Source organism: Salmo salar, chromosome 27 (genome assembly GCF_965601325.2).
Source record: "Salmo salar chromosome 27, fSalSal1, whole genome shotgun sequence".
Classification (NCBI taxonomy): Eukaryota; Metazoa; Chordata; class Actinopteri; order Salmoniformes; family Salmonidae; genus Salmo; species Salmo salar.
In genome coordinates, this window is record NC_138317.1 from 1,768,077 (window position 1) to 1,912,255 (window position 144,179).

At 42.5% G+C, this 144,179-nt stretch overlaps 6 protein-coding genes across 12 annotated transcripts; 1 reads left to right on the forward strand and 5 right to left on the reverse strand.

Moving 5' to 3' along the window:
- Window positions 1-334: 334 nt before the first annotated feature.
- On the reverse strand, window positions 335-53,349 carry cgnb (cingulin b). Of its 2 annotated transcripts, XM_014176883.3 has the most exons (21): window positions 53,169-53,349; window positions 26,653-27,765; window positions 26,477-26,571; window positions 25,857-25,926; window positions 19,013-19,137; window positions 18,535-18,673; window positions 16,517-16,729; window positions 13,251-13,399; window positions 10,740-10,766; window positions 10,123-10,243; window positions 8,254-8,466; window positions 8,080-8,166; window positions 7,578-7,826; window positions 7,246-7,416; window positions 6,613-6,774; window positions 6,279-6,368; window positions 6,099-6,182; window positions 5,857-5,975; window positions 5,571-5,679; window positions 2,547-2,707; window positions 335-2,028 (listed from the first exon to the last, which is right to left on the reverse strand). In XM_014176883.3, exons 2-21 carry the CDS (start codon window positions 27,754-27,756, stop codon window positions 1,896-1,898), a joined length of 3,621 nt encoding a protein of 1,206 aa, XP_014032358.2. In that variant the 5' UTR covers window positions 27,757-27,765; window positions 53,169-53,349; the 3' UTR covers window positions 335-1,895. The 2 variants fall into 2 exon arrangements, with proteins under 2 accessions (XP_014032358.2, XP_014032359.2); XM_014176884.3 differs by lacking the exon at window positions 10,740-10,766.
- A 2,998-nt stretch (window positions 53,350-56,347) lies between these two features.
- pygo2 (pygopus homolog 2 (Drosophila)) lies at window positions 56,348-61,847 on the reverse strand. 2 transcript variants are annotated; one of them, XM_014176885.3, is made up of 4 exons: window positions 61,646-61,847; window positions 60,963-61,037; window positions 60,020-60,069; window positions 56,348-59,679 (listed from the first exon to the last, which is right to left on the reverse strand). In XM_014176885.3, exons 2-4 carry the CDS (start codon window positions 61,018-61,020, stop codon window positions 58,045-58,047), a joined length of 1,743 nt encoding a protein of 580 aa, XP_014032360.2. In that variant the 5' UTR covers window positions 61,021-61,037; window positions 61,646-61,847; the 3' UTR covers window positions 56,348-58,044. The 2 variants fall into 2 exon arrangements, with proteins under 2 accessions (XP_014032360.2, XP_014032361.2); XM_014176886.3 differs by lacking the exon at window positions 61,646-61,847 and having other exon boundaries at window positions 60,963-61,639.
- Window positions 61,848-63,937: 2,090 nt separating this feature from the next.
- LOC106588169 (SH2 domain-containing adapter protein E) lies at window positions 63,938-78,472 on the forward strand. Of its 2 annotated transcripts, XM_082970307.1 has the most exons (7): window positions 63,938-65,088; window positions 66,787-66,882; window positions 69,732-69,858; window positions 71,293-71,541; window positions 71,824-72,052; window positions 75,792-75,911; window positions 76,139-78,472. In XM_082970307.1, exons 1-7 carry the CDS (start codon window positions 64,597-64,599, stop codon window positions 76,320-76,322), a joined length of 1,497 nt encoding a protein of 498 aa, XP_082826433.1. In that variant the 5' UTR covers window positions 63,938-64,596; the 3' UTR covers window positions 76,323-78,472. The 2 variants fall into 2 exon arrangements, with proteins under 2 accessions (XP_082826433.1, XP_014032362.1); XM_014176887.3 differs by lacking the exon at window positions 66,787-66,882.
- A 13,308-nt stretch (window positions 78,473-91,780) lies between these two features.
- s100s (S100 calcium binding protein S) lies at window positions 91,781-94,043 on the reverse strand. The gene is made up of 2 exons (XM_082970285.1): window positions 93,139-94,043; window positions 91,781-93,047 (listed from the first exon to the last, which is right to left on the reverse strand). Exons 1-2 carry the CDS (start codon window positions 93,313-93,315, stop codon window positions 92,844-92,846), a joined length of 381 nt encoding a protein of 126 aa, XP_082826411.1. The 5' UTR covers window positions 93,316-94,043; the 3' UTR covers window positions 91,781-92,843.
- A 1,052-nt stretch (window positions 94,044-95,095) lies between these two features.
- Window positions 95,096-115,897, reverse strand: s100u (S100 calcium binding protein U). Its single transcript, XM_082970308.1, has 3 exons — window positions 115,708-115,897; window positions 105,445-105,575; window positions 95,096-103,321 (listed from the first exon to the last, which is right to left on the reverse strand). The coding sequence occupies exons 2-3, from the start codon at window positions 105,562-105,564 to the stop codon at window positions 102,953-102,955; spliced, it is 489 nt and encodes a 162-aa protein (XP_082826434.1). The 5' UTR covers window positions 105,565-105,575; window positions 115,708-115,897; the 3' UTR covers window positions 95,096-102,952.
- A 3,586-nt stretch (window positions 115,898-119,483) lies between these two features.
- pbxip1a (pre-B-cell leukemia homeobox interacting protein 1a) lies at window positions 119,484-136,391 on the reverse strand. 4 transcript variants are annotated; one of them, XM_045709427.2, is made up of 11 exons: window positions 136,104-136,391; window positions 135,036-135,151; window positions 134,791-134,852; window positions 134,543-134,624; window positions 134,279-134,352; window positions 133,519-134,107; window positions 132,032-132,262; window positions 130,284-130,321; window positions 126,607-126,699; window positions 125,686-125,866; window positions 119,484-122,323 (listed from the first exon to the last, which is right to left on the reverse strand). In XM_045709427.2, the coding sequence occupies exons 3-11, from the start codon at window positions 134,833-134,835 to the stop codon at window positions 121,269-121,271; spliced, it is 2,388 nt and encodes a 795-aa protein (XP_045565383.2). In that variant the 5' UTR covers window positions 134,836-134,852; window positions 135,036-135,151; window positions 136,104-136,391; the 3' UTR covers window positions 119,484-121,268. The 4 variants fall into 4 exon arrangements, with proteins under 4 accessions (XP_045565383.2, XP_045565384.2, XP_014032365.3 ...); XM_045709428.2 differs by having other exon boundaries at window positions 134,791-134,890; XM_014176890.3 differs by lacking the exon at window positions 134,791-134,852 and adding an exon at window positions 135,793-135,871.
- Between the last annotated feature and the right edge of the window lie 7,788 nt (window positions 136,392-144,179).

The window sequence follows — 144,179 nt, forward strand, 5'->3', positions numbered from 1 at the left end:
GCTGGGTAGTCGTTACTACCTAGTAAGCGGGAGACACGGCGTTTAAAGTTAGCAGGCCGGGGCTAGTAGAAGCGCCTGCTCCGATGTCCGGCAAAGGCCGGTTGGGGGCACAGCGGATAGAGTTACGTCTGCAGACCAGTTGTGGTGGAACGGCGGAGCTTCGTGTCGACAAAAAGGGTCCAGGCCAGTTGGCGAAAGAGGTATTGCGGTTGTAGTAATTTTGTTTACTAGCCGGGAGATGCGCCTGGCTCGCGGCTATCTTGGCGTAGCAGTGCAGCCATCTCTATTAAATTAGTTACACTTTATGGAAAAATAACATATGGTCACATCCACACAAGGTCCAACATTTATTTGAAATACCAAAGTGTCAAAATACTGGTAAAACTCAAGCAGATTTCTACCACATCAAATGTTACAATAAACAATAAAAACTTCATAACCTGGCCAAAGTTGCCCCAGAAAGTCATCTGAAAACTACCACATTCAAAGTAAAAATCTCAGCAAATGTACTTAAGGGAGAAAAGTTGATTGTACATTCACTAAAAAGGCAAACGTAATGAGAAGAAATGTACTATTGCACTTCCAATCATATGATTACTCTGTTGGTAGGAAAGCAGACTCAAGCACTGACAAGTTACTCTTGAAATAACTTGTAGCTGCATCTGTAGGGAACATACAAAACGGTACAAACGACAATAGTAGCAACTACAGCATCAGTATTAATAAATAACCACAACAATTAGGATAATAATTTTAAGGCATTCGAGTGAAAACATTCACACAGACCAGCAAGATAAATACTTAACACACAAAATAAGGAACAGGATAGAGAAAGGCTATTAAGAAGGGTGAGAGGTAATGGAAAGAAAAGAGATGGAGTGGGATTCACCCACGATTCAAACCATTGTGCATGTAGCAGATTGTCATAAATATCTGATGTACACAGCAGGAAGAGTAGGAAAGTGTAAGCCCCAGAAAAATATACAGCCCTCACAGTACAGTCAAAAGTAAAAATAACCACAAAGAATACCAAAACCAAAGGAAGGTGAATGTGAGCACCTGCATCGACCTCTTGAAGCCACTGTACAATAAAGTACAGCTTAACATGCCCATGTAAATACAACAACATTGTACCAATAATAACTCAACCGTCATAAGTGACCAATATGTTTGCCACCTTTTGGTTTGAGAGTAGCATGTATCTCTTTGGTCTCTCTATGCGTTGTCTGTCTATACATGTGTGTTTTGTCCTATATTTTTATTTTATTTTTAATCCCAGCCCCCGACCCCGCAGGAGGCCTTTTTGCCATTTGGTAGGCCGTCATTGTAAATAAGACTTTGTTCTTTACTGACTTTCCTAGTTAAATAAAATAAAAAGTATCAGAAGAGAGAGTGCGTGTGAACACGCATGTGCATGTGAAAAAGCTTGCCAAGAATTTAAACTATGTACTGCATTGAAACACTATTTCTGCTGTGTTAATATCCCACCATAAGTCATCAGTGTAAAAGTGCTATAAAACATCAAAGTCAAGTTGAGGCACAGCAAAACCCTGTGATTCCAAGTTCATGAGTGTCCCCCCAAATGGCACCCTTTTCCCTATACAGTGCACTACTTTTGACCAGAGTTCTTTGGGCCCTTGGCTTAGTCAATCTACAAAAGATCTCATATTTTAACTGACAAAAGAAAATAAGAAATTATGGTGCCAGGATGACAGTTGATTGTACTGGCAACCAACCTCTGACACAGAAATCTTGTTCTCATAAAACCAGAAAAATAACTAAAAGTCAATTTCGTAGTGCTTGGCATGTTAGCTACTTCATGTAGAGTCCTGAGTACCTCCCTCTAACCAGCTATATTTAAATCTATTAATTTACTATATGAAAAAAATCTCTCCCTAGCAGTTGGTGGTATGTAATTGTCCCTCAGTGAGGATGGAGGTGATGCTGTTGTCGTAAAAACCGTCCTCGTCCTCAGAACTGAGGTTGGAGGCTCCCAGGACAGGTCGACGCGTCTGATACACCTTCCGCCTGAGAGAGGAAACAAGACACGGTTGTCATCAGCTCATTGACTGTAGTTGTTACTAAAAAAAGGGACACAGTTCCTACTGAATGTACTGGAATGTGAGTGTTTTTTGTTGTTCCCTGAACCATTCCAATGTCTGCTAATGCATTTCAATAGAGGACTAAAACAAGAAACGGGTATTTCTAAATTTGAGCAGTGGGCTGAGTGACATTGAAGCACCACCCGCTGGCACCGAGGGGTTTGACAACACTGGTGAAGGTGTCTGTACAGGAGTGTGGATTATAGTACATAATCATATCTGGCATAATAACTGGTATGACAAGATGCAACGCTGTACAGAACAGCCATATAGAGGGTATGGGATACTAGAGATTACATTTGGTGTATACTGCTAGTATGTACTGTAGATAGATATCTGTCAGGGAGGGAACTCACTTTAGCTCACATTTTCCAGTGCTGTGACTTTAGCCTGCAGATACTAAGGAATTTGTTTGTGTGTATATATATTTATCAGGGAACTCACTTCTCAGATTCCAGTGCTGTGACTTTGGCCTGCAGTGCTTCCTGCAGCTCCTGCTGCTCCTCCAGGTCCCTAAGAGCCTTCCTGCGGACCCCCTCTAGTCGTTCCACCTCGCCTTCGCTCTCGTCCAGCTGACGCTTCAGGGCCTTCACACGCAGGGACAGCTGGGGACAGAGGTGGACAGGTGGTTAGGATACTGTAGCACCTAGAGGTTAGGATACTGTAGCACCTAGAGGTTAGGATACTGTCACACAGCACAAGGGACCAAGGAAAGGTAAAAAGGTCAGCAGGACACAGCAAGTCCGCTATTACATGCATAGAAAAGACAATGTCCTGAAGAAAATGTGCGCTTGCTTGACTTAAAGTATTTATGGTATGTAGTTGTAGAGTGAGGAAACAATAGGAATCTCCACCAAAAACCACCTAGTTCTGTCATTATTAATTTTATAGTAATACTGTATGTACATAGACATGAATGTACTAAGGGATAATCAACGAGGGGCAATGCGTTCCCTGGAAAATAATGAACACAGAAGGTGTGCTCCATGACGTGCGAGCTTTCAAAAGCAATTCAAACATACAGTAGAACATGAAAACTATAGCCATTGAATTCTACAGTGTGTTATAGGGAAATAATGCACGTTCAAGAATGCCCTTCAAGCCAAGCAAAAACTAGTATTCAACAATGCCATGGTATGAAAAAATAATAAAAATAAATGCCATTTAGCAGACACTTTTATCCAAAGCGACTTAGTCATGGGTGTATACATGTTACATAATGGTGGTCCTGGGAATCGAACCCACTATCCCGGCATTGCAACCGCCACACTCTACCAACTGAGCTACAGATGACCAACCGTATCCATTAACATGTACCTGCTCTAGTTGCTCAGCATGCTGGTTCCTCTCAAACCGTTGTGCATGAAGCGGATTGTCATAAATATCTGATGTATACAGCAGGAATAGTAGGAAAGTGTAAGCGCCAGAAAAGTATATAGCCCTTTGTCACAGTACAGTCAAAAGTAAAAATAACCACAAAGAATGCCAAAACCAAAGGAAGGGGAATGTGAGCACCTGCATCTACCACCTGAAGCCACTGTATGATAAAGTACAGCTTAACATGCCCAAGTAGATACAACAACATTGTACAGAAAATGACTGAACCGTTAAACATAAGTGACCAATACGTTTGTCACTTTTTGGTTTGAGAGTAGCATGTATCAGAAGGAAGAGTGCATGTGTGTGAACACATACAGTACCAGTCAAAAGTTGTGAATGTGTGTCCAGAGTTTCTTTATTTTTACTATTTTCTACATTGTAGAATAATAGTGAAGACATCAAAACTATGAAATAACACATATGGAATCACGTAGTGACCAAAAGAACTTATATCAAAATATATTTTATATTTGAGATTCTTCAAAGTAGCCACCCTTTGCCTTGATGACAGCTTTGCACATTCTTGGCACTGTCTCAACCAGCTTCATGAGGTAGTCTCCTGGAATGCATTTCAATTAACAGGTGTGCCTTGTTCATTTGTGGAATTTCTTTCCTTCTTAGTGTGTTTGAGCCAATCAGTTGTGTTGTGACAAGGTAGGGGTGGTATACAGAAGATAGCCCTATTTGATAAAATACCAAGAACAGCTCAAATAAGCAAAGAGAAACAACAGTCCATCATTACTTTAAGACATGAAGGTCAGTCAATACGGAACATTTCTAAAACTTTGAAAGTTTCTTCAAGTGCAGTTGCAAAAACCTTTCAAGCTCTATGATGAAACTGGCTCTCATGAGGACTGTCATGGTCAAATTGCTGCAAAGAAACTACTACTAAAGGACACCAATAACAAGACACTTGCGGTGGAAATCTGTCCTTTGGTCTGATGAGTCCAAATCTTTGATTTTTGGTTCTAACCGCTGTGTCTTTGTGAGACAAAGTAGGTGAACAGATTTTCTCCACATGTGTGGTTCCCACCATGAAGCATGGAGGAGGAGGTGTGATGGTTTAGAGATTCTTTGCTGGTGACAGTGATGGTTATTCATTTAGTATTCAAAGCACACTTAACCAGCATGGCTAACACAGCATTCTGCAGCGATACACCATCCCATCTGGTCTGTGCTTAGTGGGACTACATTTGTTTTTCAACAGGACAGGCTGTGTTGGGGCTATTTGACCAAGAAGGAGTGATGGAATGCAGTATCATTAGACCTAGCCTCCACAATCACCCGACTTCAACCCAATTAAGATGGTTTGGGATGAGTTGGACCGCAGAGTGAAGGAAAAGCAGCCAACAAGTGCTCAGCATATGTGGGAACTCCGTCAAGACTGTTGGAAAAGCATTCCAGGTGAAGCTGGTTGAGAGAATGCCAATAGTAAGCAAAGCTGTCATCAAGGCAAATGGTGGCTACTTTGAACAATATATTTTGATTTGTTTAACACTTTTTTGGTTACGACATGATTCCATATATGTTATTTCATAGTTGATGTCTTAACACTATTATTTTACAATGTAGAAAATAGTAAAAAATAAGAAACTCTTGAATGAGTAGGTGTCCAAACTTTTGAGTGATACTGTATGTGCATTTGAAGAAGCTTGCCAAGAATTCAAACTATGTACTGCATTGAAAACACTATTCCTGCTGTGTTAACATCCAACTGAAATTGTCAGTGTAAAAGGTGCTGAAAATCAAATTCAACAATGAGGTTTTCAGTTTGACTTTTGCTTTCAAAAGCTGCTCAAACACAGAACATGTAAAAACTATTGCCATTGAATTTTACCGTGCGTTATAGGGAAATAATGCACACTGGAATGCCCTTCAAGCCAATCAGAAACAAGTATTCAACAATGCCATGGTATAAAATAATATATGCCATTTATCAGACTATTTTCTCCAAAGCAACTTACAGTTATGCGTGTAAACATTTTACATATTGGTGGTCCCGGGAATCGAACCCACAATGCTGGCATTGCAAGTGCCATGCTCTACCAACTGAGCTACAGAGGACCACCAGTATCCATTAACATGTACCTGGTCTCGTTGCTCAGCGTGCTGGTTTCTCTCCTGGTCCAGAGTGACAATTATTTCCTTCAGCTTTCTCTCTACTCTCCTCTGGGAGGCCTGGATACTCAGCTTCTCTCTGAACACAGAGACATATCATTACACACAATATTCATACTACTCAGATCTATATAGTATCCACAAAGCCAGGACTACTGCTAGTCAATATTACGGCGCTTGGCATGTTAGTACTTTCATGTAGTGTCCATAGTACTTGAGCAGATACTCTACTTAGCCATCATGTGTATGTACACACCTCTCTTCACTGTGTAGCCTCTCCTCCAGCTCCTGCACTTTACCCTCTAACAAAGTGATCCCAGCGGAGGGACGGGACTGTGTCTCCATGTCTGCCACACGGGACCTCAACTCCTTCACCTGAGGAGAGAGCGTTGGCATATCAAGATGTGTTTGAGCAAAAATGTTTTTGAGGGTGATGACACTTAGAATTAGACATTTTCTCTTACATAAAATGTTGGATATGAAAAGTGTAATCTGTACTTGTCTCTCTAGGACACTCTTGTCCATCTCCAGGTCGTGTACGGTTGAGCGCTCCTTCATCAGGTCTCCACGCAGCTGGTCAATCTGAAAGAGAATAGAAGAAAGAGAATAAGCAAACATTCTGAGTGACTTAGTCTGTATGGAAATCAGTACCTGCTTGTGTGTATTGAAGTACAGTACCTGTTCTCGACTGCGTGCAACACGATCATTGAGAAGCTCCACGCTGCTCTTCTCCTCATCCAATTCAATTTCCATCGTCTTCACTTTGTCCTGACAGACATCCATCCAAGTTGTAAACAAATTAGTTTGACCATGTCTTTTCAAGCTCTCCTCCCCAACATCATATACTCCATGCTGATAGTCCCAGGCTAGAAGTCTTTCACATACAATTCCCAAAGCTCTCAGAAGAACCCTTGACCTCTAACCTCCATTTCTCAGACATACAGTATTTCCACAACTATAATTCACCCCCCAAATCTTTGACATTTAAAGGTAATGACCTTTGACCCCTCACCTCCAGGCCTCTGAGTTCCCTGTTGCGGTCCGTCTGAGAGCTCCTCTCAGAGTCCAGTTCGCTTTCCAGATGTTTGAGACGGCTGCTGAGCAGGTCTCTCTCCAGCTGGGCGCTGTCCCTCTCCTCCCCACACACCAGCAGCTCTTTCTTCAAACGAGAAACCTGGACCACGGAACAGGCGGATGGAGTCAGTGGTTCAACATTTGGAAAGGGGACATAATATTCCCAATATATTGATAAGCCACATAAGGATCACCTCAAGTTTGTCTCATCAACTGTAACTCACTTCATACCGTATCTTTTTATTTTCTTCCTTCTCTTCCCTCAATCCTTTTACTCTCCTTTCAATCTAAAATACACCTGCAAACTCTCTCTCTCCACTGTTCTCACTCCTCGCTCCTTTCTCTGTACCTGAACACCATCTTCCTGTCCTGTCCTTTCCTCTGCTCTCCCTCCCCTCATCCTGAAGTGTCTTTAGGTTGGCCTGGGGCCTCTGTAGCTCAGCCAGTCTGTCTTTGCCCTCCTCCCATTCACCTCCTATTGCAGTGTCTTCAGGTTGGCCTGGGCCCTCTGCAGTTCAGCCAGTCTGTCCTTGCCCTCTCCCTACTCTGTCTCCTCCTCGCCCTCTCTCACCTCTTCCTGCAGTGTCTTCAGGTTGGCCTGGGCCCTCTGCAGTTCAGCCAGTCGGTCTTTGCCCTGCCGCTGGGCATCCTGTAGGTCTCTCCTGGAGCGCTCCCTATATTCATCCATCTGGCTCTGCAGGGCCTGCACTGAGTGACGGGAGTCCCCCAGCATCACCTCCATCTGACGGGTAGAGAAAGGGTGGGTGGAAAGGGCATGGATGGGAAAGAAGGATAAGGTGATCTTTGTTAATTCAGTTTTAAAGCAATCCAAAATCTATACCAGGGCAATAGAAAATAAATACATAAAAAAGCAGATGCGCGCACACGCACGCGATGCCGCACCTCCTTGCTAATCTTCTCCAGGGCCCGGTCTAACAGTCTCTTCTGCTCCTCCAGGTCACTCTTGCCCTTGCGCAGCGCGTCTCTCTCCAGATCTTTCTCCTCCAGCCGTTGGCCCAGCTCATCCCTGTCCTTGCCCAGACGGGAGGCTCCTCGCCTGGCTTCCTCCAGTTGGGACCTCAGGGAGCGGTTCTCATCTTCCAGTGCCTGCTCAGCCTCCGAGCTCTGGGGCACGCTGGAGTGAAGCCTCGTCTGTGGAACAGAAAAATACCCATTTATTTTATTTAGGAGTAGGTGTATTTAGGTATACCTTAACGTAATAACAGATCAGAGAGTTTATGAATACATGCATTACTGTGTCGTAATTATGTGTCCTTTTCTAAGATGTAAAAGTCTCACACTTGCATTTGTGCCTAGAGGTGTAGCTTAAGTTTGCCGAGTGTTACTCCTGTGTGTTTTTCCATAGCTATACACGCATGCTGCGGTTTTGGTAAGTGTATTTTACCATGCGAGTCAGTCTTTCTCTCAGCCTTGTGTTGGCTTCCTGAAGCTCCAGACTCCCCTGATCCAATGGTGAGGACCCACCTGACGACTAGAGACCGCGAGAAAGAGGTAGAGTTCAACCTCACATCCATCCCACACTCAGTCAAAGTTTAGTTGTATCAAGTTGACACCTCACCTGCTTTGCCTTCGCAAGTGCCATCTCGAGCTCATCTTTCCCCTGTCGTAATTGGTCCTTCAGCCTGTCATTCTCTGACCTCAATTCAGACTCCCGTACTTGGCTAGCCCTCCTCAGGGCTTGAAGCTCCTCCTCCTTCTCATTTAGCTCAACCTTTTGTCTATCGACCTCCGTGCGAGCCTGCTTGATATCATCATTACAACGCTGAAGATCCTTGGAAAAAGCAAATCGTGACCAAGATGAATAAAGACGATGAGGAACAGAATGTGTGCAACTGCCTTTTGTGCGTGCGTGCGTGGGAGAGATCGAGTTAGAATGTGGGTGTATTTAATTGCGTACAGTGCCTTCAGAAAGTATTCATACACCTTCACTTAATCCACATTTTGTTGCGTTACAGCCTGAATTCAAAATGGATTAAATATATGTTTCTCACCCATCTCCACACAATACCACATAATGACAAAGTGAAAACATGTTAGACATTTCAGCAAATGTATGGAAAACGAAATAGAGAAATGTATTTTACATGTGTATTCACACCCCAGAGTAAATACTTTTTATTAGCACCTTTGGTAGCAATTTCTGGGTAAGTCTCGAAGAGCTTTACACACCTGGATTGTGCAACATTTGCCTATTATTCCTTTCAAAAAAGTCTTCAAGCTGTGTCAAATTTGATGTTGATCATTGCTAGACAACCATTCAGGTCTTGTAGATTTAAGTCAATATTAACTCGCCCACTCAGGAACATTCACTGGTATTCTTGGTAAGCAACTCCAGTGTAGATTTGTCCTTGTGTTTCAGGTTATTGTCCTGCTGAAAGGTGAATTAATCTCCCAATGTCTTATGGGAAGCAGACTGAACCAGGTTTTCCTCTAGGATTTTGCCTGTGCTTAGCTCCATTCAGTAAATGTTTTATCCTGAAACTCCAGTCCATAACGATTATAAGCATACCCATAACATAATGCAGCCACCACTATGCTTGAAAATATGGAGAGTGGTACTCAGTAATGTGTTGTATTTGCCCTAAACATAACACTTTGTATTTAGGACAAACATGTCATTGCTTTGCAACTGTAGTGCCTTGTTGCAAACAGGATGCATGTTTTGTAATATTTTTATTCTGTACAGTCTTCTTTTCACTCTGTCAATTAGGTTAGTATTGTGGAGTAACTACAACGTTCTTGGTCCATCCTCAGTTTTCTCCTATCACAGCCATTAAACTCAATAACTTTTTAAAAAGTCACCATTGGCCTCATGGTGAAATCCCTGAGTGGTTTCCTTCCTCTACGGCAACGGAGTTAGGAAGGACACCTGTAGCTTTGTAGTGACTGGGTGTATTACTACACCATTCAAAGTGTAATTAATAACTTAATCATGCGCAAAGTTGTATTCAATGTCTGCTGTTTTTAGTTTTACCCATCTACAAATAGGTGCCCTTCTTTGTGAGGCATTGGAAAACCTCCCGTCTTTGTGGTTGAATCTGTGTTTGAAATTCACTGCTCAACTGAGGGACCTTACAGATAAATTGCATGTGTTGGGTACAGAGATGAGGTAGTCATTCAAAAATCAGGTTAAATACTATTATTGCACACAGATTGCATGCAAGTCATTATGTGACTTAAGCTATTTTTTACTCCTGAAGTTATTTAGGCTTGCCATAAAAAAGCATTCTACTTTGACATTATGGGGTATGGTGTGTCGGCCAGTGACAAAAAAAAACAAAAAACCTCTATTTAATCAATTTTAAATTCCAGCGGCAGCACAACAAAATGTGGAAAAAGTAAAGCGGTGTGAATACTTTCGGAAGCCACTGTGTGTAAGAATGCGTGTATGCTTGATCTGTGACATTGTGACCATGGAGAAGCTTACCTCTGCATAAGAGTCTGCCTCGTCAAAGCCAGGCATCTGCTTCTTCATGGACATCAGTGAATCCTGAAGCTCTTTCAGCTCCCCCTCAAACTCTTCCTTCTCCAAACGTGCTCTCATGAGCCTACACAAACACAGCCAATAACTATTAAACACACAGCATGTACGATAATCATGTGAACACAACAGCTAATGCACAACAAACAACAAACACTTCTTGAATCTTCACACCGTCAGAAACCTGTTGCCATCTAGGAATCGCAATACATCGAAAATTGTATCATTGTTCATTTCAATAGTTTAGATCATATGTCTTGATTACTTAGATGAATAATTTGTCAAGATGGCTTGATTAATTAAAATAGCTTGAGATTAATTTGAGAAGTTATAGAAATTGGTAAATAAATCTTGATTGATCATTTGCTCAGTAGATTGTAGTTAGTATTTATTCTTCTAATGATGAGATCATTAGTCACATTGGGCTGCATCAAAACTTGAGATACGAGCATGTTATTTGAGTGACGTGTTATTTGAGGAACAGAACTCAAGTTAAAGATTTGGCCCCATGAGACTCAACTATTCTACTCAAACCAAACAGTCAGTTTGAATTTCTCGCTCACGTTGGTGTGTTGCTCTGCTCACCGTTCCTGCCCAGTAAAAAAAAGTCAGGGATAAAAAATAAAAAAAAAGGTACATGCATTAAAGGGAGGGAATAGAATAACATTTAACATTTCAGGTCAGAACCCAAGCCACTGGACACATTACAGTTAACAAAAAATGTAAGTATTCAAATGCAAACCAAAATAAATAAATAAAAAAGGTGTGATCATCGGCAAACATCTTAGGAAAGTGTGATAATGCAAACTCAGGTGTTCCGAAACTGAGACTCCTATTAAAATTAAAATACTCGGGAGTAAAACGGTCTCCTTTTAGTAGGGCTGGGAATTGCCAGGGACCATACGATATTATCACAATACTTAGGTGCCGATACGATATGTATTGAGATTCGCATGACTCATGATTCTATATGTACTGCAATTCGATACTACGATTTTGTTGCAATTTTATGTTACAAACATAGTGCTTATACTATGTCTGCTGCAGAGTGCTGAAAACATGTGGGCTCACTACTTAAAAGATAGAGAACAAGCTATTCGATGAAAATTACGGGTGTTTTGGAGGAGGTACAGCAGACTAGCGCTAGCTGAAAAGATACTTTCAAATCAAATCCAATTTTATTTCTCACATGCACCAAATACAATAGGTATTCACCTTACAGTGAAATGCATACTTACAAGGCCTTAACCAGCAATGCACTTGAGAAAAAAATAAAATATATATATATATATACACACACACACACACACATATACATATATACACACAAATAATTAAAGAGCAGCAGTAAAATAACAATAGCGAGGCTATATACAGGGGGTACTGGAACAGAGTCAATGTGCGGGGGCACCGGTTTGCCGAGGTAATATATACGTGGGTAGAGTTATGAAGGGCGCGGGGGGGGGGGGGGGGGGGGCAATATGCAAGTAGTCTGGGTAGAAGCTGTTTAGAAGCCTCTTGGACCTAGACTTGCCCTCTAGTACCACTTGCTGTGCGATAGCGGAGAGAAAAGTCTATGACTAGGGTGGCTGGAGTCTGACAATTTTTAGGGCCTTCCTCTGACACCGCCTGGTATAGAGGTCCTGGATGGCAGGAAGCTTGGCCCCAGTGATGTACTGGGCTGTACGCACTACCCTCTGTGGTGCCTTGCGGTCGGAGGCCGAGCAGTTGCCATACCAGGCAGTGATGCAACCAGTCAGGATGCTCTCGATGGTGCAGCTGTAGAACCTTTTGAGGATCTGAGGACCCATGCCAAATCTTTTTAGTCTCCTGAGGGGGAATAGGTTTTGTCTTGCCCTCTTCACGACTGCCTTGGTGTGCTCGGACCATGTTAGTTTGTTGGTGATGGACACCAAGGAACTTGAATCTCTCAACCTGCTCCACTACAGCCCTGTTGATGAGAATGGAGGTGTACTCGGTCCTCTTTTTCCTGTAGTCCACAATCATCTCCTTTGTATTGATCACGTTGAGGGAGAGGTTGTTGTCCTGGCACCACACGGCCAGGTCTCTGATGACCTCCTTATATGCCGTCTCATCGTTGTTGGTGAGCAAACCTACCACTGTTGTGTCATCGGCAAACTTAATGATGGTGTTGGAGTCGTGCCTGGCCGTGCAGTCATGAGTGAACAGGGAGTACAGGAGGGGACTGGGCACGCACCCGAGGAGCCCCTGTGATAAGGTTCTGCGTGGCGGATGTGTTGTTACCTACCCTTACCACCTGGGGGCGGCCTGTCAGGAAGTCCAGGATCCAGTTGCAGAGGGAGGCGTTTAGTCCCAGGGTCCATAGCTTAGTGATGAGCTTTGAGGGCACTCTGGTGTTGAACGCTTAGCTGTAGTCAATGAACAGCATTCTCACATAGGTGTTCCTTTTGTCCAGGTGTGAAAGTGCTGTGTGGAGTGCAATAGAGATGGCATCATCTGTGGATCTGTTGGGACGGTATGCAAATTGGAGTGGGTCTAGGGTTTCTGGGATAATGGTGTTGATGTGACCCATGGCCAGCCTTTCAAAGCACTTCATGGCTACAGACATGAGTGCTACGGGTCGGTAGTCATTTAGGGAGGGGAGGGGAGGGTAGGGCAGCCCCCCCCCCCCCAAAGAAAAATAGTACTCTTTGGCAATCATATGTGTAAATTTGCCTTAGAACAGTGTTTCCCAACCCTGGTCCTCAAGTACCCCCAACATTACACATTTGTATTGTAACTCTGGACAAGTACACGTGATTCAACTTCTCAACTAATCATGAAGTTCTCAATGAGGTGTGTTTGTCAAGGGCTACAACGAAACTGTGTAATGTTGGGGGTATTTGAGGACCAGGGTTGGGAAACTGCTATGAATACCAGGTAAGGGGCTGCCACTGATATTTTGGATCATTGGTCAAGACAATAGAAAACTGGCCGGACAAAGACTACTAGTTTAAAGATAATATGAAGACGACTTCACAGGTGTAGAGAAATGTGCATGACGCACCATTGATATACTACAGCCAATGAAATTACTATCTTGAGACACTCACTCCTGCTTGGTGGTGTGAAGCTCCTCTGTGGTGGTTTCCAGCTGCTTCCTCCACTCACCTCCCTGGTCCCTGCAGCTCTCTAGCTCCTCCTCCAGGCAGAGCATGGCATCATTCACCCTCTGCCTCTCCTCCTCAATCTGCTGCTGGGACTGACACATAGCAGGGAGAGATCAGACATATGGTACATACATGCAGCTGAAGTTGGAAGTTTACATACACCTCAGCCAAATACATTTAAACTTAGTTTCCCACAATTTCTGACATTTAATCCTAGTAAAAATTCCCCGTCTTTGGTCAGTTAGGATCACCACTATTTTAAGAATGTGAAATGTCAGAATAATAGTAGAGAGAATGATTTCAGCTTTTATTTCTTTCATCACATTCCCAGTGGGTCAGAATTTTACATACACTCAATTAGTATTTGGTAGCATTGCCTTTAACTTGGGTCAAATGTTTTGGGTAGCCTTCCACAAACTTCCCACAATAAGTTGGGTGAATTTTGGCCCATTCCTCCTGACAGAGCTGGTGTAACTGAGTCAGGTTTGAAGGCCTCCTTGCTCGCACACGCTTTTTCAGTTCTGCCCACATATTTTCTATTGGATTGAGGTCAGGGCTTTGTGATGGCCACTCCAATACCTTCACTTTGTTGTCCTTAAGCCTTTTTGCCACAACTTTGGAAGTATGCTTGGGGTCATTGTCCATTTGGAAGACCCATTTGCGACCAAGCTTTAACTTCCTGACTGATGTCTTGAGATGTTGCTTCAATATATCCACATAGTTTTCCTCCCTCATGATGCCATCTATTTTGTGAAGTGCACCAGTCTCTCCTGCAGCAAACCACCCCCACAACATGATGCTGCCACCCCTGTGCTTCCCGGTTGGGATGGTGTTCTTTGGCTTGCAAGCGTCCCCCTTTTTCCTCCAAACATAATGATGGCCATTATGGCCAAACAGTTCCATTTGTTTCATCAGACCAGAGGACATTTCTCCAAAAAGTATGATCTTTGTCCTCATGTGCAGTTGCAAACCGTAGTCTGGCTTTTTATTGGCGGTTTTGGAGCAGTGGCTTCTTCCTTGCTGAGCGGCCTTTCAGGTTATGTCGATATAGGACTCGTTTTACTGTGGATATAGATACTTTTGTACCTGTTGTTTCCTCTAGCATCTTCACAAGGTCCTTTGCTTTTGTTCTGGAATTGATTTTCACTTTTCGCACCAAAGTACATTAATCTCTAGGAGACAGAACGCGTCTCCTTCGTGAGCGGAATGACGGCTGTGTGGTCCCGTGGTGTTTATACTTCCATACTATTGTTTGTACAGATTAACGTGGTACCACCTTCAGGCGTTTGGAAATTGCTCCCAAGGATGAACCAGACTTGGAGGTCTACAATTTTTTTTCTGAAATCTTGGCTGATTTCTTTAGATTTTCCCATGATGTCAAGCAGAGAGGCACTGAGTTTGAAGGTAGGCCTTGAAATACATCCACAGGTACACCTCCAATTGACTCAAATGATGTCAATTAGCCTATCAGAAGCTTCTAAAGCCATGACATAATTTTCAGGAATTTTCCAAGCTGTTTAAAGGCACAGTCAACTTAGTGTATGTACATTTCTGACCCACTGGAATTGTGATGGAGTGAATTAGAAGTAAAATAATCTGTCTGTAAACAATTGTTGGAAAAATTACTTGTGTCATGCACAAAGTAGACGTCTTAAGCGACTTGCCAAAACCATAGCTTGTTAACAAGAAATGTGTGGAGTGGTTGAAAAACGAGTTTTAATGACTCCAACCTAAGTGTATGTAAACTTACGACTTCAACTGTACATACAGTGCATTCGGAAAGTATTCAGACCTTGACTTTTTCCACATTTTGTTACGTTACGGCCTTATTCGAAAATTGATTAAACTGTTTTAAATCATGTCTTGGAGCTCTACGAACAATTCCTTAGACCTCATGGCTTGGTTTTTGCTCTGACAGAGTCTCTTTCCAAATCATGTCCAAGCAATTGAATTAACCACAGGTGGACTCCGTTCAAGTTGTATAAACATTTCAAGGATAATCAATAGAAACAGGATGCACCTAAGCTCAATTTTCAAGTTTCATAGCAAAGGGTATGAATACTTATGTAAGTAAGGTATTTGTTTTTTATTTGTAATACATTTGCAAAATGTCATTGAGGCATTCTGTGTAGATTGATGAGGAAAAAAAATATTTATTCAGTTTTAGAATAAGGCTGTAACATAAAGTTGGGAGTCAAGGGGTCTGAATACTTTCCGAATGCACTGCACATACCACAGGAGGTTGGTGGCACCTTCATTGGGGAGGACGGGCTCGTGGTAATGGCTGGAGCAGTCAGTGGAATAGTATAAAATATGTCAAACGTGGTTTCATGTTTTTGATGCCGTTCCAGCAATTATTATGAGCCGTCCTGCCCTGATACATACAGACAGACATAAATAAACCGGTCCCTGTTTCTCAGGGACCTCCAACCAACGCATATACTGTGTTGTTCCATTTCAGCACTACCATACCGGATTTAACTAATGAAGGGGTAAATTGGATTGGATAGCGAAACACTGAACATTTCACATATGAAGAGTTTATTTCCAAAATGCTATATCCACCAATTTCTCACGTGTTTTTTCATCAGAAATGATTTCTTATGGGTACCTTCATGTGTGTGTAAAATATTACTGTTCAGTTTTTTTATCCATAGATTTTAGATCTGTATACATGATTTTTTTTTTTGCAAAACGTTATATATCTGTTGTTTAGCTGGAATGAAATGTTTGTATCCTGTATATTCACTGTGGTATGTGGTTGTCTCACCTAGCCATCTTAAGATGAATGCACTTTATGTAAATTGCTCTGGATAAGAGCATCTGCTAATGACTAACATTTCAAATGTAAATGTTTTACATAGAGATCACATATTACTGTATTGAATCATTTTTATAACATTTTTTAAATAGTGATATCACAAATGTATACTTTGTACATTTCATTAAAATGTTGTTATTTGCTATATTTGACCGTGTAAAACCTAGCATACAACTTATTTCTCTGAGAGTGAGGCGGATATGTCAAGTGATAGATTTGAAACAAATACATGCCTGTCATTGAACAACCCCATGCCATGCTTAGATCGTTTTTTCACTCACTAATCTCTCATAATTTCTTTAAACAATAAAAGCTAATTTACCAACATTTCTGAAAATGGATACATAGCATTTTGGAATGAAACTTCCACCCCCCCCAAAGTATCTACCTGTGACACCTGTTCCATGGTGCTCCTCAGGGTTTCCATGTCCTGGCTGTACTGCTCCCTGAGGGCCTCCATCTCCTGGTCGTGGCTCCCCACCTCTTCCTTCAGCGCCCCCTTCAGGGCAGTCAGCTCTCTCTCCCTCTGACGCAGCACTTCCTCCTGACGCTGGCGCAACATTGTCGCCTCCGCCAGGTCTGCCTGCAACGACATCACAACCTGCAAGGGAGAAAGAGAAGAAGGCTAGATAGAGTGTAAATAGCACTGAATGGCTGCCGTTCATCACCTGGGAGTTCATAAAATGCCCCCATACAACGTAAAGCACTTTGAAGAGTGCTACATAAATGCAAGACATCATCATCGGGGCAGCAGGTAGCCTAATGGTTAAAGTGTTGGGCCAGTAACCGAAAGGTTGCTAGATCGAATCCCCGAGCTGACAAGGTAAAAATCTGTCGTTCTGCCTCTGAACAAGGCAGTTAACCCACTGTTCCTAGGCCGTCATTGTAAATAAGATTTTTTTCTTAACCTGTTGGGGCTCGGGGGCAGTATTGAGACATTTTGAAAAAAATGTGCCCATTTTTAACTGCCTCCTACACCAACTCAGAAGCTAGGATATGCATATTATTAACACATTCGGATAGAAAACACTCTGAATTTTCTAAAACAGTTTGAATGGTGTCTGTAAGTATAACAAAACTCATATTGCAGGCAAAAACCTGTGAAAAATAGATCCAAAAAAATGTGAATTTTGTGACTGTACTATTTAGTGTCATTGTTTTATAGATACCATAGTGAGAAAGGATTCATTTCGCAACACCTACGGCTTCCACTAGATGTCAACGATCTTTATAAAGTTGTTTGAAGCGTCTATGATAAACAGAGAGCAAATTAGAATGCAAGGAAGTTGACATGTCATCACTTCATTTTTTTGCGCCTGCGCATAAATCTGAGAAGCGTGAGTTTGTCATCATTGTTTATCTAGACATAGGATAGGTTGTGTGAAAATATTACTGATGTTTAACGTTAAAAATGGACCAAAAGATTAATGCTAAACAACATTTGACAAGTTTGAACGAACGTAAATAGATTATTTACTAGTTTTTTTTAGCTTTTCGGCGTGATTTTACACCCCCCCCCCCACCACGTTTTGTGGGAGCATAATGAACGCTAAGTACTTGGTGTTATTTGGACATAAATTATGAACTTTGTCAAAAGAAACCACATTTGTTCCGGACCTGGGATGCCTTCCGGACCTGGGATGCCTGCCTTCTGATGGAGATAATCAAAGGTAAGGGGATATTTACAATGTTATTATCGATATTAGATGATGCTAACTGTATAGCATAGCTTATTGTTCTTAGCATAGCACCCCGTTTATTGCAAAATGTGATTTCCCAGTAAAGTTATTTTGAGATCTGGCCATTCGGTAGCAATTACGAGATGATAATATATTATTCTTTGAATGACAATATTATAATTTACCAATGTTTTCGAATAGTAATTTTGTTATGTTCACCGGAAGCATTTCAGATTAGAAAAAAATCTGAATTTCACGCTACTGTAAAATGCTGTTTTTGGATATAAATATGAACTTGATGGAACAAAAAATGCATGTATTGTATAACATAATGTCCTAGGAGTGTCATCTGATGGAGATTGACAAAGGTTAGTGCATAATTCTAGCTGGTTTCTACTTTTGGTGACGCCTGACCTTGAATTGAAAATGGATGTTTGTACTTTTGTGGCTATGTACTGTCCTAACATAATCTAACTTTATGCTTTTGCCGTAAAGCCTCTTTGAAAATCGAACAATGTGGTTAGATTAAGGAGATGTTTCTCTTTTAAATTGTGTAAAATAGTTGATTGTTTGAGAAATTGAAATTATTAGATTTTTGATGTTTTGAATTTCCAGCCTTGTTAGCAATCCCGACTCGGGGTTCATTGCTAACCTGTAGCCCCAACAGGTTTTAACTGACTAGTTAAATAAAGGGTAAATAAAAATGTTAAAATCATCCTTGTCGTACCGTCTGCAGTGACATGGAGTCTGTTTGTGGTGTGTTCTCTGGCATTCCCCTCAGCTCCTCCTGAAGCTCAGCCAGCTGGTCTTCCTGTTGACGCACCCGAGACTCTGCCCCCTCTCTGGCCATCCGCAGCTGGGTCAATCTGATAGGGAAGACACCAATCAATATACTCATTAACGTATCAGTCAATTAGACAATCAATCCATCAACCGAACAATTAAAGAAGCAGGAGATTAAGGACCCTTTAATGGGCTGCTTAAAGGTGCAATCCATAGGTTCTCTATATTCTGACAAAACGTACAATAAATACATGCGGCGACATCACTTTTGGGGGGGTCGTAACACACACACATACACTGCAAATGCACACAGATTCCAGACAGATTAAACCTAGTCTATTTAAAAAAGTGATTTTCAGTCCAGGGCTAGGCCTAATCTGTGACAAGCAAAACCGGCCCTAGGTGTGTGAAGCCTAGCTTACTCTTCTTGGGCCATCTGTAGTTCGGTTTTGTTGCGGTCCAGTTGTTCCTGAAGCTGGTGGTTCTCATTCAGACACTGCTCCAACTCCTCCTTCAGATTCCCATGAGACCCTTGTTTAGGAGGAACCTGACAGAGGAGACAAGTCAATATACATACATACATACAACTGTACCTACTATATATATTGTACAGCATTCAGCAGTGTACTCAGGTAGCCTAGTGGTTAGAGTATTAGGCCAGTAACCGAAAGGTTGCTGGATCGAATCCCCTGAGCTGACAAGGTAAAAATCTGTCGTTCTGCCTCCGAGCAAGGCAGTTAACCCACTGTTCCCCGGGCACCGAAGACTTGGATGTCGATTAGGGCAGCCCCCTGTACTGCTCTTGATTCAGAGGCTGACTAGGTATCCCCCTTTCAATCTACAATTCACTATCCCATCAGAAATGCCTAGAAACCTGCATTCAACACTACATTGTTGGCAACAAATAAATTGATACAGATCGGCATCAATGTTATCGCCAAAGCGCAGTATCTACAATATACACCATCAAATAGTGCTAGGGGGTGTCATTCACAGGAGGTTGGTGGCACCTTAATTGGGGAGCCTGTGCTTGTGGTAATGGCTGGAGAAGAATAAGTGGAATGGTATCAAACATGTTTTCTATACGTTTCATGCCAGTTCATTAGCGCCTTTCCAGACATTATTATGAGCCGTCCTCCCCTCAGCAGCCTCCACTGGTGTCAAATTATTTGAAGAAATTACAATATTTCTCACATTGCTCAGTGTAGTAAACATCTTTCTGCGTGTCCAACTATCTGAAAGGGCAAAAAGCACCAGTATGTCTTATCCAACACCCACACCAGCCCACTGTTTGTTTGTCAGGAGAGGTTTTTAAAACCTTGAATAAATTATCTGACTACAGTCACTATCTGTATAATGGCTCTGCATCCCAAATAGCACCCTATAAAGTGCACTAGTCTTGACCAGGGCCCAGAGTAGGGTACTATGTAGGGAATAGCATTTGGAACACAGCCTGGATGTAGCTCAGTGACAATACGGATGGAGGGTCAAGTTTTGCCCTTAAGAACTAACATTCCTCTGACAATTTCCTCACATATTATCAGTGATAGATTATGGTCTGTGCTGCAGAGATTCTGCTCTCCTCAAGGCAACTGGCAAATCACTTCATTTTGGTTTTATCTGTTTGTAAAGAGGGGTAATGTAATGTAGAGTTGAATTGACTATGAACTGGACAGTAGAAATAATATAATTTAGCCAATGGACAGGTCAGTTAGCTGCTAGCTATATCTGAATAACCATCTGTATAAATGAATAGTACATGCAATTCTGAATATCATACAAATTAGATAACAGGTGTTCCTTCTGGCTGTAGGAGGCAGGCAAGCACACACACACACACCACCTGCTTCAAGTAACCCAACACACCAGCTCGTGTTCGACCACACAGGCAGCAGAGCAGACATATAGAGTTTCTATTTCACACTGATACCAGTATACCATTTAACACTGCTCTAGAGCCAGTCAAAACAATCTACTGATGTTCAGAGAGCACTTAAACACGGAGTTGAACCAACAATCATATCTAGTAGAGTGAAGAGAACACGTTATACTACATTTGTACTAGGATTGTCACATCTCTGGCTGCTTATACTGTATGCTTAAGCATAATTAAACTATTACCAATGTTATCCAAGCTATTAAATAATGTTGATACACTACTTGATCAAAAGTATGTGGAGACCTGCTCCATCGATCATCTCATTCCAAAATCATGGGCATTACTATGGAGTTGGTCCCCCCTTTGCTGCTAGAAAAAGCCTCCACTCTTCTGGGAAGACTTCCACTAGTTGTTGGATCATTCCTGGGGGGGGGGGGGGGGGGGACTTGCTTCCATTCAGCCACAAGAGCATTAGTGAGGTTGTGCACCAATGTCGGGCAATCAGGCCTGGCTCGCAGTCGGAGTTCCAAATCATCCCAAAGGTGTTCAATGGGGTTGAGGTCAGGAATCTGTGCAGGCCAGTCAAGTTCTTCTACGCCGATCTCGACAAACCATTTTTGTATGGACCTTGCTTTGTGTACGGGGCATTGTCATGCTGAAACAGGAAAGGGCCTTCCACAAACTATTGCCAAAGTTGGAAGCACAGAATCATCTAGATTAGAATGTCATTGTATGCTGTAGGATTAAGATTTCCCCTCACTGGAATTTAGGGGCCTAGCCCAAACCATGAAGAAACAACCCCAAAACATTATTTCTCCTCCACCAAACTTCGCAGTTGACACTGTGCATTGGGGCAGGTAGCGTTCTCCGTTCATCCGTCAAACCCAGGTTAGTCCGTCGGACTGCCAGATGGTGAAACTTGATTCATCACTCCACAGAACGCGTTTCCACTGCTCCAGAGTCCAATGGCGGCAAGCTTTACACCACTCCAGCCGACACTTGGCATTCAGATGTTGATCTTAGGCTTGTGTGCGGCTGCTCGGCCATGGAAACCCATTTAATGAAGCTCCCGACGAACAGTTCTTGTGCTGACGTTGCTTCCGGAGGCAGTTTGGAACTCGGTAGTATGTGTTGCAACCGAGGACAGATGATTTTTTACAAGATTCAGCACTCTGCGGTCCCGTTCTGTGAGCTTGTGTGGCCTACCACTTAACGGCTGAGCCGCGAAGTGTTGCTCCTAGACATTTCCACATCACAATAACAGCACTTGCAGTTGACTGGGGAAGCTCCAACAGGGCAGAAATTTGACAAACTGACTTGTTGGAAAGGTGGCATCCTATGAAGGTACCACGTTGAAAGCCACTGAGCTCTTCAGTAAGGCCATTCTACTGACAATGTTTGTCAATGGAGATCGCATGGCGGTGTGCTCGATTTTATACACCCGTCAGCAAGGGGTACGGCTTAAATAGCAAAAATCACTAATTTGAAGTGGTGTCCATACACTTTTGTATATAAAGTGTATAGGTGTAGAGGTGTAGTATTTAGACCTAAACTGTGTTCGAATACTCATACTAACCGCATTATTTGTGACGTAAATTGAGTATGTAGTATGCTTATTGGTCATAGTATGGATATAAAAGGGGGATACCTAGTCAGTTGCACAACAATGCATTCAACTGAGTGTGTCTTCCGCATGTAACCCAACCCCTCTGAATCAGAGAGGTGCAGGAGGCTGCCTTAAATCGATATCCACATCGTCGGCATCTGGGTAACAGTGGGTTAACTGCCTTGCTCAGGGGCAGAACGACAGATTTTTACCCTGTCAGTCCGGGGATTCGATCCAGCAACCATTCGGCTACTGGCCCAACACTCCTACCCGCAAGGCTACCTGCCGCCCTAATATAGTTAGTATGCCAAAAGTTCACGGATGTCGTACTACATCCACCAAAATACAAAGTATACAAGCAGTAAACAGTATTTCCATGCTTTTAGAGCCCATAATGAAATTCTTCAGAAAATGGGCAGGCTTCATAAGATCTTCAGATTTGAAGAACATTTCGGAAAATATGCAGCCTACATCCGATAAGAGCGGCTACAAATTCTTGCTTTAACTAATTATGACAAATGTTAAGCAATGTAATAAAGTAATGAGTTTTCAATAAGTTGTTGGCTGACAATTTGTAGGCTAAGCTAGCCTTACGAACCGCATAGCATATCATTACAGCAGTTGCTTGTATGTACTGTTATGTTAGCTAGCTACCTTACGTTAGTTGGCTACTAAGACATGAAAATTGCCAGTATATGCTATCTAACAAACTACCAAACATTTATTAACTTCATTAATCATGTCATTCTTAGCTTAGCTAAGTGGTATAGTTGTGCTTTCTCAGTGGACATTGTTAATGAAGTCGTAAGATGGCTAGCTAGTATTTGTTATGGTAACAAGCTTGGAAGAAGTTGCATAGCAACAGCATCAACTTCCGGTAGACAGGCGAAGCGCTAGTACACTCAAGTGAAAAGATACCATTTGTTTACAGAATACTAAAATTAACTAATGGTATATATTAAGTGTTATACAGTATGTTAGTATGGGTATTCGAACAAAGTGCTAGTCTTGAACCAGAACATGAACTAGCCTTGGGGAACTGTTGTGATAGAAAATGGCATCTCATTATTAGAGCAGTCCTATAACGGTGCCAGTCCATTTACCACCCCCTCAGCCATCACAGGCCAAAATGTCTCAAGAGCCACCACTTGTGGTGATGAGTTAAGATGGCCACCCTTCACAGCATCACCACGGATACCACCGTAACACTGGCCCCCACACAATTATTAATAGATCCCAATGACTGAGCTCTTAAACACTGACTGGGCCCATCCTAATCAGCTTTTCTCTTCAGATGCTCTGTTGTCAAGATACCCCACAGATGATTTACATGGTTAGTAGCTACAATCACACTGAAGGTTACATAATGAGATAAATGACAGCTCATATACATACACAAGTGGTCATACCTGGAGGTTGCCATGTGCACACATAAAATGAATGTCTGCATAGAATTAATACTAGGCCAAGGCTGTGGATCTGTAGGCAACCGCCCTGTCCCGCCCGCCTGTATCCCTTTTCCCTACAGCTAAATTACGAATCAAGTTCTGTGCATGTGTTTCTTTACCTCTATTTTACACAAAACATTTGTCACCCTCCCTTCGCATTTCTCACTGTCAATCATGAAGGATAAGTTTTACAGGTGAAATATCCATGCAGCATCTGCATACCAACCACTAGATCTCAATCAGTTTCATGGGGATATGATTTTAGACCTTCTTGAGTCATACAGTGTTGTTTTAAAGTAGTGTTGTTTTGAATTATGTACAGTGTACAAAGTTTAGAGCAGATGGTGTTAGGCCCAGTGCAGTCAAAAGCGTGATTGGTCTGTGTTTTATATACATTTCCATCGTACGAGGTTGGAATAATACTATGAAATTGCGAAAAGTATGCTAATACTATTTTCGTACGAGAGCTGTTGGGGAAAAAACACCTGAAACTTCAGCCTGTGGGATGGAGTTTGGCCTGCCTGGTGACATCACCAGAAGGTAGATTTGTTAATAGACCAATAAGAGAGTTCCAAACCTCTGCCAATAACAGCTAGTTTTCAGTTTTCCCCTCCCCACTCAGACCACTCCAACAGTTCTAACTCTTCGCTAAGAAGCTATTTATTTAAAAAAATTGTTTTAATTGAAAACAGTCACAGTAAGCTACTTAATTGTTCCCCGAAAATTGATATTGAGATCAAAATGGCTGCATTGGACCTTAAACTGTTGAAATACCTGTGTTGAGCTTCAAATCAAAGAACAGACTGTACAAAACTATAAACGCAACATGTAAAGTCCCATGTTTCATGAGCTGAAATAAACGATCCCAGAAATGCTCCATATGCACAAAAAGCTTATTGCACACAAATTTGTTTACATCACTGTTAGTGAGCATTTCTTCTTTTCAGTTGTCACACAACACATTGCCACAGATCTCTCAAGTTGAGGGAGTGTGCAATTGGCATGCTGACTGCAGGAATGTGTCCATCAGAGATGTTACCAGATAATTGAACGTTCATTTCTCTACCATAAACTGCCTTAAATTTTGTTTTAGAGAATTTGGCAGTAAGTCCAACCGGCCTCACAACCACAGACCACGTGTATGGCGTTGTTTGGGCTAGTGTTTGCTGATAAAATCGTTGAAATTGTTGCATTTATATTTATTTTCAGTATATTTTTTCTAGTGGTGCGCGCTGTAGAGTTTTGGCAACATGTCAGAAATTTTACCATTTGCACAATCATCCTAAAATCTCATAAGAAATCAAGTGATGTTCTGTCTTACAGTAACATTATACTATTATATTCAGTTATGAAGAATACCATCTTTGTGATCTTGCAGACATTGATTCAGCTTTGATCAAACTTTATTAATACGAGCACCATTTGACAGTCTGCCAGTTCTCTACGAGTAGAACAGAAACTTGGATCCACAGCCACTCTGTAAAAAGCATATGCATAAAGAAAATAGGCCTATACAAAGACTGCTGTACACAAATATAGGCTACTGACCGCAGGAACAAACTGTACCGAGGAGAATACAATTTTGACAGTGCAAAAATGCTGACTGTATCAAAACTGACCGTATCATTTTAAATACCCTGCGAGCCGCTTGCTCCAATCTTCACATTTTTGGGGTGTCAAAACAGAGCTCTTGGGGAGACAGAATATTACTATAAAGGTTATACAAACTCCCTATTATATGTACAGAGAACACACACATCCTCAAGCTGTTACTCTTACATACAAAGCTCAAACACACACACACACACACATTTATAAACAAACACTTTTTCTTTGATATGAGCACACTAAAATGGGTCAATCTCGGCTGAATAAGCACACAGTAGTACAAACACTTTCACCCCTTTTTCGTGATTATCCAATTAGTAGGTAAAGTCCCATCGCTGCAACTCTTATGGACTCGGGAGGGGCGAAGGTCGAGAGCCAATGCGTCCTCCGAAACACGACCATGCCAAGCCGCACTGCTTTTTGACACACTGCTTGCTTAACCTGGAAGCCAGCTGTACCAATTTGTCGGTGTCAGCTTGCAGGTGCCCGGCACGCCACAAGGAGTCGCTAGAGCGTGATGGGACAAGGAAATCCCCAGCCAGTCAAACCCTCATGACGTTGGGCCAATTGTGCAGCACCTTATGCTCTCCCAGTCACAGCCAGCTGTGACACAGCCTGGGATCGAACCCTGGGCTGTAGTGACGCCTCAAGCACTGCAATGCAGTGCCTTAGACTGTTGCACAACTTGGGAGACCATAATTTCCTTATAAAACGTTCATTCTTACCTTAGCACCACTGGTCGTCTCATAGACAAGGTTGCCTTTACGTTTGATGGATACATCACTCTCACTGGTCCTAATGCAGAGGGCAGCAAATGAAGTTGTGCTTTAGTAAGATAAGGATACCTATGAATGTAAGTGGTCTCCAGTGGTAAACATTATAATTAAGCAATAAGGCCCGAGGTGGTATGGCCAACATACCACGGCTAAGGGCTGTTCTTAGGCACGACGCAAAGGTATGTTAGCCATATACCACAAACCCCAGAGGTGCCTTATTGCTATTATAAACTGGTTACCAACATAATTAGAGCAGGAAAAACAAAATGTTTTGTCATACCATGGTACACGGTCTGATATACCACGGCTGTCAGCCAATCAGCATTCAGGGTTCAAACTACCCAGTTTATAATTACTGATATAAGAGTGTAATCGTTTTCTTAGAGTACAGGACATTTTGGTACAGGAGTAACAAAATAAATAATTTACGGTGAAACATTGCCCAATTCAAGCTTGAGTGTAGGATTTCTCTTGGTTTTTACCACTACCACGATAACGTCTATGACAATGTAACAGCAGAGACTCGGAAGCAACAGCCTTCTAGGTCACATGTTCGTAACTTTCTTTACCCCTCTTTCAGGATGGTGTTGATAGCTTGTTTGGTTTGTGGTTCCTCTCCACTGATGACCTCTACACTCTGATCCCTCAGAGGGGCCGGCATCCCCTTCAATGGTAAAAGACATTGAGGGTCAGAACAGATACATTATACTGCTCACACACAAAAAAACTCAACTTTGTTACTTACTGTCTTCTTTGGTGGGATGGCAGGAGGGGTATCCTTGACAACTAACTTCCCAGGTGACTTTATGAAGTTCAGCTTGGGGCCAGGGAGGGCTGTCACCTTGGCAACTGAGGCAGGGCTCATTCCTAGGCTACTGTACGGAGGTGTGGATGAGGAGGTGGAGGAGAAGAGCAAGGAGGCAGTGTTGGGAGTTGGCGAAGGAGGTGAGACCTCAGGATGAACGTCTTTGCAAGCATCCAGACTTCTGGAGCGTCTGCGTTCGTCAAACTTGAGCCGCAGCCTTGTTCCGGAGCGCCCCCTAGTCTGTCCAGTAGGAGTGCCAATGTTGAACTTGCTGATCAGCTTGTTGATAGGCGCCAGGGAGGTCTTGTCGATGGCAGGAACAATCGCCTCATTGAACGACACTGGAGGGGGTTCTGGGATGGACGAATCAAGTCCATTTCTGCCCAGCAAACCACCGTGCCCCACCCCATTCTGCCTGGTCCCTCTGGGACTAACAGGTTTGAGCCCTGCCTCGTTAAATTCCTCCCCGTTGACCCAACCCCTCTCCTTCATATCCACTCTGTAGGGTTCTGTTGCTGTGGGACCGGGTTCTTCCTTGACCTTTACCTTCATCTGTCCTTCCCTCCGGGGCCCACCCTCACACTCTCTCTGGCTCCCAGCCTGGCCATCCCCAGGAGGTCTCTTGAAAGGACTCCCAAAGTCCTCCCTGCCCTCGCCCTCTGGTGTGGACTTCGGAGAGACTGGAAAGCTGAGTGTTTGTCTAGTAGGGGCGTAAGGGTTCTGGACGTCCCCCCCTTCCTTCCTCTGGGGCAGACTGTTGTAGGGCGAGGAGAGGCCCGAGTTGGGGTTCTGTGACTGGGCCTGCTGAGTCTTCAGCTGCACCCCATACGAGTCTCCCTTCTCCCCATCCTTCAGCACCACGTAGGGCTGGCCGGAGATGCCCTGTACCCGCACGGCCACCCCGTACTTGTTGGAGGGGGGCATGGCGCCGCTACCCCCTCTGGTCTTCTCGGGGTAGCCCCCGCCAGTGTCATGGAGGTCCTTGATGAAGCGGATCTGGACACCGTAGTCAAGCGGAGGCTTCCTGTCTGTGGAGAGGGCCATTTTGACTTCCTGGTTGGGCAGAGGGTGAAATTCTAATCAGTCCACACACACGTTGCAGTTGACAGACAGCTTCACAAGTAATTTTTTAAAGAACAGTTGTACAGAAGGCAAAATAATATTTGTTCTCTTTATCCTAACAAGTCTCTCCATTTCTATCAAAGCTATTGTGTTTCAGGTTCTACACCTGACAATGAGCAGGTTACTGGCACAATGCATTCACTGAAACTGACTCGCATCACACGGTTAATTATCCACTTTGTGAGAATGAAAGCTGTGCACTAAGACATACTGTACACATGAAATTCACATCTCAGTCTGGTGTCTCACTGTTTTTCTACTAGTCTAGAATTTGCCTGGGGCTGTTTAGTTTCCTCTTAGTCACTGCTGCCTGCCACCACAGGACGGCCATTGATGGGGTTTGCATATGACCTCCATTACATTACGGATTGACATCCGCTTGAATCTTTTTCATATTTGCAACTGGTATAGTATGAGATATGGCATATCTTCATGATACCCTATCGTATGCCCTATTCTGTACAATAGCTTTTCTCACAGGATGTAAAGTATTCCTTGGAGACAATTATGCCACTGGGCCACTGAACATTTCTTTGTGCTGGTGTAGTCCTTTCTGTGTGGGTGTAATGTGTGAGAGAGGAGGAGAAAGATAATGACTGAAGAGAGTGGGTTTAGAGGGCCTGCGGGTCCGACAGCGATCATTGTGACGTGGTCGGAATTTTTCATGCTGCCCGCTCATAAAAAGATAAGCTTTATCCTATATGCAAAACGTAGCTCAAGAGAAAGTGCAAGTGTCCATGCTCATCATTCTTGGTGCTTCAAGTTCAATAGCCATAGCCTACCTCTGCGTGCGAGATCAGGTATGCATGTAGTCTCAATGAAATAGTTATAATAGGCTATAGCCTATGCATTGGTGGAGAAGCACACAGTTATCTTTCTAAATAGGTTTACATTGCCTAGAAATAAATATTGATCACCCATATTTGTCTCCATCTGAAAATCATCCCGCTCCTAAAAAAGGTAGGCTATATGCAAAACGTAGCTCAAGAGAAAGTGTCCACTTTCTCTCCAACTTTGTTTTATGTCCACGACCCCATTTTGATATCTGAAATGTCCCAACATTGTGAAAAAAAACTACCTAATTTAACAGCCAATGTTAACTTTTTTTATTTGAGTCTATGGCAGTCACTGTTAGAATGTTTTTTTATTATTTCTGATTGTCTCCTCCACGCACCATCACATACTTTTAATGTGGGGCTATGACAGTCAATTGCAAATTAGTCTGACATAAGGTCTCATCTCACCACCACTAATGAGATGGGTCTGCTTGATGCATGTCGCTTGGGAGATTCTCAAAGTCAGGCGGCGTGGTCGACAATGAGAACACTGAATCCAGAAGGGTAGCCTACCATGTGTTATATGGTGCTTTGAAATCAACTGGGAAGTCGGGAAAAATACACATCAAATCATGAAGTCAGTGAACTTTTGGTCGGAAAGTCAGAGCTCTATATAGAAGCCAGAGTTCAGAGTTCCCAGTTGCATCACTTATGTCTAAAATAACATTGCAGGACTGGAGGTTGGTTTCGGGATCAGTTCTTGCATACAGAAAAATAAAGGCAGTCAGATCGTTATGAAAACCTGCGGGTGTGGGCGAGATGAAGAAATCAGTGCTGCGCAGACCTCTAAGTGGGTACTTGTTCGTGCGTAGCATAAATTACTAGCTAGATATACGACTTCAGGTGTGTTAATATACTGGCAAGTCCGATGCATTAGTAGCCAACTAACGTTACGTTAGGTAGCTAGCTAACATACCGGTACATAGTGCTGTAATGACATGATATGCAATGTATTTCGTAAGATAACTAACAAATTGTCAGCCAACATAACATGAAACGTAACCTATTTGAAAAGTCATTACATTGCTTTAATTATGACAAATGTTGAGCTATGAATTTGCATCCACGCTCATCGGACTTCAGCTGCATATTTTCCGCCATTTACTTAAAATCTGAAAACGTTGTGAAGCCATGCCCATTTTCTGAAGAATTGGCTTTAAAAGGCCTTAAAAGAACAGAAATAGTGTTCACTACTTGTATACTTCGTATTTTGGTGAATTTAGTACGACATCTGGGAACTTTTGGAATACTAACTATTAGAGGTCGACCGATAATGAATTTTCAACGGCGATACCGATTATTGGAGGGCCAATAAAGTCGATACCGATTAAATATATATATATATAATGACAATTACAACACTGAATGAACACTTATTTTAACTTAATATAATACATCAATAAAATCAATTTAGTCTCAAATAAATGAAACATGTTCAATTTGGTTTAAATAATGCAAAAACAATGTGTTGGAGAAGAAAGTAAAAGCGCAATATGTGTCATGTAAAAAAAGTTAACGTTTAAGTTCCTTGCTCAGAACATATGAAAGCTGGTGGTTCCTTTTAACATGAGTATTCAATATTCCCAGGTAAGAAGATTAAGGTTGTAGTTATTATAGGACTATTTCTCTCTACCATTTGTATTTCATATACCTTTGACTATTGGAAGTTCTAATAGGTACTTTAGTATTGCCAGCCAAATCTCAGGAGTTGATAGGCTTGAAGTCAAAAACAGCGCAATGCTTGAAGCACAGTGAAGAGCTGCTGGCAAATGCACAAAAGTGCTGTTTGAATGAATGCTTACAAGCCTGCTGCTGCCTACCACCGCTCAGTCAGACTGTTCTATCAAATCATAGACTTAATTGTAACATAATAACACAGAAATACGAAAACAAAACGTTTATTCTTACAGTGAAATACAGAACCGTTCCGTATTTTATCTAACTGGTGGCATCCATAAGTCTAAATATTGCTGTTACATTGCACAACCTTCAATGTTATGTTATAATTATGTAAAATTCTGGCAAATTAATAATGGTCTGTTAGGAAGAAATGGTCTTCACACAGCTCGCAACGAGCCAGGGGGCACAAACTGCTGCATATACCCTGACTCTGCTTACACAGAATACAAGAAAAGTGACAATTTCTCTACTTAAAAGAAATTCATGTTAGCCGGCAATATTAACTAAAAATATATACTTGTGTATTGATTTTAAGAAAGGCATTGATGTTTATGGTTAGGTACACATTGGTGCAAAGATAGTGCTTTTTTTTGCGAATGCGCTTGTTAAATCACCTGTTGTTTGGTGAAGTAGGCTGTGATTCAATGACAAATTAACAGGCACCGCATAGATTATATGCAACGCTGGACAAGCTAGATAAACTAGTAATATCATCAACCATGTGTAGTTAACTAGTGATTATGTAAAGATAGATTTGTTTTTTTTATACGATAAGTTTAATGCTAGCTAGCCCCTTACCTCGGCTCCTTGCTGCACTCGCATAACAGGTAGTCAGCCTGCCACGCAGTCTCCTCATGGAGTACAATGTAATCGGCCATAATCAGTGTCTAAAAATGCCGATTACCAACTTGAAGTCGGCCCTAATTAAAAATCGGCCATTCCGATTAAAATCGGTTGACCTCTACTAACTATAGCCATACTATGATCGATAAGCATACTACATACTCAATTTACATCACAAATAGTACGGTTAGTATGATTATTCGAACACAGATACATTGTTCCTTCTCAGTATCTATACACCATCTTGATATTATTGACCATAGACTGCTGCGCCACTCGGGAGGTTAAGGCACTGCATCTCAGTGCAAGAGGCGTCACTACACGCCCTGGTTCGATTCCAGGCTGTATCACAACTGGCCATGATTGGGAGTCCCATAGGGCAGCACACAATTGGTCCAGCATCACCTGGGTTAGGGTTTGTCTGGGTAAGGGTTTGACCGGGGTAGGCCGTCATTGTAAATAAGTATTTGTTCTTTACTGACTTGCCTAGTTAAATAAAAGCAAAAAAAAAAACTGTGGTTTAAAAAAAATATGTGTTATGGCTTTTCAACCTCGGCTCTGAATCCACGATACGGCAATCTATCCAATGGAAGCTTCTCTAATGTCAAACATGCAAAGTGTGGTGTACCGCAGGGCAGCTCTCTAGGTCTTTTCTATTTTTACCAATGAGCTGCCAGTGGCATTAAACAAAGCATGTGTGCCCATGTATGATGATGATGATGATGATGATGATTCAGCCACATACGCATCAGCAACCACAGCTAATGAAGTCACTGAAACCCTTAAAGAGTTGCAGTCTGTTTTGGAATGGGTGCCCTGTAATAAACTGGTCCTGAACATCTAAAACTAAGAGCATTGTATTTGCTACAAGTCATTCCCTAAGCTCTAGACCTCAGTTGAATCTGGTAATGAATGGTGTGGCTGTTGAACAAGTTGACGAGACTAAATTACTTTGCGTTCCTTTAGATTGTATACCATCATGGTCAAAACATGTAAATTCAATGGTTGTAAATATGGGGACAGGTCTGCTGGAATAAAGAGATGCTCTGCTTTTTTGACACCACACTCCAAAAAGCAAGTCTGGCAGGCTCTAGTTTTGTCTTATCTTGATTATTGTCCAGTTGTGTGGTCGAGTGCTGCAAGGAAATACCTAGTTAAGCTGTAGCTGGCCCAGAACAGAGTGGCACGTTTTGCTCTTCATTGTAAATCAGAGGGCTGATATAAATACTATGCGTGCCAGTCTCTCTTGGCTAAGAGTTGAGAAGTGACTGACTGCATCACTTCTTTTCATAAGAAACATTGTGTTGAAAATCCCAAATAGTTTGCATAGTCAATTTACACACAGCTTTGACACACACACACACACACACACACCACCACCAGGGGTCTTTTCACAGTGACCAAAATCCAGAACAAATACAAGAAAGCGTACAGTATTATATAGCGACATTATTGCATGGAACTCTGTTCCATCTCATACTGTTCAAATTAACAGTAAACCTGGTTTCAAAAAACAGATAAAGCAACACCTCACGGCACAACGCCTCTCCCCTATTTGATCTAGATAGTTTGTGTGTTTGTATTGGTATGTAGGCTACATGTGCCTTGAGCTGTTCTTGTCTATTAATGTTCTGTATTATGTAATGTTTCATGTTTTGTGTGGACCCCAGGAAGAGTAGCTGCTGCTTTTGCAACAGCTAATGGGGTGAGCCTAATAAAATACCAAATACACCCCCCCCCCCAAAAAAAGGGTAAACATACCATTGTTCCATCTCAACTGGAAAGTGCTTTGATTTTTAAATCAGTAGCACACAACATGAACAATATCTTATACTGAACAAAAATATAAAAACACAACATGTAGTGTTAGTCGCATGTTTTATGAGCTGAAATAAAAGATCACAGAAATGTTCCATATCCACAAAAAGCCAATCTCTCAAATATCCAGCAACTTCGCAAAGCCAATGAATAGGAGTGAGACATTCCACAGGCCACAATCAACAGCTTGATCAACTATGCGAAGGAGATGTGTCGCGTTGCATGAGGCAAATGGTGGTCACACCAGACACTGATTTTCTGATCCATGCCCCTATGACTGTATTCCCAGTCATTTGAAATCCATAGATTTGGGCCTAATGAATTTATGTAAATTGATTTCCTTATATAAACTAACTCAGTAAAAATCATAGAAATTGTTGCGTTTATATTTTTGTTCAGTGTATATAATACATACACAATGCACACTTACAATAACCCCTAATGACAATTAATTGATGTCAATGTATCAATCATGCAATGATTTGGATTAGTAGTAGATAGCACATTGGACTGGAGTATGCATTGGCTGTTATAAACTGTTGTGAATGCTTATTGCTTACGACAGGTATCATGCTATGGTTAAATTGCCGTTGTACAAGCTTTATGACACAGTTTCAGTTACATGTAGCCCATCAACCATGTAGCATTCAGTTCAGTTAACCTATCAATACAGGGGTTAAATTTCAACCTCTCCCCCAAAAACACTGGGAGCAGGGGGGGGGAAAGGTGGACAGGATACTCCTATTGTCCCAACTCCTTGGAGCGTGATCCACCAGTGGCTATGCTAGGAATGGGCCTTTCTCCTCTCATCTACCCCAGAGCCATCTCCCACAGACTTCATAGACCCACTCAGCCAGAGTGTGTTTACAATGGGCACACCTGCAGTGTGCACACCCCCCACCCATCTGTCTCAACACAGAAGCTGCCTCACTCCTCTTTCCTTAATTTTTCTTGCTAGTTTCGGGTTACAGATGCTGCTAAACTGCTCGAGTTTATCCCACAGCAGTTGAGTGAGGGCCGTTGTCTCGTTTTCTGATTAATTGGTAACCTGGGGGCAATGAATCAATAACCAGAGGTAATTAGCTATTGGTTTACACTGTAACAGCCCATCCCTTGACCATTAGGCGAGATTAACAAGTCAAAGTCAGCCTTTGTCTTCTAAAAAATTCTCAGGATTCCAGACATTCTCTCTATACTAAATGTTCTGCGTGAGTTTCCATTGGTTTAGGAAGCAGATTATGAGGAAGCTGTACAATTGGAGAATTGGGGCATCTAATGTATGAATAAGGGAGGTTTTAGTTTGAGGGTTTAAACAGTTGATCGGAAGGGGTTAGTAAGGCTAACTGCCATCTCATTCCAAAATCATGAGTATTAATATGGAGTTGGTCCCCTTTGCTTCTATAAACAGCCTCAGTAGTAAATGTTGCAAACGAGGACAGATTATTTTTTACACGCTACGCGCTTCAGCACTCCCATTCTGTGAGCTTGTGTGGCCTACCACTTTGCGGCTGAGCCGGTGTTGCTCCTAGACGTTTCCACTTAACAATAACAGTACTTACAGTTGACTGGGGCAGCTCTTACAGGGCAGAAATTTGACGAACTGACTTGTTGGAAAGGTGGCATCCTATGACAGTGCAATGTTGAAAGTTACTGATCTCTTCAGTAAGGCTATTTTACTGCAAATGTTCGTCTATGGAGATTGCATGGCTTTGTGCTCAATTTTATACACCTGTCAGCAACGGGTGTGGCTGAAATAGCCAAATTCACTAATTTGAAGGGGTGTCCACATACTTTGTACATATAGTGTACTATAGGACCTGGAAAGTAAACATATCTATGTTAAAGTTAACTGGCAAATGTCATTACAAGGGAAACTCCTTGTCAAAACATGGATGAATCAACTGCGTTGTGGTACTTTGCATTAGAGAAACGACAGGATTTTCAATGGGAGACATAAGCCCAGATGGCAATGTTTGGTGAACGTATTGGGAGGCTACGCTGTTACAACCCAGTAGCAGGACAGGGTTTTGCTCCATTGGTCTCACTCTATCCCACTCTCTCAGACAAGGCCACGTCACAATGCATTACTATGTCAACAGAGAGTGGAATGTAACCGAACAGGACTGTTTGCCAGCCAGCCATCGTCCTTCCCTCTCCCCACGCCCCTCCCACTCGCCCTCTCTGCCCCACTTTCTCACCCATGCCGTTTGCTCTATATGTGTGACATACAAGGGTGAAAAAGCACCACCACTGGAGTTAAAATATATATATTTTTTTATCCATCCATACTGTATGGGGGTTTGAATGACTAAATTACATATTTTTTATATCACAACTAAAGCCACCCTTGCAACACAAGGGAGTACTCTAAACTAATTCAAATCTACACAGGTGAGGAATAGATTTTTTATTCAAAGGACACCTGGATTGTACAATATTTGCACAAGCGCTCAAGTTGGTTGTTGATCATTACTAGACAGCTATTTTCAAGTCCTGACAGATTTTCAAGATGATTTAGGTCCAAACTGTAACTAGGCCACTCAGGAACATTCAATGTCATTTTGGTAAGCGACTCCAGAGTATATTTGGCCTTGTGTTTAAGGTCATCGTCCTGCTGAAAAGGTGAATGTGTTACCCAGTATCTATTGAAAAACAGAACCAGGCATTCCTTTAGGATTTTGCCTGTGTTTAGCTGTATTGTTTTTTTATCATAAAAAAAACAAAAAACTCCCGGAGTCCTTGCCGATGACAAGTATACCCATAACATGATGCAGTCACCACCATACTTGAAATTATGAAAGTGGTACTCAGTAATGTGTTGGATTTACCTCAAACATAACACTTTGTATTCAGAACATAAAGTTCATTTCTTTGCCACATTTTTTGCAGTTTTACTTTAGTGCAACAGGATGCATGTTTTGGAATAAAACATTCTGTAGAGGCTTTCTTATTTTCACTCTGTATTGTGAACTACAATGTTGATCCATCCTCTGTTTTCTCTTATCACAGCCATTAAACTAACTGTTTTAAAGTCAGTATTGGCCTCATGGTGAAATTCTTGAGCACTTTCTTTCCTCTCTGGCAACAGTTAGGAAGGATGCCTGTATATTTGTTGTGACATCTACCGATAGGGGCCCTTCTTTGCGAGGCATTGGAAAATCTCCCTGGTTTTGTGGTTGATTCTGTGTTAGTCGAACAGTGTATTTCAGAGGGACCTTGCAGCTTGATGTGCACCCACACTGCCCGTTCATCATGTCACAATGAATAAGAAATTATGGCATAGCACTGGGAGTCATTACTTGAATATGTCACCCCTGTATGGGATTGTCGTCCGTTTCTACCTAAGTGGAAAGCCTGAGTCTCATTGCTCAACTTGTACACATAATTATCTGAGAAGTTAAATGTAGAGGACCATCTAATTGTGCTTAATATTCTCTTTGATGTATTAGAACTGACCTGGTGAATCCAGTTGTAGTGTTGACTGCCATTCTCCTCCAGCTCTGTTGAACTCTTTAAATCAACTCCCCTATGATTCCTATTTTGGTTCTCATCACCAACTGCGACATTCTCTCTCTGCCAGTGCTCCCATGTGGCCTTTTCATTAGGGTTGTGATCAGAAAACTGGATTTCATCGAAGCAACATTCAGTGTGCATTCACGGTGCATGTATCTTTTATCCTCTTTATTACATGTTACACTTGACAGGAGTGGGGACAGACTTTTAGTAGGAACCATGTCTGCGTTTGCCAAACTGTCAATGAGAAGATTCAGGTACTTATGTGGATGGCATGCACATGTATTGCGGTCACTAGGCTTAGTCTCGAACATAGAATGGCCTGTATCTTCTAAACTGTCTGTAGGACAAGAGGTGTTGCCTCTTACACTTTTGACTGTAGTCCTTGTGCAGTATTATCCTATCTTTTTTCTTTCCTTCCAACAGTGTCTCTTCCCTGGGAGCAGAATTAATGTTTTTTTGCTTTTCATTGGTAGATTTATTTTTCTGTTGCATGATGGGCAATGGTATTTCTCACTGACCGTTGACGTTAGTTCTCTAGTCCTTTTTTCTGTACCTCAGCCTTATCTCTCATCTTTAATTCATCTCATCAGCATCTTATTTTTTGCTCTAAGGTTTTTCCATCTCCCTTTTGAGTTTCACTTGCTCTGCCAGGGCCTAGTGTTGATCTTTGTCTGTTCCTTGTTAGGATAGGTGAATGCTCTGGTGTGCTGCATTGTACAAGGGCTGGGTCTCCCTGGATTTCCTGCTCTTAGATTAATTAGTTCATGAAGGTTCTCTTTTCACTACACCTCTTCTATGAGTTTCTCCATTTCTCCCGAAGCTTCTCTTTACATTTCTCAACTCGATTTCTGCTCTGGATATCCCCCAAAAAATGTTTATTACAATCTCAAAAGTAGGCCTAATATTCAATTAGGACAACAATTTAGATTTGCATAATGACTTCCTCTCTCCTCTCAGGATCAGCATTTTGTCTCTCCCTGTGTTCTCTCTGCACTCAACATCTTACGTCCTCAAGCTGACATGGATAAAAACAAAATTAGTCTATAGCCAACCTTTTTTTTCCCAAGTACAACAGTGCCTCTTCAACCTCAGGAGGCTGAAGAAATGTGGCTGCCTGTCGGGCTGTATCACTGCCAGGTACGGCAACTGCACCAACCGCAACCGCAGGGCTCTCCAGAGGGTGGTGCGGTCTGCCCAGCGGGGACAAACTACCTGCCCTCCAGGACACCTACAGCACCCGATGTCACAGGAAGGCCAAAAAGATCATCAAGGACAACAACCACCCGAGCCACTGCCTCTTCACCCCGCTATTATCCAGAAAACGAGGTCAGTACAAGGTGCATCAAAGCTGGGACCGAGAGACAAAAACAGCTTCTATCTCAAGGCCATTAGAACGTTAAAACAGCCATTACTAGGCAGCTACACCAGCAGACAACCTGGGCCCTCTCTAAAATGATCTGCCGAAATTGTTGCAACCCCTATTACTAGCCTGTTCAACCTCTCGTATCTTCTGAGATTCCCAAAGATTGAAAAGCTGCCGCGGTCATCCCCCTCTTCAAAGGGGGTGACACTCTAGACCCAAACTGCTACAGACCTATATCTATCCTACCCTGTCTTTAAGGTCTTCAAAAGCCAAGTTAACAAAACAGATTACCGACCATTTCGAATCCCACTGTACCTTCTCCACTATGCAATCTGGTTTCAGAGCTGGTCATGGGTGCACCTCAGCCACGCTCAAGGTCCTAAACAACATCATAACCGCCAACGATAAGAGACATTACTGTGCAGCTGTATTCATCAACCTGGCCAAGGCTTTCGACTGTCAATCACCACATTCTTATTGGCAGACTCGACAGCCTTGGTTTCTCAAATGATTGCCTCGCCTGGTTCAGCAACTACTTCTCTGATAGAGTTCAGTGTGTCAAATTGGAGGGCCTGTTGTCCGGACCTCTGGCAGTCTCTATGGGGGTGCCACAGGGTTCAATTCTTGGGTTGACTCTTCTCTGTATACATCAATGATGTCGCTCTTGCTGCTGGTGAGTCTCTGATCCACCTCTACGCAGACACCATTCGGTATACTTCTGGCCCTTCTTTGGACACTGTGTTAACAACCCTCCAGACGAGCTTCAATGCCAAACAACTCTCCTTCCGTGGCCTCCAACTGCTCTTAAATACAAGTAAAACTAAATGCATGCTCTTCAACCGATCACTGCCCGCACCTGCCCGCCTGTCCAGCATCACCACTCTGGACGGTTCTTACTTAGAATATGTGGACAACTACAAATACCTAGGTGTCTGGTTAGACTGTAAGCTCTCCTTCCAGACTCACATCAAACATCTCCAATCCAAAGTTAAATCTAGAATTGGCTTCCTATTTCGCAACAAAGCATCCTTCACTCATGCTGCCAAACATACCCTCGTAAAACTGACCATCCTACCAATCCTCGACGACATCATTTACAAAATAGCCTCCAATACCCTACTCAATAAATTGGATGCAGTCTATCACAGTGCCATCAGTTTTGTCACCAAAGTCCCATATACTACCCACCACTGCGACCTGTACGCTCTCATTGGCTGGCCCTTGCTTCATACTCGTCGCCAAACTCACTGGCTCCAGGTCATCTACAAGACCCTGCTAGGTAAAGTTCCCCCTTATCTCAGCTCGCTGGTCATCATAGCAGCACCCACCTGTAGCACGCGCTCCAGCAGGTATATCTCTCTCGTCACCCCCAAAGCCAATTCCTCCTTCGGCTGCCTCTCCTTCCAGTTCTCTGCTGCCAATGACTAGAACGAACTCCAAAAATCTCTAAAACACTAATTTCCCTCACTCGCTTTAAGCAACAGCTGTCAGAGCAGCTCACAGATCACTGCACCTGTACATAGCCCATCTATAATTTAGCCCAAACAACTACCAAGTCTTCCCCTACTGTATTTATTTAGCTCCTTTGCACTTACTTCCAATGCAAATCTACCATTCCAGTGTTTTACTTGGTATATTGTATTTACTTCGCCACCATGGCCTTTGCCTTTACCTCCCTTATCTCGCCTCATTTGCTCACTTTGTAAAAATACTTATTTTTCTACTATATTATTGACTGTAGGTTTTTTTTACTCCATGTGTAACTCTGTGTTGTTGTACGTGTCAAACTGCTTTGCTTTATCTTGGCCAGGTCGCAATTGTAAATGAGAACTTGTTCTCATCTTGCCTACCTGGTTAAATAAAGGTGAAATAAAATAAAAATCTGACCGAATTTTGAATTCCGGAAAGTGAGTGTGGAAGAGGTGAAACAATTATTGTGTATCAACAATGACAAGGCACCGGGGACTGACAACTTGGATGGAAAATGACTAAGGATAATAGCGGACGATATTGCCAGTCTTATTTGCCATATCTACAATTTAAGCCTCCTCTCAGGCCTGGAGAGAAGCAAAAGTAATTCAATTATCCAAGAATAGTAAAGCCCCCTTTACTGACTCAAATAGCCAACCAATCAGCCTGTTACCAAACCTTAGCAAATTTTTGGAAAAAATGGTGTTTGACCACATGCAATGCTATTTTACAGTAAAATAAATTGACAAACATTCAGCATGCTTACAAGGAAGGACATTCAACAAGCACAGCACACAAATAACTGATGATTGCATGAGAGAAATTCATGATAAAAAGATTGCGGGGGCTGTTTTGTTAGACTTCAGTGCGGCTTTTGACAATATTGATCAGAGTCTGCTGCTGTAAAAATGTACAGTTGAAGTCAGAAGATTACATACACTTAGGTTGGAGTCATTAAAACACGTTTTTCAACCACTCCACAAATTTCTTCTTAAACTATAGTTTTGGCAAGTCGGTTTGGACATCTACTTTGTGCATGACAAGTAATTTTTCCAACAATTGTTGACAGATTATTTCACTGTATCACAATTCCAGTGGGTCAGAAGTTACATACACTAAGTTGACTGTGCCTTTAAACAGCTTGGAAAATTCCAGAAAATGAGGTCATGGCTTTAGAAGCTTCTGATAGGCTAATTGACATCATTTGATTCAATTGGAGGTGTACCTGTAGATGTATTTCAAGGCCTACCTTCAAACTCAGTGCCTCTTTGCTTGACATCATGGGAAAATCAAAAGAAAAATCAGCCAAGACCTCAGAAAATTAATTGTTGACCTCCACAAGTCTGATTCATCCTTGGGAACAATTTCCAAACACCTGAAGGTACCACATTCATCTGTACAAACAATAGTACATAAGTATAAACACCATGGGACCAAGCCTCCGTCATACCACTCAGGAAGGAGACGCGTCCTGTCTTCCAGAGATGTATTTTGGTGCGAAAAGTGCAAATCAATCCCAGAACAGCAAAGGACCTTGTCAAGATGCTGGAGGAAACAGTTACAAAAGTATCTATATCCACAGTAAAAAGAGTCCTATATCGACATAACCTGAAAGGCCGCTCAGCAAGGAAGAAGCCACTGCTCCAAAACCGCCATAAAAAAGCCATACTACGGTTTGCAACTGCACATGGGGACAAAGATAGTAGTTTTTGGTGCTCTGGTATGATGAAACAAAAATAGAACTGTTTGGCCATAATGACCATCATTATGTTTGGAGGAAAAAGGGGGAGGCTTGCAAGCCGAAGAACACCATCCCAACCGTGAAGCACAAGGGTGGCAGCATCATGTTGTGGGGGTGCTTTGCTGCAGGAGGGACTGGTGCACTTGACAAAAAAGATGGCATCATGAGGAAGGAAAATTATGTGGATATATTGAAGCAGCATCTCAAGACATCAGTCAGGAAGTTAAAGCTTGATCACAAGTGGGTCTTCCAAATGGACAATGACCCCAAGCATACTTCCAAAGTTGTGGCAAAATGGCTTAAGGACAACAAAGTCAAGGTATTGGAGTGCCCATCACAAAGCCCTGACCTCAATCCTGTAGAAAATTTATGGGCAGAACAGAAAAAGCGTGTGCGAGCAAGGAGGCCTACAAACCTGACTCAGTTACACCAGCTCTGTCAGGAGGAATGGGCCAAAATTCAACCAACTTATTGTGGGAAGGCTACCCAAAACGTTTGACCCAAGTTAAACAATTTAAAGGCAATGCTACCAAACTACTACCAAATACTAATTGAGTGTGTAAACTTCTGACCCACTGGGAATGTGATGAAAGAAATAAATCACTATTATTATTCTGACATTTCACATTCTTAAAATAAAGTGGTGATCCTAACTGACCTAAAACAGGGAATTTTTTGTTGGATTAAATGACAGGAATTGTGAATAACTGAGTTTAAATGTATTTGGCTAAGGTGCATGTAAAATTCCGCCTTCAACTGTATGTGTTATGGCTTTACATCCCCTGCTACATTGTGGATAAAGAGTAACCTGTCTAACAGAACACAGAGAGTGTTCTTTAATGGAAGCGTCGCCAACATAATCCAGGTAGAATCAGGAATTCCCCAGGGCAGCAGTTTAGGCCCCTTGCTTTTGTCGCACCTAGTCTACTGTTCAGTCGTGTGCCACAAAAAGGGACTTAGTAAAATTGCAATTGGCTCAGAACAGGGCAGCACGGCCGGCCCTTAGATGTACACACAGCGCAAATAATAATATGCATATCAATCTCTCCAGGCTCAAAGTGGAGGAGAGATTGACTTCATCCCTACTTGTATTTGTGAAAGGTATTGACATGAAAGCACTGGAGCTGTCTGTTTAAACGACTAGCACACAGCTCTACATAGAGCCATGACTACATGGAACTCTTCCACATCAGGTAACGGATGCAAGCAGTAGAAATCAGAAAGAAAGAAAAAACATAAATACACACCTTATGGAACAGCGGGGACTGTGAAGCAACACAAAACACATGCACACACGATAACATACAAACTATACACACGTCCACATGAATTTTGTGTTGTAGATATGTGGTAGTAGAGTAGGGCCTGAGGGCACACAGTGTGCTGTGAAATGTTATGAATGTAATGTTTTTTTAAATTTTATAACTGCCTTCATTTTTCTGTACCCTGCCTTGGCAGCAGCTAATGGGGATCCATTATAAATACAACCGGAGTGACGTGACAACACTGGCTACAACAAAATGGTTCCAGTCTGGCTAGCTACATTGTCAGATATACATTTCTAATTTTGTCAGACAGTACACTTGAACTCGCAATGAAAATGACTGTTAGCTAGCGAAAGTTAGCTTGCTGACTAGCTACTTGTATGATCTGTGTATTATTCGAATCAGAAATCCATTTGCATTGCTATTTATAGCCTAATGTTAGCTGGCTAACATTGAACCTAGTTGGTTAGCTCTTTAGCTACCTGCAGATGCATACTAGAGCTATGACAATGTTTGTATTGGTAGTAGTATGAGTTGGGATTATGCCGGTTCATTATAGCAATCTAGATGAACCAACACACACAAGTTTCTACTTTAATACAATGTAAAAAAGACAACTTCAAATTTAAGACCAGATTGAGGCAGACGTTCACACGAGATGGGGAGAGAGGCAAATGGGAGAAACAGTGGTTGAATGCAGGGATCGTTCCCTGTTCTCAGGTGGAAAGTTGTATGTGACACGTGCCGGAGATTGTCAGCACTACACCAAGGCTCTGCACAGGAAATTCTAATATTAAATGGTTGATGGCAGTGGGTAACCAAATCACAGATTGCATTTGCCTTGTCCAAACATTTTGGGACGGCTGATCTACGTTTCCCAAGTGCTGGGTGTTTGAAAGCATTTTTGTTATCACAATTTCTCCCAACAAAAAAACAATAAATCACACAACCTTCAAGAAAAATCTAATGAATTTCAATATTCAGGTGGTTTGTGCCTACTCGTTGAAAATCCTTGTCATCTTCTTACTCTACATAGACAAAATGTACGCATTGACAATGAACTAATTAGACAAAAGCAGTACTTCAATGTGTGAGATAAGAGGTATGGCGTGGGAGCATGAAGAGTCAAATGCGTCTCTCATGGCCAATGTGTGAGAGTTGGCAGCTCTGAATCACAGCGCATATTTTACTTCCTTCTTTGCTCCAATGGGTACACTCGCAATGGCCGCCAGTCCACCCACTACGCCATCGGCTTGAATGGGGACGCCCGTTCTAGTCATATGGCAGCACATGCAGTCAGGAGCAGAGGAAAGGATAAAGTGTGTGCCTTTTTGCTATTCAAAACGGTTATTACGGTGACCATGGTCATTTGGCAGGCCAAAATTCCATGACCGTCAGGGCGCCCTTTTCCACCCCTCTGGAAACTGTAGTTCTTATTGACAGTTTTAGCAGGTGGGTGAGAGGCCTGACCAATGTCACAAAAAAATTACTTTGAAAATCCTGTGCCTAATTGAATTGTTCAAGAATTCTGCATGACCTACTTCTAATCTTGAAGCATAATTTTCTACACTACCTACCTACACTGATCTCTGAATGAAGCAATTTAAGGATCCTATGGTTCTAACAATGAAATGAGCTTTAAGATGCATTTGGGAAACCGGGCCCAGGGCAGTTGTGCTTTCCCATGAGTACCTTTCCACCTTTTTGATACTTATTGACAATTTGTCCTATAGAAGGTAATCATTTCATTACAACATTAATTGGTATGTGACCTGTTTCAGGAAACTAGGCATATGTCGCAAGTCACGAATTTACAGGAGCCATTTGAACGTAAAATAGTTATCAAAATGCGTTTTTTTGGCAGAAATGCCTACTTGAACATGTGAACTTTCATGTGCCTTAATACATTTGTATGCCATCTGTACAAGACTAACTCCTACCAATTGGATACCATGAACTTGGGGAGAAAAAAGGGGTGAAAATATATAAAGAAAAAGGCAGGGACCTTCCTGCTAGCCATGATTGGCTGAGATAATGAGTGGGCTGGACATGCCGAGAGAGGAGTTTCAGATTGGTCTGCGGTGTAGGATCAGGTCTATAAAATGAGCTGCTCGTTATGCGTACATAATCCTTTCTACTGCAATTTTTCTAAAAATATAACGTTAGCCATGGAGAACTGCAAATATGTTGCTACTGCCCTGAATTTATCAGGCACTAATCGACAAAGCTCAGTGGGAAAAATATGTGATTGACTATCTTCTGGAGGACGATTGTGCCATGCACAATCCCTGATTTAGGTAAAAACATTTTAATAGAAGACATTGTAGTCTTCAGATGAATGAAAACACACATACCCATTAACAGTACACCCTCCATATAATTCATAACATAGGCCTAATAGTACTGTATAGTTATTTTTACTTGCACACATTATAGCTGGGTCACCCCGTCCTGCCCCAACACCACAATCAGCTTTAGGATCTTAGTGAAACATTCATTGGTTTCAGGTGTTAGGCCAAGGCCAGAGTGACAACAGTACAGCAGACTCCCAGGGCCAGGACTGAGCAGCCCAGCAGCTAGGGATTACGTAAATAGGTATCGCCAGTGACGTGGGCATGTCTTCAATACAGGCTCCTTTTGTTGCACAGTATTCCGTATAAGGCATCCAAACAGACCTTATGAAAGTTGCAGGGTATACCCTTAATCTTAAAAACAAATCTAGTGATATTTTACGTAACTTTTTATTTCTTCCATGCATTGTGGGAGGATAACCAACCTTCCAATCAATGGCAATTAATTTAATAGCCAATATAAATGCTCGGTTGTACAGTTCCTTCTCATAATTGCTGACTTAAGACAGTTAGGATCTCCAGTATCAACATTTCCCAGCAAACGAAAACAGGAAGAACCTGTAGATCTGCTGAGAAAAGAACATACTATTTGCCAGAATTCAGCCAGCCTTCACAAGACCACAATATACAGTTGAAGTCAGAAGTTTACATACACCTTACCAAATCCATTTAAACTCCAGTTTTACAATTCCTTACATTTAATCCTAGTAAAAATCCCCTGTTTTTTTTGCCACAACTTTGGAAGTATGTTTGGGGTCATTGTCCATTTGGAATACCCATTTGCGACCAAGCTTTAACTTCCTGACTGATGTCTTGAGATGTTGCTTCAATATATCCACATCAATTTCCTGCCTCATGAAGCCATCTATTTTGTGAAGTGCACCAGTCCCTCCTGCAGCAAAGCACCCCCACAACATGATGCTGCCACCCTTGTGCTTCACAGTTGGGATGGTGTTCTTCGGCTTGCAAGCCTCCCCCTTTTTCCTCCAAACATAACTATGGTCATTACAGCCAAACAGTTCCATTTTTGTTTCATCAAACCAGAGGACATTTCTCCAAAAGTACGATCTTTGTCCCCATGTGCAGTTGCAAACTGTAGTCTGGCTTTTTTTTATGGCGGGTTTGGAGCAGTGACTTCCTTGCTGAGCAGCCTTTCAGGTTATGTCGATATAGGACTCGTTTTACTGTGGATATAGGTACTTTTGTACCCGTTTCCTCCAGCATCTTCACAAGGTCCTTTGCTTTTGTTCTGGGATTGATTTGCACTTTTCGCACCAAAGTACATTAATCTCTAGGAGACAGAACGTGTCTCCTTCCTGAGCGGTATGACAGCTGCGTGGTCCCATGGTGTTTATACTTGCGTACTATTGTTTGTACAGATGAACGTGGTACCTTCAGGCGTGTGGAAATTGCTCCCAAGGATGAACCAGACTTGGAGGTCTACAATTATTTTCTGAGGTCTTGGCTGATTTCTTTTGATTTTCCCATGATATCAAGCAAAGAGGCACTGAGTTTGAAGGCATGCCTTCAAATACATCCACAGGTACACCTCCAATTGACTCAAATGATGTCAATTAGCCTATCAGAAGCTTCTAAAGCCATGACATCATTTTCTGGAATTTTCCAAGCTGTTTAAAGGCACAGTCAACTTAGTGTATGTAACTTCTGACCCACTGGAATTGTGATACAGTGAATTAAGTGAAATAATCTGTCAACAATTGCTGGAAAAATTACTTGCGTCATGCACAAAGTAGATTGTCCTAAACGACTTGCCAAATCAGTTTGTTAAGAAGAAATTTGTGGAGTGGTTGAAAAATGAGTTTTAATGACCAACCTAAGTGTATGTAAACTTCCGACTTCAACTGCATGTCCCCTTGTGCTTTACACCTCCAGTAGAATAATCATATTTCTGAGTGCATGATATTCAATTTCACTGGCATATAGTACGTTCTATGGAGGTTCTTAAACTGCAGTCATTTACAGATGAAATTATATGAACATGTCTGGGCATTCTAACATATCTGTACCCATTCATCATCAATAGTGTCTCCCAGGCCTTCCTCACAGTTGTGTGTCATCGGGAAAAGCCTCTATCACCCTTCATAAAGTTTGGAAATCAACTTGAGGTTTGTCAGACATCCATAAAATAGGATCTGGACAATCCAGCAAACATTGGACTGACTGGTCTTCCCTGGCTGCCTGACCCTGCTGAGACCCCTATCAACATCTAATCCTCCTAAAATGAGGCATGACAAAGAATTACCTTGGTGTACATTTATACATTATATTATCCCAGAACAGAATCAATGGTTCAATAACTGAAATGACCATTATTCCCAGATCCCAGACTGTAGCTTTAAGCTTTAGCTGCTGTCCTGTGCCTACTGAATGTCTACCCATCAATGCAAGATGGAACTTTGTTTCATTCACTGAATATACTGCAAAATCACGTTGCAGTTAACGTGAATATGAAAAAAAACGTAAATAAAAAAATATGAAAAATATGAAAACTTAAATACCCTGTAGTTTACTAGTGTCTGTAAATAAATATTGATAATGAAAAGTGAAGGGTGCTCAACCAATGTAAGTCGAAGTGCAATCAAAACATTTAATCATTGAAAACAGCACAACGCGCACATAGGTTAGGGTACTATGGTGAGCAAGCATTGCGCCTTTTCATTTTCAATAAGTATGGATTTATTACCCAATTATTTGTCTTTGCCTGCAAATCGTCCTCCTGAAAAAGTGAGGGTATATCCTATAGTACTCTGAGCTGTGTCAGATATGCATAAAATAACATTGCAGGACTGCGGTTGGGTTTGGGACCAGTTCTTGCGGTAACGGGTGGTAGTCGATAGAGATCCAGCAGGTGTGGGTGGGATGAAGAAATCAGTCTGCGCAGACCTCTACTGTGCACCATGACAGTGAAGCCTGTAATGGTAGAGCTGTTTATTACTGTGTCAGTGTGAAAAGAAGGGAATTAGTTAGGGAAACTGACAGATCAATAATGTTATTGATATAATGACTAATACAACTCACATTGCACTGAGAAAACAGAAAATCAATCTTCAATCGTTACACCGATGGTTTCATCGTTTGATTCAGGTCTAGTTTGATTGAGGAAAAAAATAATAGTTAATGTAGGCCAACTTTTGGCCAGCTCTCTCCCGCTTGCCAAGTTAATTTACTTTGAAACAGGACAAAACAAAGTTCAAACTAGAGGTCGACCGATTATGATTTTTCAACGCCGATACCGATTATTGGAGGACCCAAAAAAAAGGCGATAGATTAAAATTGGCCAACTTTATTTATTTGTAATAATGACAATTACAACAATACTGAATGAACACTTATTTTAACTTAATATAATACATCAATAAAATCAATTTAGTCTCAAATATATAATGAAACATCTTCAATTTGGTTTAAATAATGCAAAAACAAAGTGTTGGAGAAGAAAGTAAAAGTGCAATATGTGCCATGTAAGAAAGCTAACGTCTAAGTGCCTTGCTCAGAACATGGGAACATATGAAAGCTGGTGGTTCCTTTTAACATGAGTCTTCAATATTCCCAGGTAAGAAGTTTTAGATTGTAGTTATTATAGGACTATTTCTCTCTATACGATTTGTATTTCATATACCTTTGACGTTCTTATAGGCACTTTAGTATTGCCAGTGAAACAGTATAGCTTCCGTCCGCACGAAAGTGCTGTTTGAATGAATTCTTACGAGCCAGCTGGTGCCTACCACCACTCAGTCAGACTGCACTATCAAATCATAGACTTAATTATAATAAACACACAGAAATACGAGCCTTAGGTCATTAATATGGTCGAATCCGGAAACTATCATCTCGAAAACAAAAAGTTTTTTTCCATTCAGTGAAATACGGAACCGGTCCGTATTTTATCTAATGGATGGCATCCCTAAGTCTAAATATTCCTGTTACATTGCACAACCTTCAATGGTATGTCATAATTACGTAAAATTCTGGCAAATTAGTTCGCAACGAGCCAGGCAATGAACGCAAGAGCAGTGACAATTTCATGTTAGCAGGCAATATTAACTAAATATGCAGGTTTAAAAATATATACTTGTGTATTGATTTTAAAGAAAGGCATTGATGTTTATGGTTAGGTACATTGGTGCAACGACTGTTAAATCATCACCCGTTTGTCGAAGTAGGCTGTGATTCAATGACAAATTAACAGGCACCGCATCGATTAAATGCAACGCAGGACACGTTAGATAAAATAGTAATATCATCAACCATGTGTAGTTAACTAGTGATTATGTTAAGATTGATAGTTTTTTTTATAAGTTTAATGCTAGCTAGCAACTTACCTTGGCTTCTTGCTGCCCTCGCGTAACAGGTAGTCAGCCTGCCATGCAGGCTCCTCGTGGAGTGCAATGTAAGGCAGGTGGTTAGAGCGCTGGACTAGTAACCAGAAAGTTGCAAAAACAAATCCCCGCAGTTACATGGCCAGCTACATCAGTCAACTAAAGAGTAGCCATTTTCTGTTCTGCATCCTTTCACAACTTGGTGAAAGAGCGCAACGCATACACACTGAACTATGCTCAACTCTCCCGTGCTGGTCCAGCCAGCCTTCTAGAAGTTGCCTTCACACAGCCCGGTCCTAAATCCAGTCAGATAAACACACCAAACAGCCTACCCGACCGCTCAGAGGCATCCACATGGTCCTAAAGCACACAGTTGCCACGTTATGTATCATACTCCAATGATAAAACTTGGGGGGGGGGGGGGGGGGGGGGGGCTGTCCCCCCCATCCCCATGAAAGATGCACCCCTTTGTTTTTGTAATTCAATCCCCTCAGTTTGTGAATATCAGATCAATCTTTGACTGGCTATTTCTGGTGGGCCCATGAACCATTTGACAGAAATCTAGTTGTCATGATGACTGCTTTAAGCCTAATTTTGCCAGGGTTGTCCATCCAGTTGATATTGAAGTCACCAAAACCCAGCCATGCAGACTTGGAATTAAGAGATTTAAGTAGTTCTTCTAATTTTGCATAATATTGTACATCACATGCAGGGGGATTATACACAACTAGAATATAAAAATGCATTTGTGATGACAGGAACACATTTACACTTCCCAGGAGTACTTCTTCGCACTTAATGGAGTCTTGATGTATATCAAAACACCCCCTCCTCTCCCAGTGGTTCTCTCTCTTTAAAACATTTGTATCCAGGAACAATCATATGAATTAAAATGTTACTATGAAGCCAGGTTACTGTAAGACAAAACAAATCTAGATTCGACCCAGGAAGCAATGATCTAATCTCATCACTACTTATATTCAGATGTCCCCCAAATATGCCTTTTGGTTTTACTCTGGGATCCCAGACCACTTTAGCACAATTGAACATTTCGATCTTGCAGTGTTCTTCAACCATGACAACCATACTGTCAATCAATACTGTTCACACTACTTCAGTACTGGGAGAGAATGAGTTTGGGCAAAGTGGGATGGGCAGGCTGGGTTGTGTAAAACAACATTGCAGTGAAAGTTTCACATTGTAGCTCTACGTATCTGTTTAACCAGTTTCTCATTGTAGCTCTACGCATCTGTTTAACCATACACTTTCTAATGAGCTATGAATGTCAGCCCTTAAGCACTGGTTTTAGGCCAAGTTCTGTTGTATTAACACAATTTGCTTAGAATTTGTGTTAAAATGTAGCCTACTGGTAGCAACACTTCACCCTAGGCACCTATTCTCCTATCAAATTGGAAGAGATACGAAAGGAAGATTAGAAGAGGACACAGGCATCATCATGCCCAGGTGATAGTGAAGTGTTGTGGTGAATGTTTACAGGGAAACTATATTTTCATAATACAGGCTACACCAACGAATCAAATCTTTGTCACATGCGCCGAATACAACAGTGAAATGATTACTTACAGGCCTTAAACTTCTTAGGGCTAGGCCCCTTTTTTCTCTCCACTTCCTGCCTGAATGACATGCCCAAAGTAAACTGCCTGTAGCTCAGGCCCTGAAGCCAGGATATGCATATAATTGGTACCATTGGAAAGAAAACACTTTGAAGTTGGTAAAAAATTTAAAATAATGTAGGAGTCTATAACACATAACACTCCCTGGATGCAATTCATATGGCTTCCACAGGGTGGCAGCAGTCTATGTTCAAGGTTTCAGGCTTGTAAGTTCAAAAACGAATAAGAAATAAGTTTTAGTAGAGGGACACAGCTACTGTAAATCGGAATTAGCAGTTAGATTAACAAGAATTTAAGCTTTCAGTCGATATAAGACACGTGTACATAAATGTTTAAAATCCATAATATTTATGATTATTTATTTGAATTGCGCACCCTCCAGTTTCACAGGAAGTTGTTAAGGCTAGCGGGACCCCTAGCCTTAACCAACAATGCAGTTTAAAAAAAAAATATGAGTAAGAATAAGAAATAAAAGAGCAGCAGTAAAATAACAATAGTGAGACTATACACAGGGGGTACCGGTAGAGTCAATGTGCGGGGGCACTGGTTAGTTGAGGTAATATGTACATGTAGGTAGGGTTATTAAAGTGACTACGCATAGATAATAACAACAGTAGCAGCCATGTAAAAAAAAAAGGGGGGGGGGGGTAATGCAAATAGTGTGGGTAGCCATTTGATATGATGTTCAGGAATCTTAAGGCTTGGGGGTAGAAGCTGTTTAGAAGCATCTTGGACCTAGACTTGGCGCTCCTCATTAAAATGCAAATCAATTTATAACATTTTTGACATGTGTTTTTCTGGATTCTCTCACTGTTCAAATAAACCTACCATTAAAATTATAGACTGATCATTTCTTTGTCAGTGGGCAAACGTACAAAATCAGCAGGGGATCAAATACTTTTTTCCCCTCTATAGACAGCTACAAAAAAATACAGATACTCTCTCTAGGTAGATAGTGTGGTCTACAGCTTATCATGAGATAACCTACCTCAGGCGTGCAAAACCTCAAGACTTCCTTAAATGTCATGCACCAGCTGTTATTTACAAAAATATAGTCAGCCGCCCCTTGTCTTACCAGACGCTGCTGTTCTGTCCTACCAATACAGAGCATAACCAGCCAGCCATGTTGATAATTTCTTTGTTCAGCCACGACTCCGTGAAGCATAAGATATTACAGTTTTGAATGTCCCAATCGTAGTTTAATTTTCTGCGTAGGTCATCGATTTTATTTTCCAAAGATAGCACATTTGCTAGCAGAATGGAAGGAAGTGGGGGTTTATTCGATCGCCTACGAATTCTCTGAAGGCAGCTCGCCCTCTGGCCCCTTTTTCTCCACCTTCTCTTCACGCAAATGACGGGATCTGGTCTGGGCCTGTTCCAGAAGCAGTATACCATTCACGTGGGGCTTGTCAGACTTGATAAAGGAAAATAACTCCTCTGGAGTAATCGCAGTTCTGATGCCAATCAGTTATTTTCAGGTCATAAGAGAAGGTAGCAGCAACATTATGTATCAAATAACTAAAAAAAGTTAAATGCAAAGAAACAAACAAAAAACACTATTGGTTAGGAATATGTAAAATGTCAGCCTTGTTCTCTGGTGCCATCTTAAAAAGGTCAACTTCAGAGGAGTAATTGTTAACATACAGAGTAGGCCTAACTCAATTTGACCTGAATTATTTTCATATGTTCGAAATCTTTATCAGATGACAGGAATAACCACATGCAAACTCTATGACAAATAAAATAAGCTTTATTGGAGGGCCTAAAGACTAACTGTCACCTGACCTCATCGAATTAATTGCGTCACACCCACCCAGTATCCGTTTGAAAGAAACTAGGGATGCGTGTGTGGTACGATGACCACAAGAGAAACGGGAAGAGACTCGAATATGACCAGATATATCAACCTGTACCACGTAACACTTGCGACCTACTCTATCAACCTACACGGAGATATGTGTTCACTATTCTAATCTACAAAATTCCCAGGGTAGGCTACTATTGCCTATCGACCCCTATATGAGGCTTATAGGCTACGTGTCAATATGCATACAATTACAGCGCGATAATACGATTTCTATCACCACTCTGTAGTTGTGGCCAGGAAAAGCGGAGTATAAGTAAGACTGCTGCCAACGCACCAAAAAGCCACAGGTGTCCCCGCTCTGTGCTTATCCCAAATGAACGCTCGCTGTCCAAAACGCTGATCAGCGAAAAGCAGAGAGAGACTATTTAATAGGAACGACTCAACAATTGCCTTTGGCGTTCCTTTACTGACCCCGACCGACGCCAATAACAAATAGACAATAACCTAAGCAAATAATAAGTAGACTACCCCAGTATCTGTGCGTTATAAATGTCGACGATGAGCAGGCTATGACGTGTTGCCTATCGTTGACGTCTCTTAACGCAGATACTGAGGAAAATAAGTAGCGTCGCTGAATGCAAGCGCGTTGTTATACTCTACTGTAGCCTACCTGCAAGAATGGATGATGGTCCAGTCGAGATATCAGAAGCAACGTCTAAAGTACCCTTTGATTATCGAGAGATGCGTGTGCTCACTTGCGGTGTTGTAGCCCAGAATATGTTTCACAATACACTGCAGACATGAACAAACTCCTCCTGGTCCGGCTGCCGCTGCCGCCGCTAAAGCAACCTGTTTGCCAGTGGGCTACGTCAGATAATATCGCCCCGCCCTCGAAACAAGCCGATTGGCGCGGCGCATATTGAATGTAAGGTCCTTTCCATATCCGCGAGACAGTGCTGCCAATCAAGGGTCTATCTATAACGATTATTTAACGCCTATTTGCGCTCCATGGCTCCATTTGCTATAGGCTGCATGAGTACATTAATGCGGTTTATTTGCATTAGACTAAAGTAGGGGGTAGGGCTATTCTCAGTCTAGATATATGATCATTTATTGATCACCAATGATCAATGATTGATCACAATTCATATTGTAATTAAATATCACAGTTGAATACTACAGAAGAAATCTGGCAGTAACTTAACATGCGTGTTTACGCTACAAAATTATATAAAGTGTCCTGTACTCCGAGCATGCGCTGACCAACTGGCAAATTGGGGCGGCAGGTAGCCTAGTGGTTAGCGCGTTGGGCCAGATCGAATCCCACTAGATCGAATGTAAAAATCTGTTGTTCTGCCCCTGAACAAGGCAGTTAACCCACTGTTCCCAGGCCGTCATTGTAAATATGAATTTGTTGTTAACTGACTTGCCTAGATAAACAAAAGTGTCTTCACTAACATTTTCAACTTGTCCCTGACTGAGTCTGTAATAACAACATGTTTGAAGCAGACCACCATAATCCCTGTGCTCAAGAACACTAAAGTAACCTGTCTGTAGCCATGAAGTGCTTTGAAAGGCTGGTCAAGGCTCACATCAACACCATTATCCCAGAAACCCTAGACCCACTCCAATTTGCATACCACCCCCACAGATGATGCAATCTCTATTGTACTCAACACTGCCCTTTCCCACCTGGACAAAAGGAACACCTATGTGAGAATGATATTCATTGACTACAGCACAGACTACCTTCAACACCATAGTGCCCTCAAAGCTCATCACAAAGCTAAGGACCCTGGGACTAAACACCCCCCACTGCTACTGGATCCTGGACTTCCTGTGGGGCCGCCCCCAGGTGGTAAGGGTAGGTAACAACACATCCGCCACACTGATCCTCAGCACGGGGCCCTGTCCCTGTTCACTCATGACTGCATGGCCAGGCATGACTCCCAACACCATTGTCAAGTTTGCCGATGACACAACAGTGGTAGGCCTGATGACCAACAACAATGAGACAGCCTATGGGGAGGTCAGAGACCTGGCCATGTGGTGCCAGGACAACAACCTCTCCCTCAACGTGATCAAGACAAAGGAGATGATTGTGGAGTACAGGAAAAGGAGGACCGAGGACGACCCCATTCTCATCGACGGGTCTGCAGTGGAGCAGGTTGAGAGCTTCAAGTTCCTTGGTGTCCACATCACCAACAAACTATCATGGTCCAAACACACCAAGACAGTCGTGAAGAGGGCACGACAAAACCTATTCCCCCTCAGGAGACTGAAAAGATTTGGCATGGGTCCTCAGATCCTCAAAAGGTTCTACAGCTGCACCATCGAGAGCACCCTGACTGGTTGCATAACTGCCTGGTATGGCAACTGCTCGGCCTCCGACCGTAAGGCACTACAGAGGGTAGTGTGTACGGCCCAGCACCTCACTGGGGCCAAACTTACTGCCATCCAGGAACTCCATACCAGGCGGTGTCAGAGAAAGGCCCTAAAAATTGTCAAAGACTCCAGCCACCCTAATCATAGACTGTTCTATCTGCTACCGCACGGCAAATGGTACCGGAGCGCCAAGTCCAGGTCCAAATGGCTTCTTAACAGCTTCTACCCCCAAGCCATAAGACTCCTGAACATCTAATCAAAGGGCTACCCAGACCCGTTTTACGCTGCTGCTACTCTGTTTATCTATGCATGGTCACTTTAACTCTACCTACATGTACATATTACCTCAATTACCTTGACTAACCGGTGCCCCCACACATTGACTCTGTACCGGTACCCCCTGTATATAGCCTCGCTATTGTTATTTTACTGCTGCTGTTTATTATTTATATTTTTTGTCTTTTTTGTCTCAAAGCATTATTGGTTAAGGGCTTGTCAGCAAGCATTTCACTAAGGTCTACACCTGTTGTATTGGGCGCATGTGACAAATACAATCTGATTTGATAAGGTTGCAGTTCCCCTGTGACCATATAAGGTATGGATTTTAGGTGATTTTTGCGTGAATGCAACTAAGGGTTCATTTAGTTTTTGGTCATGAATGGTAATATAGTTGTTGGAGTGCAGTTACTCCTGGCCCATAGACAGACTACTTACATCATGCCATGGTAATAAACAAATCTCTTTAACATGATGACATTTCTTCATAGCTCAAGCTATCTCCAAAAATAAGTTCAGTTGGATTGTTATGCATCAGTGGAAAGTTGTGAACTCAATACATTTCCACAGAGCAGAACAAAATTCTGTTTCTCAGACATCAAGAGTGCATTTAGATGGATATAATCCCCATGATAGACACTGAAGGATGGAAATAGCATAATGGTTAATCAATGCTCATGTGAGGGTTGGTCAGTAACATTCAGGGTTTGGGTAAAAAACAAATAGTCACTCAAAATCACTCTCAGAAATCCCAGACCTAGTGCAACAGCACTATATGTACTGCATGTCGGAACATTGTGGGAGGCAACCCATCTGCCTAGGGCTGGGTTCCCGTACTGGTGGCCCGTATTGGCAACCCCAAGTTCTCTGAGCAAAAAACATACTTAAAAAAAAAAGTTGTTGGACATAAGACCGTAAGGAAAACATTTTAAATTTTGGAAATCTGTTCCAAAGTATTCCCACGGATAGATGTGATCGTATACCAATGTAGGAAAAAAATTGAGGAAAATTGATTTTTCAGTTTACTTCCTGAATTGACTGATTTGAAAGGGAAATGACTCAACCCTGGTACTGCCATTAGACAATTTGAAGTAACTAGAGTAGCAGCATATCTGTTTTAGCAGGTTTAGTGTATCCCCATGTTTAATACAACAAAAGCCACAAATTAAAAGATTTGACAAGGGCGAGTACAAAAACAATTCTCTTTACTTCTTCAGAGTTCAGTACCTTCCCCGCCCTGTGTGGGCTGCTGGTCAGTCCCTCAGGTTCCCACCAGAGGGCGCCTGAGTAGAGCACATTATTATACAGCAGATAGCAGTACAAAAAGTGAATGGGGTGAGAAAAAGGCAACTTGGACAGAATGTTTTTTTTTTTTTTTAAGGAAAATTACAAACACCTGACATGACAATAATATGAACATTGATATTTTTCGCTCTGTTATTTGGTCTACTTCGAGGCCTCTAGCAGAGACCAAATTACAAATAAAAACAGATTGGACAAAGTTACTGCATTTGTTCACATGCATTCCCAAAAGACTAGTACACACATTGGATATGACCATGATGTCACTACTTGTAGCTATGCCAACACCATCCAACAGCACTGATATCACAACTTCTGTGTCCAGTGAAGAAGAGATATAAAAATGGTTCATTCAATGTATAAAAACAAAAAGTCCATTGACATAACCAAGACATAATATAATTACATTTTTTTGTTCATTGGTTGATTCTCCTGCATTCCAAGATGGAGGCGTGTTTTGGGAAAACGTTCAGGCTGCATATCTACAAACTTTTCTGTGGCGCCATTCTTTTCTCTCTGGAGGTGTGGGTGGGAGGACAGTCTAGTACATTGAGGAGTGGCCTGGGTCTCCTTTGGATTCATCTGCTCTGGGTCAAAACCAGGTATGTACGTGTGTGTGTGTAAGATGACCACGCTCCCACCAGGGGTCAGTCAGTCAGTCTGTCAGTGAGGGGTCTGTGTTGGTCAGTCACAAAGTATGAGGTAGTGTGTTGGTGTCAGTGCTTTGCTTGTCGCCAGGCCAAATGTCTGGGGGGATAATGTGGACAGGACATTGTCATGTACGGGGAAATCAGTTGTTCAGTCCAAAAGAGTCACTAAAAGTGCTTCATGTACTCACTAGCCAGTTTATTAGGTACACACATGTAGTACCGGGTCAGACACAGCTTTGCTTCCAGAACAGCCTGAATGTTCCATGCAATGTTTTCCCACTCCTCAATTGTCCAATGTTGGTGATCACGTGCCTACTGAAGCCGCTTCTTTTTGTTTTTAGCTGATAGGAGTGGAACCCGGTGTGGTCATCTGCTGCAACAGCCCATCCTTGACAAGGATTGATGAGTTGTGGGTTCCGAGATGCCATTCTACACTTCACTGTTGTACTGCGCCGTTATTTGTATGTTTGTGGCCCGCCTGATAGCTTGCACGATTCTGGATGTTTTATTTGTCACACCATTCTCGGTAAACCCTAGACACTGTTGTGCGTGAAAAGCCCAGGAGGGAGTCTGTGATCCTGGATCTGGTGCGCCTGGCACCGACAATCATACTGCGCTCAAAGTCACTTGCTTAGGTCACTTGTGTTGCCCATTCTAACGTTCAATCGAACAGTAACTGAATGACTCGATGCCTGTCTGCCTGCTTTACATAGCAAGCCACGGCCACATGACTCATTGTCTATAGGAGCGATCCATTTTCGTGAAAGAGGCGCTGTACCCAATAAACTGGCCAGTGAGTGTAAGTGTGTTTATGTATGTAAAAGAGAGATTTGGGCATTGTAAACGGCTTATCAGATAAGGTTGGGTGAGAGAGATCAGAGCAGTCATTGTCTCTTCCCCTGCACCCCTCCCAGTCCCTCCTCCTCTGCCTCCTCAGCCTTCATTGGCAGCCACCAGCTGGCCCAGGCCCTGGCGGACATACACAGCCTGGATCTCCTTGGTTTTGAGGCAGAAGTCGCAGGCCCAGACGGCAGAGCTCTCCCGGGTCAGAAGCCCGTAGGCCGGCTCAGTCAGGCCCGTGCAGTCACGGTGGAACCAGCGCTGGCACGAAGCCTCGCACAAGATGGCATCCTGGTCGTCGTGCACCTCTGACAGGCAGAAGCCACAGGGGAACACCATGCCCGGGCCCCCCAGCTTTCCTGGACCGGCGCCTGGGCCCGTGGAGGTGTTGGCGGGGCCGGGGGGCAGCGGAGACTGGGTGTTGGGAGTGGAGTTGGAAGGGGGGTTAGGGTTGCTGGCGGGGGTGTTGCCCCCACTGTTGGTCAAGTTGTTCTGGGCAGAGTTGGGGGGAGCATTGGGCATGGGGCATCCACCAGGAGCGTTGTTCTGCTGGTTGTAAGGGGTGGAGCCGGGGGCAGAATTGGGCAGAGTCGACTGCTGCTGGGACGGGTTATTGGAAGAGGGGGTGTTGGTAGAGTTGGGCCCCTGCAGCTGATTCGGCGGCAGCTGCTGAGGCTGGGATCCGTTGAGGGGGCCGGTGGGGGAGGAGTTAGGGTTGGGCTGGGGCGGTGCTGAGGGGGGCTGGCCGGGTGTGTTGGGGTTGGGATGCTGGTCAGGGTGTCCAGGGAAGCCTCCTCCAGGCTGGGGAGGGCCAGAGTTGGGAGGCCCGGGGGGGGTGTTGTTGGGACCTGGAGGACCAGAGGAGTTTAAGTTAGGCTGCTGCTGCTGCTGAGGAGGCCCAGACTGGGGCCCACCTCCACCAAAGTTCTTCCCCTCCTCATTTCCTGGGCCTGGGGGGCTGGGGCCTGGGTAGGGCCCATCTTGTGAAGGAGGGAACTGTCCTTGAGGGGGTAGACTTGACATCCCTCCCATGTTTCCTCCTGGGCCACCTACCATGGCCCCCATCATGTTCATCCCTCCAGGCATGCCCCCCATGGGGTTCATGGGGCCATGGGGGGGTCCCCTGGGGCCTCCGCCACCTGTTAAAGGGGGGCTGTTGAAGGGGTGCCCACCCTGTCCGTGCTGTTGCTGTAGGGGCATCCCAAACCGAGGGTGCGGTGGCCCCCCTCCTCCAGGACCCCCCATACCACCAGGGGACAGCATGGGGTTGAACGCCGGTCCAGGGTGCATGGGGGGACTGAAATTGGGGGGCATGTTAAATTGCGACGGACCCCCAGGCCCCGGGAAACCTCCACCACCTCCACCCCCGAAGCCAGGCATCCCCCCAAAGCCCAGCTGGTGGTGCGGTCCTGCGTTGGCTGGTCCTGGGCCGAAAGGCGGTCTCCGACCTGGACCTCCAGGGACTCCTACGGGTCCTCCGGGGCCCCCCATGAAGCCCATGCCCCCGGGTCCCATCCTGCCTCCACCCCCATACGGCCCTCCTCCTCCACCTGCCCCGGGGCTGGGGAGGAAGGGACCCCCTCCTGGACCTCCAGCCCCACCAGGTCGGGACGGCAGTGACGGGGGGCCAAAGTCATCGTCAAAAGGGTTGGAGGCAACCAGGTGGTCCACCATGGGGGTGGGAGGGGGCGCAAACTCAGAGAGGTGGGAGAACGCGCCACCAGGCCCCTAAAAGACACAATTAGTAGAGACAAGAGAGAATGGATTATTGAGATTGAACGAGGTGAGTTTGGTAAGAGCAGAGAAGCTACACATAGTGTAGAATGGTTGAATAGTAAACTAGTGAAACCACTGATCGTTGTAACAAGTCGTCAACTATGTTACCACAAAAATTTTAACTTGAGTTTAGATCATGCTTAAATGTGTAACAAATCATAAGACCAGCACAAGAAAAAGTGCACACAACAAGTAAAACCTTCTTCGAGACAAGGCCACCAGTCAAACACGGCAAACATGTTTACAATAAGGAAGAACGTCTTCAGATCAGAATCGCCAAGGCAGTCGTTACCTGAGCATTGGATTTCCTCTTCTTCTTCTCTGGGCTCTTCATCTGTCCACCTAAAGAGGGGAAGACAGAGGAGAATAGGAGAGATAAGAGTGACATTCTAGCATATCTTTCTGGTTTACAGATGAACATACACAGTGTCTATTTTTCCCTCATTCCCTAAGAAATGCTTTTTGTGAGGGTGGGTTTGGAGTAAGTAGTGTGAAGATTAACCATGTTGACATTGCAATAGATACAACACAAGACTGTACATTTGTAACACAGAACCCAGATGTAAAGATCAAAGTCCAGAACCAGGAGTGGACAGAGACAACATTCCTGACTGACTGGCATGAGGACAGTGTGTGGAGGTGAGGACCACAGTCACCCAAGCCACGGACTGTTCACTCAGCTACCTTCAGACAGATGGAGTCAGTACAGGTGCATCAGAGCAAAGACAGAGAATAAAAACAGCTTCTATTACCAGGCCATCAGACTGTTTAACAGCCATTACTAGCCGTCTACCAGGTGATGCACACTCACAAAAAGAAATATATATAGATATACATAAAAACACCTCATACTGCTGAACATACCATTCTTAGTATCTCGTGTAAATTTATCCAGGGTAAATATGTATAGATTGCTCGAAACGTAAGTATTTCGCATCACCCGCAACCAATACACTTTTATTTGATTTCAGTGTTGAACAGTCAAGCAGAGAGATGCCAGGTTTGGTTGAGTATGAGACACAGAGGGGAAAATAACGGACATCATGAGAACGTAGAAATTAAGTTAATACCAGGCCATTTACCAGCATGCAAGACATGCCAGTAGCACGACAAAAACGATGAGACAGAACAACTGACTACAGTCCTGTAGACACGTGGATTTGCAGCAGTGGTAACTAATGGTTAGTTCTGATCTGAGACAGACGGGATGGATGGATAAATTATCAAAATCCTACCTTTGCCTCGCTTTCCTTGGCCTTGTCCCGCCAGGAGTCTCCCCGATTCGGCAGCCATTAATGTGACTGTTGGTGCTGTGCAATGTCACCGTTCATATCATGTAAGAAAAATGTAAAATGACGAATAGTCTTGAGAATTTGGACCCGAGCAATACTAGCAAGTGGAGTCAAACAGTCTTTGGATTTGAGGACAGTTTCTATAGATAGATACGTAATGTGCGTCTTCCCTTGCAATTTACAACTCGATATCTTGTTCCCCACACTTTGACTGTCACGGGGTTTGCTGGCCAACACACTTGCTCAAAAACTGTGGCTAGCCAGGGTTACTTTCAGCAGCCAACTTGTACAAAATGAAGAGCCGGGCTGAATGAAACTGAACACTCCCCCCTCCTCCCTCTAAAAATGATCACTTACAGATGTGTAACGTTAGCAATTAAGCTAGCTAGCTGGATAGCAACGTTAGCTATCACATTTGGGTAACAGTCGTTAGTTAGCTGTTTTTTTTTAATAGATTACATGTAGATTATGATTTATAACAATGAATAGCCTACATTCAATTTGGTTAATTTACACATTTCGCCTCTATGATAGCCAGCGGCACAAAATAACCGCTCTCTAGTTAATAAAATGTTGATTAACGTTAGCTAGCTAGCCTGTTAGCATTATTGGGAAGCAAACTATACCCTTTCTCCGTTGCTTGCTCTGTAGTCGTTAATATGAACCTCTCCAGTGTGTCATTGCCGACATACCAGTCCTCACACGGTATATGCTTTCTGTTGTGGTACAGCTTAAAATAATAATTGATACAAACACGCACATTTTGCCATATTAATCACGGCCTACTGTCGCCGCCGGACAAAGAGGGCCAGGCAGGAGAGACGCGCATCCGGGAATATTACAATTCAGAGGGAAAGTAGGGTTGTCCTAAAACGAGTTTTCATAATTAAAGTCACGTTCTGCATCTAGATTAACAATAGACGTTATCACACTTCTTAATAATTTTAAGTGTAGTTTAACTGATTTCTTTTGTGTAGTAAATAGCACACATTATATAATTAATGTGTTCATTTCTTGATTAGCACCCCTTTAATTTCAGGTTATGGAGCAGTCTAGAACGGACCACTTTCAACGCTGAGGTAGGGATGGACCAACACAGACGTTCCGTTTTACAATGCAATCTGGGATCCTTGGGACGTCCCTACCCTAAACCCTAACGCTAACCTAGTAGCTATTACTGTAACCTTACCATTAACATTTCAACATATATATATGGTGTGAATAATTATGAACACTTAAAATGGTGTGAACAAGATATATATATATATATATATATATATATATATATATATATATATATATATATATATCTTGTTCACACCATTTTAAGTGTTCATAATTATTTCTCTGTTTTGATAGATTCTCTTTTTTGGGGTTAAAATTGGGTTAAAATTTGGGTTTGAATTTTGCAGAAAAGCTTTGCCACCTGGTACCTATGTGACGCAATGCTGCTATGTAGCTTTTTTCATAGGCTACTGTGTATAAATCACAAAACTGCATAAGAATGTCATATATAGGCCTATTCATGACTGAGTCTGTTTTTCGCTGAGGATTATAGGCCCAGGTCAGCCTGGTCTCATAGACTAGATGTAACATAGTAAATGTCAATCTGAGACACTCAAATGAGTATGATACCAAATCAAAATCAAATCAAATTTCATTTGTCACATGTGCCAAATACAACAGGTGTAGACCTTACAGTGAAACGCTTACTTGCAAGCCCTTAACCAACAATGCAGTTTTAGGGAAAATACCTAAAAAAAGAAAATAAATAAAAGTAACAAATAATTAAAGAGCAGCAGTAAAATTACAAAAGCGAGGCCATATACAGGGGGTACTGGTACAGAGTCAATGTGCGGGGGCACCGGTTAGTCGAGGTAATTGAGGTAATAATGTACATGTAGGTAGAGTTATTAAAGTGACATGCATAGATAATAACAGAGAGTTGCAGCAGCGTAAAAGGGGGGTCTGGGTAGCCCCTTTTACGCTGCTTGGGGAGGGGGGGTGGTAATGCAAATAGTCTGGGTAGCCATTTGATTAGATGTTCAGGAGTCTTATGGCTTGGGTGTAGAAGCTGTTTAGAAGCCTCTTGGACTTGACGCTCCGGTACCGCTTGCCGTGCGGTTGCAGAGAGAACAGTCTATGTCTAGGATGGCTGGAGTCTTTGACAATTTTTAGGGCCTTCCTCTGACAATGCCTGGTATAGAGGTTCTGGATGGCAGGAAGCTTGTCCCCAGTGATGTACTGGGCTGTGCGCACTATCCTCTGTAGTGCATTGTGGTCGGAGGCCGAGCAGTTGCCATACCAGGCAGTGATGCAACCATTCAGGATGCTCTCGATGGTGCAGCTGTAGAACCTTTTGACGATCTGAGGACCCATGCCAAATCTCCTGAGGGGGAATAGGTTTTGTTGTGCCCTCTTCACGACTGTCTTGGTGTGCTTGATGTTTGGTATGGTTACATAAGTCAGAAGGTTACATTAAGGTTGATGGGTGGTAACATATTGTACAAATTGCAATTTGTAACATATCATACAAATTGTAAATTGTAACATATCATACAAAATGGATGATGGACATCCACAAATTAAAACATACCAAACTATGTAATTGTAGTGTCCTGGATTTACATTTACTATGTTTTGTCTACCCCTGAGTCCAGGTTGCCCTAGTGAAGACAACACTGCAAAACAAGGTTGTTGGGGAGGATGAAGTAGTCTAGCCAATCCTTTGATCCAAGCTATAAACATCATGGGCAAAAAATATAAAAATAGTTTCCCCATCTTGCATCCATGACACAGGCAGCCAGGATAGTAGACCACTCTAGAAATAATCACCTCCCACTGTAGGCTAGTCTGTGTTCCTGCTATGTTACCCCACCCCTCTTTCCCACCCCTCTCAACTTCTGGCCACAGTCAGTGGGCTACATTGTAAGAATAGACAGCCACAAGATTGAACACTCTGGGAATGGGATCACTAATAAGAACCAAGAAAAACTTTAGATTCTTTCGAGTTTTCCCACTCCAAAGACTTCTCTTCATCCAAAGGGAATAACTCTACATGCAGCTAAATAGAAGAGGGATAGGACCTGACTTAAAGAAAATCACAAATGGGATAAAAGTAGGAAGAAATCTTCCAATATAGGCTACAGCAGGTTTTTATTTTGTTATAAGCTATCACATGTAGGCTATTTGTTATTTATTTCATTTTGGTTTTATGTTGTGGCCTTTATTAGAAAACGAAATTTAACATGCCTATTAAGTTAGCCTAATCAATGTTTCATCGGATTATCAAATGAAAAAAATCTTATTCTATTTCATTTGGAATTTCTTATAGCCTAGAATTAGACCATTTGACTATTATAACAATATCCACTTTTTTTCAAAGTAAAAGATAAGCCAGTGAAGGCTTTGGATTACATGCAGAACATCTCAAAAAACAGCCTTGTGTTGAAGCAACGGAAGTCTTTTGTGTCAGAATAGCCTACTCTGATTTCTAAAGGTGCGTCTTTGGGGCTGGCACAGTGCATGGCGCATAAAGGTGTTGGAGCAAAGAGAGTATTAGCTTTATACAGAGACCATGGCAAAGTGGTTCAAAGAATTCCCCATCAATTTGAAGAACGGTACTGATAGGATCCGCTCAGCTTCAGAATCAGGTTCCCAATCCAGGGGTAAACTTGGACTGGTAGCTGGCATTGGCACCAAAGTAACCAGCTCCAAAGTGAGTTCGAGCAAAAACTCGGGAATGGATAGTAGTGGCGGGGGTGGAGGCGTTGGATCTCTACTGTCAGGAAGAAATAGAAAAATGTCTGCCATCGAACTGGGAAGGAATGGCACACGTTCGATAAAGGATGGAAAAGTTTGGGATAGCCTTATAGGTAAAAGTCGCAAAAATTCCAAAGCAGAGTCGCCAGTGTTTGATGAGCACCAGCCACTGAAAAGCTCCAGTTCTGCGAATGCCTACATCAGTCGTCTGATTAAAGTCGATAAGAAGGACAAGAGCCCAAACTTCAACAGCAGTCCAGTGATACTCGATACAGAGAAATCCCAGCCACTGTGCAAAACAGAGACGGTAAGAAATGTTGAAGCACTTTAGAAATTGTAGACTATTTCTATTTTCAACTGGATGTGATGCTGGACTCAGGGGTAGACCTAACATTGTAAATGTAAGTCTGTCTCCCTACATTTAGTATAATATGTTACGTTTCGTATGGTATGTACAATGCCTTAAGAAAGTATTCACCCTTTACCTTTTCCACATTTTGTTGTGTTACAGCCTGAATTGAAAATTGACTAAATTGAGCTTTTGTGTCACTGAGCAACACACAATACGTCATAGTGTCAAAGTGGAATTTAGTTTGTAGAACATTTTAGAAATTAATACAAAATGAAAAACTGAAATGTCTTGAGTTTATAAGTATTCAACCCCTTTGTTATGGCAAGCCTAACCAAGTTCAGGAGTAAAAATGTGCTTCACAAATCGCATAATAAGTTACATGAACTTATTCCGTGTTCAATAATAGTGGATAACATGATTTTTGAATAGCTGCCCCATCTCTGTACTCCACACATACAATAATCTGTAAGGTCTGTCAAATCATCAAATCAAATCAAAGTTTATTTGTCACATGCATCGAATACAACAGGTGTAGACCTTACAGTGAAATGCTTACTTACAAGCCCTTAGCCCTTAACCAACAATGCCGGTTTAAGAAAAATAAGTCTTAAGAAAGTATTTACAAAATTAAACTGAATAAAAATAAAATAAAATAAATAATAATAAAGAGCAACAATAAAATAACTGTAGCAAGGCTATATACAGGGGGAACCGGTCAATGTGCTGGGGCACAGTTTAGTTGAGGTAATTGAGGTAATATATACATGTAGGTAGAGGTAAAGTGACTATGCATAGATAATAAACAGAGTAGCAGCAGGGTAAAAATGGGGGTGGTGTCATGACTTCCGCCGAAGTCGGTCCATCTCCTTGTGCGGGCGGCGTTTGGCGGTCGACGTCACTGGTCTTCTAGCCATCGCTGATCCACCTTTCATTTTCCATTTGTTTTGTTTTTGTTTTCTACACACCTGGTTTCATTCCCCAATTACATGTTCATGTATTTAACCCTCTGTTTCCCCCATGTTTTTGTGTGTGATTGTTTCTGTGTTCATTCGGTACGTTATGGCTGGTTTTCGACGGGTGCTGTTTTCACCCGTGCGTAATTGATTACCGTTTATTGTTGGTCAAGTGTATTGTTACCATGTGCCTTTATCTTTTTTATTTATTTATTTCACCTTTATTTAACCAGGTAGGCAAGTTGAGAACAAGTTCTCATTTACAATTGCGACCTGGCCAAGATAAAGCAAGCAGTTTGACACATACAACAACACAGAGTTACACATGGAGTAAAACAAACATACAGTCAATAATATTGTAGAAAAATAAGTCTATATACAATGTGAGCAAATGAGGTGAGATAAGGGAGGTAAAGGCAAAAAAGGCCATGGTGGCGAAGTAAATACAATATAGCAAGTAAAACACTGGAATGGTAGATTTGCAGGTGAAGAAAGTGCAAAGTTGAAATAGAAATAATGGGGTGCAAAGGAGCAAAATAAATAAATAAATACAGTAGGGGAAGAGGTAGTTGTTTGGGCTAAATTATAGATTGGCTATGTACAGGTGCAGTAATCTGTGAGCTGCTCTGACAGCTGGTGCTTAAAGCGAGTGAGGGAGATAAGTGTTTCCAGTTTTAGAGATTTTTGTAGTTCGTTCCAGTCATTGGCAGCAGAGAACTGGAAGGAGAGGCAGCCGAAGGAGGAATTGGCTTTGGGGGTGACCAGAGAGATATACCTGCTGGAGCGCGTGCTACAGGTGGGTGCTGCTATGCGTTGCTCACTCATTCTGCTCTCCTGCGCCTGACTTCATGCACCAGCTACACCCACCTTCTGACAGGTGGGGGGGATGTCAATGCAAATAGTTCGGGTAGCTATTTGATTAGCTGTTCAGGAGTCTTATGGCTTGGGTGTTGAAGCTGTTAAGAAGCTTTTTGGACCTAGACTTGGCACTAGGGGTCCTGGATGGCAGGGAGCTCGGCCCCAGTGTGATGCTAATGATACATTCTAATAATACATTTGATAATTAGTCTTTATTTGTTTGTTTGTTTAGCTTGCAGTAAGTTTTATTATGGGGGTATCGGTCTATATAGCAGTAATTGTATGAGGCCGGGGTGTATAATGACTACAAATTCAAAGTATAAACTTGAACTTCATTTGGATGACTATCAATCAATGAATGAAACATAACTATTATATTAACAGCCATAATTATTATAAGCCATAGTAGGCTGCAACAGGAATCCTACTCAAAAATAACATGTGGTGTCATTAATACTGTTGACACTGAAAAGCAAAGGAACAGTCGAAGCTGTGAAAGTTGATATCATTGTTTCAGTTTTCCTCCCTCCCCTTTGTCTCTGAATCTCATTGTATCCACTCCTCCTTGTCTGCCTCTCTTTCCCTTCCTTTCCATCTCCCTCTAAATTCAATTCAATTCAAAGGGCTTTATTGGCATGGGAAACATGTTTACAAGTGAAATAGATAATAAACAAGAGTGAAATAAACAATACAAAATGAACAGTAAACATTACACTCACAAAATTTCCAATGGAATAAAGACATTTCATATTTTCACCCCTATTGAAAGTTATTCCTCCAATCCCCTCTGTTCCTGGCACAGTGTTCCCCCTCTCTCACCCCTCCACCTCCAACTCATCCTTCTCTTTTCTCTCTTTCAAGCCCCAGGTGAAGGCTATCATGTTGTAAAAAGCATTGTGTGCTAATCCAGGTCCCCTCTGGCTAGGCTTTGAAAATAAAAAAGCGAGTGAAAACGATGTAGAGAGATGGTGTGAAAAAAAACATAAAAGAGGGAGGAGAAATAGAGAGTTTTATGTTTTGAGGGGTAAATCCCTTCCCTGACTCCTGAGTGCCCCAGTCGCTGGGGTTGTCAATCTGCCTGTCTTTGTTTGGCTTTGAAAGGGGAATATCTCTCAGGGGCCTCAGAGGAAGCTACAGTTTTGCAGCATTTCCATTATAAGACTTTATCCTGGTGTTTGGCATAAAGACACAGACTTTTGTGTTTCCACCTGTGAGGCCTGGCACAAAAAAAGCATACATGGCCCTAAAAAGACCTAACCTGACATGGGGCTAAGTAACTCAGGGTGTGATAAGCTGTAGCCTATATATAATTTCGCTTATCCGTCGCACCATATTGTGGTCAGGTCACAGGAAGTGCTAAAGCATGTGTGTGTGTGAGCAAGAGAGAGACAGAGATTGTGTCTGTGTGTGTTGTTGGAGTTGTCCCTAAAAGTGCTAAAGCCATCACCAGTTGAATCAGATTTGGCATACTCTGTGCTATTAGATCCTGGTAGAAGGATGGATGGACGCATTGGGGCCTACAGATGTAGGATCTTAATTTGATCAGTCTTTTGTTGATGAGAATTTTCCTTGCACAGCAGGAAATGCAAACTTGTAGTGTATTCAAGTTTTAAAAAGTTTGTAATTTCCACTTTAACATTTCAGACTTGATTTGCCCTAACGTAAAATGTTTAATTCCCTACAAAAAATGTCCATGAATTATGATCCACATAATTATTCACATTTCCTGTTGCTACAGGATTATTTTCCTGCTGTAGAAAACTGTCTCAAATTAATATCCTACATGTATCAGTCATTGTAATTTACCATCATCATGCTTGCAAGGCAACATGACTAGAGATTACTTTATCTTGTTCACCAGCCAGCTCGCTATATATATTGTAAATCAGAATTTGTTCTTAGCTGACTTGCCTAGTTAAATAAAGGTTATTTAAAAAAAATATATATATATATATTTTAAATAACCTTTATTTAACTAGGCAAGTCAGCTAAGAACAAATTCTGATTTACAATGACAGCCTACACCGGCCAAACCTAGACGAAGCTGGGCTAATTGTGCGCCGCCCTATGGGACTCCCAATCACAGCCAGATATGATACAGCCTGGATTCAAACCAGGGACTGTAGTGACACCTCTTGCACTGAGATGCAGTCCCTTAGACCACTGCGCCACATGGGAGCCCAGGTTAGAGATGACAGAACAAGAACATTTATTACAGAAAAACGACCCCCTGTACAGACACTGACCTGGTATCTAGTATCAGGCAGTGAGAAACTTGAAAGGCCTTGGCACTAATAAAAATTCAGAGCAGAGCAGTCAAGTGTGAATGAAATCCTTTTGCAATGGTGGTCTTTAACAGATACTGAAGGTGGTGTTGTTAGGATAATGGTTCTGGGACAAAGAAGATGCAACAATGATACCGCTGTACTCTCTTTGAACATTGACAATAGACGGGCCTGATTGGGTACTGCTTTGTATAACTGATGATATATGTATGTTTGATCTCTTTGGGAAGCAGGGAAATTTAGATAATATATAAGATAATGTCACCAAAAACCCCTTGACGTCTCTTTGTTGTTATCTCACCTCTTCCTTTCCGTCTAGTGAATCATACTTCTACTCTGTAGTCACAGATTAAGACTAGTCTTGGACTAAAAAGCAGGCTCAATGGATAATCTCAATTAAAATAGTTTTGAAATCTAGGACTAGCCTTAATATGTGTCTGGGAAACCAGAGTCTTTGAGCAGTTTTCATGCGTATTCATTTTGCTGTGCTCCTTTGCTTCAGGTGATCATTCTTGAGGACTATGCAGATCCCTTTGACGCCCACAAGACTCGGGAGCAGAGGGATGCGGAGAGAGAGGGGGAGAATGATGGATACATGGAGCCTTACGATGCGCAGCAGATGATCACAGGTGACACATACTATTCAGTATGTTAGCCTACTAATATTTGGATAACAAGCATTGATTTTGGATCAGGTCCCAGCTTTGAGGATGATGGATTGGCCTTTGGTAATCTGATCTGATATCAGTGGCCAGGAAAGAGCAGAGTTTGTTGTTTTTTCTATTGTTGTTCCTATGCATATTTTTTGTTTTAGGCCTATGTGTGTTGGTTTGTGCAGGCATGTGTGCGCCAGGCCTCATTGCCTGAATTCTATGTATGTGTGTCTTTCATGGGTGAATGATTGGACCGCCATTTCCAGCTATCCAGAAAAGAGCGATTAGAAATGTTGAAAAACATGAACTCAATCGCCTAGCACTGGAGGTTGCTATGGCAACTGTGTTGTGCTAGGACAATGGGTGAAGTTTCCTGTCTCTGCTTCCTTTTTCCTGTCTCTGTTTCCTTGTACTTTTCTCCTGAAAGGAAGTTGGCCCTCAGTGACTACCCCCCCCCCCCCCCCCCCCCCCCCCCCGGCTCTCCTCAGACAGAGCCCCTGCATAGCCCCCTATATGGGCAGGCTATGACCATTTCTCAAAACCTCCCAGCATCCAGAAAGACAACTGGTCAGTCGACCAATCACTTACTCTCTTGACCTCCTTTGATTCTGTCGCTTCATTGTTTTACCCAAAATGGTACAATACCCTGCTGTGACACTGAAAATGGCCTGCTACACACTAATCATCAAGGCTTTACCAATGTATATCTTACTACCTGGCTATGTTGGGAAAGCCCGTTTATAGTGCCCTGGGGAATATGGCCGACTGCAGATAACAACATTTTAGTAGCGTGTCATACTTAAGTACATTCTCATATTGAAGTGGTGCAGGAACAGATGTGACCAGCACATTGTGACATACAGTATTAAACAGTGGTTAAGTATTTTGTGACAGTCCAAACTTAGCACATCATTTTTTGGCATTGACAACATACAACAGCTGACATCAGCTGCATGCTATGTCAAGTGAATAACTCAATTGCTCAACTGTTCAAAGCCCATTTATGCTTATTATATTATTATTTATTACATTTTATAAACACATCATGTTTTCTCTAAACACATCATGTTTTCTCTATTCCTCATTGTTGCACTGACCATAATTGGTAGTTCTGTTCTAGGATCAGTTAACCAACATTTCTCAGATACTGATATGGATGTGTGAGGCAAAATACTGGCCTAGGATCAGTTGTCTGGGAATGGTAACTCTAGCTGTTGCCTGAAATGTTGGGTCGGACACACCGTGACGACGAACAGCTAAAAGCTGGGTGCCGGCGAACGGTGGCTCCTTGTTACTGATTAAACATGTAGAATAATCTGAAAATGAACAGAAAATGGCGCCCAATACTCTGGTTAGAGGCACTCTGGTGTGTTTCCTCTCTAACAAGAGTCGCTGTTTTTTTTTAAACAGAGATCAGACGGAGGGGTTCCAAGGACATGCTGAAGATGTGTGTCCTGCTGGAGGGGGTTGAGGGGGAGGTGGAGGAGGGGCGACCTGTGCCCCCCCAGATCTACGACATGACCTATGAGGGTGGTGTGGAGGGTGACGGAGGGAGTGTGAAGACCCCAGTCACCAGGCCAGAGTTAGATCCCCGGCTCCCTGCTGAGTACCAGCTGCCCTGGGAGTGGAAGAAGGAACAGATTGTCAAGGCTCTGCCTGGTACTATAGTCTAGACAAGAGACAAGACCTACTGCACAATCATACACAATTTTAGCACACTACCACTGGCTATGCAGCTATGCAACCCCTATCACAACTATCTGCTGATGCAATGATGCATCTATTAAGTGGCTGACCCCTCAAGCTCTAAGGTCTATAATGTAATTAGACATTCTAAACCAGTACACCAGATCAATATCAATATACAGTATTTGCTACACAGAAGTTGACCACCCCTTTTACATATTTTCTCCCTCTGCTCTGACCCCTCCTCGTTCCCAGCCCAGTTTGACAGCCCTGAGCACCCCACCCCAACCAAAGAGGACCCCCCCGCCCTCAGCCTCACACGGCAGCCCCAGCAGCAGCAGCAGCATCTGCGACAAAAGAGCTGGAGCCAGAAGATCATGAAGTCCTCTCCTACCTTCTTGCCCTCCCTCTCCTCCCCGCCCAGCATCAGCCCTGAGGCTGAGGTGTGCCGGGTGGACCCCACCCTGCCCCTGGAGAAACAGAGGTGAGGAGGAGAGACAAGTGAGACAGGGTTTATAGGTCAACGGCAGGGACAGATGCAATAGATTGTTGCTTTAAAAAACCTTATCTTCGGTTTTTTTCTGCAGCACATAGCAATACATTAGATATGTAGATATGTACCTGTCACTCTCTCCATGTACAGGTAGGGGAGAGTGGGGTAAGTTGAGTAATTTTTACATTCAGCATCACTATGTCAAGGGAAATATAGTGTTTGTTTTTAACAAAGGTATCTACATACATTTCAGAATGTTGTGTATCTAGAAATAATCAAAATTCATGTGAACATAACAGTTTTGAAAACATATCTTGTCCAAAAAAAGTGTTCTCTTGGCACAAGAGAGGGGTAAGTTGAGCATAGGGAAAGGGTAGGTTGAGCTGACTTGGGGTAGTTGTCCTTGTGCCTCTGCTACTCTATCATAGCCTCTCTTTCGACAGATAAATGTTTTTTTCTTCTTTGTCAATGTATCTCTTCAGTGTCATTCAGTCAATTTTTTTCATCCATTGCTACTGCTCAAATGGACTTTTTCCCTTCTCTTACTTCCTTGGCTGCTCTCTCAAGAAAATCAAGGAACCCCTGCTTGTTTTATGTTGGTATACACAGGGCATGATGATGTCTGCTCTGTAACAATAAATATTTTGAGTTCATATGCCTGACACATTGCAAAAATACTATGCATATTATGCATAAACTGGACAAAATGTAATCACCCATTGGCTCAACTTAACTCAACATTTTGAATATATAAGCCCACACAGTGTAGTGCAATGCGTACTGGCGGCAGAGAAGTCAGGCGCAGGAGAGCGAAAACTGATTTACAATGGTGTCGTTTAATATCCATAAACCACCGTCAACAGAACAATACAATAAATGGGTCAAACAAAACCCGGTACATACCAGCATACCGTGCATAAGCACTACAAGAAACAATTACCGACAAGGACATGAGGGGGAACAGAGGGTTAAATATACAACATGTAATTGATGTAATTGGAACCAGGTGTGATGGTTCCAATGGAAACTAATGGAAAATGAAAAGTGGATTAGCGATGGCTAGAAAGTCTGTGACTTCGACCGCCGAACGCCGCCCGAACAAGGAGAGGGACCAACTTCGGCGGAAGTCGTGACAGTACCCCCCCTTGACGCGTGGCTCCAGCAGTGCGTCGACACCGGCCTCAGGGACGACCCGGAGGGCGAGGCGCAGGGCGATCCAGGCAAAGACGGTGGAACTCCTGCAGCATTGAAGGGTCCAACATGTCCTCGACCGGAACCCAGCACCTCTCCTCCGGACCGTACCCCTCCCACTCCACGAGATACTGAAGGCCCCTCGCCCGACACCTCGAATCCAGTATGGAGCGAACAGAGTACGCCGGGGCCCCCCCGATGTCTAGAGGGGACGGAGGAACCCCCCGCACCTCAGACTCCTAGAACGGGCCAGCCACCACCGGCCTAAGGAGAGACACATGGAACAAGGGGTTAATACGGTAATCGGGTGGAAGCTGTAACCTATAACAAACCTCGTTCACTCTCCTCAGGACTTTAAATGGCCCCACAAACCGCGGACCCAGCTTCCGGCAGGGCAGGCGGAGGGGCAGGTTTCGGGTCGAGAGCCAGATCCGGTCCCCCGGTGCCTCACTGCGGTGGCGATCTGCGTTCACCTTTTTGCGCGTCATGGCCTGCTGAAGGTGAACACGGACAGCTTCCCATGTCTTCTCCGCGCGCCTGAACCAGTCGTCCACCGCAGGAACCTCGGTCTGACTCTGATGCCAAGGCGCCAGAACCGGCTGGTACCCCAGAACGCACTGGACGGGAGAGAGGTTAGTGGAGGAGTGGCGAAGTGAGTTCTGTGCCATCTCGGCCCAGGGCACGAACGCCGCCCACTCCCCCGGCCGGTCCTGGCAATAGGATCGCAGAAACCTGCCCACATCCTGGTTCACTCTCTCCACCTGCCCATTACTCCCGGGGTGAAACCCTGAAGTAAGGCTGATCGAGACCCCCAGACGTTCCATGAATGCCTTCCAGACCCTAGACGTGAACTGGGGACCCCGATCAGACACTATATCCTCAGGCACCCCGTAGTGTCGGAAGACGTGTGTAAATAAGGCCTCCGTTGTCTGTAGGGACGTAGGGAGACCGGGCAGAGGGAGGAGATGACAGGACTTAGAGAAACGATCCACAGCGACCAGGATCACGGTGTTACCCTGTGAGGGTGGAAGATCAGTCAGAAAAACCACCGATAGGTGCGACCAAGGCCGCTGTGGAACGGGTAAGGGGTGTAGCTTACCTCTGGGCAGGTGCCTAGGAGCCTTACACTGGGCGCACACTGAGCAGGAGGAAACATAAACCCTCACGTCCTTAGCCAAGGTAGGCCACCAGTACCTCCCACTCAAACAGCGCACTGTCCGACCGATCCCAGGATGACCAGAGGAGGGTGACGTGTGGGCCCAATAGATCAACCAGTCACGAACAGCAGACGGGACATACAGACGCCCAGCGGGACACTGGACGGGAGCAGGCTCTGCACGTAACACCTGCTCAATGTCCGTGTCCAGCTCCCACACTACCGGTGCCACCAGGCAGGAGGTGGGGAGTATGGGAGTGGGATCCATGGGCCGCTCCTCTGTGTCATACAGCCGGGACAATGTGTCTGCCTTCACGTTCTGGGAGCCTGGTCTGTAGGAAAGGGTAAACACAAAACGGGTGAAAAACATGGTCCACCTTGCCTGGCGAGGGTTCAGTCTCCTCGCTGCCCGGATGTACTCCAGATTGCGGTGGTCAGTCCAGATGAGAAAAGGGTGTCTAGCCCCCTCAAGCCAATGTCTCCACGCCTTCAAGGCCTTGACGACAGCCAACAGCTCCCGGTCCCCCACGTCATAGTTTCGCTCTGCCGGGCTGAGCTTCTTCGAGAAGAAGGCACAGGGGCGGAGCTTCAGTGGCGTACCCGAGCGCTGAGAGAGCACAGCGAAGACAATCATGGTACCAATAATTTATTCTAATACAGCAGATGTATGTAATTGAACAGACTATTTAAAATTGCACACAGAAGAAGTTGTAAGGATAATTTAGTTGGTAATGTCATTCTGCAGTTCCCCGGTCGGCCTTCAACTTGAGGTATTCAATTAGAAGACGCAGCACTGAGATAGCCTGCACTTTCTGGAGTAGGTCAAACTGTGCACGTTATCTTTCCATGAGACGCCATCTTAACCAACTTCATTTGGCTTCAATACACTATTGAGTCTTCACATAGGAATGAATGGTGTCACGTGGCCGGTGGCTTTGTCCATTCACATATACAGTCAACGAACCCTTTAGCTCAACCTACCCCACTCTCCCCTATAACTTGCAGAGTTACCTTATGTTGTTCAGATATTCTATTGTTGATATTAGTGAACCACTTCAATACAGGACTCATCTACTATTGTGTAAGCCCTTTATACTTTGTTAGCTTCATGTGCTCAGGAGGGGCGCGGCGGTCTAAGGCACTGCATCTCAGTGCTAGAGGTGTCACTACAGACACCCTGGTTTGAATCCAGGCTGTATCACAACCGGCCGTGATTGGGAGTCCCATCGGGCGGCATCCGGGTTTAGCCGGGGTAGGCCCGTCATTGTAAATAAGAATTTGTTCCGAACTGACTTGCCTAGTTAAATAAAGGTTAAATAATAAAATCCTCCTCTCATTTCTGACCCTGTACCTTCCGGTCCCTCTGTCCCTCGGTTGCTCTAGCTGGTACCATGGCTGTGTAACACGCCAGGAGGCAGAGTCTCAGCTCCAGTCCTGCAAAGAGGCCAGTTTCCTGGTGAGGAACAGCGAATCAGGAACCAGCAAATACTCCATTGCGCTAAAGTGAGTATACTAGTCACTAGTACATCTGTTTATTCTTTTCAGAGCTGATACCATACATAATATGTCCAAAAACAATTGCAGTTGATGCATTGGATCCCTTAATACTAATTTAAGGCTACATATTATTAATTTTGTGGAAGAGCGAGCCAGTGTTTGAATTTGAGATTTTAATTAAGTAATCAATCCTTTTTACCTCTGTACCTTTTTTTTTACTCCCTCTCTCTCAGGACAAGCCAGGGCTGTGTTCACATCATTGTTGCCCAGACAAAGGAGAATGGCTACACGCTGGACCAGAGTAGCTGTGTGTTTCCCAGCATTCCAGAGGTGGTGCACCACTACGGCACTCAGCGGCTGCCTTTCAATGGGGCCGAGCACATGACCCTGCTGCACCCCGTGTCACGCCCTTACTGACTCCACCCCCACCACACTCAGGTGCACCCCAACAACCCCATGCCTCTGCATCTGCATGAAATCATCCTCAACGAACATCTCCAATCTAATGCTGGCCCCCAACAGCCTCAATACAAAACTCTCTTTATCTATTATCATTCACGCTTCAGTCCCTCTCTCTTTAATGTTATTTAATCCATATCAAAACATTTTTTTTTCAGTCTTATTTTCTCCTTGATAAACAGACGACAGCAAGCTCAGAGACCTGGGTATTGCTCTTGCTGTACAATCATTCCCTCACCTTTCATATGCAGCTAATGCAAAACACCCAGGCTTCTGTTTTGCATGTGAACTTGGGAGAAACTCAACCCATGCCTTGATTGTACAAACGGGGCAGAAATGAATAATCAAATGAGTCAGAGCCCTGCCAGTTAGAATTTAGTCAGAATTTCTACTCTCAATTCAAAGATGTGTAGAGAATACAGTATCATTAATCATAATTTTTTATGAAATGGTTTAAGCTGCAAAGGGATAAAGCTAGTGCTTTGTTTGAAGAAAAACAGTAAAGTGACTCACTCACCCTCTGGTGGATGTGCTGGCTCACTGCACCAACTGTACACAACCCTGTGGAGAACAACAACTACTGTACCTGACAAAGACTACTAATAGGGAAAGGGTGATACCTAGTCAGTTGTACAACTGAATGCATTCAACTGAATGCATCTGAATCAAAGAGGTGCTGGGGGGCTGCCTTAATCGACATCCACATCATCAGCGCCCGGGGAACAGTGGGTTAACTGCCTTGCTCAGGGGCAGAACGACAGATTTTTACCTTGTCAACTCGGGGATTCAATCCAGCAACATTTTGGTTACTGGCCCAACGCTATACAACACTGTACAAAGACTACTTCACGTCTACGCTCACAGCAAACATTTAAGTTATGTTCTTAGCCTTCTTTTTTATATAAAGGAGAGATATCCTCCCATCACCCAATTTTCCTCATCTTATCTACTTACAGTGAACAGTGACAGTCGTGTGACTATCAGTACCACCTGCACTGTGAACCATTGAGTGATTCACCCTAATGTAATGTGCCATTGGTTAGGCTAGCGTCACCCTATGGGATTGAATATCCCTTGATAATTACATTAAACCACAGGCTCCTAATCCTGGTCTTCAAGTACCCACATGTATGCTGGTTTTCACCTCATATGATCTCTGCATCATTAATAGAATTGTTGATTGAGCAACTCATATGACTGGTTCGATTTTTGTGGTCTGTCACTGTAAAACCCTGACCATGGCCAATTTGCCTAAAGTCAGTGACTGTAAAACTGAGCATCAACAACTAGTTAAGATGTTGTTGGAAAGCTGATGGAGTTGTTCTATGTGTTAACTACTGACTGAAACAAACCAAGAAACAAAATACTTGATTTAGATGCACAGCGCTATGGAATATGACTGAAAACGTGTCAACAGACCCCATGTTAATTTCCAATGTAAATTGGTGAGATATTTGGTGAAGAAAAAAAAATCTGAAGTTTGATCTGTGCCTTACCTCCCCCTGTCGCATTGCGCAACCTGGTGCTAACAAATGGACCAACAAAATAAAAAGTGGCAATGCATGTTTGCTTTGATTTGATACTACGTTATCTCGCTCACCTGCCGGCTCTCTACAGTTCCAGCCTGGAGATGAGGTTAGATACCATGTAACCCTAGATAATGACTTGTGTGTACTCGTTATGAGAAGATATGCTGATACCATTGTCAACCCTACTTTGTCTTTTGGTGTGTATGTAGATACCTGCTATTGAAACAAGAATGAGTTACTGATGTTACTGATTGAAATAAAATGTCCTTAGTCCATGGTTGTTTACCTATATCCTGTGGACGTTTGTAGTCTCTCTTTTATTATTATTCAAGTGGAGCACGCACGTAGGAATCTCGAATGATTATTGTACACTTGGTTAAATAGCCAATGTCTAGTTGCTATTATTGACAGCTCTGATCGTCATGTTCAATTGACATGGCTAGTGTGACGTTCCCCTGTGGGATTATATAGGTTCCTCCCAACTTTTCCTACTCGAGGCTCTGATGAAGGCGAACTCCGCCGAAACTTATGCCTGTTTGTTTGTCCCGATAATAAATCAATCAGATCTATGCAGAAAAAGAGTGCTCCTTTTTCTTTATTTCCCTGCATGAGTCATCTGTTGAAGTGTCCTGGGGTAAGGAATGTTTGTGGATTGTACTGCCTTAAAAGCAGATAATATGTGAAGAAATTCATACTGTTTGGGATCAAGATGTTGTGATAGTAGTGTATGCGGCCATATGGAGGCGTGCTATCGGATGATCAAGGTCAGTACAGGCAACTCTATACACATCTGTGAATCCAAATGCACACAGTTCATTAGTGACTAAAGTTTTGTCTGTAAACGTTTCAAAGATCATAGGCATATTGTAATATAATCTGCTTAATTTAAAGAATACAGCTATTTAGACGTTGCCCACTTACTATATTTCCCACACCAATTCTCTGTAGGCTTTTGTATACCCTTGCCCCATCACTGCCGCTGTCTATGTCATTGAAAAATGTAGAACTTTGTCAGTATCGGGTGTGCTGCAGAGTGCATTAAATTGGTCAGCTTTCAAGCAGCTTCTATTGCCGTATTTAAATGTGTAGTTCAGAGTGTAAAGGGAAAGAGTCTGGGGATAGATTGGGTGTAGCGTGGACTCAGCAGAGTGAGGATCGGGTGTAGGGTTGGGCCTGGGACAAACAGTTAAGGTAGACGTTAAGAGCAGGGGCACCCAGGCCACTTTGCGTACAATTGAGGTAAATGCATCCCAGAAAAATGTACAAGTGTAACATCATTACACCCAGTGGTATCAGGGATACTTAACGAGAAGGAAGGAAGAGCACCATCCCTCTCTCCGTCCTTGACTGTCTGTTTCTCCCCCTCTCCTTTATCACTCCATCACTGTGATATCTGAGTCTGATAATCTATCAACAGAATCACCTTGTCTTATTGAGAGGACATTCCATATGTGTTGGTCCTGAGTCAGGTTAACGTGAACATTGAGATGGTTAGAGTATCAAGTCCACTTGTGAATGCAAGTCCTTGGACCTAAGGTTGGGTATACTATTCCTGAAAGAAACACAGACTAAGCACAATGTTTTTGTACCTCAGTTGTCTGGTACCTCAATTGTCTACATTCTTATAATACATGCCATTTAGCAGACGCTTTGATCCAAAGCAACTTACAGTTATGCGTGCATCCATTTTTTACATATGGGTGGTCCCAGGAATCAAACCCACTATCCTGTCGTTGCAAGAGCCATGCTCTACCAACTGAACTATAGAGGAATACTTAGAAAATCCTACATCTAGCTAGTTAGTTCAGGTTAACTTTAAAAAGAAGGTAAGGCAACCAAAGCACCATTTAAAAAAATTCAATACAGCAGTTATGGTCCTAAATTGTCCTGGTCATTGAGTCCTTTGTCACACCATTATAGTGCACAACTCAAGTGGCCATAAGAGACATCACCATGTTCTATCAAGATGGACTACTTATACATGATCAAGGTGTGCCTTTTTAAATTCTACTTGAGTGATACAGTAAGATAAGTGCTAGATATACATTAGGATGGGGTCCTAGTCTAGAGTGGTAGTTGGGCTACAGTTGGATGAATATACAGGATACAGAATATCTATTTTCTTTGTGTTAGATACCATCTTTCCCTCATGCTATCTCAGCCCCTCTGGCTCCTTAGGCTTGCATGACAGACAGGACCGTCTGACTATGACTGATGGACGGGGCAGTTTGTCATCTTGTTGTCGCTTGACCTGGCCTGCCGGTAACCGAAGTGTCCCTATCATCCTTATCTGCCTGTGCTGTCTGCTTCCCCAGTGACAGGACCAGGCTCTGTGTCCCACTTCTCCTTACCTTACCCAGGCTGGCCCAGCCATGTGTGTCTCATAAAGGCTGAGTGAAAGGTCCAGGCCAAGGTCAAATGTGTATTTGTTTCAAGTATTTTGTATGAGGTGCTGGTTCAGTTGTTATGGTTTGTAAATAGCTAGGCAATTGCTCTGTGTGTCCAAGAGATGTACCGTAAAACTTCAATTAAAAGCCCAGGTGTTAATTTGCTTCAATCACTGAACACAACCAGTGCTTGTTAGAGACAGGCTGAGACAGGATTCTATTTCCAGCTTTTGCAGAATAAAATTGTGAAAGACTACCACACTGTTTATTGTTACCAGTATGACCAGTATAAACATTATAATAACAAATCCATCACAGACTTGCAATGACTAGGATGCCCATCATACACCCCGATTTTACGCTTCAGCACCATTCTCTCACTCGTTGCGCTTCTTGTATACACCGCAGTTGCAGTGACCATGTCAAACCACACTGCTGTCTCATCCATGGCAATGACGTTGCTCTCCTCTCACGGTGCACACAAAACATCCTGTCACTGGGCACACGCTGTTTGAATCAACGTTGTTTCCACGTCATCTCAATGAAATCATGCTGAACCAACGTGAAATTGACATTGAATTGACGTCTGTGCCCAGTGATCTGTATCTTCTTTTGCGCACTCTTTACCATACTCACTGAAGTTCACTGATAAACAATTCATTTAGACCCAGTGTTTATTTGAAACAAAGTATTTATTTGCTAAACTGTCTGCCGATGCCCGGCTATTAAAATGGACAGGCGGCTATTTAGACTCGGCATTTAATTGAAGTTTTACAATATTACTCAACTTATCACTTGTAGATTAAGACATGTGTCACCCAATTACAGTGTCTCCTGATATCAAAGTGGTTGGCTAAGGTATACTATGATCAAAGTAAATCTGTCAATTCTGTGTTATGTAAGTGTTCATCCTCACCGAACAGACAGTGACTCGATGCTACATTCTCCAGAGCCTGCATTTAAGTGTATCATACCTTTGAGGCTAAATATTTGCTTTTGAAGGAATGAATGTCCTCTATCTTTTTCACTGAGCAAAACACAGTCTGATGTATTTGAATCGTCCAATGACTAAAGACCTCTGAACACTCCTGTGACCAAGTGGAATGAGATTGAGATACTCAAGCAGGAAGGGGAGGGTCTGTGTCTCTGTGGTCAAAACATGTTTTCACTGCACACTATTCCTTTCACAAACACACCTGGACAAAAGGAACACCTATGTGAGAATGCTATTCATTGACTAAAGCTCAGCGTTCAACACCATAGTGCCCTCAAAGCTCATCACTATCAATCAATCACATTTATTTATAAAGCCCTTCTTACATCAGCTGATGTCACAAAGTGCTGTACAGAAACCCAGCCTAAAACCCCAAACAGCAAGCAATGCAGGTGTAGAAGCATGGTGAAAAGGAAAAACTCCCTAGAAAGGCCAGAACCTAGTAAGAAACCTAGCGATGGACCAAGCTATGAGGGGTGGCCAGTCCTCTTCTGGCTGTGCCAGGTGGAGATTATAACAGAACATGGCCAAGATGTTCAAATGTTCATAGATGACCAGCAGGGTCAAATAATAATCACAGTGGTTGTAGAGGGTGTAACAGGTCAGCACCACAGGAGTAAATGTCAGTTGGCTTTTCATAGCCGATCATTCAGAGTATCTCTACCGCTCCTGCTGTCTCTAGAGAGTTAAAAACAGCAGGTCTGGGACAGGTAGCACGTCCGGTGAACAGGTCAGGGTTCCATAACCGCAGGCAGAACAGTTGAAACTGGAGCAGCAGCACGACCAGGTGGACTGGGGACAGCAAGGAGTCATCAGGCCAGGTAGTCCTGAGGCATGGTCCTAGGGCTCAGGTCCTCCGAGAGAGAGCGAAAGAAACAAAGAAAGAGAGAGAAAAATAGAGAAAAAGAGAGAGAGAATTAGAGAGAGCATACTTAAATTCACACAGGACACCTGATAAAACAGGAAAAATACTCCAGATATAACAGACTGACCCTAGCCCCCCGACACAAACTACTGCAGCAGAAATACTGGAGGCTGAGACATACTATACCCCATAATGACAAAGTAAAAACATATTTTTAGACATTTGAGGCCAGTTGAGGACTTGTGAGACGTCTGTTTCTCAAACTAGACACTAATGTACTTGTCCTCTTGCTCAGTTGTGCCTCCCACTCCTCTTTCTATTCTGGTTAGAGCCAGTTCTGTGAAGGGAGTAGTACACAGCGTTGTATGAGATCTTCAGTTTCTTGTCAATTTCTCGCATGGAATAGCCTTTATTTCTCTGAACAAGAATAGACGGACGAGTGTCAGAAGAAAGGTCTTAGTTTTTGGCCATTTTGAGTCTGTAATCGAACCCACAAATGCTGATGCTCCAGATACTCAACTAGTCTAAAGAAGGCCAATTTTATTGCTTCTTTAATCAGAACAACAGTTTTCAGCTGTGCTAACATAATTGCAAAAGGGTTTTCTAATGATCAATTAGCCTTTTAAAATGATAAACTTGTATAAGCTAACACAACGTGCCATTGGAACACGGGAGTGATGGTTGTTGATAATGGGACTCTGTACGCCTATGTAGATATTCCATTAAAAATCATCAGTTTCCAGCTACAATAGTCATTTACAACATGAACAATGTCTACACTGTATTTCTGATAAATTTGATGTTATTTTAATGGACACCTTCTTTTGCTTTTCTTTCAAAAACAAGGACATTTTTAATTGACCCCAAACTTTTGAACGGTACTGTAAATGCTTTCTAAATATAGTTTAATCAAATTATAAAATGACTAACTATAAGATTTCACCTTCCTTACAACTGTAAAAACGAAACATCTGCCCCCTTCGCTGTGAATGGCTTCCTGAAGTCCTTAGGAACTCACCTCTCATCTGATATGAATCTTGTCTGTCAATGACAAACAGAACGTTTTTTTTTGAATAGCTGGCTATAAATCGATCTCTGAATGTGCCACAGTGATGAAACCACTTTCTCCTTCTGGGCTATGGTGTAAGGATTACAGGCGTGTGTCAGTGGCTGTGAAGTAGGGTTCAGCCAGGAGTTGATGGAAAGTCAGAAGAGCGAATGAAATGGTAGGAGGGACATCCCAGCTTAAAGTGGTTTTAGATTTCACATCCTACCTCACACAGGCTCAGAAAATATATAACTGTGTCTGTGGGAAACAGGGCTATTGCTCAATGCAAGCCATTTCGGTGTCCACAGATCACATTTATAAGCTAAAATGACAATTGGAACCGGTAGCAGAACCACGCAGGTCCCCATAACAGAGGACTTTACATCTAAGAGGTTTTAAATAGGCTATGTCTAAATACAGTTACAGGCATCATAATTTCTCCCAGTGGGCATATAATACAGACAAGGCGGGTTTTACGCACATCCAAACTTTTCACAAGAGCTGGATAAAGATCCATTATAAAGAGAAAGGGTGAATGTCCACTCACCATTATACTGCTCACAAATGTAATGTTTATAAACATCATGGAACCATCTTACAGATCCTATTTGCACTTCTAGCCGACAAAATTGCATTGCATGTAGCCTACGTTCTGACCATAAACCCATGGACAGTGAATTTTTTTAATAAATATGTTTTTTAATTAAACAGAAAACATTCAACCTGTTTTTTAAACAAACAACAATATTTATAAATAGGATCGGGTCAGAAGCATGATATCATAAATTGTTTCTCTCAATCCATGGCACTATGTGCTGTAACGGCCGTCCTATTGAGTAGACCAAGGCGCAGCGGGTTGAGTGCTCATCTTTGACTTTATTTGAAGAGAACACCAAAACAAGAAAAAACGCACGACAGCCAAACAGTCTTGCAGGCTACACACAGCAGTGCAAAAACAACTTCCCACAAACACAGTGGAAAAAAGGGCTACCTAAGTATGACTCCCAATCAGTGACAACAATGTACAGCTGTCCCTGATTGAGAGCCATACCAGGCCAAAACAAAGAAATACAACACAGCAGTGCAAAAACAGGACGTGACAGTACCCCCCCCCCCATCCCCAAAGGTGCAGACCCCGGATGCACCTGAAACAAAAACTAACAAAACAATACCTCACAACAAAAAAATCCCAGAACTACAGGGGAGGGAAGGTAGGGTGGCCACCATCACTGCCGGTTCTAGAGCAACACCCCCCCTCCCCAAACCTCCTACCACGGAGGTGGCTCAGGCTCCGGCCTTAGTCCCCAACCCAACCTGTCCACCCCCGCTGGAGACCTCGGGCTGAGGCGCATCGCTGGAGACCTCGGCCTGATGAGCGTCGCTGGAGACCTCGAGCTGATGCGCGACTCTGGAAGCTCCGGACTGGAGGGCGACTCTGGAAGCTCCGGACTGGAGGGCGACTCTGGCTGAGCCGGTTCCGGACTGTAGGGCGTCTCTGGCTGCGCCGGACTGTGGGCCGTCTCTGGCGGCTCCGGACTGTGGGTCGTCTTTGCAGGCTCCGGACTGTGGGCCGTCGCCGGACGCACTGGACGGGGAACTGTCGCCGGAAGCTCTGGACGGGGAACTGTCGCCGGAAGCTCTGGACGGGGAACTGTCGTCGGAAGCTCGGGACGGGGACTGCGCACTGAAGGCCTGATGCGTGGGGCGGGCTTTGGAGGCGCCAGACTATTTTCGTGCACCACAGGGCTAGCGCGAGAAGCAGGAGCAGGACGAACTGGACTGGGCTGACGCACTGGAGGCCTGGTGCGTGGGGCTGGTACTGGAGGTACCAGACTGGAGACACGCACCCCAAGGCTAGTGCGAGGAGCAGGAGCAGGACGAACTGGACTGGACAAGCGCACTAGAAGCCTGATGCGTGGGGCTGGCTTTGGAGGCGCCAGCCTAGTAACACGCACCTCAGGGCTAGTGCGGGGAGCGGGAACAGGATACAATGGGCCATGGAGGCGCACTGGCGGTCTTGAGCGCAGGACTGGCACCACCTGTACTGGCTGGGTGCCTGCTTCCCCCCGGCAAATACGGGACGCTGGCACCGAGCACACCGGCCTGTGGATGCTCGGACTTGACGCCGTGCGCATCACCCCATAGCACGGGGCTTGACCAGTACCACGCTGCCTCCGGTAAGCACGGGGATTTGGCTTAGGGCTCAACCCTGGCCCAGCCAAACTACCCGTGTGCCCCCCCAATTTATTTTTTTGGGGGGGGCTGCCTCTCAGGCTTCCATGCCAGCCGTGTTCTAGCATAACACTCCCGGTCCTCTCCAGCCTTCCTGAATGGTCCCTCTCCGGCTAGGATCTCCTCCCAAGTCCACGACTTCAGATAGGTCCTCTCCAGCTCCTTATCCCGCTGCTTGGTCCGTTTGTGGTGGGAAGTTCTGTAACGGCCGTCGTATTGAGTAGACCAAGGCGCAGCGGGTTGAGTGCTCATCTTTGACTTTATTTGAAGAGAACACCAAAACAAGAAAAAACGCACAACAGCCAGGCCAAAACAAAGAAATACAACACCTAGAAGGGAACGTAGAAATATAAAAATAGGGACCATACAACTAACCCCAAAATCCCAACAACACAAACCAAACACACCCCTGCCACGCCCTGACCAAACTACAATAACAAATAACCCCTTAAACTGGTCAGGACGTGACATGTGCACACTTATGCCTAACTGGTTTTGCTCATAACATCACACATCAAAACAAACTACTAGGCACCTGTCAATTGTATCGTTGCCTGAGTGTGAGGCAGATTCTCAAACAGAAATCTGCCGTTAAGGCATTGTAGTTTGAAAATGGGGATGGATAGCTTACTCGAACAAGCAAAATTAAGTATGCAGGTATGCGAATTGGGAATAATGAAAAGGCAAGAGGGCAAAAACCTCCAAAATATTTCGAGGCACTCTCAATAGACCATTTAAAACATTCAAAGGCTAGTTGGTTTATGGCCAGGAAAAAAAGACGCACTGTGCAGAAGTCAGCCTGTTGTTGTGATTCTGGATGGCCAGATTGCTAGCAAGAATGACAAGAAACTGCCATGTTGAGAGTGGCTCATTTCAGCTTGTTTCATCTTTTTATTGATACCATGTCATGTTTTGAGGTGTTTTGACTGATTTCATGTCAATGTTAATATGGCACAAAATGCACATCTCTCTTCCATGGGCACTGTGCATCATGGCTGGATAGGCTGCACTTCCGCTCTCAAAATCCATGCCATTATCAACTGTACAGTAGCGGTGTGTGGGTAAAATGGCTTGGGAACCCTTGCCAGAAAAAAACCCTTATTACAACATATGTGTTTACTCTATAACCTGTTAGTACATCTGCCTTGCCACTGTGATATATAGGCCTAAGGCCAAGACAATTAGATGACACAGTAGCAGAATTAATTCAACCACACCTTTGTTTCATCACAAAACGGGAGAGCAACCTCTGTCAGGTGAAGTCCATAAAGCATATTACATTTAACAAACAGTTACATGACCTACAGCATGGTCAATCAAGTTAATGCTTCTGACATTTTCAGACTACTAAACAACTATTGATTTAGAACCAAGGAAAGTTACCGCAAGTTGCAAAGGAAACAGGAGCTGCATCCACTATTCCAGCATCATTTCAACATCATAAAATTACATATGTTTAGTCTAATACAGTGACAACTGAAAGATACCAAAAACAATTTAGTCCAATCAACGTAAGCTAAATATGATGTGGCTGTCCATGGTTCTGATTTCTCTGTGTGTGTGTGTGTGTGTGTGTGTGTGTGTGTGTGTGTGTGTGTGTGTGTGTGTGTGTGTGTGTGTGTGTGTGTGTGTGTGTGTGTGTGTGTGTGTGCGTGTTTGTGCAAGTAGAAAAAACATGCTGACTCACCCTAAATGCCAATTCCATCCTCCTCTCTTTCATGTTGATGAAATGGTTTGTGACTGTCATACAGTACACACTTTTAGTTTTAGTTTTCCTAGGCTACCTGGCTAAAATGCTTGCTCGCTAGTCTAACTTCCTTTCATGGGCAACGATGATTCAGCTAGTTAACATTAGCCTACTACATCTAGCTTCATATTGAACTTCCATCCTCTCAGGCCAGGGGCACAACGTATGAATGTATGGTTGGATCAGAATCGCTGTTATAATCATTGGCCTGTACGAAGAATTAAGTTAAACCAGTCCAAATCCCTATCTCCATCCATAGCTAATTTAGGAAATGGCCAATGTTAGCTAGCTAGCTAGCAACCAGAGGACAACAACGCAACGAGATGAAAAAATGCATGTTTTTTCTGTCAATTTTGATGTGATGTGATTGGTGTGAATTGAAGGAAAATTATGAAACACGGACAGACGAAATATACATTATTTTATATGTTTTGTATTTTATATAATTGGTCAATTATTTGGGAAGCCTGGCTTCCCTTGGCAACTATAAATACATGCCACTGCAACTACTGTTAAAACCAGATTTCTGTGGGTCTTAAAACATAGCGCTGCATGAAATTATCACTTATGCGCATGTTAAGGACACATCTCAAATATTGCCGCCGCTCCCAAGTGAGCTGATGTTAGACAGGTAAATTGCCATACCTGGCGTTAGGGCTGGAAAATGCCAGTGCACCAGTTTTTACATAACAAGATTGGTGCGTTTGACACCTGCGCCTCTAAAAATAGAGCCCGGAGAGTTGAAAATAAAGAGTAGGGAGAGCAAGAACAGTACCCTAATGTTTGGGAAAGATGCTACGTGTGATGATTGTGAGGCACTATACCAGGGCTCTCCAACGATGTTCCTGGAGAGTTACCCTCTAGGTTTTTGCATCAATCCCAGTTGTAACTAATCTGATTCAGATTATCAACAAACAAATTATTAGAATCAGGTGCGCTAGATTACAGTTGGAGCGTAAACCTACTGGATGGTAGCTCTCCAAGAACAGGGTTGGAGAGCCCTGCACTATACAAATTTGACGGTCACAGGGACTTCAAATATGGCACGTCAAGGGAACTGTACTGTTCAGATGGGTTAAATGGAATAGTAACAGAAATCTGGACACTGACTGTAGGCCTATAACCTCTAACATAGCCTAATATTATAGTAACTCCTGAAGAATTAAGCAGTTTTTGCAGTAAAATGATACATGTACATTTTGACTCCGGGAACAGGAGTGGAGAAATATGATTTCTTTCTTTCTTTCTTGAGAGAATGTGAATGGGCGCTTAGAGAACGTCTGTAAAGGTGCAGTTTTCATCAGCATCATAAAAGCTGATATTAGGCCTATTTCATGGTGTTAAGAATTTAAAAAATTCAGGTGAGAGGACCAGACTTGAACGCAATACTTAACTAGATGCCTTGAACACAGCTCCCTAAAATCTCAACAAGCACCAGCTGCTAACCATTGCCAATCAGCTTCTACTACTGTTTGCAACACTTAACTAGTTACCATGAATGTAGCTCCTCAAACAAGCTACAGGTGCTATTAACTGTTAAAATCAGCCCCACATTGGTTCTCACTCTCCTTATATCACCACTACCACCCCTTTTAAACCCAACCAAAAACTCATTCCTCCTCTTGGTTTTGCTTCGCATTCGAGACAAGCCTTGATTTACCAAAGGTCTACTCAAAGTTTAGTTAGTTACTTAACATGACTTACTTAGTTTACAATGGTAATTGATCTCACCGCCTCGGATTCTGAGATGTTTTCAGAACGTCTCCCCTCTTTTCCCGCTTCCACCTCTGAGGCACCCAAATCCAGGCCTCCAGTGCTGTCAGACTGGACTGTTCCCAGGCTACAGAAGAAACTCTGGGAAAGTGGTATCCGTTTCCGTTGTAATTACAAGGTTGAGCTGTTCTGCCTGTACGTGGGCTCCCTGGGGGGTAAACATCCCGGACGCTATGTCTCTGGCTCCCTCTCCATGCAGACATCCTCCATTCAGACTTACCTGGCCGAGATCGGCTTCTATCTAAAGTTACTTACTGGGTCTCCATGTTACTCCTCTCACCTGCAACATTCCCTTTTCCTTAAGGGTCTCCAACGCACAAGTCCGCCAGCCAATCACACTCGACATCATGTCAGCCTGCATCCAAACGGTTTAAGATTGGGCCCTCCCCCTCTGGTGTGGTTACATATCCATTGCATTCTCTTCCACGCTACAATCAATGTTATTTTTGGGGGATTCCTGAGATGTTCAGAGTTTACATCCTCATCTACAACATTCTTGTCATCCCAATGTGTCAGATGTCACCATCCTCTACAAATATATCCTCATCTTTATCATCAAATACAGCAAAACCGATCAGTTTGGCAGAACCACAACAGTCTACCTGTTCCGGCTACCTTCTACCCTCAGCCCTTACGAACAACTCACCTACTTCCTGCAGCTCAGATAATCTCAACAAGCCTCACCATTCGATCCACTATTCATCTACGATTCTGGTTCCATCGCCTCTTGCCAATGGTTCCGTTTCCCTCCATGGCATCCAGACCACACTGTGCAACTCCTCGGCCGCTGGTCCTCTCAAGCCTATCATTCCTACATCCGCTCTGACATCAACATCACGACAGCCCACAACATTCTTGTCTCTCAGAACCTGCATTAACACAAGCACAGACCAGTCTCTGCCTCATTTACGGACAACATCTACCTCACACACTGTATCCTACCCAACCAGCCATAAGAGGATTGGCTCCCCAGCTGAGCCTGGTTTCTCAAGGTTTTCTTCCTTCAAGGGAGTTTCTTGCCATCGCTTCTGCTTGCTCTCCTGGGGTCTAAGGTTGGTTCACTCTGTGGGCATCTCGTCTGTATGCCTGTACTACCTCCACTATATCGTCAACTATTCGGTACCTGCAGTCCAGAACAGCTCACTTCCTCTCCAGGGTCCAATTAACTTGGAGTTCTCTTTTTGGGGATTGCCTTCACCACAGCAGCCTAACTACCACACCATGACAGGGATACCTACCTGAGACTCCAAGCTAAACCCTACAGTCAACCCTTCCGGATCCTTCATCTGCAGCCGTTGGCTTCATCCGGTCCATTTCCATTCCTCTCCTGGATCCTCATTCTCACATCCATTTCCTTAAATATTCTAAATTTCATGTCTGGTCCCTAAACTCAAGAAATGGTGTTAAGAATTATCAAACATTCAGCAGCGAGGACCAGACTTGAATGCAACACTTAACTAGTTGCCTTGAACACAGCTCCCTAAACTCAACAAGCACTAGCTGCTAACCATTGCCAATAAGTCTCCACTACTGTTTGCAACACTTAATTAGTTGCCTTGAACGCTTCTCCTCAAACAAGCTCCAGTTGGTACTAACTGTTAATCAGCCTCCACACCTGTTCTCACTCTCCTTAATCACCACTTCCACCCTATTTAAACCTGACCAAACAGTCATTCCTCTGTCACATCCCTTCTCCACCTAACTACCATGGCCTGATGGTGATGTCTACCTGAGACGCCAAGCCAAACCCTACAGAGTCAGCCCATCTGCAGCCCTTGGCTTCATCCGGTCCATTCTCCTCCTGGATACTCATTCTCACATCCATTCCATTTCCTCAAATATTGTAAATTTGTTTCATGTCTGGTCCTTAAACTTGTGAAAACCACAAAATATGCATCCAAGCTGAACTGAAATCTTATCAGAAACATGTTGGGTTGTTTTCACAGCTTTTTGGGTTATGGATGTCATATGGAATTTGGGGTTGGTTTTCACAATCAACTCAATTATAAACATTTTGGGGGCTGGTTGTGTGACGTTCCATGGTAACAGAACTACATCATTGGTCCCTGATCTGTAGTATACAGAAGTGCATAATTATGAATGTCATTATTTTTATGGTGATGTATCCTGAATAGGTATGCAAAACAGAAATGTAGATTTCTCCTTTGCATGTTTGAGTATCATTCTACACATTGGCTATTATTCTAATGAGCTCTGCCCCATTCAAGACCAATTTTGGTTGAACCGGACCAAATCTGTACCAATCATAGACGTCTGTTTCACAGGTTTGGACAGCACAATAGAGCATAGTAGAATGGATTTCAGTACAGTAGATTTCAGTACAACACAGTAAATTGGAAGATCTGTCACACAGCTGGGCAGGAGACAGAGAGGGCATCACAATGGCTATGGAGGGAGGAACAGTGGTTAAGCCAACCTGGTTGAGATCGGGCCTGATCAACACGTTCGTCACACCCTTCAGAAGGAGTAGTGAGCAGCGCCGAAACACCTAATGAACAGTGGACCTCACCTGAGGATGACCCAGGAGCAGCACAACCACTGTTTGCAGGTAAAAGTGTGACAACAAACCCTGGTCTACCCTGCTGTGTATAATGCAGTGCTGACCCAGTCCATCCTGTGGATCATCTTACGCATCACTCCTTGCTTCCTTGTATTCAATGCTGTCTGTTTACACTCTGCAGCCCTGGGATGATGAAGGCTTACATCTGATTTGTAGTTAACCCAAATCCATCAACCATTTCACACTTAATTGGTGTGTATCACTATCGTGCTAGGAAGGTTCATCGTTTTTGACGCAGAAAAGACCAAGCAATATTCATAGCTGATTAAATGTCATGTTTAATGTTTGGAAGAACACATTGGTAATTACCAAAAACCGATTACAAAATATGTGCAAAGAAATGTAAATTATATTCAAATGTTCAACACTGAGTACATAATAAATATCTTAAATATTTAGAATAGGTTATATCTATGATATCATCTTTATATTCATGACACTCCTAGTATCACCCTGTTGTGCTTTAGGCCAGATCTGACTCCATTGGTGGTAGTGTGTTACAATAACATCCACTGAAATAATTCATACTTTCAATTAAATCCATCCTGAATATGCATCCAAAGCATTTAAACAGTTGATTTGGAATTTGAGACGGAATAGAGAACACAACTGAACTCACACATACTACCCTGTATACCAGGGGTATGCAACTAGATTCAGCCGGGGTTGATTTTTGTTGGAGAGGATGGTCAGAGGGCTGGAACATAATTATAATAATCTGTGCACTGCAAATGTACCACAACTAAGCCCAAAAAGAGATTGTATTTGAATAATTTCATACATTGATTACATTGAGACACGATCACATATAAAAAAAAAACTTTATGTGAATACTTGAACAGATTTCCTAAATTAAACACATTTTTGCTGAATTCCTGGTGATTTTACAGTAAAAAACTAAAATCACCAGAAAATATTTCTTTCACCAAAAAGTTCAGGGGGGGGGGGCAAAAAAAATCACTCGCATGCCAGTTTTGGCCTGCAGGACACCTGTTGCCGACCCCTACTGTATACAGTGCCACTCGTGCATTTGAGAACACAGAGTAACTGACTCCGGATCTGTGACTTAACTATGGTATGAAAAGTATTTGGATAGTTGCAGATGGAACACACTGTTCTTCCATCAGCGAAACCTTACTTAGTGAAGTGAAGTTCCCTCAGCCTCTTTTCACACATTTCATTTGCACTGTTTAGAAATTTGCATAAGATGACCATACAACCATCAATTGTACCCTTTCACTGTTGCTCCACAGTTCATTGCCACTTTCCATCCATCTCCCCCTTCCCTCCTCCCAGTCCCTCCCCACTCCTCCCATTTTTCCTTCACTCTTTCTTCTCCTCTGTTGCCTCCTTTTTCTCAAAGGGTGTGTGGACAAGTTTCTCGGGCTTGTATTCCATGAAGAAGTCGTTGCAAGCCACTGTCAGGGCTCCCATCAGGATGATGAACTCTGTGAAGTCCACCTCGCCGTCGCTGTTGGCGTCCAGGTCGTTCATCACCTTCTCAACCCCTTCTCCATCCCGGGCATTCTGGATTAGAAGAGGGAGAGGGGAGGAGGGGACGGGAGGTTAAAGATTGTGTGTGTGCGCGCCGGTCTCTCGGTGTGTACACTCCTCTTACCCCTAGGTAACTCCCCAGCTCCTCTGTTAACAGCTCTCTCAGCTCTCCCCGGCTCAGAGTGTACTTGTCACCCTCCTTCCCTGAGTACTTGTGGAAGGTTTTGATCAGCATCTGCATGGCATTCTCCAGGTTGGAAGAGGGTTCCTTGGACATACTGGAGGGAAGGGCAGAGGGCATAGGTCAGACACTATGACAGTTTGCACGCTCCATCCCAGCCGCATGTGCGGTCACATGACGAACATGGGTGTGAAGCCTCCACCAAGACAGAGTGAAACACACACACCGGACAGAAGAATATCAGCAAACTAGAGGTGTCCCAATTATAGGCCTAGGTTACTATATGCAAATTTTAAATTACAGGCCACACATGAGCTATTCCTTCTCAACATACAGTGGCTACTGGACAGTGTTTTGTAACCTTAATTGGTTGACATGTGAAAGATGTGAGGGATATGAGATGAAGAGATGGCTTTTGAAAAGCAACAGTCTTACACACATTGTGTCCGGCATCTTGGAATCTTCTTGAGTTGATTTCGTTGGAAAGACTGTGCACACACAGACACAGATTTGTCAATGAAACTGACTCACATAGTAGTTAGGGTGAAAAGCCTTCAACATTGTTAGCGTGAACACACCAAGAATTCTGTCACTTTTTTCAACATTACACTGTACATCATTTTCAAATTCGAACATTGTGAGAGGGTCCATTTTTAAAGATCTTTCTCAGTTGACAGACTTGTAAGCTGCTTGTTAAGTAAAGATAATGTCATTGAGGTAACTTGAGATAGAGGTCTCAGGGTTTCACAATCATATCGATCATGTAACAATGACAGAAGGGAACCGCAAGTAAAATGCAAATAAACCACCTGGCAATCAGAATCAGGAGCCCAGGACAGGGCCATTCCGAAAAATGAAAAATATTCCTTTGCAGATGTTCACTGAGTGATCAATAATGCAGAAGTGCTCAATATAATTTTAATCGGAGATCCTCTACTGAGGAATTCTAATTTTAATCAAATAACTGCAGCATAGAAGAGTCTGGTTATAAAATCACTCATGCGTAGTAAAGAAACAGAGTTAAGGTCAGTGAAGAGGACAGAAGAGAAGAAAATAGGTCAGTAGAGAAGAGACACCACAGCTGACTGGAAAGTCTATAGAGGTCAGCTGCCTCATTGACGGACAGAAGACAATGGGAAACCATGGCGACCCAACTGTAGACAGTAATATATTACTGAGCCCTGGAATTATTGCAGAAAAATGCTTCTCCAACAGATTCCTCTGAAAGTACATTTATTTTCACCCTTTTAACAATTTCCCATATAGACAGTTGACTATTTTATCTTAAAATTAAGATATTTCAGATATAAAAAGTTAGAACCTGAACACAGGTTTTGGTCCGTCCAACTAAACTTTTTAAACCTACTTTACAACAGGCAAACCAATTGTAGTTTGAGGTGATGAGCTCCTCTTATTGCCCCATAAGTCTTATTGCTCTGGATACCAAGGTGCCCCTCAGCCCTGGGTATCTTACCGTGAAAAATACCCGTGTTCCACTATTCACAAAGCACATATAAAAACATTTTTAAACTGATCCCAGAAAACATTTATCAGTTACAGAGAAGGAGAAAGGAGAAGGGCACAACAGTCCTCTAATCTATCCATCTTACCTGATGGAGTGCTGATGGAGGGCCTCCTTTGTCTTTGGAGAAGAGGGAGAGAGAGAGAGCCAAGGAAAGACGGATGAGGAGAGAGTCGGACAGCGGCTTAAATATCACCTGTCCCCTCCTCCTCCCCTCTCTCACGCACGTACCACCATCCCTGCGTCTATTTCTCTATCGCTCTTTCCTCTCCCCACTCCCTTCCCGCCCTCTCTTCTCAGGTGCTCACACATGCAGACAGGGTGCTTAACCTCAGCATACAACATTATCATCAGGACAGATTAGACAACAGGCTTGCATGTTAGCATCAAAGTATTTTATTTTATTATGGGTCTTTACACAGTGGTTACATAAATATTATTAGCATAGCTTAGTGAAAACGATACAGCATTACGAGTGAAGGTGTAACATTGGTTCATTACTATGGCTTTTGGTGAGCATGGCAGTGGCTCTGTGGAGAACTTGTGTGCAAAAGCAAATTGTGTTGTGGTGGGATGATCTACCTGTAAACACTCTACTTCTGTCTATTTAATATAGTATACCACTGGAAAAGAGACCATCTCCTGGAAACAGAAAAGAAAATGTGTATCTGTGTATCCTGTACAAATCAGATTTGGGGTCAATTTGATTTAAATTTATCCAATTTACAAAATTGCTGTTTACTTTTGGTGAGGATTTTGTTGGAATAGGCCCCAACCCAACACAGCTAGCTCATGAATACAGTACAAAGTGCTAATAGATGAGACCTATGCACATAGCCGTGGGAAGTAGTTTGGGGGTGGGGGTGCTGCAAATTATTACAATATATTTTTTTTTAAATGTGTCTGCGCTGAAGACGTCTATAGCCTATTGGTCCGCTTAATACAGGACTAGTAAAGGCCCAGTTACGTTTGTGAAAGTATTTGATTGTACCAGCATTTGTAACTTGAGTCTGATAATTATCTGTACAACAAAGAATATAAAAATACTTGCTTGATATATGTTTTCCAGTTTCTTGAAATACAAATGCAACTTATTTCTATGTGAAAACTGAAATGGTCTATTTATTCCTTTTTCCTTTTAGTAGACGCTCTTATCCAGAGCCATTTACAATAGTGAGTGCATACATTTTCTAACTTTTTCGTACCTATCCCCCATGGAAAACAAACCCACAACCCTAGCATTGCAAGGGCCATGCTCTACCAACTGAGCCACATGATCAAATTACATCATCACAATCTACTTGATGACTCAATATGCTCAATTACTGTATTGTACATTTTTTATCTTCATGGTGATGGAAAGTCTACAGGTACAAACCTAGATGACCAGCCTATGTACAATGCAGTAATGTACATTTACACTAAGTGGTTTGTAAGGGTGGTAAATTAACACTGACTAAAAAGTGTTATTTGATCAAGAAAAATATTTAATTTGTGGGTGCTTTGTGTCTTTACCCATAACTTTGCACCTTTTGATGTAAATGTTTGAGGACAGGGTTTTTTCTTTCTAGATTCCATTAAATGATAATCGCAGAGGAAGGGACAGGGCAACAACTCTTACAATTCCAACTATTGAATCCTGCAAGATACGGTTCTTAATTAAACCTTTTTTTGCCAAAGCAGAGACGCTGATTTTTGTTGTTGTTGCCTGCACTACATGGGTATATATTGGTCCACTAATACCAGTAAAGGCCAAGTGCACTATTTTTGTTAAAAAATAAATAAATATAATTATTATATTATATATTTTTAAATTCTGATTTTTCAGGGGATGCTGCAGCACCCTCAGTACCCCTAATTCCTGCGGCTATGTCTATGCACACACTGCAGCACTACCAGGAGATGTAGCATGATGCTAACTGTAGAGGGTGCTAGTGAGTGGCATGGTTTTTCACCACAGGAGGTTGATGGCACCTTAATTGTGGAGAACAGGCTCGTGGTAATGGCTGGAGCCGAATAAGTGGAATGGTATCAAATACGTCAAACACATGGTTTCCAATCGCTCTATTCCAGATATTATTATGAGCCGTCCTCCCCTCAGCAGCCTCCATTGTTTTTTACATAGTCGAGACAGACAACCGTAAAGTAATGTCGCTGTGTGTCACTGTAAAATACATTGGTTTAGAATATTATAGTACAAAATATGCTCTTTAACTAGGTTTAGAAAAAAAAGCATGTTCTGATGAGTAAAGAATGACAGATGAAACTTTGCTTTTCTAAGTTTTAATGAATCATGCAAGCAATACAGCATAGTAAGAGCAGAGCGCAAGAGTGTAGTAAAATGCATGGATAAGTAAAGGGAAGACTATTTTCAAGTGTCAAAGTGTGACATTTTGACCTCATTACAGGTCATTCTCACTAGTAGATTTTACATCATCTCTATTTCACTGAAGGTTTGAAGCTCAACCTGTCATAATAAACAAACTATGTATTTATATAGTGTCTTCAGAAAGTATTCACACCCCTTGACTATTTCCACATTTTGTTGTGCTACAGCCTGCATTTAAAATGGATTCAATTGACATTTTGTGTCACTGGCATACACACAATACCACATAATGTCAAAGTGGAATTATGTTTTGACACATTTCTACAAATGAATTAATCCAGGTGTGCAAAGGAGACTTACCCAGAAAGACTCACAGTTGTAATTGCTGCCAAAGGTGATTCTAACATGTATTGACTAAGGGGTGTGAATTCTTATATAAATTAGATTTCTGTATTTAATTTTCAATACATTTGCAAACATTTCTAAAAACATGTTTTCCCTTTGTCATTATGGGGTATTGTGTGTAGATGGGTGATTTTGAATTCAGGCTGTAACACAACAAAATGTGAAATAAGTTTCTGAAGGCACTGTATATCTCCATGTCCTGGTCGGTGGGGCTATGTGGTTGCATGTATGATGCAACATTAGCTTTTTCTGATGATTGTATTATTAATGATGCGACAATTTACAAATCATTAAACTACAATTAACACATTGTCTGTGTACATCTCACACATAATTGCTAGTGTGTAAATAACCTGTGTGTTGGGCTGTACAGTACAACCCCTGTGTTCCCTTAAAGTAAGTGTCCAGGGTTGCCAGATTTCTCTGAAATATGACCTATCATTAATTACAATATCAGTGTAATAGTTTTCTTTCCCAGAAATGGTAACAAAGTATATTAAAAAGCGGCTTTTCTGTGTTTGAGTGGTGTGGACATATTACGGATTGTTAAAAATATTCATAAAAAGTCATGCAAAAACAGCTTTCTACCACTCCCTTCTGGTCAGCTCAGCCATTGAGCCAATGTGACTCATGTTAAATGAGGAAATATATGCCTTGGCCACAAATAGTAATTCATGCTTTGGCCACAAAACAAGAATAGGACGAGTCAACAACATTATTTGGGTATGAGTTTTTAAAAGGGAGATTTTCACTGGACAGTTATTTTAAGGCTTCCAAAACTCGTTAGTGGTCCAAATCCAAACATACATAATAAAATAGTATCATATTACATGCAAGTTATACAATTCAAGCCATTAGAATGGCTGGAGTAATAATAGTTATAATATCAAATAATAGTAGCTGTTTTATCAATAAAAGGTAGTAATATTAACAAAATAGTATATAGCAAACAATAGTCACATGCTGTGTAACACTACTGGGTTAAGGGGTAAAGCAGTTTACAGACCTGGGTTCAAATACTATTTGAAATCATTTGCCAAGATTTCCTTGCTTAATGGACCAATAGAATAGTCAAAAAACTGCAAACCCTGTCCATCTGGCACTCCAGGCAGGCTAGACCAAACACTGAAAGTATTTAAAAGAGTTCAAATAGTATTTGAACCCAGGTCTGACAGTTTCAGTGGAACTCAGGATCTTCAGATGAGTCACAGATAGCTATCAGTAATCAAGTAACTCTTGTGTTGGTTTTTGTCCAAGGATGTGGCCACTATGGTTAAGGCAATGGTTTTAAGCCATGGCTAAGTCAATGGTTTTAAGCACTGGGAAATAGTTGCAGGTCAAACAGGGTTTCTCAACACAGAGAACAGGGATGTGACCAGGTAACGCAGCAAACCTGATTGTAGCAGAACCAGGAAGAAAACAAAAACAACAAAAATATAATAAAAAGAAAAAGATTCCAAAAGGGTGTCACCATAGTAGTATCCTGATTGGTTCCAGGTCGAACCCTTTTGGCCCTCTGTGGAAAGGGTTCTACATGGAACCCAAAAAGGGTTCTTCAAAGGGTTCTTCTATAGGGACAACAGAAGAACCCTTTTAGGTTATAGATTCTAAGGGTGTAGAAAAAATACCTGCACAATACCTAAACAAGGGTCAAGTTTCTGTTGTCAGGTGTGATGTCTCCAACAGGCTATAAGAGCCCCTTTTCTTAACGTTTGGATGTCTGTTTTTTTCCCTTTCCTCCTGGTTCTGGTCCCAGTGGATTGGGTTGCATAGAGAAACGGCTTGGGCCCAATCTCAAGGGCCCCTAAGGGCCGTCCAGGGTCAGCGGCCTGCTGCTTGAGGGCTATTTTGGGCTCCCTTGGGGCCACAAGGGTCCCCTGGTGTTAATTCCATCCTGGGCCCCTTAATTATTTACTAGAAGGCCATTATTAGGACACACCACACCTGATCTTCCAGCTCCAAATCCATGGCTATTGGCTAGCTAGTAGCGGAGAGGAGTCCATAAACTCTAGATGCTGCCCTGCTTGGATCTTCCAGAAAATGAGATAGACAAAGCAAAGACAGAGAAAGAGAGAAAGACTAGTCTGAACTAAGTAAGAACCCCAGCAACCCAGCAACACTCTGTAAGTGTTACATCAACACTTATTGGTGTAAAAGAATCCCAGTGTTGGTTTTAATAAGCAGTGTTAAACCGAAACCAAGCACATCATTATCATATTTCCCAGCATGCTTTATTGCAGGTAGAGTTTTAGAATTGTTTCAATAAACCCACCAGTAAAAAGTTTGGACACACCTACTCATTCAAGGGTTTTTCTAGATTTTTACTCTTTTTAATTTGTAGAGTAATAGTGAAGACATCAAAACTATGAAATAACACATATGGAATCATGTAGTAAACAAAAAAGTTTTAAACAAATCAAAATATATTTTATATTTGAGATTCTTCAAAGTAGCAACCCTTTACCTTGATGACAGCTTTGCACAGTCTTGGTATTCTCTCAGCCAGCTTCATGAGGTAGTCACCTGGAATGCATTTCAATTAACAGGTGTGCCTTGTTAAAAGTCAATATGTGGAATTTCTTTCTTTCTTAATGCGTTTGAGCCAATAATTTGTGTTGTGACAAGGTAGGGGTGGTATACAGAAGATATCCCTATTTGGTAAAAGACCAATCTATAATATGGCAAGAACAGCTCAAATAAGCAAAGAGAAATGACAGTCCATCATTACTTTAAGACATGACGGTCAGTCAATCCAGAAAATGTTAAGAACTTTGAGTTTATTCAAGTGCAGTCGCAAAGACCATCAAGCGCTATGATGAAACTGGCTCTCATGAGGACCACCACAGGAAAGGAAGACCCAGAGTTACCTCTGCTGCAGAGGATAAGTGCATTAGAGTTAACTGCACCTCAGATTGCAGCCCAAATAAATACTTCACAGAGTTCAAGTAACAGACACGTCTCAACATCAACTGTTCAGAGGAGATTGTGAATCAGGCCTTCATGGTCAAATTGCTGCAAAGAAACCACTACTAAAGGACACCAATAATAAGAAGAGACTTGCTTGGGCCAAGAAACATGAGCAATGGACATTAGACTGGTGGAAATCTGTCCTTTGGTCGGATTAGTCCAAATTTGAGATTTTTGGTTCCAACCACCGTGTCTTTGTGAGACGCAGAGTAGGTGAACTGATGATCTCTGTATGTGTAGTTCCCACCGTGAAGCATGGAGGAGGAGGTGTGATGGTGCTTTTCTGGTGACACTGTCAGTGATTTATTTAGAATTCAAGGCACACTGATCCAGCATGGCTACCACAGCATTCTGCAGTGATATGCCATCCCATCTAGTTTGTGCTTAGTGGGACTATCATTTGTTTTTCAGCAGTCTGTGTAAGGGCTATTTGACCAAGAAGGAGAGTGATGGAGTGCTGCATGAGATGACCTGGCCTCCACAATCCCCTGACCTCAACCCAATTGAGATGGTTTGGGATGAGTTGGACCGCAGAGTGAAGGAAAAGCAGCCAACAAGTGCTCAGCATATGTTGGGACTCCTTCAAGACTGTTGGAAAAGCATTCCAGGTGACTACCTCATGAAGCTGGTTGAGAGAATGTCAAGGGTGTCTAAAACTGTCATCAAGGCCAAGGGTGGCTACTTTGAAGAATCTAAAATATAACATATATTTTGATTTGTTTAACACTTTTTTGATTACTACATGATTGCATATGTGTTATTTCATAGTTTCGATGTCTTCACTATTATTCAACAATGTAGAAAATAGTACAAATCAAGAAAAACCCTGGAATGAGTAGGTGTGTTCAAACTTTTGACTGGTACTGTATATGTTTTTTGCATGTAATACAATCTGTTACTTGGGACTCTCGCACCTGTTACTGAAATGGTTGTTCCAGTTAAGATGGTTTAGGTAGGGCCTCCTGAGTGGCACAGTGGTCTAAGGCATCGCAGTGCTAGCTGTGCCACGTGAGATCCTGGTTCAAGTCCAGGCTCTGTCGCAGCTGGCCGCGACCGGGAGATCCATGGGGCAGCGTCATCCGGGTTAGGGGAGGGTTTGGCTGTTTGTCCCATTGTGCACTAGTGACTCCTGTGGTGGGCTAGGCACAGTGCACAGTTGCCAGGTGTACGGCATTTCCTCTGACACATTGGTGTGGCGGACAGCTTGGCTGGGTTGTGTTTTGGACCTTCGCCTCTCCCGAGTCCGTACGGGAGTTGTAGCGATGGGACAAGATTGTAACTACCAATTGGATACCATGAAATTGGGGAGAAAAAGGAATAAAAAAAGATGGTTTAGGTAGTCTCATATCTTAATCTTCTCAACCCAGCAGTCAATCTGAATGAAAGTTGCAGGTGAATAAAAATCCCAAATGTTTGACATCCCCTGATGTGGCCTGTAAACCATGAGTTTCAGGTTACTGTATTAGGGTAAAACTAAGGCCTTATGAAATACATGTTGCATTGTGTTAAATAATTCAATTTTAATTAGCACATATTCACTTAGGATCTCACTTGGTGAAGGCCACAGGACTTAAAATTCATGAATGCAACAAGCATATTTCTGTCACCAACAAATACAGTCATGGGTGGTAACTCTACACTTCACTTGAAAGGCAAGGCACTCTGGGAAATATGCAAATAAGGCTTTACACTAAGCAGTGTGTTAATTCAACATTGAAAACTGTGGACCGTATAGACACTGGACCAGTGTTAAATGTAACACTGTCAGTGTTGATTTAACACTAGAGAATTTGCTGTGTAGAATATGTAATGCATCCATGCATCAGTGCTTACTTGCATCATGCAAAGCCATTAAGCCAAGCAACCTTCTCAGAGGAACAAGTTGAAATGGCCTGACTTGACTGTACATTGTGGAATGTACTGTAGTATAGTTTTGCATTACGTCATTGTAGATATGCAAAGGGAGAGAGAAGGAATGCAAATATAACTACATTTAGTATTGCATCATACAATGACACACATAGTGGCATGTGTGTCAGTGTATGTCAAGGTCATTGAGTTCTCCATGTGTGGAAATGTGCCAACATTTCAGAGGGTGTGTCAAAATGTCACATGTCAATGAATGGCAGAATGTATTAAATATCCATATAATGAGCTATAGTGTGCTATATAGTGGGAAGTATATCAACATATACAGCATGTACTGCTGTAATGTAAGTAATTATAGTGTAATGTCTGTTTGTAATACTAAGTATACTGTATATCAAGAAAGTATGTATTGGGGTTTATAGTATGTTGCAGTGTGTACTAGTGTATTTTAGTACCAAATACTGGGTGTATGTATGTGTGTATGAAAATAAATGTGTTATTGTGGGGTTCCAACATATACTGTAATGTTGTGTGGTATTATTGCAGCACACCTGTTTGAAGGGTGGGTTGTATAGTGTACTGTAGTGTGTATTAGGGTAGTGTGGTGTATATCAGTTTGGTGTTGGTGTGTATTGTAATGTCCGGACAGGACCGGTGGTAAACTCCTATGACGCCTCCTCTATCTTCTCCCCGACTGCTGCTGGCTCCTCCACCTTTTCCGCCTCTTCCACCTTTTCTGCCACTTCGACTTTCTCTTCCTCTATAGCTGTGGCTGCCTCTGGCTCTGCCAATGCCTCCTCTGGCTGTGCCTCTGCTTCTGCCTTCTCTTCCTCTATGTCTGCTGGCGTACTCCCGATCTCCGGTGCGGTGGCAGCGCTCTCGGCTGGCGTCTCCAAGGCGGCGGTACATTGCACACTCAGGGAGGTTGCCAGGTAGCCCACCAGGTTCATGTACTCCTCGAAGTTGACTTTACCGTCCTGGTTGGCGTCCAGGCCCTGTCGCATTTTCTTCACCGCCTCGGAGCTGTCCGTATCCTGGGTGCAGAGTAGATACAGAGACGGGCAGACATGACTCAGAGGCGACGCCAGCAGAGGTGACCTCAGTAGTAACTGACCCCTTACATCACAAGGCGCAGTACTATTTTGTGCAGCATGATTAATAGACATACCTTGATTTAACCCAGTTTAAGAATTTATTAATTTTAGGTGCAACCCACCCTATTTTATATGTTAGTCTCAAGGTCATCAGACTGCTAAACAGCCATCACCAGCACATCAGAGGCAGCTGCCTATAGACATAGATTAGGAATCACTGGCCACTTTTAGAAATGGATCACTAGCCACTTTAACAATGTTTCCGTCTCATATGTATAAAATGCACTCCACACTATTCTACGGTATCTTAGTCCCTTTTAAATTGTGTTTACATATTGCATCACCCATTTCAAATGTATATACTGTATTGTATTCTATACTACACCTCTGACTGTTAAACAGCATCTCCAGCACATCAGAGGCTGCTGCCTATAGACATAGATTAGGAATCACTGGCCACTTTAAGAAAATGAAACACAAGCCACTTTAATAATGTCTCCATATCTTACATTACTCATCTCATATGTATAAACTGTACTCTATTCTATGGTATCTTAGTGACTTGAATTGTGTGTAAATATTGCATCACCCATTTCATATGTATAAACTGTATTCTATACTATGCCACTGTATCTTAGTCCAATGCTGCTCTGACATACATGTATATATATTCTTAATCCATTCCTTACTTAGATGTACAGTTGAAGTCGGAAGTTTACATACACTTAGGTTGGAGTCATTAAACCTCGTTTTTCAACCACTCCACAAATTTCTTGTTAACAAACTATGGTTTTGGTAAGTCGGTTAGGATATCTACTTTGTGCATGACACAAGTAATTTTTCCAACCATTGTTTACAGACAGATTATTTCACTTATAATTCACTGCATCACAATTTCAGTGGGTGAGAAGTTTACATACACTAGGTTGACTGTGCCTTTAAACTGCTTGGAAAATTCCAGAAAATGATGTCATGGCTTTAGAAGCTTCTGATAGGCTCATTGACATCATTTGAGTCAATTGGAGGTGTACCTGTGGATGTATTTCAAGGTCTACCTTCAAACTCAGTGCCTCTTTGCTTGACATCATGGGAAAATCAAAAGAAATCAGCTAAGACATCAGAAAAGAAATTGTAGACCTCCACAAGTCCAACACTCTAACCACTAGGCTACCTGACGCCCCGACTATGTAAGACCTATTTAGGGAAAAAGGGCATTCTGTCTATAACGGAGTGCCCAGCACAGTCACCGGATCTCAATCCTATTGAGTTGTTATGGGAGCAGCTTGAACGTATGGTACGTAAGAAGTGCCCATCAAGCCAATCCAATTTATGGAAGGTGCTTCAGGAAGCATGGGGTGAAATCTCTTCAGATTACCTCAACAAACTGGAATGCCAAAGGTCTACAAAGCTGTATTGCTGAAAATGGAGGATTCTTTGACGAAAGCAAAGTTAAGAACACAATTATTATTTCAATTAAAAATCATTATGTATAACCTTGTCAACGTCTTGACTATATTCCCTATTCATTTTGCAACTCATTTAATTTATGTTTTCATGGAAAACAAGGACAGTTCTAAGTGACCCCAAACTTTTGAACAGTGGTGTATATAACATTTTATTGGTTGCAAGAAGAGTCACAAGCTTGATGTGGTCATTGGAATATGGGACCAAATACTAAACATTTGACTACTTTATTCATAAGAATCTTTAGGCGGTGTCAATAATTTTGACCCCTACCTTTTTGAGAAAACATTTTATTACTTGTTAAACAAAATCTCTTTCTCTGAGCAATTGAATTAGTATAAATAATATAGCTCAGCATATAATAATATAGCTAGGTTTTGAATTACTTATTTTATATAGTCATTATTGGTCCTCTTTATCAAGGGTGACAATAATTTCGGACCACCACTGTATGTGTGTATTTCGGAGGGGTTAGGCTAAAGCAGACATACAATTGACGAATAAAGTGATATTAAGCTTAACAAATATAGCTCAGTCAAAGAGTTCAGAAAGGTGTAGTATTTATAGCTGGTGAGTGTGGAGGCTGCTGTCTAACTGACCATCATGATGTTATGGAGTTGGCTCTTCACCAGCTTCTGGAAGTCATTCCCTCCCAAACTCTCCTTCCCCTTGGCTGACTTCTGGAAGACACCAACTATAGTCTGAATGGCCGACTCCATGACTGCTCTCTCTGCCCAGAGAAAGAAGGGTAGGGTGTGGTAAGATTTTTTTGGACAAGGTGGTTGGAGAGAGAGAGAGAGAGAGAGAGAGAGAGAATTTTATTTGTCACATGTGCCGAATACCTTAGTGAAATGCTTACTTACAAGCCCTTAGAAATAATTAAAGAGCAGCAGTAAAATAACAATAGCGAGGCTATATACAGGGAGTACTGGTACAGAGTCAATGTGCGGAGGCACCGGTTAGTCGTGGTAATCGAGAAAATATGTACATGTAGGTAGAGTTATTAAAGTGACTATGCATAGATAATAACAGAGAGTAGCAGCAGCGTAAAGGGGGGGGGGCAATGCAAATAGTCTGGGTAGCCCTTTGATTATGTTCAGGAGTCTTATGGCTTGGGGGTAGAAGCAGTTTAGAAGCCTCTTGGACCTAGACTTGGCGCTCCGGTACCACTTGCCATGCAGTAGCAGAGAGAACAGCCTATGACTAGGGTGGCTGGAGTCTTTGACAATGTTTATGGCCTTCCTCTGACACCGCCTGGTATAGAGGTCTTGGATGGCAGGAAGCTTGTCCCCAGTGATGTACTGGGCCATACGCACTACCCTCTGTAGTGCCTTGCGGTCAGAGACCGAGCAGTTGCCTTACCAGGCAGTGATGCAACCTGTCAGGATGCTCTTGATGTTGCAGCTGTAGAACCTTTTGAGGATCTGAGGACCCATGCCAAATCTTTTCAGTCTCCTGAGGGGGAATAGGTTTTGTCGTGCCCTCTTCACAGCTGTCTTGGTGTGTTTGGACCATGTTTGTTTGTTAGTGATGTGGAATCTAAAGAACTTGAAGCTCTCAACCTGCTCCACTACAGCCCCGTCGATGAGAATGGGGGCATGCGCAGTCCTCATTTTCCTGTAGTCCACAATCATCTCCTTTGTCTTGATCACATTGAGGGAGAGTTTATTGTCCTGGCACCACATGGTCACGTCTCTGACCTCCTCCCTATAGGCTGTCTAGTCATTGTCGACGATCAGGCCTACCACTGTTGTTTCATCTGCAAACTTAACAATGGTGTTGGAGTCGTGCCTGGCAGTGCAGTCATGAGTGAACAGGGAGTACAGGAGGGGACTGAGCACGCACCCCTAAGTGGCCCCCGTGTTCAGGATCAGCGTGGCGGATGTGTTATTACCTACCCTTACCACCTGGGGGCGGCCCAACAGGAAGTTCAGGATAGAGTTGCAGAGGGAGTTGTTTAGTCCCAGGGTCCTTAGGTTAGTAATGAGTTTTGAGGGCACTTTGGTGTTGAACGCTGAGCTGTAGTCAATGATTAGCATTCTCACATAGGTGTTCCTTTTGTCCAGGTGTGAAGAGGCAGTGTGGAGTGCAATAGAGATTGCATCATCTGTGGACGTGTTGGGGCGGTATGCAAATTGGAGAGGGTCTAGGGTTTCTGGGATAACGGTGTTGATGTGAGCCATGACCAGCCTTTCAAAGCATTTCATGGCTACAGACGTGAGTGCTACGGGTCGGTAGTCATTTAGGCAGGTTACCTTAGTGTTCTTGTGCACAGGGACATTACATTACATTTAAGTCATTTAGCAGACGCTCTTATCCAGAGCGACTTACAAATTGGTGCATTCACCTTATGATATCCAGTGGAACAACCACTTTACAATAGCGCATCTAAATCTTTTAAGGGGGGGGGGGTTAGAAGGATTACTTTATCGTATCCCAGGTATTCCTTAAAGAGGGGGCGGTTTCAGGTGTCTCCGGAAGGTGGTGATTGACTCCGCTATCCTGGCGTCGTGAGGGAGCTTGTTCCACCATTGGGGTGCCAGAGCAGCGAACAGTTTTGACTGGGCTGAGCGGGAACTGTGCTTCCTCAGAGGTAGGGAGGCGAGCAGGCCAGAGGTGGATGAACGCAGTGCCCTTGTTTGGGTGTAGGGCCTGATCAGAGCCTGAAGGTACGGAGGTGCCGTTCCCCTCACAGCTCCGTAGGCAAGCACCATGGTCTTGTAGCGGATGCGAGCTTCAACTGGAAGCCAGTGGAGAGAGCGGAGGAGCGGGGTGACGTGAGAGAACTTGGGAAGGTTGAACACCAGACGGGCTGCGGCGTTCTGGATGAGTTGTAGGGGTTTAATGGCACAGGCAGGGAGCCCAGCCAACAGCGAGTTGCAGTTGCGAGTTGCAACTGCAGAACTGCCAGTTGCGAGTTGCAGAGATGACAAGTGCCTGGATTAGGACCTGCGCCGCTTCCTGTGTGAGGCAGGGTCGTACTCTGCGACTGTTGTAGAGCATGAACCTACAGGATCGGGTCACCGCCTTGATGTTGAAATAATGTGTTTTTGGAGAATGTGGGCATCGATCCCACTACCTCTCGCATGCTAAGCAAGCACTCTACCATTTGAGCTAATTCCCCAGGGACTATGTTGGTCTGCTTGAAACATGTTGGTATTAGAGACTCAGACAGGGAAAGGTTGAAAATGTCAGTGAAGACACTTACCAATTGGTCAGAGCATGTTCAGAGTACACGTCCTGGTAATCCGTCTGGCCCTGCGGCCTTGTGAATGTTGACCTGTGTAAAGGTCTTACTCACATTGGCTGCGGAGAGCGGCGAGACTGTGATCACACAGTCATCCGGAACAGCTGATGCTCTCATGCATGTTTCAGTGTTACTCGCCTTGAAGCAAGCATAGAAGTAATTTAGCTCGTCTGGTAGGCTCATGTCACTGGGCAGCTCTCGGCTGTGCATCTCTTTGTAGTCTGTAATAGTTTGCAAGCTCTTCCACATCCGACGAGCGTCTGAGCCGGTGTAGCACAATTTGATCTTATTCCAGTATTGCCGCTTTGACTGTTTGATGGTTCGTCAGAGGGCATAGCGTGATTTCTTAAAAGCGTCCGGGTTCGAGTCCCGCTCCTTGAAAGCGGCAGCTCTACCCTTTAGCTCAGTGCGGATGTTGCCTGTAATCCATGGTTTCTGGTTGGGGTATGTCACTGTAAGGCCGACGTCATTGATGCAATTATTGATGAAGCCAGTGACTGATGTGGTGTACTCCTCAATGCCATCGGAAGAATCCCGGAACATATTCCAGTCTGTGCTAGCAAAACAGTCCTGTAGCTTAGCATCTGCTTCATCTGACCACTTTTTTGTTGACCGAGTCACTGGTGCTTCCTGTTGTCTTTTTTGCTTGTTAAGCAGGAATCGGGAGGATAGAATTATGGTCAGATTTGCCAAATGGAGGGCGAGGGAGAGCTTTGTACGCGTCTCTGTGTGTTTTTTTCTCTCCTCTGGTTGCACATTTAACATGCTGGTTGATATTAGGTAAAATTGAATTAAGTTTCATCCAGTGCATTCGGAAAGTATTCCCCTCGACTTTTTCCACATTTTGTTACGTTACAGCCTTATTCTACAATGGATTTTATCGATTTTTCCCTTATCACATTTACATACGTTTTTACTCAGTACTTTGTTGAAGCACCTTTGGCAGCGATTACAGCCTTGAGTCTTCTTGGGTATGACGCTATAAGTTGGCACACCTGCATTTAGGGAGTTTCTCCCATTCTTCTCTCCAGATCCTCTCAAGTTCTGTCAGGTTGGATGGGAGCGTTGCGGCACAGCTATTTTCAGGTCTCTCCAGAAATGTTTGATCGGGTTCAATTCCGGGCTCTGGCTGGGCCACTCAAGGACATTCAGAGACTTGTCCTGAAGCCACTCCTGCATTGTCTTGGCTGTGTGCTTAAGGTCGTTGTGCTGTTGGAAGGTAAACCTTCACCCCAGTCCGAGGTCCTGAGCGATATAGAGCAGGTTTTCATCAAGGATATCTCTGTACCTTGCTCCGTTCATCCTTCCCTCGATCCTGACTAGTCTCCCAGTCTCTGCCACTGAAAAACATCCCTAGAGCATGATGCTGCAACCACCATGCTTCACCGTAGGGATGGTGCCAGGTTTCCTCCAGACGTGCTTCTTGACATTCAGGCCAAAGAGTTCAATCTTGGTTTTATCAGACCAGAGAATCTTGTTTCTCATGGTCTGAGAGTCATTTAGGTGCTTTTTGGCAAACTCCAAGCGGGCTGTAATATGCCTTTTACTGAGGAGTGGCTTCCGTCTGGCCACTCTACCATAATTCCTGATTGGTGGACGGCTGCAGAGATGGTTGTCCTTCTGGAAGGTTCTCCCATATCCACAGAGGAACTCTGGAGGTCTGTCAGAGTGACCATCGGGTTCTTGTTCACCTCCCTGACCAAGGCCCTTCTCCCACGATTGCTCAGTTTGGCCGGGCGGCCAGCTCTAGGAAGAGGCTTGGTGGTTCCAAACTTCTTCCATTTAAGAATGATGGAGGCCACTGTGATCTTGGGGACCTTCAACGCTGCAGACATTTTTTGGTACCCTTCCCCAGATATGCGCCTCGACACAATCCTGTCTCAGAGCTCTACGGACAATTCCTTCGACATCATGGTTTGGTTTTTGCTCTGACATGCACTGTCAATTGTGGGACCTTATATAGACCAAATCATGTCCAATCAATTGAATTTACCACAGGTGGACTCCAATCAAGTTGTAGAAACATCTCAAGGATGATCAATGGAAACGGGATGCACCTGATCTCAATTTCGAATTTCAAATTTGTATTTTTAATACATGGCAAACATTTGAAAAACCTGTTTTCGCTTTGCCATTATGGGACATTGTGTGCAGATTGATGAGGAACATTTTTTATTTATATTTTAGAGTAAGGCTGTAACGTAATAAAATGTGGAAAAAGGGTAGGGGTCTGAATACTTTCTGAATGCACTGTAATTATTTTCGTGACAATCTAATTTAAGGAGACAAAGATAGGTACCACAGTGGAAAAAGAAACAATGAATCTCCTTGAGATATACAAAGGCTTGTCGTTTCAGGTGTTGAGTCTGGAACTCCTTGGTAGGATAGGGTAGGTAGGCGACAGACAGGCGATGCGCGATAAACTAAGAAGGTGAGAGAGAGTCTGACTGAGAGACAAGCGGCGATGCACAATGGAAGTTCTGATCTTTGATAGGTCATCTGATCTACTGAAGCCACCACACGGCCAGGGCTTCAGATTACCTCAGGGATTACCTGCCTGCTCTCAACCTTTTTCTAGCTCTCTCTTGCGATCTCTCTCTTTCTTTGTCTCTCTCTCGCTTCCTCTATCTCTCTTTTTCATTCTTTATCTGTCTCGCTCTGTCTCTTTTATCTCTCTCTCTATCTCTGTTGCCTACTCACACCCTTATTATGGACAGCACACACTCTCATGTGAATTCAAAAGGCATTTCAAAATTTTGTGAGGGACAGACATTTTACATAGTGAATATGTTAGTGTGTGTGTGTGTGTATGTGTGTGTGTGCGTGCATGCGTGTTTGTGTGTGCTGTATGCCCCTGAGTTTAAATATGAGTAATACGGTTGTATGTACAGTACCAGTCAAAAGTTTGGACACACCTACTCATTCAAGCATTTTTGTTCATCTTTACTATTTTCTACACTGTAGAATAATAGTGAAGGCATCAAAATTATGAAATAACACATATGGAATCATGTAGTAACCAAAAAAGTGTTAAACTAATCAAAATATATTTAAAATGTAATATTCATCAAAGTGGCCACCCTTTGCCTTGACAACAGCTTTGCACACGCTTGGCATTATCTCAACCAGCTTCACCTGGAATGCTTTTCCAACAGTCTTGAAGGAGTTCCCACATATGCTGAGCACTTGTTGGGTGCTTTTCCTTCACTCTGCAGTCCAACTCATCCCAAACCATCTCAACTGAGTTGAGGTCGGGTGATTGTGGAGGCCAGGTCACCTGATGCAGCACTCCATCACTCACCTTCTTGGTCAAGTAGCCCTTACACAGCCTGGAGGTGTGTTGGGTCATTGTCCTGTTGAAAAACAAATGATAGTCCACTAAACGCAAACCAGATGTGATGGCGTATTGCTGCAGAATGCTGTGGTAGCCATGCTGGTTAAGTGTGCCTTGAATTCAAAATAAATTACAGACAGTGTCACCAGCAAAGCACCCCCACACCATCACACCTCCTCCTCCATGCTTCACGGTGGCAACCACACATGCGGCGGTCATCAGTTCACCTACTCTGAGTCTCACAAAGACACAGCGGTTGGAAGAAAATATTTCAAATTTGGACTCATCAGACCAAAGGGCAGATTTCCACCGGTCTAATGTAAATTTGCTTGTGTTTCTTGGTCCAAGCAAGTCTCTTCTTATTGGTGTCCTTTAGTAGTGGTTTCTTTGCAGCAATTCGACCATGAAGGCCTGAACAGTTGTTGAGATGTGTCTGTTACTTGAACTTTGTGAAGCATTTATTTGGGCTGCAATCGGAGGTGCAGTTAACTCTAATGAACTTATCCTCTGCAGCAGAGGTAACGCTGGGTCTTCCTTTCCTGTGGCGGTCCTCATGAGAGCCAGTTTCATCATATAGCTTGATGGTTTTTGCGACTGCACTTGAAGAAACTTTCAAAGTTCTTGACATTTTCTGGATTGACTGACCGTCATGTCTTAAAGCAATGATGGACTGTCGTTGCTCTTAGCTTTTTTGAGCTGTTCTTGCCATAATATGGACTTGGTCTTTTACCAAATAGGGCTATCTTCTGTATACCACCCCTACCTTGCCAAAACACAAGTGATTGTCTCAAACGCATTAAGAAGGAAAGAAATTCCACAAATAAACTTTTAATAAGGCACACCTGTTAATTGAAATACATTCCAGGTGACTACCTAATGAAGCTGGTTGGGAGAACGCCGAGAGTGTGCAAAGCTGTCATCAAGGCAAAGGGTGGCTAATTTGAAGAATCTAAAATCTAAAATATATTTAGAATTGTTTAACACTTTTTTGGTTACTACATGATTCCATGTTTTATTTCATAGTTTTGATGTCTTCACTATTATTCTACAATGTAGAAAATTGTCAAAATAAAGAAAACCCCTGGAATGAGTAGGTGTTTCCAAACTTTCGACAGGTACTGCATGTAATATAGGCCATGAGTGTAGGACTGATTGCATGAGATATGCGTGATGTGTCCTATTACTCACAATAGACAGCTGTATGTGTAAGATTGCCCTCACACTGAGCACAAAATACAATGCATGCCAGTGAGTGACACATCCATGCAGGAATTTCATAAATCTTTGTCAGTGGAGATCAGTTAAACAGGATAGGAATTTACAGGCCAACTCTGCTCCAAGCTAGTTTGCCCCAAAGCGGTGAACAGAGATATTAAGTTGACCAACCTCACTCGTTTGTCAACTTATTTAAATGTAGCACACAAAGTACACACAAATGCCAAGAAAAAGCATACACTGTAAAGGGGTTACTGTGAATTTGACAGTAGTTTACAGGCAGCTCAGTGGCAAGTGAAAATCTGTATTTGATATTACAGTACACCTACTGTAATATAGATACGGTATCAAAGAAAGTCCTGTGCAATGATACACAGTACAATAAAGTAAAATTCACTGTATTATACTGGAAAAAAGTAAATGCTACCGTAATCGGAATGAATGAGTGGATGAATTAAATGTATTTTACTGTAAATACACGGGATGTGTGCAAGCAGATTAGATCCTAAGTGTTTACACATTACAGTATATTACTGAATATTTGGTGTTTAATTTCACTTGCACTTCTAGAGGTCTTAAGGAGCTCCTTTAGCACCTCGGACTCAGTGACTGCCTGCAGGGAGAAACTTTGTAGCAGGGCAGGGGAATAAGATGGAGAAGCGTCGGGGCTAGTCGCATTAGAAGGGGTGGGAGATGAGGAAATGTTGGACGGGCAAGGAGGCATGGCTGAGTAAAATAGGAATCCTGACTTAATGAAGTGGTGATTAAAGAGCTCAGCCATGTGCTTCTTGTTACAGTGTACCTTATAGCTTTTTACAATAGACTTTTGCTTGTTAAATCTGTTTTTGGAAATCTGAGGGGGCTTTTGAGAAGGTAAATAAATCTGCCATCGTAAAGAAACATGTCACACTTCCGCACCCCCTCATCACCTTCTTCTCCCCTCTCTTCCAACCCCTCCTTCTCCTAGTGCAATCACCACATCCACAGGCTACAGGCAATTAGGAGACATGTATATTAGCCTAATTATGCTGAGAAAGAACGAGGGCAGCATATTAAAAGCTACACTTTCATTGTCCACTCTGACAAGCTCCAAGACTTACTGTCAACCGCAACCGGTACTAAGTTTGACCCTGTGGTTCTAACACTCTTTACTGTTGCTAAATCTACATTAACACCATACATTGATTGATACCAACTACCGAAGAGACATGTGTTATTATGTGGTTGTATATAGGCCTACCATATATGTGATTGAAAAGAGGCAACTGATAAGGGGATGTTGGCCTACATGAACCACAATGACCCGTCATTCCCTGGTAATCCTCAAACTCTTTACAACAAAACCCACAGATACTATTCTTGCATTGCCATTTCTGTCCTATTCTTACATGTATTATTTACTTGGTGGCCTGGCTGCAACCTGGCTATGCCTTCTCACAGTCAGGGTCAGTGACAGTCAACCTCATCTCCAAACTAATGAACACAGGGCTTCTATTACTTAGCCAACGTCACAAGGACAGCTCTGACCCCACCTCAGTTCCGACACACACCAACTATTATGTCGAGCAAAGGCCAAAAAACAACTCAGCAAATAATTAAATATAGGCACCCAGAGGTTTTCCGTTTCACTCCAGAGCCCAAAGTAGATTGAGTGTTGCCTTTCCAAATGGGCGAATGTGATACAGTACGTGCTCTGAGTAATGACAATACTACCGCTCGTGTGGCATGAAATATTAAGAGAGGAACAAGTTAGGTTGTGGCTATATACTTTAGCTAAAATGCAAAAAGTTGTCTGTGATGAGATTCAAACTCGCAAGGGTGGTTGAGTGGACGTATAACGCAAAGGTCTAGCAACCCAAAGGTCACAGACAACTTTAGCATTCTAGCTAATTAGCAACTTTTCAATTACTTACTACTTTTTAGATACTTTGCTACTACTTAGCATGTTAGATAACCCTTCCCCTAACTCTAATCTTAACCCTTTTAGCTAACCCTTCCCCTAACCTTAACCTTTTTAGCTAACCCTTCCCCTAGCCTAACCTTAATAACCCTTTAACCTAACTCCTAAACTAACCCTAACCCATAGCCTAGCTAACATTAGCCAGCTAGTTAACGTTAGCCACCTAGCTAGAATTCGTAACATTTGATACGTTTTGAAAAATTTTAACATATTGTACGTTTTGCAAATTCGCAACATATAATACGTATTATAATTCGTAACATATCATACAAAATGGGTGATGTACATCCACAATTAATAGATACCATAGATACCACCGTAACATATCATACTAAATGGACGTCTCGCATTTATGTACAAAACAAAACGAAATGCTCTGAGACCAGGTTGATTGGATTGGCAGCAAGTCTTAAACCTTTAATTACAGTAAAATACTGTGAAATACATATGCTTCCCCTCAACTATTTTAATGGATCCATTAATTCATTCCGATTACGGTAGCATTTACTTTTTTACAGTTTAATAGTCATGTACTGTGTGTCATTAAAGTGCTTGCTTTGATACCATATTACAGTAGGTGTACTGTACTGTAATATGAAATACAGAATTTGACTTGCCATCGAGCTGCCTGGTAACCCCTTTACAGTGTAGGTTTAATATGTTCTTTAGATAGTCAATACATTTTAGGCCAGTTGTACAAACCAAACAGGCTCATATTGCTCATGGTAGGCTAGATGATCGATCCGTTTTACAAAAGAGGCACACTTATCGGCTATTTTTGGTATGAGAGTGCACACGCTATGACTGATCAATAATGATCAAGAATTACTATGCGTTTATGATAAATAATGCAACATTGACATGTAGTTAAATCGTTTTTTGCCCTTTAAAATCGAACGTTATCTGTTATTTGTTACTTTAAAAAAAAAACAGTATTTCTTGAAGTCTCCGACAGCTTCGTCATTGGCACTGTCCCTTAGAGCATATACGTTTCATGAGACAGTTCCTGCAAGGGTGTATCTAAAACGTGGCATAAGCGTTATGATTTAAGCACGTTTACAGTGCAAAACCTTTTCAATAAAGCATGAACAAAATATGTAACTCACCATATACTTCCTACAGGGCAAGCAAACAGTTCAAATGTGCCCAATTTTGTGTTTATTTTCCCGTCTATGTCCTCTGTTTGAGAACCCCCCAAAAACGTGCCAAACTAGGGCAGTAGAATCTCTTCCGTGATTTAGTTTTTTCTTAAACTTTTTCCCCTGACAAGTCAAAGGGCGTGTACCTGGGAGAGTGCGAAAGTGGGGAATGTGGAAGAGAGTCGTAAAACAACTTTTATATGAGTGGGTAAAAATGTATATCAACCTTGGAACTTATTTCCTCTCTATTCTATTATCTTTAGCATGTGGTGCTAGTTTATGTCCTCTGATTTGCATTGTTCCAGGCCAATAATTCGAGTATGAGGGATATTCGGATTAATAGAAGGCTGGGAGGATGAGACAGGGAGAGATTTGAGTGTTGAGTTGCTTTTAACCCTTTATATCCAAAATGAACTGCCAGTTTTATTTTATGAAATTAACACAAGTTTAGATTTACATCTAGATCACACCAACACTATCATTCCACAAAATGGTACGCAGCATCATCTGGATATGTGTGTAACAAAACTTCAACATTCACCCTCTGCTACCATTTCTGTCACGCCTTCGACGCATATAGTTTGATGCATACTTTTGATAAATCCTACATATGCACCACACAGAACGCACTGAAATGTTCTCTGCAATGCAACGCTGCAAGGCAAATGCAGCGTTTCATTGGAAATTAATGTACTTCTGGTGTACGAAAACGCAAAGCACTGTGGTTGTGATTGAGGCATAAGGTTAATGTGTGGACAGTAGTGATCTTTACCCCTCTCATACACCCAGAATCAAGTCAAGCAAGTGGTAACTGCCTTAGGAGGATAGCCAGACCACTACAGGACCACTGCAGTGAAATGCATGTGCTCTTTCTCTCTATCTCACACACACACACAACCTTTGATCCCACTTAGAAGTCTAGTCCTGCCCAATCTCTCGCCCTGAGGGAGTGTCACACTGTTTGTCATTGTTTGTCGGTGCTGACAGTGATTTGTCAGCTGTCACGCCCACACTGGCACCTTGTGTTTAATTAGGATATAAAGTCCACAGTCTGATGCTCAGTATCAAAATTGCACTGGAAACATCTAATTCCCCATATAGTGCACTATTTTTGACCATTCACTAAACAAACAAAATGTATATGTAATTAAACAATAGAGTACATGGACTGGAAAGCAACTTTCCTGTATCCAATGTATTGTTGTTGACCTAGAATAAAACGTAGACTGGTAATGGGGAGACAGAGATGGTAGTTAGCAGCAGGGATGTAGACTGCACTTACATCACTGTGTAACGATTGGAAAGGCAGCTTTGTATAGGCATTATGAACCCCTATGGAACAGGATCGCTGTAACTCATGTAATTGTGGGAGCAGTATAGTGTTACTATCCAATTATGCTATTAAATAAAGGTTGTAATACACCACACTAAATGAGAGGATGTACAAAAGGGTGGTGGACAGGGGCGGCCTGGGACCAGAAATCCCCCCCCCCCCCGGCATTTCCAACGAGCAGGCCCATTTCTCCCCCTCTAGGCCTCCAATCCACCATTTAGACAGGCCCACTGAGCTAAAGATGGACCAGCTAATCTGGCATTTTCCAGAATTGCCCTATGGCCAGTCCGTCTCTGAGTAATGGATGTCAGTGAACCAAAAATAGACAGAAGGCAGAAGGAGAGTTAAGACAATGGATCCTTTTATTCAAAGGAGCCTGCTTTAGAAAATGATCAACTGAAGAAGAATTGTGCATGTCATTTCAGATAAAAAGCTTGCCACACATAGATGCACATAGAGGATCATTTAATTGCACATTGATACACATTCAACAGAATCCCACACATTGTTTTTATTGGCTAAAAGCCCCCTTGCTTGTTGGCAAGTTTTCCAATCAGCTGCCAGAACTCCAGAAATGTCAGCTCCCTGTCGTTGTTGTCATCCAACGAACCCATGAGCTGCTGGATCACGCCTGCGTCGCTGGTATTCTGCAGGCAATCAGAGAGGAAAGAGGGGACAGTGACCCATTCAGGCCCAGACTGGGTTAGCAATGAGCTGCATGGAAAGGCTACTCTGCCATCTAATGGTCAAGAATACTACAGTACTATAGATCATATGGCACTGAGTCTGAGTTCGACAAACTTTGGTTGCAGTGTCATTTTGCAGAATAAAATCGAAGGTTTATGCCAGAGCAAATATCATTGATTGCGTCGCAAAAAGCATCCTATTCCCTATATAGTGCACTACTTTGGGTGCGTGTGTGTGTGTTGGGGTATGCAAGCTCATCTGAGAGCAATAGAAATTGCACAGACAAGGATTAGGCCTGCAATCACTCACATATAGGATGCTTGTTATCAGGCTGTCATTCAGCCACTCACTCACTGCTCTAGATAATGTATTGCGAAATGGATGCCAAGTATTAAGTGGGTGCTAAAGAGGGCTAAGGCTACATCCCAAATGGTACCCTATTCCAGATGTAGTGCACTACTTATGACCATTTATCTTGACAAAAGCAGGTAGTTGAGAGGCCACCAGGCTGCTGAACTCTTCTTTGTTCAGGGTGTTTGAGGATCCATCATTCCCATTCCCAGCAAAGGTCTTGAACTGGGAGACAACTACGTTGATGACAGAGTCCATTGTATTGATTCAATATGGAGTTGACTGCAAATACATGAGAAATAAACAAGTCTGCTTATAAAGTCTATATGTTACATTCTTATCCATTGTAGAGAGACTGAAATAAAGCCAGCAACTAAATCATGAAAAACAACATGAAATCAGATTGAGAGAGGAAAGACAAAACAGTATTAAAGGAAAACCAGTCATATTTCGTCCCACCTGGTGAGGTATGGTCTGGTTGCAGCAGGTGTGGAGAATCGTCTTCTCTCCACTCTTTCCTTTTTTGTCTCCATCCTGTTCACTATGTAGCTAGGCCTAGTGTGGAGGTCCAGTATTAGAGCCTCTGCCTAACCAGATGTTTGGGGGATGTAGAATGATAGGTATGACAGCCTCTGTGGGTTTAAAGTGTTGGACAGAAAACATCCATCATTACTGACAGTTTTACTAATTAGTTCATCTGGTCTGGATCTGTCCAGTCTCCTTGGTTCAGTCACTCATAGGTTACGTCCCCAACGGCACCCTATTCCCTGTACAGGCTATTTCTATAGGGCCCTGGACAAAGTAGTGGAATATAAAGGGAATAGGGTGCCATTTGGGATGTAAATGGTGCTAAGGGGGTGTGTTACGTGTGGACATGAACGTGTCGTCATGTGGTTCTTACAGTTTCATTATTACTTACAAGGGATTAGTCTGTGTCATACCTTTGTCTAGTAATGTGGGTAATCATTCCACACATGTATGTACTTCCCCCTCCTCCGCCAGTAGCGCAAGTGACGTACACCTAAGCCTTGTTCACACTGCCTAAATTCTCAAATCAGTTGTTAATCAAATTCATTTTAGAATACTGATTGTCCAAACAGCAAGTTAACAAGTGACCAAATCGTATACACGCGTGTTCAGACAGCAGTCATTTGCTGATATGGCTATGCTATTTGTCATAGTAACGACAGGGCATTGGTGCAGGCTGATTGGTGGTGCTCATGCTTCCGGTCACTCAAAAGTTATGTAGCAAGCTTCAAACTGCCAGTGTGAACAAACCTTTAGACAGAGGAAAATATATATATCTTTCAAGATGAAGATTTCATTGTAATCTTAATTTAAAAGTCCAACACAAACCCACTAAGAGAAGAAATGGCTGCTGAGACTCGATTTTATTAAATGCTAAAACTGGGATTGTCCCGACTCCTAAATTATATGTCCATTGTAAAATAACATTTTGTTACATATGTAATCATGTGCATTTTGGAGAGTTGAAAAAATTAATTTCCTCATCTTATGCAGTTTGTTTATAATCTCTCAAGTTGCTTATTATTTTAAGTATTTATCCACATCGTCGCTAGACTTCTTTGGTCAAAAAGCTTGAACAATGAATTTACATTTACAGGTTTTAAATTCAACCAAAAACATAAAATCTTACTTACTATATCTAATTAAATTCACAAAAGGAGTATCCTCCTACATTTTCTCTCTTCACAAAAGACCAAAAAAAAAATAACTGGACCATACACCAATCAAGTTAACAAATAGTTTGAATTCTTAAGCTTACAGAAGCAAACCAATTTAGTTGTTTGTCAAACACTGTCAATCCAAGTGTGAAAATTGACATAAAAAAAAAAAAAAAAAGGCACATAGTTGGCAGAAACAAAATCTTAAAAATAAATCTTAAGCAATTTCTTTGACATTATATACTTTAAAAGGACATATGACATTTGAACAGCTAGTGTTGGTTTGATGTTAAAATGCTAAGCAAAATTAGGGACTAGTCTTATCGTTCTTTAAAAAAAACACAAAAAAAGCTATGAAAACCTGAAAGCCTAATGTAATTGATAGTGAGTCTGACAACAGATAAACATAAAAACAGTCATCCTGAAATGTGTACAGGTTCAACTCTTGTAAAGTACCAACTATTACTTTTAATATGTACTAATGTCATAACCTTGTAGTTAGTTTGACTTTGAAATCTGGCATTGCGTAAATGGCATTGCGTGACAAAACATCAGTTAAACCGATCTCATATAGACATATATTCCAGGTTACATCACCGTAATCAAAATAACTATAAAAAGGAAAATGCAACCAATAACAGTGCTTATTGAAAATACCATTGATTGATCAAAATGTGTCAAAAACAATAGTTCAGATGTGTCAAATTGTCAATTTGGTTTTGCACTCCTTTATCTACATGTCTAACTCAGCATAGTACACTGAGCTATATTAGAATTGATTCCAGCCACATTAGGACACCACAATCATGATCTCAGTGTGAATAAGTAGTAAGAACTACTGCTTGTGCCAATGCGATTGAGGCAGCAGAGCTGGGCCTCCGTCCTGACTTGGCAGGGCACCTTCTGCTTTCATTAAAATGTTCCAGAATGTTCTGCTTTCACCAACCATTATACTCAAATGTTAAGACAATTAGCAAAAAACAGAAACCAACCACTAAGGGCCTAGCGCCTACACAGCACTGTATGTTTGCAGAGCTGATACAACAGAAGCTAACGGAGCTGATACAGAACCGGTTCAACTAGATCTGATCCTAACGATGACAACAGAGGAGAGACTGATCAGCAATCAGTTGTTGTGGGAGCATAGAGTTCACATTGCTGTGAATCTTATCCTGTTTTGATCTTGAACCGCGACATTACAAGTGCCAACCCCTATATGCAAATCAACTCTACACAACTGTCAACATGTAGGGCTTGGCATTGAAGACATGACATGAACTGACATAAGGAGGTAACGACCGAGTCCCGAAAGACAAGAACGATTTCAGCTAATTATAGATGCAGAGATAGGGACATGTTTACGAGATGCAAGATCACTCCTTGTTCCAGAAGCCTTAAAATACCTGCTGTATACCACCATGTAATACCATTGCTGTATCTTGATGTTGCATTTTCTTCTGAATTATTGCTATCTATGTAGTGGCTGCAAACTTCCACAAAGCTTCTCGTTCAAACTCCTCCATCGCCTCCTCCAGGCCGTCATCATCCTGCCCATCAACCTCCAAAATGTCCACCATGTCCTCTAAAATTTCCGCCACATCTTCAGCGAAGTCACTGAAGAGAACTTTGTCATGGACGAACACACCGTCTCGGAAAAACATGGCGGCCAGCTTCTGGATCTCGGCCTTGCTGTCCGACGTAGCCCTCTCCAGCTTGCTCATGTAGCCATCTAACAACTCCTCGAATTCAGACAGTTCCACAGGAAAGAGCCCTTCCTGGCTAGCGCAGTCCTCAACACTGCTGCAACCCACCAGGGGGCGAACGTTTCGTCCAAGTTTCTCTTCCTGGTGCTTCCAGAAGCTGGTGTGTTCATACTGGTGGTGCTGATGTTGCTCCTGATGGTTGGAGTCTTGTTGATGGTGATGATTGGACTCTTTCCTGGACTTCCAGGGTCTCTCCTGCTTTCTTTTATCCCTGTCCAGCCTGCGCTCGTTCTTCTCCCTCTCCCATTCATCCTGGGATTTCTTGCAGGCCTCTTTATGAGAGTTTTCTTTGTTGGCCTTCCAGTCCCTCACCTTTCTCTCATCTTTCTCCTTCCATCTGCCCTCCATGTCTTTGCTGTGTTTCCAGTACTTCTCTCCCTTCCACTCCTTCTCTTCCTTTTTCCAGTGGCCTTTGCTGTTGTCCTTGCCTTTTTTCCCATCCTTCTTGTTCCTGCTCTCCCATGGCTTTTTCTTGCCCTCACTCCTCTTCCCCATCTTCGCCACCTGCTCACTGAGCCTCCTCTGGATCTCAGCCAGGCTCTCCCTCTTCTGGTACCCTTCATCCTTCTTCCTCCCCTCCAGTCTCTTCCTGCTTTCCTCCAACAGCGCCTTCTGCCTCTGAAGCTCTTCCTTCACCCTGGCACGCGCTCTCAGGTCACTCCTCCTTTCGGGCACTACTGTGGTGCTACTCTGGTTGCTAATTCCAGGTTGGCCAGTAGGTGGTGGAGTTGGGCTTGAGGGCAGTGGGGCTGTGTCCTGGTTGGCTGAGGTAGACATTATCAGACCAAATCAGTGAGTTACAGAGCATTCAGCTACCAAACCAGAGCTGTGATTGAATACCCATACTGTATATACACACACTACTTTTAGTATACTGTAAACAAATGGTAACCTTTCAGTTGAGTATACTAGCTCTTCGCCTGTCTACCGAAAGTTGATGCTGTTGCTATGCAACCTCTTGCTAGCATAACAAATTATTAGTTAGACATTTTACAACTTTTTTTTTTAACGGGTGTGTTAAATTCAATCTGGAGTGCTAGAGTGCGCTCGTAAACTCAGAGCGCTTCACTCTCGGAGTGCACACTGGACGCTCGGGCTGAGGAGTAGGGTTGATGTGAGCCATTCTGACCTTACAACTGTCAAGCACCTAAGCTAACGTTGGCTAGCTTGCTAGCTACTTCCAGACAAAAATGAGACCACTATGACCATTTTACTCACCCTAACAGAGCTGGTTAGGCAGTTTGTTATCCAGAGCATTGGAGACTAACTGTGCTGTTGGCAACAATTTAATTATGCTTTTTTTTGCCAACGGTTACTGACACTGGCCATATTCAACAGGTGTTGAGCTCTCGTAAATGCATTATTCTGCGCTCTGGTACACTCAGACGAGTGTGCTCAAATCTGAGTAGATATCCAAAGCGAATTTACGAAAGTACCCGAACGCCCATTGAGAACGCACAACGACTATACCATTTAGCTAAGCAAAGAATGACGGGAATAATCAAGTCAATAAACGTTGGGTAGTTAGATAGCATATAGTTAATATACTGGCAATATACTGTATAAGTAGCCAACTAATGTTAGCTAACATACGGGTACATAGTGTATGCTATGCGGTTCGTAAGGACAGTGTAGCTAACAAATTGTCAGCCAACATAACATGTAAGGTAACTTATTTGAAAAGTCATTACAATGCTCAACATTTTCTTAACATTGTCATAATTAGTTAAAGCAATGAATTTCTAGCCGCTCTCGTACTTCAGCTGCATATTTCCCGCCATTTTATTCAAATCTGAAAACGATGTGAAGCATACCCATTTCCTGAAGAATTGCATTATGGGCCCTAAAGTACAGATAGTCTTCTGCCTGTATACTTCATATTTTGGCGAATTTAGTACGACACCCGCAAACTAACTACATCCATACTATGACCAATAAGCATACTATATTCTCAATTCACGTCACAAATAGTACGGTTAGTATGAGTATTCTAAAACAGCTCGTATGATTGTTACATGCATGTTGAAGCAGATTTATAACAGTAATAAAACCTCCACTGAACCATACAGTTCACTTTGATCAGGGTGAGGGTAAACTCAAATTGAAGGCATTCAATTCATGAATTGATTTGAATAAAACAAAACAAAAAAATGGAACAACTCGAAATAAAAAGCTTTGAGTTTTCAGCTTATTGAGTAGTCATTGGAATTTCAGTTGTTTTCTTCCTTACATTTAACCTTTATTTAACTAGGCAAGTCAGTTAAGAACAAATTCTTATTTACAATGACGCCTACCCCGGCCAAACCCTAACCCGGACGGCGCTGGGCCAATTGTGCGCCGCCCTATGGGACTCCGAATCACGGCCGGCTGTGATAGACCCTGGTTCGATTCCGGGCTGTGTAGTGACGACTCTAGCACTGAGACGCAGTGCCTTAGACCGCAGTGCCACTCGGGAGCTCCGAGTGCATTATTATTCAAATGTACCAAAATATTGACTTTATGTATACAGTCGTGGCCAAAAGTTGAGAATGACACATTAACTTTCAAAGTTTACTGCTTCCGTGTCTTTAGATATTTTTGTCAGATGTTACTATTGAATACTGAAGTATAATTATAAGCATTTCATAAGTCTCAAAGGCCTTTATTGACAATTACATGAAGTTGATGCAAAGAGTCAATATTTGCCGTAATCCGCCCTGGCATGCTGTCAATTCACTTTTGGGCCACATCCTGACTGATGGCAGCCCATTCTTGCATAATCAATGCTTGGAGTTTGTCAGAATTTGTGGGGTTTTGTTTGTCCACCCGCCTCTTTAGCATTGACCACAAGTTCTCAATGGGATTAAGGTCTGGGGAATATCCTGACCATGGACCTAAAATATCAATGTTTTGTTCCACGAGCCACTTAGTTATCACTTTTGCCTTATGGCAAGGTGCTTCATCATGCTGGAAAAGGCATTGTTCGTCACAAAACTGTTCCTGGATGGTTGGGAGAAGTTGCTCTCAGAGGATGTGTTGGTACCATTCTTTATTCATGGCTGTGTTTAGGGAAAAGTGAGTGAGCCCACTCCCTTGGCTGAGAAGCAACCCCACACATGAATGGTCTCAGGATGCTTTACTGTTGGCATGACACAGGACTGATGGTAGCGTTCACCTCGTCTTCTCCGGACAAGCTTTTTTCCCAGATGCCTCAGACAATCGGAAAGTGGATTGAGAGAAAATGACTTTACCCCAGTGCTCAGCAGTCCAATCCCTGTACCTTTTGCAGAATATCAGTCTGTCCCTGATGTTTTTCTTGGAGAAAAGTGGCTTCTTTGCTGCCCTTCTTGACACCAGGCCATCCTCCAAAAGTCTTTGCCTCACTGTGCGTGCAGATGCAGTCACACCTGCCTGCTGCCATTCCTGAGCAAGCTCTGTACTGGTGGTGCCCCGATCCCGCAGCTGAATCAACTTTAGGAGACGGTCCTGGCGCCTGCTGGACTTTCTTGGGTGCCCTGAAGCCTTCTTCACAACAATTGAACCGCTCTCCTTGAAGTTCTTGATCCGATAAATGGTTGATTTAGGTGCAATCTTACTGGCAGCAATATCCTTGCCTGTGAAGCCCTTTTTGTGCAAAGCAATGATGACGGCACGTGTTTCCTTGCAGTTAACCATGGTTGACAGAGGAAGAACAATGATTCCAAGCACCACCCTCCTTTTGAAGCTTCCAGTCTGTTATTCGAACTCAATCAGCATGACAGAGTGATCTCCAGCCTTGTCAACACTCACTCCTGTGTTAACGAGAGGATCACTGACATGACGTCAGCTGGTCCTTTTGTGGCAGGGCCAAAATGCAGTGGACATGTTTTTGGGGGATTCAGTTCATTTGCATGGCAAAAAGGGACTTTGCAATTCATCTGATCACACTTCATAACATTCTGGAGTATATGCAAATTGCCATTATGCAAATTGACATCATACAAATTGAGGCAGCAGACTTTGTGAAAATTAATATTTGTGAAAATTAATATTTGTGTCACTCAACTTTTGGCCACGACTGTACATTATCAAACGAATGAATATAGGAGCAGTGGAAGAAAGGCACTAATGAATCATTAAGGAATTCAGTGAGATGAAAATACTGTACCTGCAGTGAGTTGGGACAGTTCGGTCACTCTGGCCCTCAGCGACTCCAGCTCCTCCTTCAGGCCAGGCAGGGATGACAGCTCTTCTTTCATAGTATTTTCTTGCTCCAGATCTCCTTTTCCGTTTTCATTACCCGTTGCTGATCCTGCATTTAGTGCCGAGTCAAGTTCTTCTTTATGGGCCTATAACAGAGGGGGAAAAAGTTCTTAGAAAGGTAGGACATAATAATAAGGATTCTAAAAATATTTCTTACAAATCTAAAATAATTAGGCCGTGGCTGTGGATCCGACTTTTCAGGATCTTTTAGTCCAAAGATCCGTAGCTTCCCGAAGCTTCTGAGAATGCTCGTCCTAATATTTATACATTTCTTTATTCCAATTCTTTTAGATGTGTGTATTGTTAGTTGTTGCTACTACTGCACTGTTGGAGGTAGGAACACAAGAATTGCGCTACACACGCAATAACATCTGCTAAATATGTGTATGTGACCATTAAAATTTGATTTGTGCAGCTCACATTCTGCACGTGTATATTCTCTCCTTTACACGCAGAAAACAATACTCGGGCGAATGGTGCTCGTTTAATAAGTTCGATCAAAACTGAATTATTGTCTGCAAGATCACATAATGATCACAGTAATTACATAACCAAATATAATAGTAATTATGAAATGTAGAAGACTGATCCTTGTGATATTGCAGACATTAATTCAGCTTTGATCTAACTTTATTAAACGAGCACCATTCGCTTGAGTAGCCTGTTCTCTGTGCGTAAAGTAGAGAATATACACATGATCAGATTGTGATCCACACATACGCAGAAGCTTCGGGAAGCAATGGATCTTTTAGTCCAGTGGATTGAAGATCCCCAAAAAGTTGGATCCGCAGCCACTCAAAAATAATTATATGGTTCGTGGGCTGACCTGAAGCTGTGTTTCTAACTGGGAGATTTGATGATTTTCTTGTGTCAGTTTGTCCAAAAGCTCCTTCATCTTCTGAGGATTGTTTAGCCAGTCCTGTCCAGCACAATACAAATCACAGACAATCAACACAGCACTATATACAGTACCAGTCAAAAGTTTGGACACACCTATTCATTCATGGGTTTCTTTATTGTTACTATTTTATAAATTGTAGAATAATAGTGATGACATCAATACTACGAAATCATGTAGTAACCAAATTTTTTTTTTTTAAATAAAGTTAAACAAATCCAAATATATTTTATATTCTTCTAAGTAGCCACCCTTTGCCTTGACAGCTTTGCACACTTGGCATTCTCTCAACCAACTTCATGAGGTAGTCACCTGGAATGCATTTCAATTAACAGGTGTGCCTTGTTAAAAGTTAATTTGAGGAATTTCTTTCCTTAATGCGTTTGAGCCAATCAGTTGTTGTGACAAGGTAGGGGTGGTATACAGCAGAAAGCCCTATTTAGTCAAAAGTCCATGTCCATATTATGGCAAGAACAGCTGAAATAGCAGAGAGAAACGACAGTCCATTACTTCAAGACATGAAGGTCAGGGAATCTGGAAAATTAACAACTTTGAAAGTTTCTTCAAGTGCAGTCGCAGAAACCATCATGACCTATGATGAAACTGGCTCTCATGAGGACCGCCACAGGAAAGGAAGCCCCAGAGTTAACTCTGCTGAAGAGGATAAGTTTATTAGTTACCAGCCTCAGAAATTGCAAACCAAATAAATGCTTCAGAGTTCAAGTAACAGACAGACATCAACATCAACTGTTCAGAGGAGACTGTGAAATCAGGTCTTCATGGTCAAATTGCTGCAAAGAAACCACTACTAAAAGGACACCAATAAGAAGAGACTTGTTTAGGCCAAGAAACATGAGCAATGGACATTAGACCAGTGGAAATCAGTCCTTTGGTCTGATGAGTCCAAATTTTAGATTTTGGTTCCAACCGCCATGTCTTTGAGACGCAGAGTAGGTGAACGGATGATCTCTGCATGTGAGGTTCCGACTATGAAGCATGGAGGTGGTGTAATGGTGCTTTGCTGGTGACAGTGATTTATTTAGAATTCAATGCACACAACCAGAACCTCCAGACTGTGTAAGGGCTATTTGACCATGGAGAGTGATGGAGTGCTGCATCAGATGACCTGGCCTCATCAATCACCAACCCAATTGAGATGGTTTGGGATGAGTTGGACTGCAGAGTGAAGGAAAAGCAGCCAACAAGTGCTCAGCATATGTGGGAGCTCCAAGACTGTTGGAAAAGCATTCCTCATGAAGCTGGTTGAGAGAATGCCAAGAGTGTGCAAAGCTGTCATCACTGCAGAGGGTGGATACTTTGATTTATTTAACACTTATTTGGTTACTAGATTATTCCATGTGTTACTTTAAAGTTGAGGTCTTGACTATTATTCCACAATGCAGAAAATATTAAATACCCTTGAATGGAGGTATCCAAACTTTTGACTGGTACCATATAAACAAACATTGTACCTAAGCATATCTTGTAAATCCACAACATAATCTACACCTCAGCATTATATACAACCAACAACACAGTAGTTATATACAGTTTAAGTCGGAAGTTTACATACACTTAGGTCGGAGTCATTAAAACTCGTTTTTCAACTACTCCACAAATTTCTTGTTAACAAACTAGTTTTGGCAAGTCGGTTCAGACATCTACTTTGTGCATGACAAGTAATGTTTTCAACAATTGTTCACAAACAGATTATTTCACTGTATCACAATTCCAGTGGGTCAGAAGTTTACATACACTAAGTTGACTGTGCCTTTAAAACAGCTTGGAAAATTCCAGAAATTATGTCATGGCTTTAGAAGCTTCTGATAGGCTAATTTACATCATTTGAGTCAATTGGAGGTGTACCTGTGGATGCATTTCAAGGCCTACCTTCAAACTCAGTGCCTCTTTGCTTGACATCATGGGAAAAAAAAGTAAAAAAAAAGACAAAAAATAAAATAATCACAAGAAATCAGCTAAGACATCAGAAAAAAAGTTGTAGACCTCCACAAGTCTGGTTCATCCTTGGGAGCAATTTCCAAACGCCTGAAGGTACCACGTTCATCTGTACAAACAATAGTATGCAAGTATAAACACCATGGGACCACGCAGCCGTCATACCGCTCAGGAAGGAGACGTGTTCCGTTTCCTAGAGATGAGCGTACTTTGGCGCGAAAAGTGCAAATCAATCCCAGAACAACAGCAAAGGACCTTGTGAAGATGCTGGAGGAAACCGGTACAAAAGTATCTATATCCACAGTAAAACGAGTCCTATATCGACATAACCTGAAAGGCCACTCAGCAAGGAAGAGGTCACTGCTCCAAAACCACCATAAAAAAGCCAGACTACGGTTTGCAACTGCACATGGGGACAAAGATTGTACTTTTTGGAGCAATGTCCTCTGGTTTGATAAAACAAAAGTTGAACTGTTTGGACATAATGACTATCGTTATGTTTGGAGGAAAAGGGGGGGGGGAGGCTGGCAAGCCAAAGAACACCATCCCAACCGTGAAGCACGGGGGTGGCAGCATCATGTTGTGGGGGTGCTTTGCTGCAGGAGGGACTGGTGCACTTCACAAAATAGATGGCATCATGAGGGAGGAATATTATGTGGATATATTGAAGCAACATCAAGACATCAGTCAGGAAGTTAAAGCTTGGTCGCAAATGGGTCTTCCAAATGGACAATGACCCCAAGCATACTTCCAAAGTTGTGGCAAAACGGCTTAAGGACAACAAAGTCCTTTGTGGGCCGAACTGAAAAAGCGTGTGCGAGCAAGGAGGCCTACAAACCTGACTCAGTTACACCAGCTCTGTCAGGAAGAACGGGCCAAAATTCACCCAACTTATGGTGGGAAGCTTGTGGAAGGCTAACCGACATGTTTGACCCAAGTAAAACAATTTAAAGGCAATGCTGCCAAATACTAATTGAATGCATGTAAACTTCTGACCCACTGGGAATGTGATGAAAGAAATAAAAACTGAAATAAATCACTACTATTCTTCTGACATTTCACATTCTTAAAATAAAGTGGTGATCCTAACTGACCTAAGACAGGGGATTTTTACTAGGATTAAATGTCAGGAATTGTGAAAAACTGGTTTAAAATGTATTTGGCTAAGGGCTATGTAAACTTCCGACTTCAACTGTGTATGAGCAAACAGCGTAAAGCAAAGATTGGAACTATGCATATCTTATAAAAGTTTAGTCGAATAAGGAAGATGTTAATTACTGATTTAAAGGTCTGCCATTGGTAAATCAATTTCTTGACTTTTAAATGAAATATACACCCATAGATGTTTTCAAACATAAATACTTCATAAGCTTAGTTCAGTCATACCCCATCAGAACCCAAATTATAAGCTTGTTATACACCAATGTAAAATAGTAAATACTGTATAGATGGTCAGTCCTTGAGTCCATAGCTTTGTGTATGAATTTAAAAGTTACAATTCTCCAGCCCCATCCCTCAGCCGTTTACCAAAACAGTGGCAGCGTGGTCGCTTTGTTGTTGTTGTTTGAACAGCAGATTGCCCCTTTAATATCATTCTATTACACAATACAACATTGTTGAAAGGTAGGAAGTAGGATAGAGGAACAGACCTGGTTTTGTTCTGCCCCACTCAGCCCATCCGAGTCATCTGTCAAAAAACAAAACAACATTTTCCAAATGTTTGCAACGTATATTAAGGCACATGACTGAATAGTTTATTTCCAAAATAAAAAACACTGATGCCATTGCAGTCTGTATTGCAGTAATGATCTTGAAGTGTAATTTGTCAGCTCTCTCAACTGGTCTTATTTCAGTTTCAAATCATTAACAGTTGTGTTACACCTCAAGTGCTCTGCGCTGCAGGATGAAAGAACTCCCTGCTGCAATGATGACTGCAGATGATTACTAGATACAAAGCCAATAGAAAGACTACACCCAACACACACACACGAAAAAAGAACACACTTTCAAAAGTTTGGGGTCACTTAGAAATGTATTTTTTTTTTTTTTAAGAAAAGCACATTTTGTCCATTAAAATAACATCCAATTGATCAGAAAATACAGTGTAGACATTGTTAATGTTGTAAATGACTATTGTAGCTGGAAACTGAAAATCTACATAGGTTTACAGAGGCCCATTATCAGCAACCATCACTCCTGTGTTACAATGGCACGTTGTGTTAGCTAATCCAGGTTTATCATTTAAAAGGCTAATTGATCATTAGAAAACCCTTTTGCAATTATGTTACCACAGCTGAAAACTGTTGTTCTGATTAAAGAAGCAATAAAACTGGCCTTCTTTAGACTAGTTGAGTATCTGGAGCATCAGCATTTGTGGGCTCGATTACAGGCTCACAATGGCCAGAAACAAAGATCCTTCTTCTGAAACTCAGTGTATTCTTGTTCTGTGAAATGAAGTCTATTCCATGCGAGAAATTGCCAAGAAACTGAAGATCTCGTACAACGCTGTGTACTACTCCCTTCACAGAACAGCGCAAACTGGCTCTAACCAGAATAGAAAGAGGTGTGGGAGGCCCCGGTGCACAACTGAGCAAGAGGACAAGTACATTGGAGTGTCTAGTTTGAGAAACAGACGCCTCACAAGTCCTCAACTGGCAGCTTCATTAAATAGTACCCACAACACCAGTCTCAACGTTAACAGCGAAGAGGCGACTCCGGGATGCTCGATTAAACAAAACCGGCTTCAGTCTGTTTTACACTAGACACTCAGAGAATAATTCACCTTTTAGCTGGACAACCATCTACAACACAAAGCCAAATCTACACTGGAGTTGCTTACCAAGAAGACAGTGAATGTTCGTGAGTGGCCAAGTTACAGTTTTGACTTAAATTTGCTTGAAAATCTATGGCAAGACTTAAATTTCTGTCTAGCCATGATCCCTAACACCTTGACAAAGCTTGAAGAATTTAAATAATACAAATGGGCAAATATTGCACAATACAGGTGTGCAAAGCTCTTATGAAACTTACCCAAGAAGACTACAGCTATAATCACTGCCAAAGGTGTTTCTAACATGTATTGACTCAGGGGGGTGAAAACTTGTCTAATCAAGGTATATTAGGGTTTTATTTTTCATTAATCATTTAAAAAAAATATATATATACATATATTTTAAATATAGTTTTTCCCTTTCCGAGTATTTTGTTGACAAAAAAAAGACAAATCAATTTTAATCCCACTTATTAACACAAAATGTGAAGAAATCCAAGGGGGCTGTAGACTTTCTATAGATCAAAATAATGAAGCATTGTTGAGCCACTGTGTTTTAAACTGTCCATTCCATAAGGAATTCAATTTTAAAAAATGAAACTAAAGCCTGGTTCAGGCTGGACTTACCGGAGAGGAAGAGGGACCCTAGACAGAGCAGGACCAGGGCTGCCACAATGCATGTGTTCATAGAGAAGCCCTTCTTTCCCCCTTTCCTCTCTGCCAGTTTGAACTCCACCTCCTCCTCATCATCATCATCCTCCTCCGATGTCATTGTTGGTGCCACATTTCTCCTCCTCAGACCATTTCCTTCCTCAGCACTCGTGTCAGCTCTTCCAAAGTCAAAGCTACTGGGAGATTCTAGCAGAAGGAGAGAGAATAAGAGCAGAAAGATTGATAATATGCAGAGAGAAATGTTTTTTTTTTTTTTTTAAATCATGCACTAAAGGTATTGAAACTATTTATGCAAAAGTATTAGATGGTAGAATGCTCTGAATGTAGATTTGTCTTGTGTGGAATTCTAACGTAAATGTTTTTGTAACTGTGAGTTGAGGTGCGTTAACAATAGAACCGCCATAGTCCAACGGTCACTGACATTTGAATTTGGATGAACTGGAGTCGGATGGCAGATATTGAGCCTGAAATTCACAATGGCGATGACAATGTAGGGTCTTTATCTGATGTTGGCTTTCTTTTACATTTCTGTTTGTAATATTTTTCAAGTGTTGGCAAATTATTTTGACTGGATGTGAATTCAAATCCAAACTTGGGAGTACAGAGCCAGAAGAAGAAAAAAAAAATGCTTCACGTTACTCTTAACGTGGAAACCAGTCGACACAAGTGCCTTTGAGAAGAAAAAAATCCCTTTCCATTTCTTTTAAACATATAAATACTTACGTGTATTATTATGCATTTGTAAGAATGTATATTTTATCATTTCTTTGACTGGATTATATTACCTACCATTACTCATCGAATGTACAAATAAAATGGATACAATTTATTACATTGTAGTCTTTTTAATGCAAGAAAGTGTTGAAGTAGGCCTTTGTAGAATAATACATACAGTACCAGTCAAAAGTTTGGACACACCTACTCATTCAAGGGTTTCTTTATTTTTACTATTTTCTACATTGTAGAATAATAGTGAAGACATCAAAATTATGAAACACATACGGAATCATGTAGTAACCAAAAAAAGTGTTAAACACTTGTGGTTACTACACGATACCATGTGTAATTCCATAGTTGAGGTCTTCACTATTATTCTAGAATGTAGAAAATCTAGAAAAACCCTTGAATGAGTAGGTGTCCAAACTTTTGACTGGTACTGTACATGTGTATGTGCATGTAATGTACTTCAAAATATACAGTATACAAATAATCAAACTAAATATTCTTAAGACATGACTACATTCAATCAAATTATTATACAAAGGTAGTTATTTAGGTTGATTACAGCACAGTAGGTGAATCTGGTGTAGGCTTAAAGGGACTCCAGACTGCGTTCTCTAGCAGGTACTTGTAGGTTGAGAAAGCCAGCAGTTCTAGTGTTAATTGAATGTCATATCTCAGAAGATTTTTCCTGATTTCCAACCTAGTGTACACATGCATACCTTTTTCCTTTGGTATATGAGTCACTTTTTCAGGCAATTCTGTCTCCACCGTTTCCAGTGATGGCTCTTGTGCTGCATCCTCTGAACCAATGGTATCTGGAGGAGGACTATCAGGGGCTGGGCTTTCTGGAGCAGCATGTGGTTCTGGGGCAGGGCCAATATCAGTGACAGTGTCAGATGGGGGGCCCGTTGGGGTGGGAGTCTCTGTGTGAATGCTTATGTCATGTTCGGCACTAGGGGCACTAGTCTCTAGGGCAATACTCTCAGGTACAGGGCCTGTATCAGTGTGGGTATCAAGAGGAGAGCTCTCAGGGACGGGGCTTAACTCAAGCTCAACCTCTGAGGGGGGTGGTTCTGTGAAGGATGCATCCAATGGCACAACCAGGTCGACATGAGTGACAAAGGGCATGGCAGCGAATTGCTCATTGTCAGTGGGGGAGCTGGTTACCATAGAATGGATGATGGGGGGTTCAGGTTGACTCTCCAGGTCATGGTCAAGGGGCACACCGCTAGTCGGGGATGGGCTTAACAGGATAGGTCTGGAGGGGACAGGACCCTCACAGTTATCAGGAGCCATTTCCTGGCAAACCTGGGAATCAGAGGAAAATAAAAGCACAAACCTTAATAGTCATTGGTAATAATGAGTTATAACCATAGACATATAACATAAGACACCATTTTAAACTTTGTATTATGAAAGATTATGCAGTGAGAATGATACCCTCAGAAAGAAGTGTGTTCAGGGATTCACAGTACAGACCTGTTGGCCCTCCTCTGACAACACTGTTTCTATTGGAGTCTCTGGGTCACTCTGCTTAGACTCCACAGTGGCCCCTGGATCAGAATTAACATAACAATGTTAACACATTAATAACATAACATTGACATAACACATTGAATAATAAATTACATCCACACACACACACAACTTCATTATGCAACATCCATACATTAGGACAATAACACAATACTCCACATAGAAAGCATAGGGAAACCGTATTGGTGTGAGATAGAGCCCAGGTACCTGCGACTTCCTCTGACAGACTAGGAACATCACAAAGCCTCTCAGTCCCATCATCCACAGGATTAACAATTTCAGCAGCTTCCTGAAATGTAGAAGGTTATTATGATCTCATTAGAGAGCATAGCATTCTCAACTAAACCGTTATCTATTCACCTCACCATTCATTCATTTAATCATTCACACTGCCACAGACACACAATATGTGGGTAAAGTGGAAATGTAATATAAAACTCAAATTGAATACTAACCTGACATCCAATACTGTGTTGAGGTGAGCAGCCTATTCTCGTCATTACAGTTGGCACCAGACCTGGATTTTAATTACTTTCAGCATTTGTTTGAATCTGCCTGGAGTGCCAGATCGGCAGTGTTTGCAGTTTTAGGACTTTTGCCAGGCAAGCTCAAACAGGCACAAAGTATTTTAATTGATTTAAGTATTTGAAACACAGGTCTGGTTGGCACACCTTAGACACCCTGTATCTACCTATCTTACCTCTGGGGACAGCATAGTCCAACTGCTGGTCAAGGATCCGCTGCGGCTGCTGCCTGTGCTGCTGCTGTTGTCAGACATCGCCCCCTTGAGGCTCAGCACAGAAACTACAACTTATTCTGCAGAGAACAGAGATTCACTACTTGTAACAAATATGTAATTATGAATTACCCAATAATAACTAATTGTGGTTTCACAATGTCGGCAGTATCTACACATAGGCCAACAGGACTGTGGTGTACTTGCACTGGGTTCTCATCATGCATTTGCACAAATTCCATTCATATAGGCCTAATAAAGTGTCAGTAGAGAACAAAAATATCATGCCAGTGTATTGGAAAAGTGCTTTTCAAACCAACATTGTACCAGAGATCATACTACACCAAATTGTTCACCTACAGTGAAGAATCTGACATTAATAGAAATACTGCATAGCCTACCTTCTAGTTCCAGTTGCAATAATTGTAATCTGTAGCATACGCAACAGCCTATAAACCCTAAAATTATTAAAATAAACTACATTATCGCAATTTAAAATTGAGACAACTGATAAGTGACAAACATTGAATGAATCGCGATAGAGTAAGTGCCTATTTTAAAGAAAGATGGACCCTCATTATCGCTTGGTTAGGGCCTCACACTGTAGACTCAATTGTTTCTATGGCTCTCAGATACGACCAAGAAATGTCAGATCCAGATGGCAAGGAGGCTGGAGGCTAGTTGTTAAAGGTAGCTAACAAAATCAGAGCTGTGGATTAACCTTTGACAAACCCTGACGACATGTTCTCTTCTTTTTGCCCGAGTCTTACATTTCCGTCGTGTGAATTATCGGTTTACTCCTGTGAGAAGTGAGTTAAAGTAAGAGTAGAAGTCATGACGCCAAACTCACTGGAAATAAATGTTTGTAGACACTATGTAGCCTACTTTGTTCAACTTCCCATGGTACACAAAGGCTGCATGCAATCACTCCCACATTTAAGCACTCGCTTCCGCGTACAATAGCCACGCGTTGACCACACACACAATACTTTCCCCTAAATAATAAAATACATGTAAATAGCATATTCTTACCCCGCTTATTTCACTTCAATTTCACCGTTTTAGCTCCGATAGTCCCCGTAATTTTATTTTACAGACAGCATTCCGGTCGTGATCATCTGAAATGTGGGAATTCCATGCTGCGTCACTCCGATGCTGCAGTGTGTTTTCCAATGGGATGTCAATATGGCCGTTTGCGTTACCTCCCTTAAAAAGAACAACCAACCAAAGTGATGTGTTGTGTAACGAAAGCGGCTTGATTGACGCGCGCAGGTGAAATTGGTGTCAGGTAATGGATACAGACCCCTTCTTCCACTGATGATAAGATGCTTGCATGTGCACGTTATATACCGGAGGGGAGGCATCTTTAACCAGCCGTACATTGACACGTCTGTACTGAGCTATATTTGTCGGGACTTCCCGCCTGACTTCAACCCTGTTGCATGGGATTGCCCATCTGTTCCACCATTGCTTCCCACTTTCGTCAGATTCTAAAATACACGGTACAGTTTTGTCTCTGTCTGTGTTGGACACCTGTAGGCCTATTGTAATTTATTGTAACCCTTAGATCTTCATCCTAAACCACATTTGACCACTTTAATAAAACCTTAAATATTGAATGCACATTTACTAAATTAAGAAAACCTATTATGCGTGTATATAATTGTCTTTTTTTTTTTAAACACAGAAGTTATGCATCTGATACTTTCTGAGGGGGGCACTAATGGCATCATTTTATACCATTCATTACTACAGTCAAAGATTGTCTATTATATTGACAAGATAGTCGATTGAGCGCTCTAAAAATGGAAATACATGTCCTTAAAGATGGAAGGGCAGGCGGGAGGAAGAGATCAGGTGGGACCATTCTAGCCAATACGAGGGCAGATACAGTTTTAACAGCAAGCCATATAGAAAAATAGAGGATGACAGCATGGGCAGCGTCATTGAGGCTATCTCCATTTTAAAGTGGTCAATTATCTTTTTTTCATTGGCTGATTGCTCCCAACACATAAAGTTTTAAAGTTGACTACTTTAAAATGATTGAATCCCCTCAACGACAATGTCTATATTAAAATGGGTTATAGCCACGATGAGTCCTATCTCTATGACAACAGGCACAACTCCAATATAAAGTCGTTTTTTTTTAAGTTGCCAAAATGCCACGTGTGTCCACTTTTATCAGTGCATTCGTAACAACCTAACCACGTAACAACCTAACCATTAAGAAACTACTCATAGAAAATTAGCAATTACATTTTTTGTTGATCAAATTTGACATCCTCATTTTTTTATTTATTTTTTTATTTCACCTTTATTTAACCAGGTAGGCAAGTTGAGAACAAGTTCTCATTTACAATTGCGACCTGGCCAAGATAAAGCAAAGCAGTTCGACAACATACAAAAACACAGAGTTACACATGGAGTAAAAGAACATACAATCAATGATGCAGTAGAAAAAAAATAAAAATAAAAATAAGATTATATACAATGTGAGCAAATGATGTGAGATAAGGGAGGTAAAGGCCAAAAAATGCCATGGTGGCAAAGTAAATAAAGTATAGCAAGAAAAACACTGGAATGGTAGATTTGTAGTTTGAAGAAAGTTCAGAGATAAAATATAAATAATATGGTGCAAAGGAGCAAAATAAATAAAATAAATAAATACAGTAGGGGAAGAGGTAGTAGTTTGGGCTAAATTATAGATGGGCTATGTACAGGTGCAATGATCTGTGAGCTGCTCTGACAACTGGTGCTTAAAGCTAGTGAGGGACATAAGTGTTTCCAGTTTCAGAGATTTTTGTAGTTCGTTCCAGTCATTGGCAGCAGAGAACTGGAAGGAGAGACGACCAAAGGAGGAGTTGGCTTTAGGGGTGACCAGAGAGATATACCTGCTGGAGCGCGTGCTACAGGTGGGTGCTGCTATGGTGACCAGTGAGCGGAGATAAGGGGGGACTTTACCTAGCAGGGTCTTGTAGATGACCTGGAGCCAATGTGTTTGGCGACGATTATGAAGCGAAGGCCAGCCAACGAGAGCGTACAGGTCGCAGTGGTGGGTAGTATATGGGGCTTTGGTGACAAAACGGATGGCACTGTGATAGACTGCATCCAGCTTGTTGAGTAGGGTATTGGAAGCTATTTTGTAAATGACATCGCCGAAGTGATTGACCTCCATACCAAAATTCATTACTATGTGGGCTTATTTTTTGTGGACAGATTTTGGGTGGAGTAAAACCTCTCATTTTGCCTCATTTTGCTACTACAGTGTAGCCTACTACACTATTCTACTATACCACAGAGAAGTAATAATCAAGTTAAAATTGGATGAAAATAGGGTTACATCTAGGGTAAATCTAGGCCTTCTATAGTGATGTTGTGAATCAAATTAAGCAGCCAAAATAACAACAATTTGCTAAACATTGTGACACAGAGAGCGAATAGACAGAGAGCATGGGCTCTTAAGTTCTTCTGCAAAAATATAGAATTAGAGGATACATGTAGATAAACTAGGATTATTTTGCAAGGACTTATACAGGATACTAACCTCAACATCAAAACCTTCATTCCAATTCACAATTCCACACCTAAAACCTTGTTCTTGGACATAATTACCTGAATGGACTATTACTACCAAGGACTATCAATAAAAAAAACAATTCTAACAAGCCAAAACCTGCAGAAGAAACACAGCGGAACCTGTAAATGCCATCCAACACAAAATTGTGTTCAGTCTGAACCTACTTTCTGAAGCCAAAATGTAAAAGTCAAGAATCTCTAGGTAATTTTGTTTTAGAAAGATAATAAATAAGGCTACTAAGCTAATGAGAAAAAAGTGCACTCAGGCTATCAGGAAGGCCAAAGTTAGTTACTTTAAGGAGCAGTTATGTGGGTCTAACCCTAAGAAGTTCTGGAAAACAGTTAAAAACCTGGAGAATAAACCCATCTCCTCACAGCTGCCTATGTCCCTTAATGTTGATGATGTGGTTGTTACTGACAAGAAGCACATGGCTGAGCTCTTTAATCACCACTTCATTAAGTCAGGATTCCTATTTGACTCAGCCATGGCTCCCTGCCAGTCCAACATTTCCTCATCTCCCACCCCGTCTAATGCGACTATCCCAGATGCTTCTCCCTCTTTTTCCCCTGCCCTGCTACAAAGTTTCTCCCTGCAGGCAGTCACTGAGTCCCAGGTGCTAAAGGAGATCCTTAAACTTGACCCCCAAAAAACATGATTTAGATGGTTTAGACCCTTTCTTCTTTAAGGTTGCCGCCTCTATCATTGCCTGTCTCTCCTTTCTGGGGAGGTTCCCATTGCTTGGAAGGCAGCCACAGTTCGTCCTTTATTTAAAGGGGGAGATCAAGCTAATCCTAACTGTTATAGACCTAATTATATTTTGCCCTGTTTATCAAAAGTGTTGCAAAAACTTGTCAATAATCAACTGACTGGCTTTCTTGATGTCTATGGTATTCTCTCGGGTATGCATTCTGGTTTGTGCTCAGGTTATGGATGTGTCACTGCAACCTTAAAGGTCCTCAATGATGTCGAGAGAAAGAGAGAGAGAGAGAGAGAGAGAGAGAGAGAGACAGAGAGAGAGAGAGAGATCTTAGCTGTTGACTTCAGGCTTGCAGTTGTACTGTCTGACCGTCTGATGGTTTGTATGTCAAAGCGTTGCAACAATGTTGCTACTAATCGATGCGATCCATAACCGGTGCGGTCCCAAACGACCACGACCTAGAGCGGTCACACCAATGATTGAGTTAAACACTTTATAAACTAAACACGCTGAAAATAAACAAGGACTTCAGCAGCATAGCACACACAATCAAACTGTCGCGCCAACCAATAGCTCCCTCCCAGAGAGCTGAAAGAGCTGTCTTTATCTCCTCCTTCCTTACTGCTGATGTGCTCTTAAAGTGGCAGCGCACGGTGAAGGCTCCGTGCAGTATTTCACCACAACCCCAGCTGCCAAACTAACCCTGATTCAGATGACCATCTTACCCATGCTAGATTACGGAGACAGAATTTCTAGATCGGCATGTAAGGGTGCTCTCGAGCGGACCGATGTTCTTTACCATTCGGCCGTCAGATTTTCCCCCAATGCTCATTATAGGACACACCACTGCACTCTATACTCCTCTGTAAACTGGTCATCTCTGTATACCTGTCGCAAGACCCACTGGTTGATGCTTATTTCTAAAACCCTCTTAGGCCTCACTCACCCCTATCTGAGATATCTACTGCAGCCCTCATCCTCTACATACAACACCCGTTCTGCCAGTCACATTCTGTTAAAGGTCCCCAAAGCACCCACATCCCTGGGTCGCTCCTCTTTTCAGTTCGCTGCAGCTTGCGACTGGAACGAGCTGCAACAAACAGTTTTATCTCAATCTCTTCATTCAAAGACTCAATCATGGACACTCTTACTGACAGTTGTGGCTGCTTTGTGTGATGTATTGTTGTCTCTACCTTCTTGCCCTTTGTGCTGTTGTCTGTGCCCAATAATGTTTGTACCATGTTTTGTGCTGCTACCATGTTGTGTTGCTACCATGTTGCTGCTTTGCTATGTTGTTGTCTTAGGTCTCTCTTTATGTAGTGGTGTTGTCTCTCTTGTTGTGATGTGTGTTTTGTCCTGTATTTATATTGTATTTATTTTATATTTTCAATCCCAGGCCCCTGTCCCTGCAGGAGGCCTTTTTCCTTTTGCTATGCCGTCATTGTAAATAAGAATTTATTCTTAACTGACTTGCCTAGTTAAATAAAGGTTAAATTAAATGTAAAAATAATAATAAATAAGCTACCAAGCTGCTAGGAAAGAATCTGACTGAAATTAGCACTGACGTGTGAAGTGAGAGGTGTGAAAACTCTTGAGCTTCCTCTCCTCAGAATCCCCAAAATACTACAGCCACAGGACAACTTTGTTTGGACGTCGTAAAGGAAAATTTGCCAATGCTGAAAAGATATATCTAGCTAACGACCTCCTTTTCTACATGGAAAAGACGGACAGAGACTTGTTAGCTAGCTAGCTGGGACTTGTTAGCAGCTAGCTAGCTGGGATTTTCTACAAGGAATCTTCCTTCCTAAAAAAGCTTCTCCCAAGTGGGTGTGACACCTACTCCCGTTGTCTGCTGCACTGCTGCTTGGATTCCACCTGGCGATCTGTTCACCGTCTGCCCAGGCCTGTCTTCCCCTGTCTGTCTTGGCCTCATGTTACCTCATGAAATTGCTGTACAATATGAACTTGTTGCCATCTAATGCACATAAACATTTTATTAATCAACACTGCCTTGCCCTGATTGTCCTCTGCCATGCCCTGATTGTATTTCTGCTGATTATATCTGGAAATGTGCATGTACACCCTGGCCCATCTACCGTTGCTAGCCCCAATTCTGATTTGTGCTCTGATATCTGCTTCACTGATTTCTGCTCTCGTAAAAGCCTGGGTTTTCCTTAGGTTAACAATAGAAGCTTATTACCTAAAATGTATCAATTAAAAGTGTGGGTTCACAGCTCCAATCCAGGTGTGTTCGTCATTACTGAGACGTGGTTAAGAAAGAGTGTTTTAAACACTGATGTTAACCGTTCTGGTTATAACCTTTTTCGGCAAGACAGATCTTCCAAAGGTGGTGGAGTGGCAATTTTTACCAATGAACACCTTCAGTGCTCGGTTGTCTCCCCCAACACTGCAAAAAAATTTAATCTAGCTTGTTTTTTGTCTGACAAGATATTTCTTCTTATGTTAGAGCATTTCACTTGTTTCAAGTGAGTGTTAGAGCATTTCACTTGTTTATTTTTTGTCCTTAATTATCTTAATAAGATAATATAACTTGCTACTGAGATTGTATTACTGGTTCTGAGTAACTTAATGCTTGAAACTAGAATTGCCAGAATTATAAAGCTGTTTGATCAACACTGACAAATACAAAACTGCTTTATCAAAGTCAGAATTTCATATTTAAAGCATCTTATTCTTTTTTTCTCTTCACATATTAAGAACAAATAATGACCAAATGGAATTCACTGTTTTATTGTCAATCTTACATACAGCACATCAATCATGTTGTCACGACTTCCGCCGAAGTCAGTCCATCTCCTTGTTCGGGCGGCGTTCGGCGGTCGACGTCACTGGCCTTCTAGCCATCGCCGATCCACTTTTCATTTTCCATTTGTTTTGTCTTTGTCTTACACACCTGGTTTCAATCCCCCAATTACCTGTTCATTATTTAACCCTCTGTTCCCCCATGTTTGTTTGTGAGTGATTGTTTCTATGTAGGAAGGTCCGTTACTGTGGGCTCTGTTTTTGTATTGCATTTATTATATGTTGAGTAAAATACGGTTATTTACTCATATCTGCTGTCCTGCGCCTGACTCCTATACACCAGCTACATACAGACTTCCTTACACATGTAGACAAAATACAGTACAGAACAAAGGCAGTACACTTTTCATATCTGGGGAACACACTATGAGTCATTTGAACTGTTGTACAATTCTATTACATCTCCATCATGGTATTTGACTTGTACATAAGTTTGGCTCTTGTTGGTAATTGTATAATAACAGGTAAAATCAACCAGCTTTTCAGCATCCACTAACTCAGTGGCCTGTGCAAGGTGTGGGACCTCAACTTGATAAGCCATGACGTTTCTATCAAAGCATATAGTTTGAAATGGTTGATATTCCAAACAATAAAGTCTAGAATCAACAAGAAATATGCTTTTGACCAGTCCAAATTCTGGCATATTACCATTCAGTACTTTGGAAAAGATCATGGACTTCTGAGTTATGTATTTATTACAAGCCATTTGACTGATACAGCATGGTTTACTTAATTGAAACCTAGGAAATCCCTCACTTTTCCATGTAAATATTGTAGATCTTTAACCTCTGATATAGGTCCCAAAATTGGGTGCATTGAACTGTCAACATTTTGGCAGCTTTCATATATTTGCTTCTGATTGATCAAAGACTTGCAAATATTTTTTTTAATTGAGCTTGGAAGCCCATTGTTTAAAGAAACAATGTTTAGACTCAAACCGCATACACATATGTCTAACCATTGGACCCAATGACTTTATCTGTGATGGCAAATGTCAAATCAAATAAAATTTTATTTGTCACATACACATGGTCAGGAGTGTAGCGAAATGCTTGTGCTTCTAGTTCCGACCATGCAGTAATATCTAACAAGTAATCTAACCTAACAATTTCACAACAACTACCTTATACACACAAGTATAAAGGAATGAATAAGAATATGTACATGGCCGAACGGCATAGGCAAGATGCAGTAGATGGTATAGAGTACAGTATATACATATGAGATGAGTAATGTAGGGTATGTAAACATTATATAAAGTGGCATTGTTTAAAGTGGCTAGTGATACATTTATTACATCAAGATGGCTAGATGCAGTAGATGGTATAGAGTACTGTCATAAGCGTCGTAAGGATTGGACCAAGGCGCAGCGGGTAAAGTGCTCATCTTCTTAATTTATTTAAAGAAAACACTTAAACTAAATAAACAAACGACGAAACAGTTCCGTAAGGCAACACAGGAAAACAACCACCCACAAAACACAAGTGAAACAAACACAACTAAATATGGCCTCCAATTAGAGACAACGACAACCAGCTGCCTCTAATTGGAGGTCATTGCCAAAAACCCAACATAGAAATAGAAAACTAGATATACACATAGACATAGAAAACATAGAACCTAAACCAAAAACACCGAAACACACAAAACTAACACCCCCTGCCACGCCCTGACCAAACTACAATGACAAATAACCCCTTTTAATGGTCAGGACGTGACAGTACCCCCCCCAAAGGTGCAGACCCCGAATGCACCTCAAAAACAAAAACAACCCCAAACTTAAAGGGAGGGGAGGGAGGGTGGCTACCGTCAACGACATTCCCTGTGCTACACCCCCCTTCCCAATCCTCCCACTACGGAGGTGGCTCTGGGCGTCGCTGGAGACTCCGGGCTGAGGGGCGTCGCTGGAGACTCCGGGCTGAGGGGCGTCGCTGGAGACTCCGGGCTGAGGGGCGTCGCTAGAGACTCCGGGCTGAGGGGCGTCGCTAGAGACTCCGGGCTGAGGGGCGTC

What these genes read in the sequence shown, in the direction of transcription:
- s100s (XM_082970285.1), bottom strand. Translation starts at nt 93,315, where the DNA reads ATGCCCTCTGCCCTTCCCTCCAGTATGTCCAAGGAACCCTCTTCCAAC. An exon ending in AGCTGGGGAGTTACCTAGGG is followed by an intron (nt 93,048 to 93,138) that starts GTAAGAGGAGTG and finishes CTTCTAATCCAG; the next exon opens with AATGCCCGGGATGGAGAAGG.
- pygo2 (XM_014176885.3), bottom strand. Translation starts at nt 61,020, where the DNA reads ATGGCTGCCGAATCGGGGAGACTCCTGGCGGGACAAGGCCAAGGAAAG. An exon ending in CCAAGGAAAGCGAGGCAAAG is followed by an intron (nt 60,070 to 60,962) that starts GTAGGATTTTGA and finishes TCCCCTCTTTAG; the next exon opens with GTGGACAGATGAAGAGCCCA. An exon ending in AGAGGAAATCCAATGCTCAG is followed by an intron (nt 59,680 to 60,019) that starts GTAACGACTGCC and finishes TGTGTCTTTTAG; the next exon opens with GGGCCTGGTGGCGCGTTCTC.
- cgnb (XM_014176883.3), bottom strand. Translation starts at nt 27,756, where the DNA reads ATGGCCCTCTCCACAGACAGGAAGCCTCCGCTTGACTACGGTGTCCAG. An exon ending in CCATCCCACCAAAGAAGACA is followed by an intron (nt 26,572 to 26,652) that starts GTAAGTAACAAA and finishes TTACCATTGAAG; the next exon opens with GGGATGCCGGCCCCTCTGAG. An exon ending in AGGCTACACAGTGAAGAGAG is followed by an intron (nt 5,680 to 5,856) that starts GTGTGTACATAC and finishes CTCTGTGTTCAG; the next exon opens with AGAGAAGCTGAGTATCCAGG.
- pbxip1a (XM_014176890.3), bottom strand. Translation starts at nt 135,113, where the DNA reads ATGTCTGACAACAGCAGCAGCACAGGCAGCAGCCGCAGCGGATCCTTG. An exon ending in TGTCAGAGGAGGGCCAACAG is followed by an intron (nt 134,108 to 134,278) that starts GTCTGTACTGTG and finishes TCTGATTCCCAG; the next exon opens with GTTTGCCAGGAAATGGCTCC. An exon ending in AGGGTCCCTCTTCCTCTCCG is followed by an intron (nt 130,322 to 132,031) that starts GTAAGTCCAGCC and finishes GTTTTTTGACAG; the next exon opens with ATGACTCGGATGGGCTGAGT.
- s100u (XM_082970308.1), bottom strand. Translation starts at nt 105,564, where the DNA reads ATGGAGTCGGCCATTCAGACTATAGTTGGTGTCTTCCAGAAGTCAGCC. An exon ending in AACTCCATAACATCATGATG is followed by an intron (nt 103,322 to 105,444) that starts GTCAGTTAGACA and finishes CTCTGCACCCAG; the next exon opens with GATACGGACAGCTCCGAGGC.
- LOC106588169 (XM_082970307.1), top strand. Translation starts at nt 64,597, where the DNA reads ATGGCAAAGTGGTTCAAAGAATTCCCCATCAATTTGAAGAACGGTACT. An exon ending in TGCTGGAGCGCGTGCTACAG is followed by an intron (nt 66,883 to 69,731) that starts GTGGGTGCTGCT and finishes CCTTTGCTTCAG; the next exon opens with GTGATCATTCTTGAGGACTA. An exon ending in AAATACTCCATTGCGCTAAA is followed by an intron (nt 75,912 to 76,138) that starts GTGAGTATACTA and finishes CCTCTCTCTCAG; the next exon opens with GACAAGCCAGGGCTGTGTTC.